Genomic DNA, 144,179 nt, shown 5'->3' on the forward strand with positions numbered 1-144,179 from the left:
ACATGAAACTTTATTCTGTCATATTAAAATTAGTTTAGGGAATGTGTTTTGTCAAAAATTTACCTATGAATGAATTAAATCAATTTGAGATTTTGAAATCTGATTTTATAAAATACATCCAAGAGATATTTTTCTTTCACAAAAGGAATATTTAAGATCATCCACAAAGGACTAGTTTTCAACAATTTGAAATTGATACTGAGAATTCCAGAAGTTGAAATGGTTGACTATAGGTTTAGGTCTGGTAGTAATGAGGGAAAGATGCCAGATAAACCAAAGGGTAACATCTACAAATATCCTGCTTCCTTTTTACTGCCAAATAGCACCGCATGCTATTTCTGTCTACCTACCTCAGAGGCTTCCAAGAATTCAAAATACCCTGGCAATAGGTGAGGCAGTGCCCTGTTTCCCTCTGTTGATACTTCCTTTGTCTCAACCTGGCTCTACTCTCCCATCACCTCTCTTTCCTACCTCCCTGGAATCATATCTTTCCAAAAGCACTCCATAATTAAATAGACATGAGCCTTTTATGTATACACAACCCTTCACACATACACACACACACACACATCCTACATTATGCTTACGTATATACATTTTATGCTGTATCTATATATGGTGCTTCTATAAACATCAGTACCAACAAACAAGTTTATAGACCCTAATGCTAACATTGGCAGAAGCTAAAAAATGAAATATAAAATCAACACATGTTACAATTTTATTTGCCAACTATACCTTAAAAGAGGTGGAAAACAAATAAAACACGTATTTCCCAACTGAAAAATGGATAGATAGATGATAGATGATAGATAGATTGATAAATAGATAGATACATAGATGCAGGATTTTTAATTATGTACAATTTATTAACTCCAAATCATTGAAGAAATGTTACTAATATGCTAGCACATAAAAATAAGTGATACACTATAATATGCTTGAGAATATTATTTGTTGAAAATTTTGCTAGAGGCTTTAAGTTTCCTTTATCTTCCTAATTTGGTTAATGGGATTTTTTTTCTTCATTTCCTTTGAATGGTTCCCTATCTCCTGGGAATTGTAGAAATTGATGTTTTACTCAATCTACTTGTAAGGAGGTTTTAGCATATAGTTTGTGAAAGGGATAATCACAGGAGGGCAGTTCACACAGAGAATGTTTGTTTTTCTGAGGCAACATTCAAGGTGGATTTAAGCTCAGCATAGGTTGAACATCATTTCCCGTGTCACTGGCACTGTGTGATGAAAACTATACCCTCAATGATATCCTCACCCTTCAAAGGAAGTGTAGACATATTCCTTTATCTAACCGTCAGGCTCATTTCTCATTGTCAGGTTTTTATAAAATTGCTTGCATGGTAATTTCCAAATTAAAGGGTAAGAAAAACAGTCATAATAAAAGGTTTCCCACAAAATCATCATTTAGTCTTAATTTTTTCATGCATCAGAATAGAAGCTTGGCAGCTTTGTCCAAGTCTCCAAATTTCTAGAACTGTCCGTGATACATCAACTACTTTATATATAGCTGAGGTGGTTTGTGTATGTTCATTTCTGTCATCGAAATGCTTTCTGTTACTTTGAAAATCCTTGTAAACTCTTTTGAGTGTTCTGCACAGTGGCCAATTTTGAAAGACCTTTTCTTTTTAAATACCTTTATTTAGAGGAAACATAAATAAAAGAGCCATCAAAATCCTGTCTCTGCAAAAGGTTGAATTCAGAGAATTAGTGAAGTATTTCATCCAGAAAGTGATGCTATGATGTGGATGAAATGAAATGTACTGAAAGCTATCTTTATGCTATGAGAAAAATCTAGCCCCAGAGACATGGTATAAATGCTTACTAGTTAAGTCTTTAAACTATGAGTCATGACCCATGATTAGTGAAGTATTCCTCCTCAGCTTTCAGTAACCATGAAGGTAATTTTTATAGAAGTAGTTTTTACCCTACCCATAGTGATAGCTAGAAAAGATAAACTCCTACACAAGGCAGTGGTGGGGGCAGTGAGGGAGGAGGTTACGATCTGCGTGGGCAGCTGTAGGTTGTCAGGGACGCTTTATAGTCTAAGATGAGGCTCCTACTCATCTAGCTTGAGCAATTACCAGCCACTTTTCAGTTGCTTAGGTGTCCCCTTCTCTCTCTCTCCCTTCCTCTCTCTCTCCCTGTCAAATCCAACACATATGTTCAAAAAACAGCTTGCAGTTCTTATTAGAACAACACTTGAGCTTGTATCAATTTGCATCAGCCGATGGAATAAATTATTAAGATCTTATTAACACACATTTTATCATGCAAGCCACGTGTTTCTGTAAATATCCTATTGAGTTGTTCCATTTAAAAATAAAGATGGTGTGTCCTTCAGGATATCGTGTGTGTGTGTGTGTGTTTCCTTCAATATTTTAAATTCAGCATTTCATTTGAAATTATCCAAAGCCTTGGGTCATACTGTTCCCAGTTTTCACCAAACAGATAATTTCTAATTTCTAATTTCTATATTTGTGTTGCTCAGCCTGACACTGTGGCTCAAAATTATCTTAGTAGAGAATACACTCCCTTGCAAAAGCACTTACCAAACAGAAATCGATATTCTGAATTTATTTTTCTCTTAAAACTGAAGTCTTCATAAAACTTTTTAACATTAGCTTTGCTTTTATCACAGACCAAACAATCTCAAACGGCCACATTTTATATTTTGTGTAAATGTACATATGTATCTATGTCTCTCTCTGTACTTGGGTACATACACTCACATAGACAGAGGTACATGGGATGAAAAATAAAACAGAAGTCACAGCAGCACATTTTCACAAGCTGTTTGTCAATTTTATAATCCTACCACCTCCTGAAAAGGTGTTCAGTGGGCAATCCTAATCTGAAAATCTGCAGATCCACGGTTGCCATGAAGAGTTGGCAATGACGATGAAGCCAGGCCTCCGCGTCACTTTAGAGGCCCTTTCACGCCTCATTAATACAGGGCAATGAAACGGAGTGCACTGCTTACATCCCCAGTCTCGACTGCCTGTCACCACAACCTGAGGGAGGAGGTTCTTCCTCTTTATCCACAATTTTAGCACGAGCTTTTGTGGCCTAATTTCCAGAAATCAGCTCCCCTTCCGATTATCACTCTGATTATTTCTGAGAGCCCAAGGGAACCATATCACGTACTCTCCAGGACAAAGGCCTCAGGTTTTCCGATTCCAGCAGACTTGCCGGCCTTCGCTCAGCTGCTGTGGCAGGGTTGACCCTCACAAGTTTGTGGTCTTCGGAGAACAGCAGTCCTCTGGTGGAACTGTGCTCCCTCGATGGCCTTGAGGAGTATCGCTACCCCACCTACTTCCCATACCACGACTAGGACCGGGATGTAATTTTTCTTTTTTTAATATTTTATTTATTTATTTGACAGAGAGACACAGCGAGAGAGGGAACACAAGCAGGGGGAGCGGGAGAGGGAGAAGCAGGCTTCCCGCGGAGCAGGGAGCCCGATGCGGGGCTCGATCCCAGGAGCCCGATGCGGGGCTCGATCCCAGGACCCCGGGATCATGACCTGAGCCGAAGGCAGACGCTTAACGACTGAGCCACCCAGGCGCCCCCGGGATGTAATTTTTCTTAAGAATTCCCTGAAGAGTTGAAGATAATGGATACGTAACTCAGAAGGTACCTTACAACTGCGACTTAAGACCCAAAGGTGGCTTTTTATAACTCGGTGTGGCCGGTAGTAAGGCACTGTATAACCCCCAAATCATAGGAAACCTCGGATATCCACACCTCAGGGTTCACGGAGGGAAATGTTCCCTTCTGCCCAAGCTGATTAACAGAATGTCTGAGATGATCTGGCGACTTTATAGGCAGCCTCTTCAATCCTCACAACAACCCTATAATAATGATAATTATTACCACCACCATAATAATCCTTTTTACAGATGAGGAAAATAGGGCCCAGAGAGACTAAAAGTTATCTGGCTCAGGATCACAAAACCAGGATCTGAGAACCAAAAGTGTCTGACTCCCTCACTTCAGGGATCTAGAGGCAACTAAAACTCTGGTAGTGGTCAGAGCGCTAACTTCAAACACACGATTTAATGAAATTCTGACAGCTTCTTGAGCGAAGGAGATGGGAGGGCACCTTGCCATGAGGAAGGAGCCAGGTGAGAGAAAGCAGCAACCACATTCTGAGGGCGAGGAGGAACAGCTCATCTGAAATAGCATGTCCTGTTGCAGACCTCCAAGCTACGGCAGTGTTCAAGTTGATGCACTCTTAGTCCAGAGGAAAAGACGTTCCTTCAGCCGCACAACTGCCCTGGCTCCTTCACCTTGAGGCAGGAATCCCAGCAGATCCTAATACTGCACCCCCAGTATCATGTGCAGTGGGGAGGAAGAGAAAGAGACATGATATTATTTTTATTGTCCTTTAAAAAGCTTCCTTCCCATTCCAAAGAAAGTCCAATCTTATAGGTAAACATTGGTTAAGTCATGAATCATCTGATGGCTTAGTGGCTTGGACTATGAAGGTGAGTAAATATATGACCCTCGAACAGCATGGGCTTGAACTGTGTGGGTCTACTTATATGTGGATCTTTCTCGATAAATGTATTTTCTCTTCCTTATGATTTTCTTAATGTTTTCTTTTCTCTAGCTTATTTTATTGTAAGAATACAGTATAGAATATGCATAACTTACAAAATATGTGATAATTGACTCTTTATGTTATTGGTAAGGCTTCCGGTCAACAGTAGGTTATTAGTAATTAAGTTTTTGGGGAGTCAAAAGTTATATGTGGATTTTCAACCGCATGGGGACTTGGTGCTCCTAACCCTCACATTGCTCAAGGGTAACATACATATATGTGTATACACACACACACACTTATGTAAAGTTAGAAGTTACCGTGCTATTTAACAAAGGCATAGGGAATGATGTGGACACTATAAAGCCAAGTCAAAACCTGGGGACCCAAATGCCAAGGCTAACAATATGGTAAGCACCATAAGAGGATGTTCACCACTGGAAAGAATAGAGGCCAGAGGTGAAAAAAAATAGTGGGTCTATACCTAGTGGGCAGTCAAGAGTCAAGCAATAAGGTCAAGGCAAATTACTTGTCAGTGAGACAAGCAAGAATGCAAGTTCTATTCCTTAAAAATACGGATGGCAATTTGCAGTTGCACTTCCTCAACATAATTAAATTCATGGCAGATGGTACAATTCTTTGCATTGTCATGTAGATGTTACAACTACTCTAAAAGTATAACAATTTTAATGGCACGTTACTTCATTTTATCTGCTATCCCAAATTATTTGATGCAATTGCTTCTTCTTCAAGTCATAACACTTATACCTTCAAGATTCTACAAGCTCAACAGCAATTATAGTGACACTTCCTGTAGAATTTATGAAGTATATGCTCAAGTTAAAGTCTAAGCTGAGAAAATAGAATGGCTTTACGAGATTTTATTGCAGAAATCTCTATCCTAACAACATGATACTATCTTTAAAGTGATGAATATAGGCCTAAGATAGCACACTTCTTCCCCAGTCAGGGTGTAAACATGATTCCTAGAGATATACAAATATACCTAAGCTAGATATCTTAGCTCTGCCCTCTAGGCATAACTAAACTTGATTTCATAATTCTAAATGCTCAGACTTATAGCCAGGGAGCACCTTTTCAACACAAAACTTCCAGACTTGTAGAACCATCACCAGCCAAGCAACCCTCCTGTCTAAAGAACAGCGTCCGTATGATAACACTAGAATCTGCTCTACCTAAACAACCTCTCCCAGGAAATTCAATTTTACTGAACTTTCCAGAGTCTGACCCAATCCAAGATAGTGCTTTTGTTCAACTGCACTTCATACATGATCTCAAGTCATCTTTTCATTGGTCAAGCTTATCAACAAATGGCAAGTGGACAAAATCATATTCACTGAGGGAATTTTTCCAGGTCAGAGATTGTGATTCTTAATCCATTCCCTGTAACTTTCTTTAGAAAAAAATCATTTCCAATAAGAACATAATTATTTCATCGATCCCTTCTAAATATTTTCAAGTCTACTTTATTGTAACTACCACAGTCATGTTTACCTTGATTCTGTCTTCTTTTTGGCCAACTTGGTTTTGTCGTCTACCTATAACCATCACAGCAAGGTGTCAGAAAGAATTTTTAGCCTAAGCCAAGACCTTTGATCTCCAACATATCTAGTCCAAGGGTGTGGTTCTGAGGCCCAAAGAAAGGCCCTGGGAATTTGATGATTATATTTAGAGTCTTTGACCTTTTCCACCTTCTGCTGCTCATAGCCAACATGCCTAAGCCTCACCCTACTCCTCCCGTGGGATTCTCCTAACAGTCAGTCAGTACATACTGTGCAGATTTGTACAACCTTCCACTCATATAGACACAGACTACTTTTAGGAAGGAAAGAATTAAGTAAAACACTTTAGTTTCTCCTCCCAAAGGGCTCTGGGTACAATAGTTTGACTTACTCCTGTCAACTGGAGTGATAACTGGATGTGATAACTGACTCGGATCCAACAAACCGTATGAGTATGTTGGCCTGTCTTCTCCTTGGTTCTCATTCCTGAATTTCTACAGTAACCTAACATCCTGATTCACTGTTTTGGCTGAGTTTTCTGTACTAATTGGCAAGTCAGACCTCCTGGCCTCCCGCAGAAAACATCCTGATACCCACAGTTTACCCACATAGCTCCCTAGTCGTATCATCAGCTGAAGCTGAACCTGTGCTGACACATTTCTCATTAAGTTTCCAGCAATGACTGGAACACTTGCTTTCTGATTTCTGCTTGCTTGGGAACTGCTTGCTAACTTGAGGAAGTTATGTATATTTTTAAAAAGTTATCTTCTAATTGTAAACTTAGTTTGCATGAAGCCTCATCTCACTCTGTTTTTCCCCATTTAAACTCTTAGTGTGGATCCATTCCTCAGGGATGATGTTGGCAATATGTCCAGAAGAGAGTGAAGACAGCACCCCATCTGAAAGTGTGAGTGAGTTTCACACTCCGAGGCTCCTTTATTTCCACATATCATCCTCCAGAAGGATTTGCTTAGGTAACAAGGTGGAGATGCTTTTCTTTGGAAGATTTTTCAGAGGTTTTCTCGTAGGAAAAGCAGTGTGAGTGAGGAAAGAACCCAGCTTTCTGAGGAGCACAGTCCATAGGTATCCAGTGAGCCAGCGAGAACAAGGGAGCAGGCAGCTGCTAGATGTTCTGGCTCCCTGAGGGGGAAGGGACAGCCCTCTGGACTCATTCCCTTGGGGGCGCAGTGAAGCATGGCTTTTTGAGAGATGGGAAGTGAGGAGCCTGGGTGGGCAGGGTGTTTGTCAGAATCTAGAGGAATGATTTCAGAATGAGGCAAGAAGTGCTCCAGACCTGCTTGAGGGATCACAGAACAAATGATAGGGGATTGATTGTGTTGTTTTGTTTATTTTTCTCAGAGGTGAGGCTGTGGGCCTGTGCATTGGATACCCTTTAATGTTTTTGCAGAAGACAAAAATAGAGCCAGAATTACAGAATTACACAGAATTACAGAATTACAATGTTTAATAGTAATGTACATTTTTAAGTATCTGACAGGGCAGTCTGTCAGTTTTTGCTGTGTAGCAAATCACTCTAAAACTTAGTGATGTTATAAAACAGGCAATTATTTAGTTCACAATTCCATGGATTATCCGTTTGGGCTGGGCTCTGAGAGGCAGTTTTGGTCACAGTGGGAGTCACTATATGTTTGCTGTTAACAGCAGGCCAGGCTAGGCAATCATGCTGGCTGGTCATTAAAGTAGGTGGAGGGAGAGGGAGTACCTGGGACACATGTCTCTCCTCTTGATGAGAAAAACTGAAAAGTCACATTGCTTCTCCCAACAAGAGAATAGAGTCAATTTCTCTATTCCCTGATTCTGGGCTGGCCTTACAGCTTAGTTTGGCCAGTATAATATACAGGAAGCAAAGTCATTTCTGAGCCTAGGCCTCAAGAGGCATGTTCGTTTCTGTTCCTCCTTTTCAGAACTCTACCAGTTACCAATGAAACATTAATGAAATATCACTGAAATGTGAATTGCATTCTGGATGGGAATGTGCGGTTCGAAACTGGCTGTTTCAGGTACAGAATCAAACTTAGAAAATATTGTCTTGCTTCAATAACTTAGCCAAACTCAAAATCTCACTTTTCACCCAACATCCATGAAACACTATATTTCTTGAGAAATGACAAGTATTTAGGTTGGTATCCTTCTTGCTTTGATTATTGCAGGCTTATTGTTCTGCTTTACTAAGAGAGTACAGATTCCTTATGGAGGTGGCTATTACTGTGTGACTTGTAATCAAACAGGCTTTGAACTATGGGCATAAGGAATTTTTACCCTAAACTGAAGAAATTCACAGAGAGCACTCCTCTAAGATCCTAAGGAAAATACTTTGAGCCTTGTTACCAGTGACACAAGACAGGATGGAAACCTCAGAACCTGACAAAAATCAGCAGCCAAAGGAGAGATTTCTGGGGTGGTTCATGACCTCAGAGACAGACAAACCATGGAGAATTACCTTGCCATGCAAGAACAAGTCCAGAATAGACAGTGACTAGGGAATTCCCATGGCTTCCCATCCAAATTAGAAGGCAACCACCCAGATCAATTGGGAGAAGTGACAGGAAGTTGCTTGACAAAGGAGAAACTGGTCAGGTCCAAGTGGAATATATTTATAACCAAGGATGCCCAAACCATTTTGATATTCCCACACTGAGATGAAGTAGGAAAAGATGAGTCTCCAGAGGTTCTTCAGGAGCAGGACAAAGGAGAGAGATCCAATTCTAGAAAATGCAATGGCCTTTGAGAGCCAGCAATAGTGCCATAGCTTCTGAAGTCAGACCCAACAAACAAAAACCTAATGGTGGAAATAATCAGGTTCTCCAATTATAATCAGCAAACATCCCACCCACAATTTACTTTCAAACTCCACAGTTGCCTGTCAACCTGAACCTCAGTATAGGCTACATTAGCTAACTTGACTTCATCAGGCTGAGATGGGTCACAAACTGGAGGGATATTCACCCCTGGCAATTCACAAACCTGGCCATGGGTAGGCAATTAAAGGGCTACCTCTTTGCTAATGTTTTGTTTCTTGAAATGGGTGTTGTTTATACAGGTATATTCAGTTTTTGAAAAATTCATCAAGCTATATATTTATAGTACATGCACTATTTCTATGTATCATACATCAATTAACAATTTCAAATTTAAAAATAAAACACTACCTCCTAAATTCTTCTAACATTGGGGTTTGGACTTTGCTTTGGCTGTGTTGAGAAGAAACATGTAGTCACAGGTTATAACCATGAGAAGTTTTCCAGAGAAATGAATCCTCCTTTTCACATTACCTGTTGTCACAACCTTTGGGATGAAAGAAGGAATCACACAGACACTCATTCCTGGCTGAGTCTGGCAGAGGCCCCTGGGTGCACGGACTCCGACCAGAGAATAAGGAGATATGGGTTCCTGCTGGACTGCAAGTAGAAAGACTGCCGAATCAAAATGAATATGGACTTCCACATTACAGAGGGTGACACAGATTTTACTAGGAACTCACCAGAAATGTTCCATAACCATCTACTGTGAGAAGAGCAGTCACAGAGACAAGGTCATTACATTTTTGGAAGGTGTATTAGAAAACACCCTATTCGTCCACCTGTGAGTCTTTCTCCTGTTGTGTTTCCTTTATTTTTATATTACTTCCACACTCACACAGGACCCTTCACTCCTGGCACATCTGGTCACCAAATGTGTGGAGGTTTGCCCCCACAACAAGTAACTCTCTGTGACACCAGCTGTGGGTCCTACAATTCAACTCATATCTGATACTATCCACCCAGAGATAGTGTCCGATCCCACAGGTTAAGGCCTCAGTCTCACAAGACCGCCCACCTCCAACTTCAGAGGCCAGTTGCAAAGCTAGATTGCCACATGTGCTTCTGACAGATTGGCTATAGACTGGGAGTTCCAACACTCCCTCCTTGGACTTCAGACACCAGTCACAAGTCCAGGTTTTTACCTGTCTTTCTGACTGACACACTATGGATGGGAAGTTCCCACCAACTCAACTTGCTAGAGTTGTTCACAGAACTCAGAGGAACATTTTACTAGATTGTTGGTTTATTATAAAAAGATCTAACTCAGGAACAACCAGATAGAAGATACGCAGAGGGCAATGTATGGGGAAAGGTGTGGAGTTTCCATGACCTCTCACAACAGGCCACTTTCCCCAAATCACCATGCCTTTACCAACACAGAAGCTCTCCAAACCCCATCCTTTTTAATGGGGTTTAATGGAGTTTTAATGGGTTTTTAATGGAGGTTTCATTACAGAGGCATAATTGATTAAATCATTGGCTATTGTTGATTGATTCGACCTCCAGCCCCACTCCCCTCCCTGGAGGTCAAGGATAGAAAGAAAAATTCCAACCCTTTAATTTCATGGTTGGCTCTCCAGGCAACCACAGGTACAGTCCAAAAGTTATTCATTAACATAACAAAAGGTAGTTTTATGGCTCTTATCACTTAAGAAATCCCAAGGGTTTACAAAGCTCTGTGCCAGAAAGGCGGACAAAGTCCAAATATATATATTTCTTATTATAAATCACAATATCGGGGTGCCTGGGTGGCTCCGTCGGTTAAGCATCTGCCTTCGGCTCAGGTCATGATCCCGGCGTCCAGGAATAGAGCCCTGCGTTGGGCTCCCTGCTCAGCGAAGAGCCTGCTTCTCCCTCTGCCTCTGCCTGTTGCTCCCCCTGCTTGTGCTCTCTCTCTCTCTCGATCAAATAAATAAATAAAATCTTAAATAACTAAATAAAATAAATAAGTAAATAAATCACAATATCACAAAAGGTCTTTGCAGGTAAATGTCATGGTCTATCTATTCTCAAGGGAACTGGACTTTGTTTCTTTGACTGAGACACCACACCATTTTGGCTCACTTGGATATATTCAAGCAGAGTGGTAGGGCAGAAGAGATTGAAATGAAGAAATGAATGGGTAGAGGGAAATTGGAAATGACGAAGCCCTTTAAGTTTAGTTTTGGATCTACCTCTTACCCCAGCTGAGCTTAGCAATTCTTGGTTGATTTGTGAAACAATTATAGTAATCTGTGTGGGAGTGGGAAGTATACCTGTACCCCTGTAACAAATAATACATTATATGTTAATTAAAAGAAAGAAAGAAAGAAAGAAAGAAAAATAAATAAATAAATAAATAAATAAATAAATAAATAAATAAAAACTGAGGAAAATTAAGGCACTGTTGGATAAGCAAAAATAAATAAATAAATAATAAATAAATAATAAGTAGCCAGGAGATAATGTTTGTAAGGTATCTGATATATAATAGATGATTAGAAATTATTGCTAGTCGTTATTCCCAATCATCATCATCAAACTTACACATGTGAATTGCTTCAATTTATAGTTAATTACCATGCAACACAACAATGATAATATAAGTTATTAAAGTTTATCCAAGCTCATGTTTATAGTGAATTTGGCTAAATTTCAGCAATGGGCTCTGTACATATATGTTTATTCTTTATATTACATGGATCACTTATTCATAATTTTCAAAACCAGCGAGAATGACCATGAAAACCTCTTGAATTTATGACATTATTTTTTTTTATTTTTCCCTCCATCTTAGTAGGTAAAGGAGAGAGTATCATTTATTAAATGATAAAAAGTGTTCTTAGTGTCACCCAATCAGAAATATTATTGCCAATAGTAATACTTATTAGCTTCATTCAGTAAATTAGGCATTTGAGTATATACTTTTTAGTTGTGCTGAGGGTCCAACTCTTCTAGGTCTTTAATGCTTTGGTTTAAGAATTGAATGAGTTAGTATACTTCCATGAGTAGAATTGACTCAGAGTAGACACACTTGTAGACAATAAGAAGATTGTATTTTTTTTTTTCTCTTCAACTATACAAGGGACCTTAAAAACCTTAAAACCAATCAAAATGGAAATGTGCTGTTTGCTATTTGGGGTGATACCAAATTATAGACTCTTTGACCTGGGATGGGATTTTTAGGCATCATCTCGTACAAATCCCATTTTTAGGTAAAGGAATAGAAGCCTTTAGGGGTTAAATGAATCTGATTTGTAGTAATGCTGTTAGAATGAATGCCACTGGAGAAAAATGAATTCGTTTAAATTAAACTTCTGTGGACAGATCTCAGCATTTTTCTCCTTGGTGTATAAAATGATTTCCAATACAAGCTTTAAAATTATTTTGTGAGTTTCAAAGTGCTGGAGGTAAAGTTTTACATTTGTTATGCAATCTTCTGAGTCCTTTGGGACAAAACAGTGAGGACCCCTCCCAAATTTCAGCATAGTAAATGACTTTTCCTTAAAATAACCATAAAGCTAATCATTTTAGTAACTGTTTTTACAGTTTTAAAGTTCCTGTCTATTCCCGAGTGCACAAACCCCACAATGCTGTAGATGTGCAGTTAAGATCTGAAGAGCGCATGAAGACACTTGGCTGTAAAGAAGGGTCATGGAAGGTGGAAATCACAGCTTAGGATCAAAAGTTATTTCTCCATTTAGACTTTCAATTAAAAGCAAGAAACTGCTAGAATAAAAATGTCCCTTCGGATCAGATGTGTCAGGCTTCCAGTACCCAAACTCCATTTTTACACAGATGGGGAATGTGAAAATTATTCAATGTTGATCTTATAGAATTTGATCCAGAATGCCTGACTTCTAAGTTAATGCTCTCTGGGTGGTAATTCCTGTAAGATAGAAATGATCAAAAGCAAATTTAATGTTGAAAACAGGTATGGTTCCTGAATTTGGATAAGAAAATAGATTCATGTGTATTGAAAACAGGAAGGGATACAGTTGTGGTGAGGGTAAAAGTCAAAGGGGTTGACTGTCTGAGTTCTCCTGGGGTGTCTCTACTTGTCAACACCTGGAGTTGTCTTTTAAAGGTCACCACATCTTTGGGCCTGGCGTACAGTGATAACTGGACTTTGGTCCCCCACAGCTGCATTTCTGATTTATCTACATCCGCGATTCTCATCCATCCTTTCATCCTCTTTAGAAAGGAGATTTATGCCCCTTCTCCCTCCCAATTATTTGTCTATCGTCTTTTTGGCAGAATTTTTCAGAGAAAAGTTGGTTCCAGTCCTTAGGAAAAAGCAGAACTGTAATAATTGAATGGCTTAAATCATATGTTGTTTAGCCCCTTGTTATCCATAACTGGAATTTTAAAAAGCAGACACACACACACACACACACACAGTAATGAGGGAGAACTCAGCAAAAATGTATAGAATTACTCAAGTCCTTAAAACAACAGTTCTATTGGGAAAAAAAATGGAGGAAAAAAATCAAATTTAACCATTATATCATGAGTATAACTGTTTCCAGAGTTTTATGAATGGATATCCAGTTTTGCAAAATGATGACAAATTGTCTGTTCTCTATGTCAATTTTCATCCAGATGAGCTTTCCTCAAATAGCAAAGTCAGCTATACTCCTGGTTGTTATGATAATTTGAATCCAGGAGAAAAAAAAATACCATTTTTTTTTATGAAGTAGAAAGCCCAAATTAAACACTAAGTTTTATTACCAATAAACCGGGATAGGAGACAGTAAAGCACAAGCCATATTCCCCTTCTAGATTGATACCCATCCAGCTGAAGCTCCTAGCACAACCATCTCTGTCCTTTAAGTAATATTACAGGTGATGTCCTTAAGTTATAATAAAAATACACTCTCTGCTTTGACTCTCTCATGGAAACAATAAGGACCAAAGTTTGGCAAGAGACGGCGGCCTCCCTCTTGAAGGACTCTGGAGGGCCATCAGATGTCCCTAATCCGTAGAAAGCTCTCACTGAACAGATAGAATTTAGTTTGAACAACTCCCAAAGAAACTTTACTTTAATGGAGCTGACATTGCCAGGTTGGCTTTATCATATTACTTAGAAGCTCTGAAAGTAAATTTCTCCAACTGTAGTATTTACATTATTGTCTTCTTTCAATGAAGACACGCATGATGTGGAATCTGGGATGTCGGGAAACAGAGTTGGTGGCAGAGAGGGAGAGGGCAGGCCTGGAATGGGGCCAGAAAGAAAGCACATGGAAGCATTTTGCTGGTATTCCTCGGGATTCCTGCAGCCAGCCACGAGGTGCAGCTGAGGTCCAGGGGAGCCTTCTTATGAGGTGACACATTCGGCTCATCCTTCAAGGCAGATTGCATTTGCCCTTTCCCAAGCCCAAAGCTTGGAAACCTCCATCCTTGACACTTATAAATATGGAGGAGGCTTGAGATTACCTCTGGATAAAAGAAGCACTGAGTATGACTTTCTTTTTTCCAAACTCAACTCTCAATGGCCTTGTCTTACTTCACTAGTGTCATTTTCTCCTTCTTTCCCCTTTTCCCTCAGACACTTGTGCCCACAAGCCATGTGAAATTAATTTTGGATCAATCACTTTAGATACTAGTCTTCAAGTTGTATTAAAATATTTTTCAACTCATTTCCTTGTTTTTCCCTAAAGGTAAATCACTGAACAAAATGCTCTTTTGTGAACAGTAAAAATAATTTGGTTGGCAAATAGCAGCTTTTCCTTCCAGTTGATGTTGAGTGGCTTAGGAATACACTAGAAGCAATGTAGTGCTTTGTGGACCAGCCACCGCTTTATTTCATCGTGGTGTTTTATAGAGTCCGGCTTCCCTTTTACAGTTCTAGGGATAGGACGTGGAGGTAACAAGATCTGTCTTTGTGTTTTACGGACTCTCTCTTCTCCAACATTTCCTGAGGTAAATGAAAATCGTATCTTACTTCATTTTCCATTGTCTAGCATCGCCATCCCCACTGTCCATCCCATAGTTTTTAATGGAAATAACCTTCCTGCATAACCTTCCATAGACTCTGAAACAAACTTCTATGCTTTCTCTACATTCTTTATGTGGTCATCAAATGAAGAGGTGCTTGGCTTGAAACAAGATTGGACACACTTTGGGAACACTTGAAAGTTGTAATGACATTGTGCATTTGTATAGCACTCTGTAATTGTAAGAGAAATTTCAGAAAAGGAAGAGCTTAATTAGATCTAGAGATTCCAGTCTGTAAGAATGACTTTATCACCTTATTGCCGTTTGCTGATATGTCTCCTCGCTCTTTTGGTATCACACTAAGATGGCATAGTCTTGTGAAACACTAAGTAAGTATTTTTCTCACATGGAAATAAACTAACAGGATAAATGTAATTTTGTGTTATTTAAAAATACTTTTTTAAAAGAAATGTTCAAAAGACTTTAGGAGACCTTGCAACAATGGTATTTTCATATCAAATGTTTAATAACTCAAATTAAGGACAGATTGTTTACTTCCTAGTTTTGTTTAGATTTTTTAATTTTCTTTTTAGGTTGAGTGTCCATGCAAGCTAATGGCATTATGGACTATTTTTTCTTATGAAAATTTTTTGAAAGTAAGGAAAGGCATAAAGAAAAATATGAACATCCATGACTTCACCATCCAGGATTGATATTTAATAACATTTTGTCATGAGAAAAATAATGTTGAATTTCCCACTGTGATTCATTGACTTTGCGAAGTATGTGTGTAGAAGTGGGAATCACAGAGGTGAAATCCTTCTTAACTCATGTTGTCAAGTCTGTTATCCTGAAGTGCAATGCCATGTGATGAGAGCTGGAGTCAGTCAAACAGGCAAACTCTGACCCACTCTGGCCTTTCCAGCACATTGCCAACCTACTATTTGCTGTTTACTCAAGCTTGCCGTAACTACCTGAAGAATGAATACTTCAACATAAACCAGTGGTGCAAATAACCACTAGCGATTACTACTGGGTACTTTATCAGCCATGATCTCATTCCCGAACTGACAAGTTTCTTTATCATTTTGGAAAGGTTTGCCACTACTGGTAATTATATAGCGTATTTTCTAGTATGATGAGAAAAATACACATAATCCCTCTTCTGTTGTGCCAGCGAAGCAATATGGAGACTAAAAATATAATTTCCCTTCTAAGTAAAAAAAAAACAAAAAACAACAAAAAAAAAAACCACTCAGCAACTTCTTTCTTTCTTTCTTTCTTTCTTTTTTTAAAGATAGTGGGCTCATTTCTAAATTACTTGGAAGGTTGAGTATTTAAATGTTAACCTGGGTGCTAGCTCTCTCAGGGAAAGAAATAGGAAGATGAAACAGAGGAACATTCCTAGAAATGAGTGTGTGACCTACGTGGTCCTTACAGTAAATTATACTAATTCTACATTTATGTTTATGTGTTGTGATCCTATTAAGCTGAGATAACTTTTCCATTAAGTGGGCAGGTTGATTTCCTGTAGTACCCCCAATTGCTTGAAGAGGGGTGTTGTTTTCTTGTGTTTCCATTACAACATAGAGACTAAGAGGGAATCCTCTGTGGTATTTTCACATAGGTTATGAATCTTTTATCTGGTGGTTGTATTTGTATCGGAGAGGTGAATATTAATAGCATCTTGGCAGCAGAGTGACTTTCTTAAAAAAGGGGTTTCCCTGTGTATGGGTGGATTAACCTTTCAAAATATATGTTTCTACTTAAACCACTTAGTTACTGTTTGATTCAAAGAGTCATAAAGACAACCTCTCCACATCTCTGTTAGACCTTGTAGTATGCTTACCTAGATCTGAGAGGGACTTTCAGTAGAGAACATGGTGAGTAACATAACGCCGTGTGCCTTTACTTTCATTTCGCTTGCTTACCAGAGTTTGCTGTATTTCTTTTTTAAATGCCTGAAGTTTTCATATTAAAATGGCATGTGTGATTGATGATAAGTTTGGTAATGGCAATTAAGATATGGTTTCATGTATTCCAGGTGGGAAGTAAGATGGAACTTCTGAAATGTAATAATGTGTGATGTTCTCCTTTAAAATATTCATAGCTTTTACCAGTTAGCCCCTTTGTCCACATCACAGAACAAAGTTTTTGAAATGACACATTGAACTCTATGAATGTTAGCCTATTTACTTTATTATTTCTAGCAATTCTGTAAAGAATAACTAAATTTAAGTGCTTATATAAATAATTTAACTATGCTTTGTCCTTTCAGTCTGTTACGGGGGTTAACAATCTTGACGGAGGAATAATCAGTGCAGGGCATCAGGCAGCGTGAGTCACCAAATTCTTCATGGTACCATGCAATCATGTTGATAGGAGGCATAAAAAGATCTTAAAAAGTGTATTTCTAAATATAAAGTCACTGGACTATTTTATTCAAATAGCCAAATGTTTCCAAGGAAATAGAAAAATTAACCTCCTTGGGCGTACTTTAAGTGTAAGCAATCAAACTGACATCCAAGGAAAGTTCATTTTATAAGTCAGGGGCGGACAAAGGTAGACTAAATGCCTGTGAGCATAGGGACAATGTTTCATTAACCTAGTAACATTAAGTTTCTGGCTTGGCCACAACATTTCTTGTTGTAAAATGCTAAGGGACTTCATTCTTAGGAATCACAGGTCATGCTCTGTTGCAGAAACTCCAAAAGCCCTCTTTTAAACAGCAGAGCATCCACAAGCCTATCCCTGGTAGCATAAGGGCTTGCACAGGGCCTTAACGCTGTGTGTGAGAAGCAAGTATTTGTAGGATGGGTCAGTGTGAACTCACTAATTTCAGATATGCTCGCCTCAGTTTTTTTAGGCAATTTTTAAAAAATCATAATTGTAATTTTTTTTAAAGTCCAGAAAATAAGGGGAAACATATCTTCTCATTTTCCCCTTTCCTTTTCACTCCTTGTCTCTCTCTCTCTCTCTCTCCCTGTCTGTTTCCCTCTCCGCTTGCTTCTATTCTCTCTCTCCACTAAGTCTACATTTTAATTAGTATATTATTGGTTTCCACTACAACTTTTCCAATGAAATTTGTGGCCACTGTACCATTTCCCAATTTAAATGAGGTAAATGACACAGGAATGAGGAAGAAACCATAGCTTCTGAACATGGGAAATTGAATATTAAGCTCAATTCCTCCAGTTAAAGGGATCTGAAGCACATAGGCGCCAAAGGAATAATATAGGAATTACATAGGAGAGACAGGCATCCCTATGCCTAGTCAGTCAAGGTCCCTGGCCCCTGACCATTGGACTCCACTGGGGTTAGGTCTCTTTATTAGGTCAGTGGGGGTCAGGGTGGGGAGGAGAGCAAAGATGCTTACTAAGTTCTCCGTCAGTTGAATACTTCCTGCTGAGGATAAAACGTTAGGCCTCATTTTAATTAACTTTTTAAAAGTGCTCTTTAATGCTTTATTTTTTAGCGCTTTAACTATCATTTTCTAAACTTTGTATCCTCATTCAGATTAGATAATGAGGATCCCTCAGAGGAAAACCTGTGAGTCCGCTGTTCTCCCATCTGTTTAGAGTTGGGACCGTTTGGACCTTTCAAATATTGTTTTCATGAAGGATGAAGGACTTAGAATAAAAGAAAAGTACTTTAAACACATATGTCCTCAAGTCTTTAAGAAAGAGGCAAAAATTAAAAATGTCTTTCTACGGAAATTGCACAGAGCATAAGTAAAAAATTACATTTATTTGAAAACACTGCCAAGACTAAATATCCCCACAGTTTTAAAATTAGAACAACATATGGGTGAAAATTATTCTAGTGACCACAAAGCACAGTTTCAACAAACGGGTCCTTTGATTGATCTAAGAAAGTAAAAAACCTTGGATGACAGAGAAATAGTCACAGTGGGGCAGTTAGTACGCAGTTAATAGGTTATTGTGGTAAGTAATCAGAGTTATTTATTCTATGCTTTTGTATGAATTCTGCAAGAAGAAGCATATTAAACAGCATAATTCATAAAATACATTTGAAGGTAATTTATCCCTTTAGCAATTTTAAATTACATCGTAAATTACAAATATGGTGAAATGTTTCTTCTTGATATGAATAAATATTGATAAATAGAATAGGTTATGTTTTGGTGACTCTAAAACAGATTGTATGCTTACAGGTTATATCAGTATATTCTTCAATAGATCGCCATATTCACTTTTTCTCCTTCAACTTACAGAATACATCATCAATTTTCACAAACTTTTTCCTAGAAGAAGGTGTTCAAAAGTCTTCTGATTTTTTTGAATTACAAAAGGCAAAACAGCTGGGGATGCTAAATTAAGCCAAAAAAAGTGATCAGCCTAAACAAAAGAAAAATGTGTGTGCTTCCCTTTTGAGTTTTTCTTGTAGAGAGGAACATAAAATATCAGAACAGTATGAAAACTATCAAATTTGAGTTATAATCGAAAAAATGAGTGGGAAGATTTTCAACTTTAAGGTGTTTAATTTAGACAGATTTCATCCTACCTAAATATGTGTCAAAAAATAAGATGACTTTCTATTTAGAGATTGTTCTGCTGCTCGTCTAAAAATAAGAAAGAAATATCAAAAAACATAAACATTAAGATAAGACTAAGGTGAAGACTATATAGTTAGTCTGAGAGGATCTTAAATTTCACAGGTAAAAACCAAAGCACAGATACTGTAGCTGAACTCCAGGGTCCAGGGGTCAAGTCTCATCTCAACTTTTCATTACCAACAGAAAGCATTTATTAAAGTCCCAGAGCTGAGTTCAGTCATTATTAATTAATTCCTATTATAATTAAAGTCTTCCACTTATTTTTGTTCGAGTATCTTGAGATAGAATAGTTCTTTACATATATTTGTTAATCTGGAGATAATTACCTGTTAAAATTACAAGGTTATTTCTTTGTGGTCACGGGTATTTAGACTTATTGCAATTGCCTGATTTTTTTTATATTTTATTTTTTTAATTAACAGTGTTATACTAGCAGGTGTACAATATAATGATTCAACATTTCTATACATTACTCAGCTCTCATCACTATAAGTGTACTCTTAATCCCTTTTATCTTACAATTGCTTGCTTTTAATAATAATAACAATAATAATATTTTGAAAGTATTGTCTCCGATATGGCTTCTATTGTTAAAAATTTGGTGTTGGTCAGAATACATTCACCTGAACCATATTTTCTTAAAACAAACAACACATCCTTAATCTCACATTTTCATGATTATCAGCAGAACAATCAACATTCACAAATAATAACATATATGCTAGCATTCATGTTCCATAAAAATCATTTTCTCTGTAGGCTTTCAGTGAGTTTTAGATATTAAACAAGATTTAAATTCCACCATATTTATTTAGGGTGTACTGAGTAGTCCAACTGATCATTACTATAGTACTAAATAGGCAACTCCAATAGTACTGAATAGACAACTCTAGGCAAATGTGCTTGTACTGCAGGTGAAGTGGAAAGGCTTTCAAATCCAACTTCTTGTTTAATCTTTACGTTCTTCCCTTTGAAGACGGGAAGTATTATCTTACTTCACAGATGAGGATACTGGGGCTCGGAGAGCTCAAATAATTTGCCGGAAGTCACAAAGCTTGTTTGACTCTTAATCCAATCCTTTTTATAATACATGTGTTAAGAAAGGTGAATTCATCATTTAGGGGACTTCAGTAGAAATCCACATTCCCAGAATAGTTCCCAAAACTAAGCTGGATAAAGACTTAGAGTAAGCATAGGCTTGTCTTGCTACAGAATGAGGGACTATCATAAGGAAAACAAAATCCTCTCTATAGCGTAAGCACTGGCCTTTGGTTGTATTTTGGTGAATCTCTAAGATACATGCAGCATGAGTGATATTGTAATGTATATAATCCTAGGATGACCAATTCCATAGAACCTATGCATTGGAAGGGCTCTTAGCCATTATAATGTCCAATCTTTGCTCATTTCAGAAATAGTGATAAACACTTTATCCAGGAACCAGCATGTTTAGTGACGCCCTCGTGACAGAATCTTGGTCTCCCGACTCCTTGTTCAGGAACTTTTCCAGTTTCAGTTTCCAGATGTCAGTTTTCCATATAGAAGTAGTGCAGGTGGCCTGATAAGATTGAGTAATAGAGAATCTGTGATGGCAAAGAATTTTATTTTATTGCTATAAAACAAAAAGACTTCTTAGAAGGAAATCGATGATAAAAGTCCCCTGATTTGACACCTTTCTCAGAAACATGAAATGGAAAAAAAAAAACAAAAAACAAAAAAACGGCAGTTCTTTTGGGTATTTCTTTCTTTGGGTTTAGCCAAACGATGTGTAGCCAAAAATCTTTCTTATTCTTAATTTCCCTCAAGCCATTACTGTAAATGAGAGTGGTGTGTAATTTTCCTCTCCTCCAATTTCTTCCACACTGCAATCAAAGGGCCTTAAGTATCTGTTAGATATAGGAATCTTACTTGCTAGAGGATATAAATGAATGAAAACCTAGAACATACGCTTGATTTTTATGACATCATATTCTTAAAAACCTTGAGCATTTTCCTAATTTTGAATAGAAATTATCTGAAGTATTTTAATTGAATCTTAGCTTTGTGCTTTTAAATTTAGGTTGGTTTTATAATCACCTGAATATTTTATAGTTCCTGTTTCTAGGGTAAGTGGATTCCTTTTTTTTTTTTTTTTTTCTTTTTAAAATAATGACTTTGATAGGGATCTATGGGGCTAAAGTTTCTTGAACATAGAAACTGGTATAAGGAGTAATTTAGACAAAGCTGAGGTATTATTAGGAAAACATATTCAAGATTTTGTTTGAAAAATGTTACAGTTCTTAGGGTGCCTGGATGGCTCAGTCGGTTGAGCGTCTGACACTTGGTTTCAGCTCAGGTCATGATCACAGGGTTGTGAGATCGAGCACCACATCGGGCTCCATCCACAGTGAGTGTGGAGCCTGCATAGGATTCTTACTCTCCCTCTGCCCCTCCTCCCTGCTCTCTCTTTCTCTCTCTCTCTAAAACAAATAAATCTTTAAAAAAGTTACAGTTCCATGTACAACTAACTGCTGGCATAATTAACAGTTTTCAATTCATTCATCGAATGTGGAACATTTAGCATATATATTACAGGCACTGTACTTGGTGCTAGAGATTCAGTTGTGAACAGAACAGGTGTAAAATCACAGAATTTACAGTCTAGGGGAGAAGAATGGCCTTAAGCAAATAATCCTTCACACGCCAAAATAGGGAAATTACAATTATGATAAATGCCCCAAGAGGAAGGTGTATACAGTTCTAAGAGTGCATATTAAAGGAATTTGTATAATATGGGAAGTCAGGAAAGATTTACTTTAAGGAGAAGATCAATCTAAGAAGGAACAACTGCTTCAACGATTATAGCAGAAGGGAGCATGGCACCTTCCAGAAAGTGACAAAATTATTTTATGGGTGATAGAGAGGAGGCTGGAAGGTCAGTGGGTCAATGGGGGACAAGGGAGCATTTGGGCTATCATAATAATTGGGGGGGCTGTGGGGTTAAGCCTCTTGCAATACCAGAAGTGTTCCCACACAACCAAGAACAATCACCACCTATATCCAGTAAGTACCCCATCTAAGACATGCAGAGCCCTGTAGCTATGACAAGGACTTTGGTCACTCTAATGGAAAACCATGAAGGTGTTTTTATTGTGGGGGTGGAGAGAGGGGAGATGACAAGGTCAGATGTATGTTTTGAAAACAACAACAACAACAACAACCACCTATGCTTACAATGTGGACGGCAGATTGAAGGGAGCCGAAGGAAGGAGGCAGGCCAGTTAGGAGGCTACTCCAGTGGTCCTAGTAAGAAGGAACGGCATTGCCAGTGGCTTGCAAGCATTGGAAAAAAAACTATAAAATGCTTGACGTTATTTCTTACCAGTCACTGTAATAGAACATGAAACATAAAGAAAGCTTTCTTTGGCCCTTTAGCTCCCCAATTCGTTCTTGAGTTTTGTATGAGCCACTTCATTCTACTTGAACAAGGAGAGCCAAACGTGGAGGCCACAGCACCCACGTCACACTTCTGCCCTAAGCATTAATCCAGTAGTGATCCTGCTCACCATCCCGTGCTGACGACAAGTATTTGCCAGTGACAGTCATGCAACTTTAGAATTCAAAGAGTATTAGAGATAATCCCACCAGGCCTTGATCCTGCAGAAGAGGACTGAAAGCTATCCTTAAGATTTCAGATCTAGGTAATTTAGGAGTTGGGGCCAGAAAAAAAAATGTGTCTAATGTGGTGTGCTTTTTTTTTTTCATATTTCTTTCTAAATAATAATAACAAGGAACTCAAAACTGTTATGCATTATTATCTGCATATTGGCATCAAATAAGCTCATGCTTTGGAAGTAACAAAATGTTCTGAAAAATACACTCAGTAATTGCTGAAAGTAAATAGAAATTTTTTTTTAGAGAGGATTGTGTTTTGCTTGTTCACTTTTCTTTTTTGAAAAAAAAAAAAAAAAGGAACTTTAAAGCCTTTAGGCAGGACATTCATTAACTGGTTCTTCACAGGTCCTACTGCGGAGTGCCACCAATGTATGCTAGCTTCCTGATCCTGTAGGATTTTCCCACTCCTGACTGAAACTATTGCTCTTTTTCTAACCTCCACCTAACCAACTTGGCATGGATTAGCCATGCTGACCATTCTCTCTGTAAAACATACAGACTGGCACTCAGGGCACTCGGAATGCTTGCGGCTGAGGACATTCACTTATTTCTGCCTCCAAAGTTGAGTGGAACGTTACACTGAGAGTCAGCCTTGTTTATTCTCCCCAAGTATTTATGACAATCTTATTTTTCTTCCAATTACCCACTTGAAATACAATTTATATAAGCTGATGACACATGAGCACAAAAAAGATAAAAGAATTGCTGTTTCTAAGCAAGTTAATTTGAGTACCTTGGAAACATCCAATAAAGGTGAGTTGCCAAATTTACATTGGATGTGGGTGAAGCAAATATAAAAGACTGGACAAATACTATAAAGATTGAAAAGCATTGTTTTCAGATAGCTTCGTAAATGTCTTAAAATTTGAATGCCCTTGTAAAGAAACTACAGCTAGAATTAACAGAGGATTCGTCGTGGGCCAGAAAACCCATGTGGAATATCATCAGTAGACTCCTACTTGGAAAAGAGAGCTTGCCATTTGATGTGCACTGGGATATTTTAAATTAGGATAAATTAATATGGTATTAATATATGATTCTTCATGAGTCCCAGCTTTAACTAGTTTTTTGATCAACTCACTATCTGTAGGTCTCTTATGTGAATGATAAGAAAGCTTTTTTATGTATTAGACACCAAAATATCACTTCTAAAAAAATCAATAAAATTGCCTTTATATGTAAGTATGTATGGAAGCATACTGACTTATAAAATATTTATTTTTTATCATATATATAGATATAAGAATAGTAATTTGCATGATGGTTTAATACTTACCTAGAACATTCCGTCCTTAATGTACTGAATCTGGTTCACATTCGATTTTGAACATGTGGATACTGGAATGAAACAGAGTTTCTAGGTGAGAACTGTAAGTTCTAAATAATATGTCCCAAAGGAAAGAGCACTTTTTTTTGTTGTCTTTTAAAGATTTTATTTATTTTTTTGACAGAGAGAGACAGTGCGAGAGAGGGAACACAAGCAGGGGGAGTGGGAGAGGGAGAAGCAGGCTCCCCGCAGAGCAGGGAGCCCGATGTGGGACTCGATCCCAGGACCCTGGGATCATGACCTGAGCCGAAGGCAGACGCTTAATGACTGAGCCACCCAGGCGCCCGAAAGAGCACTTTATCTAGATAAAAATTCCTTGTCAGCTTCAAGTTCTTTCTCTTAAGTAGATGTCTCATGCCTTCGATCCCACGTATGTTTTGATACATTCCAATGCTGTAGCATAGGCTTGACCAACACGAAAACTTACATGATGCTGGAAGAATTCTTTGGTAATTTTTAACATGACATTTTCAAGGTCTGTAAAACCTATTTTTGCAGAGTTGACTATGACTGGTAATACTCACATCCTAGTCCTTGAATCTGACTTTAGAAATCCAAGTGTATTAAAAACTGTCACCACAAATGGTAAAAAGCTCATAAAACTTGGTTTACTTCCAAAAGTAAGTTTATCCTTTAAAGTTGGGTTATTTTGGAACTGTGGATTGTGTAAACTTCTGCTTAAACAATCAAACAGCTTATGATCTTCACTGATTTACTGAAATCCATCCAAGAATCCAGGACGTCTTTTGGTTAAGTTAAACAGAAAGCAACAGCTGCTTCTTGAGCAGAAAATAAATAAATAAATAAAAAATCCCTCCTTAAAAAGAGGAGGAAAGGAGGGGGGAGAGGAAGAGGAAGAAGAACATAACCAAATGATGGTAACAGAAATGTGTTTGCTTTTAGCTTAGAGGGATGCTGTCAGCCAATCAGGTACTCTAACTTCTACAGTCTTTAATTGCAAATCTTTCGGTTAAGATTTAAATCCTAAATCTTAAGGTTAAGAGGGGTGAGGTACCCTATCTTTCCTGATCTTTCTTCTGTTTGGTATTCTGATACAATTTGCTATAATGAAAATCCACCATGTTCTGTATCTAACTTGGTTGTCCCATTTAGAATCTGTTTCAAATACCTAAAGTGGCTAGCAAGGTAAAGATGTTTGAATTACGCATTTGATAAGACATTAGTGAACCCTAATCCAAGGTAACTGTGGTTGCTGCTGGAATTGGCAGTTCTGACTACAGTGTCTGCTGGCTTGTTGTAGGGGCTTTACTCCTGCCCGTTTTCATGTCTCCACACCAGCCAATGAAAATTTTGGAAATCCATTCCCTCCTTTTTAGACTGATTTTGTGCTTTTGCTCAGTGAAGAACTATTGAAGAGAGAACTTCAGGAGAATTCCTTATCTTACGGTTTCATGTCACCCTGACTTGTAATTAGTGGAGATAAAGGTCAGAGGCAAACGAATATTTGCTAAGTCTTACGAGACTTCTGAAGTTGTTCACTTTCTTTATGACTAAAACAAATGAGGCACTGGTATTAAGAAGGGCCCCATGTCCTCAGGGTTGGCTTGATTTTATTTGCTTCCACTTGAAAGAGAAAGTCCTTTAACTACCAAGGGTCCTTTACTGATTGTCTTCTTTGTCACTGTTCTATTGGAAAAATCTCTCTATCAATGGAAATGGATGAACCATTGGAAGTTATAATACACCTGGGCTTTTCTGATTATCACTACTTGATATTTTGACTTCTGTATAAAATAATAACAAGTGTAAAATCTCAGCATATGAAAAGGCTATTTAGAAAGGAAATACAATGTTCAGTAAACTAATACCCTTCAGATAATAGCAGTCTTGTGTGTTTCCAATGCCTCCGAGGTTTTCTCTGTGAATCCTAAACTATAAAATTCCAAGTCTGGAAATTTCCCTCTCTGCATGCTGTTTTGAGGTTTTTACCACCAGACTTAGTTCAATTAATACAATGTCCTTACCTAAGAAATATACTTTTATGAGTTTTAGGGGGCACCTGGGTGGCTCACTCAGTTAAGCGTCCAGCTAATGATTTCGGCTCAGGTCATGATCTCAAGGTCCTGAAATCGAGCCCTGAGTTGGGCTCTGTGATGAGCATGGAGCCTGCTTGAGATTCTCTCTCTCTCCTTCTCCCTCTGCCCCTCCCCCTGCTCAAGCACACATACTCTCTCTCTCTCTCTCTCAAAAAAAGAACGAAATATACTTTTATGAGTTTTCATTCATAATGTAAAATTTTTGTATGTTACTCTTAAAATATTTTAGTATTAAAATGAGATCTTCCCTTATTTCAAACTTGAAATCTTGTCCGTATAATGCTTGAATATAAAACAACAGCAGAAAATCATGGACTATGAGTTCAAATGGCTTGACATCTAATCCTAGATCAGCCATTACTTAGCCAAATCATTTGTCCTCTTCCAGCTTCTGTTTTTTTCTCTTATAAGATGATGGTGCCATAAGTCTCAGAGTATTCTCCATGGTTTTGAATCCCATGATTCTCTGACACTCCAGGACTTTTTTGAAATCACCACATTTTAAAAAGTAATTTTATGAATAATGAAGGCGTTGAAGACATTTTTAAGAACTTTTCTACAAATTTATTTTAATTAATCAATTAAATACATTAAAAAAAATCTTCCACAAATTAGGGCATAGGCACTTACAGCAAGTCACTGTTTGTCAGGTAGAACCTTGTTTGCCTGCCCCCTCGATGCATTTGCAGAATTGTGTAATGTTTCCAGAGTGCCATATAAAGAAACAGGGCACTTTTGCAATGTTGCAGCGTTAAAAGACAGCTGTACTAGTTGGTGGTCCAGTTCCTACAACAGGCCTGAAAGGCATCTGCTTTCGTCCAGTGACCGGCTACCATGGAGGTAACAGATGACTTTTAAACAGCTGTTAGGACCTGGAAACAAAACAAAATAAAAAAGCCACCCTCCCACACTATGTACAGACAGCTTGCCAATAGCCGAAACAAATCCTTCTAAGATCATTTTAACAAACAACCTTTTTTTTTTTTTTTTGCTTATTGTTACAATTAAATAGAAACTCATAAAACTCAGACAAGCTGGCTTCATGTTTCCCACAGACCTGAACTGCCTAAATTTTCTAATAGGATCACAGCAATCAGTGGTTTCCAGATGCATTTAAAATGTGTTAAGTGCCTGCAGGAATTGGCTTTTAAACATACCTGGGTCTTCAAATGCTTCAATCTCAAGGAGCTACTATAAGCCCCATGAGGTACAATGATGTCTATGTAATGTTTGACCAAAGTTGGGTGCTTAAGTTGCAAGTAATAGAAAAAAACATGGGAAATAAAAAAATTCTCTGTCTTACATACAGTTTTCTTTTTACTTCCTTCTTCTCTTTTAATGGTCACGTCACCAGTTCCCTTATTATCTGAAAATCATAGAAATGATTATCAGCTTTCATTGGAGAAAAAGCTGGAATGAATGGTGCTCGGAGAAGAAAGTTCTTCGTGTCCTGGGGTCATTAGGACTCCTGGAAAACTCATTCCTGGACTGTGGTTAATTGAACTACAAACACGTCAGTCTGACAACGCTAACAGTTTCTGACTCGTCCGTTGAAATGTCCAGCTCTCTTTTACTTGCTCCTGGACAATTTCTCCCTGTCATGAGACTCTTCTATAACTGAAAGACTGAGTCTTTATGTTTATACCCAGTGTTTTACCTTTGGTTGAAACTAGGCAGAAGTGACTTTGTGGTCTGTTTTCTCATAACTGGCAGTGCTGAAAAACAACACATGAGAATAAAAACATGGCTTTTGATGAAAGATGTATTTAACAGGTGGTTTTCTCCTCCAGTCACTGACATGGTTATCTTCCCTTGAGACCCATCCAAGCCTCACGTCCTTCATATTTTTTTTCTTTTAGATTCCATGTGGACGACGCATAAACAAAAATGAGAAACACGAAGAGAAACTGGTAATGTACACCAATCAGCCAGAGGATTCTGAAAGGTAATAATGACATTTTATTTAGAGGATATATGCCTCTAATAATAATGTTTTAACTCAAACACTTCTGCTGTCAGACAAAGATGATGAGTCTATTAAGAGTAGATGAGAACCTCTCTGGATCGAGCCATATAGAGTAGGTAAGAGAAAGAGAGTGGATAACAGTGTGGACTATTTGAATATATTTTCTTTCATTGCTATCTCAGGGGCAAGAATTATGGTAGGTCATGGAGGTTTTTATTTGCTTTTTTTAGGTATTTGGTAAATTTCCCTTGGCAAGTTTGGACCTTAAGATAATTTCTCTTGAATAGCAGATATTATCTCCTAGAAAACAACTCTATTTCATTAATAAGGTGAAGTGGTAGCGGTATCTTCTCTCCTGAGTTATTAAATCCTTAGTTGAAGATAGGGTGAGAAATTTACTAAGTCCTTTATCAAAAAAATCCCATCTTCAGTCACTTTCTACATTCTGTCAATGCTTTATGGCTTTTCTCAAGCATTCTATTCGCTGACCCACACAGTTATTTCTTTGACTTTTTATTTGGCACCTTTTAGATGCAAGATATTTTGCTAGCTACTTGCAGAAGGTGAGTCAGATACAGATCCTATCCTCTCACTGCTTGCTGTTCAGAAGTAAATAGCCAGACCCATACCTCAGTATAATATACATTCAGCGTTTGCCTCGTAAATAAGGCACGTATACATTGCTCTGAGAAATTCGAGGAAGCTGAGAATCCTAGTTGTGGCCATAAAGAGATTCCAGAAGAAGGAGTTGTTTGGCCTCACTTCTGGCAAAAAGAAGATGGGAGAAAAGATGAAAAAGAGAAGGGGCGCCTGGGTGGCTCAGTTGGTTAAGTGACTGCCTTCGGCTTAGGTCATGATCCTGGAGTCCCTGGATCTAGTCCCGCATTGGGCTCCCTGCTTGGCAGGAAGTCTGCTTCTCCCTCTGACCCTCCCCCCTCTCATGTGCTCTCTCTCATTCTCTCTCTCTCTCAAATAAATAAATAAAATCTTTAAAAAAAAAAAAAAAAGAAAAAAGAGAAAGAAAGAGTTCCAGGCTGAAGGCAGAATGTGTACAAATATGTCCTCATAGGAAATTTGAGGACTTGTGTAGGGACCAGTAAGCAGTTCATTCTGGCTTCCACATCTGGCATGTAATACAAAACACATCTTGAGTGAGAGACTAAATAGGCAGCAACTTACTCTGTAGAGCAGTGTTTCTCTATCAAGACAAAACTTCTTTCAAGTGAAAGTTAAGACATAGTAAGACTCAGGTGCATAAGTCGGTGTTTCTCAAACTAGTGTTCTTATAACCTGTAGGTCTGGAGACATATGTTCAGGGTTCTTGGTCTGTGAAAACCTATTCAAGAAAAGGGGTCCTCATACTTCCATTAGGAGAATCATGACTGCACATGAGGGGAGGGAATTTTGAGCAGGGGATTGACAATAGGCTAATCTGGCAACAGTGTTTAAAATTGGCAAGGAGGAGGATTAGAAGCTTGAATAAATATAGAAATGTCAATTTCTCCCATTCCTCTCAATCAGTATCTATAACAAGCATGTTAGTCTTTAACTGTATAAATTTAACATTTTATTTTGTACTACTCTTTGTTATTCTATAACTGTGCTGTGTGTGTAAGTCTTGTCTCCTTGATAAAATATAATCTATCTCAAGAGAAAGAACTCAGCATACAACAGTATAATCCACTTTAACAGTGGGCTTACAATAAGCATTGATCTATTTCATATACAGTTTCATAAAATGTAAGCAAAATACAAAATTTACATCACAGGAGTACTCTGGGGATTAACCGATTATATTGACAACCTTTAAGATACTAAAGATATCACAGAAGCACAGAATACAACCTACAGTATTGAACGATTTCTAGGAAAGATGATACCCTCTTCTTCAATAGCAGAGGTCCATGTTTGCCAAATTTTACCAGTTTAAAAGAGAAAGAAGAGGTACAGATCTGTGATTCAACAGTCTTGCACAATTCACAGCGCTCACCATAGCACATACCCTCCCCAGTGTCTATCACCCAGCCACCCCATCCCTCTCACCCCATCCTCCACTCCAGCAACCCTCAGTTTGTTTCCTGAGATTAAGAATTCCTCGTATCAGTGAGATCATATGATACATGTCTTTATCTGATTGACTTATTTCGCTCAGCATAACACCCTCCAGTTCCATCCACGTCATTGCAAATGGCAAGATCCCATTCCTTTTGATGGCTGCATAATATTCCATTGTATATATATACCACATCTTCTTTATCCAGTCATCTGTCGATGGACATCTTGGCTCTGGAGGGGGGGAAATCAGAGGGGGAGATGAACCATGAGAGACGATGGGTTCTGAAAAACAAACTGAGGGTTCTAGAGGGGAGGGGGGTGGGAGGATGGGTTAGCCTGGTGATGGGTATTAAAGAGGGCATGTTCTGCATGGAGCACTGGGTGTTATGCACAAACAATGAATCATGGAACACTACATCAAAAACTAATGATGTAATGTATGGTGATTAACATAACAATAAAAAATACCCTCCAGTTCCATCCATGTCGTTGCAAATGGCAAGATTTCATTCCTTTTGATGGCTGCATAATATTCCATTGAGATATATATATATATATATATATATATATATATATATATATATATACCACTTCTTCTTTATCCATTCATCTGTCGATGGACATCTTGGCTCTTTCCATAGTTTGGCTATTGTGGACATTGCTGCTATAAACATCGGGGTGCATGTACCCCTTCAGATCACTACATATGTATCTTTGGGGTAAATACCCAGTAGTGCAATTGCTGGGTCATATGGTAGCTCTATTTTCAACTTTTTGAGGAACCTCCATACTGTTTTCCAGACAAATAATACATTATATGTTAAAAAAGAAGATAGTAGGAAGGGGAAAATGAAGGGGGGGAAATTGGAGGGGGAGACGATCCATGAGAGACTATGGACTCTGAGAAACAAACTGAGGATTTTAGAGGGGAGGGGGGCGGGGGGATGGGTTAGCCTGGTGATGGGTATTAAAGAGGGCATGTATTGAATGGAGCACTGGGTGTTATACACAAACAATGAATCATGGAACACTACATCAAAAATTAATGATGTAATGTATGGTGATTAACATAATAAAATTTTTTTAAAAGTTAAAAAAAATAAAAGAGAAAGAAGAAAAATGAAAAAGGAAAGAAGGAAGGAGGGAAAAGAGAAAGGAAAGAAGGCAGTCAAATCCACAGTTTCTGTGTTTTGAAGATTTGTATATCCTTAGCTTTTCTTCAGTGTACCCACTCTGAAGAGGTAGGGATTAATCTCACCACCCCCGCCCCCCGCACACACACACCATTGTCTTCATGTGGAGAATTATAAGGACTCCGTGGGTTCCTGGGTCTTACTCTCTTGCTTCCTCCTGCAATGCACAATAATGTTGAGATTCTCTCCATTTACTAATGATGAAAATGACGCAGAATTTAGTAGTTACTGTATTTTTTTCTACAGTAGTAAAAAAATGTGTATTTCTGAGAGAAAGAGAGAGGTAGGTCTTTAACAGTAATTTGAAATGCTCCAGAGATAGTTTTCAGGTTAACCTTTTAAGGTGTCTGTGACTCCAGGTCCAGAAGAAGGGTGAATGGATGAGGCAGATACTACAGGCTGTGTCTTTGTCTCAGGGGAGGTGAGAAAGAAAGAAGGAAAAAGGGAGATGAGAAGCAACAGGGCAGTGACAGAAGAGTGAGTGCTGAATCATCTTTCCCTCTTGCTTTCCTGACGGGACTCCTTTCTAATTGAACCATTTTAGGTTCTGCAGGGGTAAAATTTGCCCTCTCTTGAAGTACTACCTAGTGATATTATGGATGTCATACCAAGCTTCTTTGCAAAGTAAAGTAAAGAGTAGAGGAATCCCTCCCTGGGATTATCAAAGTAAATACAGTATTTTATAATTTTTATATCCCCCTTTAACAGGATCTCAAAGCCTCTTTGTTTTGAAGTACTCTTATAATGTTAACTCCTCATCTTAATCTTTCTAAGGTAGGTGTTTCTCTGTCTTAACATTTATTTTAAGAAATGTATTTTTTAAACGAATTATCTGTTCAAAAAATTATAACCTAGCAAGGAAAACTACTGATTCATTATAACCTCAAGTAGAAGTAATCTCAGAAGATTACTTCTATGTTAAATTCTCATGAATTTAAAATGAATGAATGTTAAATTCTCATGAAGTGCCTCTTTTACCTGGCATTAAACTTATTCATGATAGCACTCTTTCAAACTATGTAGTAAACACGACTGAATACAATCTCAGTCATTCATTGCCTTCTGAGAACAATGTACTGGTTTTAGACGCACTTAAGGAGCTCTGTGTCTTTGCCTGTATTCAGAGTACTCAAATGCTTTTATGGAAAACATTGGTGTACTTTAAGAAAATTAAGCAATAGTTGCTGGGTTTTTGGTTGTTGTTGTTGGTTTTTTTTTTCCATATGAATAGTATACTCCCCTCCAGATGCAGTATTTGGCAGCCAAACAGCTGCTGGCTATTAAATGTCCCTTAAAGCTCCGTTTTTTGCTCATAAAGGGAAGAGAAGTGCGGGGACGTTTATGGGGTGACAGGCAGATGTTTTTGCTGGAGCCAGACTATGTACTTGGTAAGAGAAAGCTAGAGTGATCTCTTTTATGATATCATCAGCATTTTTACAATTCTTTTGGCCTCTTTGTTTTTAACTTCCTTCTTACCTGACCCTAAATTAAACGATTTTGGAAAGGCAGAATAAAAGGCTAGCTGACATAGTTGCTGTCCACATTGCAGAGAAGTTAGTGGTACCATCTTTCTCAGACAGACATAAATTATTTTCTGTCCATTCAGATTGTTTCATCAGGTAGAAGAGAAATTGATTTTGAAGTGTTGAGTATTTTTAATGACTCACAGAACATCACAGATCATCATAATTTTTTCTCATAAATTTTACTAATTTCTTAGTCATGCTTTAAGTAGTTTCAATATCAAAGTTCATGAAACAAATTTGTCAGTTTTTCATAAATTATAGATATTCAAACTAGCAAACATTAAAGTCATATTGGATTTCTGGACAGTAGTCTAATTAAGTCTTTTCTCTTTCCAAAAGAAGAACGTGGCATCTCAATTATGTGTTTATGTATAACATTAAATAAAATTAATTTTTTATTGGATGGATAAATTCACAGAGATTTAAGACATGGGACTTTTTGAAACTTGTGTTTTCAGCCAGAATCTATAAAGCACATTTCAGAAAAGCCTCTTCCATGCAAACAACACCCATGGGATAAACACAGACTTTTCGTTTTCTGAGGCCTCGCTTACACAGAATGCCTAAACAGATACCTATAATATATCTTTTGTTCTGTCTGTTTTTAATACTTTATCCCTGCATAAACTCTTTGATTCAATGCAACAATCACTTGAAAAATTCCTACTGTGTGCTAAGAAGTGCTGGGGAAATGTTGGTGGAAAGAATACCAAATTAGAATTCCCCAAAGAATCTACTTACCAGTTATCTGGGAAGGACAGGTTCTGCCTCTCAGCAGGAAATTTATGTATCCCGAGGCTGTCTCTGCCAGCTTTTATCTCAATAAAAATGTCTTTAATATTAACTGTGAAGGGACAGAGCTTGCTGGGCAGGTCACAGACAACATGCAGTTAGCTGAATGAGTTATATATTAGTATTCTCTTTCTGCGTGCGCCAACTCTTAGAGTTGCCTTTTTTGCTGAAGGCTTCAGAATTTAAGCTAAAAGCATCTCCTCCAATGTGCTAATTAAATACACAGAGCCTTCTAAGGCAGTACAGTCAGTTTTCATGGATCAAACTTGATACAGTTTGAGCCAAGTAACATGATGGAGGATACTGCCTTAGTAAATTCTGGTTTTCAGGGCAATTTGGAAATAACAAATTCACGACTCTCTTTGTGCTGTTTGCACAGGAAGTCATATAAATATACTATGTGATGAAATCATGAAAAAAAATATAAAGGAACTCGAATTTGGAAAATTCAGTTTGGTTTTTATCTTTCTCTTTTATTCCTTAATATAAATTGAAAATTTAAAGTTAATACCCTCTGCAAACTGGGTTTTTTCATCTCTGGCAGGCTTCTACTCTGAACACTCTCTATGTCTATTCCAACATAGCTTTACTTTAGAGAGTAGACAGGTTATGTGCAGAATTTGTTTGATATAAATTTTTGTCCCCCACTTTTAGACATTTATATCATTTGCTAATTTTTACTTTGACATAGTACTCTAGCTCTCACTTTACATTTGGAATATACTGCTCTGTTAATATTGTAATTACTTACATCACACATCACCTCACTTTCCAAGGCAACTGGACTAGAGATTTATTTATCTGTTTCACATCTAGAAAATATTTCTAAGCAAGGGACATCTGCTTTCCAAACACAATTACTTCCATTGTTTTAACCATGTAAGTTCCATTATTCTCTTTATATTACCAGATCAGTGTTTTCAATTGTTGTAGAAAATACCAGCACATTAAAAAACAAAATAAAACTTATTTTTTTAAAGATTTATTTATTTATTTGTAGGAGGGAGGGGCAGAGGGAGAGAGAGAGAGAATCCTTAAGCAGACTCCCTGCTGAGTGCGGAGCCCTACACGGGGCTTGATCCCCGGACCCTGAGATCATGACCTGAGCCGAAATCAAGATCCGGCTGCTTAATCAACTGAGTCACCTGGGTGCCCCAAAATAAAACTTACTTTAAGATTGAAACCATTTGGTTTCTTTGCCTTTTAAAAAACTTTTTCATTTTACTCTTTACCATATCACACTTTTTATTAGACCACAAGCAGAAAGGAAATATAAATATTAGCAGCAAAACTTAAAGTTTCACACCCTATACTGTCATTATTAATACTTGAAACACTGGAATATGACATTGTTGGGGTGCTATTATTCATAATCAGACTTACATTTGTTTACTATTTTACAGAGCTGGGAAAGTCTTTTCACATTTATATCTAAATTTAGAGTGGGTTACAAGCTACATGGAAAAGTAAGCTTTGGTGTGTGATTCTCTTCCAGTTGTTTCCATGTCTTATCTGCTGAATAGTTAGTTGCTTTTTATAGGAAAAGAGCTGATCACAGTGAGTAGCACATGGTAAGTGCCCTGAAAATGTTTACGGAATGAGGGGATACAGTAGAGATTAATTTAGCCTGGAAGGTTGCTCTACTCTTATGCTAAGAAGAACCATTTTCTGATCATTACAAATTAACCTGCCACCACGCCATCTTCTTACCCTCCTTGTCTTTCTCTTTCTCTTTCTTTTTGAAACAAGTTTTTGTTTTCTAATCACAACATTAAAACATTAGCTGTAAGTTGGTTCTTTCTGTGTGTGGCAACTCTCAGAGTTGCTGTATTTATGCAAAGGCTTTCATGTTTCAAATACAGACAAAAAGAAAAAAATAAAGGTCAGGTTTAAACCTACTAGCCCAGATAACTACTGATAGAATTTTTCAGATGTCTCTCTAGCTCTCCATTTTTTTCTTTAAAAATAAGACCATAGCAAAAAGTTGTTTTTGAAACCTTCTTTTAGTAGGTGTATTATAAATATTTTCCCAAGTAAATAGTATCCAGTTACATAACTTAATAGTATCCAGTTACATAACTCTTTCAATATTTATTTAACTGACTCCCTGTTCAAACAGGGAACCAGTTGAATTAGGTTGAATTCAATCTTATACTATTACTATTACTATACTAATTTTACTATATTTTTGTGCACATTCACTTTTGTTTTCTTTGAGTAAGTTCCTTTTTTTTTTTTTTTTTGAGAGAGAGAGAGAGAGAGGCAGAAGGAGAGAGAATTTCAAGCAGACTTCCTGCTGAGCATGGAGCCCTATGTGGGGCTTGATCTCAAGGAGCCTGAGATCATGATCTGAGCGGAAGAAATCAAGAGTCCAACGTTTAATGGACTGAGCCACCCAGGCGCCCCTTTGGGTCAATTCCTAAAAGTGGATTGTTGAGTGAAAGTTTAGAAAAACTTAAGACTTTTAATATGTACTTCACAATGCTCTCAAGAAAAATAACACCAGTTTACCTTCCCTGCAGGAATAGAGTGATTTCTTCTGCAGTATTGTTATTGCTCCAAATATTATTCACTGTTGAACCAAGTACTTCACTCTGGTCAAAATTTCTTCCCTAAGAAAGTTATCCCTTACTTGAGTTAAAAGTTACTCTGCTACTTGAGTTGGTTGGCTTTCTAGAAGTTCTTCTCACTAAATGAGATAACCTACCTATGATATTTTCTCTACAGTCAATCCCATCAGATACTGTTTTTTCTAACACCCTCACTTCTTGAACTCTGTTCAGTTCTCCAATCTGGATTATTATTCTTTGGCCTATAGTGCAGCTTTTTTCTCTAGAATTTTCTTTACACCTCAGAACTTCTGATCATTGGTTCTTTTCTGGCCGTTCAGTTTTTCTAGTGAGGATTTTTCCAAATGTGTAGTCTTGGGATACATGACTGGTTAATAGGTATTTAGAGCAAAAGTGAGGGAAGAGATCTCAGACTACTACAGTTGACTTTGTAGATTTTCATGCAACCTCTCACCCCCACCCCCTGTGTCCTCCTCTGTGCCTTTGGTCCCTGAATCCAGAGGCTCTTGGTTTTATCTTCCCAAAAGAATCAGCCTCTGGCCACACAAGGGGTGTTAAAGATAGTTGCCAGGCTGCACATGTTCACGTGGGAAGAGACCTCAGGGATTCAAATGCTCCAGAATCAGACATCAAATCAATTCCCTTGTTTTCAACTTTTTCTTCACTCCTTTCAAGAGCTTAGCCTCTCAGAGACTCTTCGGGGCAAATTGTCCTCACTTCTTGGTGGCGTTCTCTCTTTAAAAAAAATGGGTTTTACGGGCGCCTGGGTGGCTCCGTTGGTTAAGCGACTGCCTTCGGCTCAGGTCATGATCCTGGAGTCCCTGGATCGAGTCCCGCATCGGGCTCCCTGCTCGGCGGGGAGTCTGCTTCTCCCTCTGACCCTCCCCCCTCTCATGTGCTCTCTCTTTCCTCTCATCCTCTCTCTCAAATAAATAAATAAAATCTTTAAAAAAAAAAAATGGGTTTTAACTTCCTGTGTCCCAATAATTCGATTGCAACTTCTGCTTTTTTTCTTCTAGAAATTGATTGAGAAAAATCTCATCTACTAGTATCTCCTCTCCCAATTCTCTTTGTCCTTATGGGTTAATGATAGTTTAAAGAATTAATTTGTTGGGATTTTAACAGAACTTCAAGAAAAAGAAAAGAGTTAAGTTGATATGTACAATCTACCTTATTTTTTTTTTAGGATTTTATTTATTTATTTGAGAGAGAGAGAGCATAAGCAGGGGGAGGGGCAGAGGGAGAAACAGACCCCCACTGAGCATGGAGCCCCAGACAGGGCACCATCACAGGACCCTGAGAACATGACCTGAGCCGAAATCAAGAGCCTGATGCTTAACCAAATGAGCTACCCAGGCACCCCTGTACTATCTACCCTATTGATATAATGCTTATCTGATTGTTACTGAAATAGAGTATGTTCAAGATCAATTTTAAGAATTATTTTATAGGGACATCTGGATGGCTGAGTCAGTTAAGCGTCCGACACTTGGTTTTGGCTCAGGTCATGATCTCAGGGTCTTGAGTTCGAGCCCTATGTTGGGCTCTGGGCTCTGGGCTCAGCACGGAGTGGGCTTGAGATTCTTTCTTCCTCCCATTCCCTCCCCCTCAGCATTTCCCCCGCTCATGCTCTCTCTCTAAAAAAAAAAAAAATTAAAAAAAATTTTATAAGTGAACCAGTGTTTAGATACTGATTCTAACATTTTCAAATTAATGGCCAGAGATAGGTGAACTATCAAGTGTATTTACTTCCAATTAATTTCACAGAGTGTTAACTTGTCTCATTCAATGCTTTGACTCTGAATTTAACCTCACTGATCTCAAACCCATCATTCTTGTTGCCTTCCTTTGTCTGCTATGTCTTAGCCCAGTCCTTTACTTCTACCTTCTCTGAATCACTTGGTTTTGGAGTATCTTTTCTTCAGCAAAGATTTGTTATACTTTGTAAGCCACATTGAAAATCCTGTTTATTAAATAGCCAAGTTAATCCCATCTACATTTGTTGATATGACCAGTATGTTTGTTCTCAGTTCTGTCTTATTACTTGATGTCAATATTAATATTAGATTTACTTTGTTTCTTCCTCTTCTTAATCTGTCTACTTTGCTTATTTTGGGTACTTATTTTTGCATTTAGGAAAGCTTGTATTTTTATTTTAGTAACTCTATGCTAATAACTCTTAAAATTCCCTTTATCTTTTTTTCTTAGAATTCTATGATTTGTTAGACTTAAATGATATTATTTGACTTCTATTTATAACCTATGCAGCAATCAATGAACTTATTCTAACTTCTACTTTTTCCCTTCTCCAGTTTTTTTAAGTTATTTTTACTTTGTCAGAACACATACAATTTATATAAGACTTTTTCTACTTGTTCTCACCTTTGTTTTAGCCCTGGATATATTCTTAGATCTACTATTTTAATACTCATCAACAGTCTATTTGCCAAAATTTCCTTTAGTTTTGATACATATAAAATATTTTATATATACATGTAAAACTGGATACAAAATTCTTTACTCATACTTCCCTAAGTAAAAAAAAAAAAAAAAAAAAAAAAGGCTTTTTTTTTTTCATGTTTTTGTATGTTCCAGTCAAGAAACTTTGTAAGTTTCTTGGTATTTTTTTCCCCAATCATTTTTTTTTTTTTTTCTGATTCTTTAAAATAAACAGTTTTGCTAGACTCTCTCTTGTAATTTCCAAGGTATATGGCGGGCACTTTCAACAATAAGTTTAAGGTTTTATTTTTCTTTGGTTATAGTTTTAATAGTAGCTCTACTCCATTGTTTTATTTTTCTTATTGAGGAAAATTCAATGTATATAGGATCTTTTTTGCTGTTCTATATCTAGTACTTTTTTCTGATCCTTTCATTTCAGTTTTGTTCCTTTACTCAAAATCTCTTTTTAGACTTTCAGTCACATCTATTCTCCCTGGGATACTGGCAATTTGGGCTTCATGGATGAGATGATTTTTATCTTTTTCTTCAATTTCTTTCTTGAATTTGACCATATCTCATTTTAAATTGTGCTTTTGTCCACTTCTGTCCTGAGTTTTCTGAATTTATGATTTAAGCTCCTCTTTTGTGTCTAAAAATACTCATTTAGAGATGTTTAACAGTTGTTGGGGTATGTGTTTTATTGCAGTTTTCCTGTTTCCTGTTTGTTTTTTTAAAGAATATTTCCATCAGCCAAAATCTTTTGATTCTCATTATTTATTTTCTTCTTTCAGTTTTTAATGGATGCTGCCCATCATTCTACAATTATTTGCATGAACTGGGGATAGGGGGTGTTTCTATGTAGATATGATGAGTGTGTCTTACTAGGTTTCTTAGTTCAAGAGAACCCTCTTCTTTGATAAAGATAAATGCTTTTTCTTTGGTAGTTGATGTATTCGAGGTTGACGTATATTCCGATATTATTTCCATAGGGTTCAATTCCACAGCTTCCTTGCTTATATCCTTTCACCACCAAATTCCACAGGACACTCCTTCCTTCCAAGTCTCATCCTCCCCTCCTCAGTCGTGCCTTCCCAAGGTTGCCACTGTTAAGAGATCGTGGGCATCCAGACTCCAGAACGGTGAAAAATATATTTCTCCTGTTTAAGCAACCCAATCTGCAATTTTGGAAGCTGTTATGTTATGTTATGGAAGCCCGAGCAGCTTAAGACACTTATTTATGCTGCTGGTGCATGTTATAGATTTTATTTGCCATTCTTGTTGATCTGTAAGGATTTGGGAGCATGTGTGGAGCAATTTGGATTAGCAGCTGCTAATATCTAATAAGCGTCTAGAAGTCCAGGCAATTTGTATTCCTTAGAGAACCACAAGAACTTTTAGTATCAACCATATGATTACCAAACCTAGTTCAATTTAAGACTATTAGAAATGTTCTAGAGTACAAGGAATTATTTCATCTCTATATAGTGGTAATCTTGGTTTAATTATTATATGATGTAATTTATTAGAAGATGGTGAAACCCCTTTTCATCAATGGCTCAGGGTCACTCACAACTATCCTTTTGTGCAAACCTGAGAGCAGTTCTTATTTACTGACAAGTAAAGGGCAGCCACTATTTCAATGACACCACTTAAAAACAGTATTGTGGTTAAGAATGTGGTTTCTTGAGTCAGACTGCTTGAGTTCAAATCACACTTTTTAAGTAAATTACTTAATCTCTCTAAAATCTTCATTTTCTCATCTTCCCAATGGGGATAATCATAGTTGTGAGGATTAAATAAGATAATACATATAGAGCTTCTGACACATAGTAAGCATTCAATCACCATGTAGAAATATTTAAAACAACCAATTAGCAACCAAATTAGGCTATGGTATGGAAAATAGTTTGCTTACAAATATTTTCAAATTTCAGTAATTTTCTTAGAAGCAGTAATGTAAGATTAGGTATAATTATATGTATTACCAGAAAATGTATCACTGGCTTATTTCTTAAAATAACAGATATGTTATAAGAAACATCTAAGACGGTTCTTGGCCCATAGTAAACTTTAATACATATTTGTTGAGTGAGTAAATAACAATCACAGGGCGCCTGGGTGGCTCAGTCGTTAAGCATCTGCCTTCAGCTCAGGCCATGATTCCAGGGTCCTGGGATCAAGCCCCGCATCGGGCTCCCTGATCGGCGGGAGGCCTGCTTCTCCCTTTCCCATTCCCCCTGCTTGTGTTCCCTCTCTTGCTGTCTTTCTCTCTGTCAAATAAATAAATAAAATCTTAAAAAAAAAAAATAACAATCACATAACAAAATGATGTAACTGATATTTATCTCACCCCATTTGGGATCAAAGAATAGAGGATTTTGATTCTTCTGCAGTTATTTTATGGAGCCTCAGAGGTACAAATAAATATGTGTGAGATTTGCCATAATTTTATTGATCTGAATTTACAAGACTAATCTGGAGACTTGTTATTTCCTCTGGGTTCACTAATCTTTTTATCTATAAAGATATTTGGGTTAATATAAACATCACTTATACCCATTGTGACATCTTTCTTTCTGACAGCAAATGAGTAGTTTTTGCACACAAAATTCTCCAACACCAACTGGATATTGGACAATTCAATTCAATTCTGACACTAGCTCCCTAGAGTTAGCACAGATGCCACAAGTTAATGGTTTAGTCCTACAAGACTGACCCCACTTTGAACTCCAGTCACAAGCCCCAGGGGCCACCTATGCTTCTGACTGACCAGCTATAAATTTGGGGGCACTATAATTCCCTTTTCAGGTTCAATGATTCATTAGAATGGCTCACAGAACTCAAGTATTTTAATTACATTTACCAGTTTATTATAAAGCATACAACTCAGGAACAGCCAAAAGGAAGGGACAAATAGGTGAGGTATGGGGTGGTAAGGGAGGTGGTGCTGAGCTTCCTTGCCCTCTCTGGCACACCGACCCAAGCACTCTAGGAGTCCCACCCCAAGTCACCTCATTAGCATAAACTTAGGTGTGGTCAGAAGGAGCTCCCTGTGATTAACAAGACACTCTTATCACTCAGGAAATTCCAAGGGTGTTAGGCGGTCTGCTAAGAACAAGGGACAAAGACGAAGTATTTATTTATAAATCAAGATTTTATTTATTTATTTGAGAGAGAGCACAAGCAGGGGAGGGGCAGAGGCAGAGGAAGAAGCAGACTCCCCGCTGAGCAGGGAGCCTGATGAAGGGGTCCCTCCCAGAACCCTAGGATCATGACCTGAGCCAAAGGCAGACACTTAACCTACTGAGCCGCCCAGGCTCCCCAACACCAACTATATTTTTTATTATACAACACCCAGTTTTTTGCTCTGCTCCTCTGTGTTGTCAACTATGCCCAAATCTGCATGTTTGTTTTTTGTTGTTTTCACTGACTAATATCTTAAGTCAGTGTTGGGACAGTTAAATAAAACACTTAAAAATCACCTGCCTTATGAAATAGTGTAGAGAGGAAGATTTAAAGAAATATAGCACCTACATAGAATTAGTTGCTTAAGTCATGGACATTTAACTATCACAAATCATGTATTGGTGTACCCTGGTTTCTACCAAACTTGAATAGATTTAATCTTAATTAAATTTTCTGAGACTTGTTAATTGCTCTTTGTGATTTTAGAAGTTCCTGCTTTATAATCATCAGAATCTAATGTCTTCTTTATATTCTAGATTAAAATACATCATTGACCATTGTTTTTTATTCATCTTATGCTTGTTTTTCTTTGTACTTTTGAACATTCAGGGTCATTTTTTCAATTGCCAGTAGTTAACAATGGTAAAAGAGAGGAAAAAACCAAAAAAAAAAAAAAAAAAAAAAACCCAGACCACATACACAAGATAGTCTCACTAATATGACCCTCCATGACTGTTCTTTTCCAACAAGATTTTCCTCTACCTGACCATCTTGTTTTGTTCTTAGCTCTTTGCCCTTTGGAGTCAATACTTAAATCTATTTCTATTGAGTCAAAAAGTCAAGAGGCAACCCCATAAATACAAAATTAGATAGTTCTGTACCCTCAGGGGCTTAGTACAAGAAAAAACCTAGAATAGGTCCAAACCTAATGTTTCAACACCTTTAAATAAATTTGCATTTAAAAGATCAAAACACTAAGTAATGTGTCTATGATAAAATGCCTCTGACAATAATGAATAATTTATAGATTATCTTTAAGAAACGAGTAAATCGAGATTACATTTAACTTACTTGCAAATCAGGCAATAACCACAGCTCCCTTACTGTGTTACGGAGAGAATTAAATTTGGTCAAGTCTTATTCATCTGCTTACTCAGTCTAAAAGATACCTGAAATAAGAGACTCAAAAAAAACTCCTTCTCTAAGTATCCCAAATTTGCTCCTCCCTCAGTCTTCTGTGTCTCAGTAAAGGGCGACTCCATTTTTTTCGGTTGCTTATTCTCTTTTCTGTTTCCCCCTCCTCCTTTCCAGTCCTACTGGTTAATTTCAAATTTTCTCTCCACTTCCCCACTACCCCGCTGTCCAAACCACCAGTGCCTCTACCTGGATCACTGTAATTATTTTCTGAGGAGGTTTGCGCCTTTCCCCTTACCTCCGTAAACCCAGCAACCAAGTGATCTTTCCAAAATATATCACAACATTTCACCCCTTTGCTCAAAACCCCCATCTCCTCAGAATAAAAGCCAAGATTCGTTTCTTTAATTGGAGGAGAATTGACACACAATGTTACATTAATTTCAGGTGTACAGCATAGAGATTTGACAACTCTGTACAGTGTTATGCTCACCATAAAAAAAGCCAAGATTTTTTTAATGCTCCCCACACAAGCCTCCTTGAGTTGACTCCCTTTTATTTCTAGTATTATGAGCTACAGCCCCTTTCCCAGCTCCCTCTACTCCAGTCATACCTTCCTCCTCGCTATTTGTTGGACATAGGAGGCAAGCTCTAGCCTTAGAATCTTGGCACCGGCTACATTGACAGAGAATACTGTTTCCCCAGTAAGTTACATGGCTCACTGCTACATCTCCTGCAGGGCTTGCTCAAATGTGGCTTTCCCAAGGAGCCCTACCTTTGATCACCTATATAAAAGTGCAATTCTTACCTCCCCAAGCCAACACCCATAGTCCTAATCCCATTTATCTTGCTTTGTGTTTTTTCTATAACCCCTATACCTGTGAAAATGCTCACTAAACAAGGAACGACTGCAGATGGGAAAGGAAAAAGACACCAATAAAGGAAAGTCAGTCAAGAACCAGAACTAGCAATTATAGAATAGAACAAGCAAATAAATAATAACCATATTGAAATATGATCAACATCATTGGTAATTAGGAAAATACAAATTAAAATAACACTGGGATACCCATTTCGGCAAAGATATTAATACATGTAGAGCTGACTTCAGTTGTAGGAAAATAAGAAGTCTTACACATAGATGATAGAAATGAAAATTGCTATAACTAATTTGGAAAGTAACCTGGAAGCATTATTAAAGTTTGAACATTCAGGGATTAAGCATCTTCCTTCAACTCAGGTCATGATCTCAGGGTCCTGGGATCAAGCCCTGCATCAAGCTCCCTGCTCAGTGGGGAGTCTTCTTCTCCCTCTCTCTCCGACCGCCCCCCTGCCCCGCTTGTGCTCTCTCTCTCTCAAATAAATAAATAAAATCTTAAAAAAAAAGTTTGAATATTCATATCCTTTGACCCAACAATCTAACTTTGGTAAATCTATATAAATAAAGTATCAGTATGTAAGAATATATCTAGACAAATATTTCTTTTTTAAAAAAGATTTTATTTATTTATTCAAGAGAAAGCACAAGGGATGGCAGAGGGAGAGAGAGAATCAGGTTCCTCAGTGAAAGGGAAGCCCCTGGGGCTCCATCCCAGGACCCCCAGAATCATGACCTGAGCTCAAAACAGACGCTTAACCGACTGAGCCACCCAGGCCCCCCAGACAAATATTTCTATTACAGATTGATTCTAGTGAAATTAAAAAGAAAAAAATAATTAGAAACAACTTGCTACTCCTTTATAGGGAAATGATTAAATAAATTTGGTCTATTCATAATTTTCAAATAATATTTGGTCGTTAAAAATAATTGGTTAACGCTATATGTATGAACCTGAAAAAAATGTTGAAAGTAATAAAAAAAACCCCAAATAATTAGCACAGTAATGTATGATATGGCTATATTTTTATTTTTAAAAAGAAAGGAAGAAAAGAAATATATAAATATCACATATACTTACACTTGTTATGAGCATAGGGAAAAAACATGGAATGCTTGTGTTAATATTAATTATCACAGTAAGGTAGAACTCAGGGAAGAATACAAATATTATTAACTTTTTCTTTTTGTCTTCTCTTGTCTACTTGTTAAAATGGATGTACTATTATAGTGTAAAAATATCCAATAGAGAAAAAAACCAGTTTATTATTTGAAAATACATAGCCCAATACTTTGATAAATATGTAATAAGTTTATGTATCATATCAGAGGACCTAGATTTTTATCTCGATTTTCAAAAAGAAAAAAGTGACATTTTTAAATCAACCATGTGATTTCAACATTGAGTTGATCTAGGGTATTTCCTTTAACTTCCATATGAGGAAAATGAGATCCTCATGCACATAGCAGTTTCTTGGCATCTGGCCCATTGAATAAATGAATAGATGCATTAATTACTAGGCAAAGAATAAGCTAAGTACTTGCCCAAATCACAGGTAGGTAGGGGCAGAGATACATCTAGAATCCAGATCTCCTGATTCCGGGTCCAGGGCTCTTTCCATGACCACATACCCTTGAAAGAGCAGCAGGGAGAAAGATGTATTGCCTAAAGCAATGATAGACTTATCTCAAAAACTCTTATAAATATTCTAGCTCTAAATTTGCCTAAGGCAAAATCATAGCGAGGAATTTTTAACTATGTTTTCCTCTTAGAAAGCTTGTTATTTTTTGTTTGGGTTTTTTTTTGCTTTTGTGTTTTGTTTTCTGAAACATGCAAAATAACGCTTAGAAATTAATTTTAAACACACGAGACAGAAAACGATACCTAATAACCAGATGTTCTACTCTGGAGCCTGCAGCTCTGTCAGAAGCAGGCCAGTGACCACATGCCATCTTGCACGGTTTCTTTTTTTTTTTAAGATTTTATTTATTTATTTGAGAGAGAATGAGATAGAGAGAGAGAGAGGATGAGAGGGGGGAGGGTCAGAGGGAGAAGCAGACTCCCTGCTGAGCAAGGAGCCCGATGCGGGACTCGATCCTGGGACTCCAGGATCATGACCTGAGCCGAAGGCAGTCGCTTAACCAACTGAGCCACCCAGGCGCCCTCTTGCACGGTTTCTATTGTGAATCCTCCTGTGGTCCTTTCCAAGCACTAAATAAAGCATTCTCTTTTGTGGAACATTTGATTAGCACCTTTTCTGGACTTTCCTCACACCCCAAAACTTCCTCTCTTGCCCCCTACTCATTCAGGCTCATCAGAAGCATCCACTGACGTAGCTTAGAGTCCATTCATAAATTAACCATAGTTACTGCAGCCACCAAATTTCCCCCTTGACCTTCAACTCCTACTCTCTTCCCCAACACACAGTTCCATTTTTACTAATATTCAGAGTCTCTTACCAAAAAGTGACCTTTACTTTCACTCTCACCTAGCAGATCCAAAGAACAGTTTCACTTTGTGACAATCTCCTCTGGGTTCGTTCTACCTAAAATATATGATTTTCCAGGACAGTTCTGCTTTTTCTTTTGAGTCTGAACAGGGGACTTGGAATGGCCAACGAGCCTGGAGTTCCAGAAATCCAATGGATGAAAAGCAACAAAAAGCTCTCTGAGGGAATAAAAACAAACCAAAACACACACACACACGCACACACACACACGTAAAATCTGTTTAAGAAAGGCTAGCCAGTGAGCCTGTTTGCTGTTTGCGTGCCTGTTTGGCTGTAATTCCCTGGTCATTAAATCAATCATGCCCTGAGGGTCAGCCAGAATTCTTTTTTTGAATTAGATGGTTCTGTCATAGGCAAAGGAAGTTTTCTAATCAGCAGTTGGTTGGTGGTTACCAAAAGCACCATGGGAGCTGGAAGCCTGCTGGTCAGGGCGTGTGTGCTCAGGGATCTCTTTATGTATCCAGAGACTGCCAGTGGTCTGCATCTGCCAACTGTCAAAGCTGTGTGTAAAGATGAAAAACGTTGCTCAGAAGCATGGAAAATCCCCTCAGCCCGACAAGTTCTAACTAGGTACAGTTTTGAGAAACTGGGGCTAAATAAAGACTGCGGAGGGCCCTACTATAGTTTTTGAGAAATCTTGGACTGTGAAGTGCCCTATTCTTAACTTAAGATTATGCAAAGGGAATTTGTAATTTTCATAGTGTTGTCGTCGTCGTCGTCAAAATTCTTCTGCAGTTGTCCTAGTCACCCATCACCAATGCTTGGTACTCTCAGGTGTGTTCGGGGTTACCTACTGGGGGGAGAACAGGCGCGAGCAAGTTCCTTTCGCACCTCTGCATCCGTGTGGGGGCAGTAAGGGAGCTGATTCAAAGTGGCGCAACGCCTCAGCATACAGGCAGAGGAGATGCCAAATGCCACCCCAGTGTTGCCAGGTAAGGGCTCTGCCTCTGCCTGTGGTTTCTGAGAGGGGACACGGCCGCCTGGGCACCACTAGCCCATGGAGTGCCTTCGTGTAATTGAGAAACAGGTGCCCCTCCTTCTGGGAATAGGCAGCCCGGAGCAGAGCACTGTGGCGAGTGGAGAACGGGGAGATCCCAGCCTTCCCTGCCCCCCTCGGTCGGGGGCTCTTACGCAGCAACCAGAACCACTGCGCTCTGCCAGGGACCCTGGCAAGTTCCCTGCCCCGGTGTCACCTCCGAAGGAGCAAGATCCCTTAGCGGCCTTCCGTACTGAGGCTACCGAAGGGACGCTTCACGCCTGGGCATTGTGAGCCTGGGTTTACATGATCTGTTTTCTCTTTCCTGACACATCCTTCTCTAGGTCTCGCAGCCTGGCACACACCATCCGTTCCAGCTGAGTGTGGGAGAACTGGGGAGATAAAAATCAGTTTAAACAGTAAAACAATTTAAAAATAAGTTTAATCTCACATCTCTCAACTTGCCGTGGGTTGAAGTGTTTAATCGATGGTTGCCGGTTGCCACTTTTCTAATCCATTGACGCCTAGCTCCTGGCCAGGACATGTGGAGTCTGTGTGTCTCCTGGCCAGCATAGGGGAGCAACATTCTTTTCTCACAGGCTTCATGTCCGCCTTCTCTTTTGTTTAAATACAAACTCCTGTCAACAGCTATCACAAATATTTGACTAAACTCCTCCTAGCTCTTGCCCTGGCTGTTCCCTGAGGTTGTGCCAACTTCCCATCCCAACGAGCACTTCCCAGCTTCCCTGTCCTCCACAGGGTCTCTAGATTTTCTTTCTCTGTTTTGATTTTGGCTACAAATGTCTATCTCCTCTCTCTCATCCTTGCCCAATGCTTTCACTTGGGGCTGCTGTGGTGCGCCCTGGTGCTCTCAGGGTTGTTTCTTTTTTTAATTTTTTAGAAAGATTTTATTTATTTACTTGACAGAGAGAGACACAGCGAGAGAGGGAACACAAGCAGGGGGAGTGGGAGAGGGAGAAGCAGGCTCCCGCTGAGCAGGGAGCCAGACATGGGGCTCCATTGGGGCTCCATGTGGGGCTTGATCCCAGGACCCCGGGACCATGACCTGAGCTGAAGGCAGATGCTTAACGACTGAGCCACCCAGGCACCCCAGGGTTTCTTAAATCTTGTTGGAGAGTTTCACCAAACCACCTCTCAGATTTTCTACAGCTTTGTGTCTCTAGCCATCGTAAAGGATCTGTACCATTTTCAAAGAATTTTTGAAAAGTTTTACAGGTTAACAATATCGATATCTTTCTTAGGAACCTCCCTAATTCTTCATTTTTATTTAAATAATTTAAATACTTCAGAGCTATGTGTGTATTTTATGACGTAAACTTCAGGATCATAGTGCAGACCATAGTCGCTTTTGAAAGGAAGTGTTGTTCTCATAATATATTCCATAATTTTGTTAACATCCCCCTTGAACCTATTTCTATTTTTGAAACAGATATACTAAAATTTTAATTATTTGAAAGCAATTAATCTTCTCAATCAGTGTTCCTGACCCTCACTTGATCTTCTGAGCCATGTTTATTAATGAACCTGACAGCAAATTCACTATAAGTTTGTTTGGAGGCCAGATAATTATTGTTATTTTTGTGAAATTCTGGAATGTAATCTCCACAAGGGCAGGGATTTTCTTCTTCTTTTTTGTCCGTTGACATAATGTGCCTGCCATCAAGAAGAGTGTCTGGCACATAGGTGTCCAATAATTATTTGCTGAATGGATGAGTGATAAAATCTAGTCATTCTTTTTTTATTTTGCTTTTTTACCTCTGTAAAGCTGTGAGGATGATTTCATAAGCAAACAGTACGTTTTGGGCTATTTTTTCTCTGAATGCAATTTCTTACAGTGAAAATCATGTTACCACTTTTCATAGGTACCCATAAGCTTTTGTATCTTCCCTATCGTGTATTGCTTTTGCTTTAGCATTTTGCTTTGAAAAGGCTTTAAAAAATCTCGTTGTCATTGCTTACTTTTTCCTTCCTATAATTTACCAAAAACAAAAACCCGAAATCTTTCCTAGCTTAGATCCTTAAGATAAACCAAATATTTATACTGACCCAGAAATATGTCTATTCTCTATACCCTTCAATTCTTTTCTAGAACCTATTTTTAAAAACACGACAAAATATTTTTATTGCCACTCAATTTTTAAAATTGCTTTTACCTACCTACAATCTTAGTGAAGTTTTCCCATGTGTGTTTATTCAGTGAAGCAAGACTTGTCGTTACAGAAAGGTTTCTTTCTACAGCTTAAATTTACTTTCATACTAGTGGATCTATATCATGAAATTCTACTGCTCACAGATAAAGTCTTTGACTTTCTTATATGGCTCTTCTTATTAATTAAAATATTATTAGCAATCCTCATGTCTCTTTCATGATGGCTAACATTTTGAGGAAGATTCCTAAATTTGCCCTCAAATTCCTTCAGAATCTTTGGGTGAATCCCAATTTTTTTGTTTACGTGTAGCTGTGTAACTAGACTTAGAATAGATCCTACATGGGCTTAAGCTTGGACTTAGGTGTTAAGAAACATCCAAAGTATTTAACAGGAAAGTCAAAAATCAAGTTTCTTAACTCTGAACAGCCATCTGCTTGTTCTTTTATTTTTTTAAGCTTTTATTTTAATTCCAGTTAGTTAACATGCAGTGTTATATTAGTTTCAGATGTACAACAGAGCGATTCAACACTTCCATACATCAGCTTTTACATTTGCCTTCTAACTGGTTTTTGCCTGTCTTTGGGGTACTTAAATACAGGGTATTTTATTAACATTTACTAAACCTCGTAATTTGAGCCAAGTTGGCTCATGTTTATTCTTGAATGTTTTAAATTGAATTCCTATCCTACCCATGGATATCTTTACTAAAGGAAAGGCCTTTAATACTCTGATACATTAATCAGAAAAAGTAAAATATAAAAGTTAATGTGCCCCAACCCCAATTTAAAAAATACATATGTGTATATAAAGAATTTATTCTAAATGTTCTGCATTTCTTATACTAGCTATTATAAAAATATTTATTACAAAAGATTAAAACACTTGTTATTCCTATCTATTTATTCAGCATATTTGAGACTTGACTTTGCTAAATTTTCATACTTATATTTAGCATGAATGTATATTTTTAAGCGATTAATTTTTTTTCATCTACAAAATTAATTCTTCTCCCTGGATATTTATGATTCCATTTTTCTAAAAATCGTCTGACCAATGTTTTGGTTTTCCACATCTCACTGGAATTCTGAATCTAATTGTGTTATGATCCCCATGACAGAGTCAACCTCACACAACTACTTCCTCTACCAGTTCCTGATTTTTCAGTTCTTCAGGACATCTTGTGTATGGCCCTTTCTTGTCTTACTGTCTTTTTCTTCCAACTGATACTTGCTATAAAAAAAAAAAAAAAAGAACAATTTTTAGAAAGATCTACCTCTACCAGTGTGACTAGGATCTATTCTAGTGCTTTACCTTCGGCAATGTACATACAATCCTCCCTCAGGGGAATGCGGGAGTGAAGATCTCCGCTTGGGCCTCTCTGGAAAACTGTTTCCTCAACTGTTAGACAAGGGAGGCAGCTCCAACCTCAAGAAGGACTTCTGTGCATTGAATGAGACAAAGCATATACAGTGTTCAGTGCAGTGCTCAGTAATGCTGCCATCCCCATGACTAGTCTGGGCAGGCAGACTTCATGGTTGTCATATTACAAGTGTCCCTGAGTGAGGGTGAATGTCCTGTCCTTAGTAGAATGCTACTGTTTTGCATCCATCCTGTCATCACTCATCAAAACAATGTCACCCTCTCCCCCACCTGCTGGTCTCTGTTTCTACTACAGAATGCTACCTGGCCTTTGAAGATACTCCTTTTTCCACTGGACCTCTGAAATACCAGTTATATGTGAGGTTCACTAGGTTGCCATGTAATCTGACCTACCCAGTTTTAGTAACTCCTATTCTAGTCTTTGTGTGTGTGCATGTGTGTGTGTGTGTCATTGCATTTATACAAATACTAGAATTGCTTTAATGTCAATCTTGTAAAGATGTGTGAAGAACAAAAACCAATTTTATACCAAATAATAAAATTATTTTGCTTTGCTGATTTCTCTCATAGTCATGATCCTTGAAAATTCACTCTGAATTCAGTGGTTTGATATTTTGTGAAAACAAAGAGAAGCCAGTGGTTTTTTTCCATTTCACCTACAAGTAAATAATCCATTCTCTATACTCAGAACTGAATAGACAAGGTCCATATAGTTTTAGAGCTTTTGCATCTAAAAATAATACCATGATAAAAACTCATTTTAAACCCCTGTGATGTTCTCTCATGTCAAAGGTCATATCTTTGTGTAAAAAAAAAAAAGTAATTAATGAAAGAAAAAAAAAATCCCTTTTTATGCACATTCCTTTCTTTTCGAAACTCACCCAAAATGATGAGGACAGTCTTGGTTGATTTTGAAGGTTAATGGGCCTTACACAAAGAAGTTTTACAGAAATATTTGTGGAATTAAATGAGAAAAAATGTCTCTCTGAGACTTTTGTTTTTTCTATTGTGCATGGATTTTAGCACTAACACATATTTCCCAAAGTAAGTTTCTGTAATATGAGAAGTTCAACAGAGCTTATATATTTATGATAAGTCCACAGGGAGGTGAAATGCCAGCTATTACAGAGCAAAGGTGAAGACATTCAATGTTTGGGATTTTGCTTGTTTTTTTGTGTGTTGTTTTTCCTAACTGGTTTCTAAATACTATGGTGAAAATAGCTCATTTGTTTTTCTGGAATGGCTAGAACAGACCATCAAAGTAATATGAATCATACAAATGTTCTTCCTCTGCATTCTTTTACAAAAGTAAAACAAAACACTTAATCATCTTTGCTTTGTTTTGGTTTGCACTAATTTCACAAATCTTAAAGAAGACTTATTGGCCTGTGTTTTAGTGTCTGCTACATAATGAAATGCTAATTTCATTTTTATAAAATGATTCCAACATTGAGCATAACAAAATTTATGTGTCAAATCAGATTTTATTTTGCAGGATTAATATTTAAGCACTTTTTTACTTTAAAATAATTTCAAACTAAAATTTCTTTTTACTCCTGTGCCATTCAGAAATAAATTACCCCTGGATGATTTAGTGTGTGTTTCCTACAACCAAGGACATCCTTCCATGTAACCGCAAGATAATCACCTATCCAGGAGGAAAACCTTTTCCTCTACCCTCTGAGGTTCAGTATCAGGGGCCTGCTAATTTACCTGACAAAGGCTGCTTAACAGAGAAAAGTAATAGACATTTATTAATATTTTTATTTGCACAGGAGTTCACAGAAACAAGTGAAACTTAAAGAAACAGATTCGGGAGCCTCTAGATACTTCTTAACAAAGGAAAGAGGGTGTGAGCATCAGGGGAAGATAAATTGTAGGGAAATGAGTAGGAAATATATGGGGGGACCAGTGGATGATAAGGACCATTTTCGTCAGGTTTGTTTATGCAGATTCATCTCAGTGCTGGCTTTCCATCTCTGTGGATAAAAGTCTCTCTTCCCACCCTGGTACAGGAGAGGGGTGAAATTTATGCCACCGTCACAAAGGGAAATGCATGCTCTGCTTTTAGGGAGATAAGGAGAGGGCAGAGAAGTCTTCTTGTATTTGTCTACTCTTAATTGCCTTCAGCTTCAAATCATCCTATGTCAAAGTGAAATAAAACGCTACACGTCAAAATCAGAAAGTGAATGTTGGTACAATACTACCACCTAATCCTCAAACCCATTCAATTTTTTTGCCAATTTTCCTGTTCATACCCTTCATAGAAAAAAAGGATGCAATCCAGGATCATACATTGCACTTATTTTTCATGATTTTAAGCCTCTTTCCATCTGAGATAGTTGCCCAATCTTTGCTTGACATTCATGACCTGGCACTTTATAGGCCTGATATTCAGTAGAATGTCTCTCAGTTGGCTTTTGTCTAATGTCCCTCATAATTAGATTCAGATTATGCATTTGGGGCAGGAATACCACAGATGTGAAGCTGTGTGTTTTTAATGCAGCCCATCAGATAGCCACAGTTTGGATTTTTCTCATTACAAGTAATTTTAACCTTGATCATTTGACTAAGGTGGTGCTCACCGAGATTCTCCAATGTAAAGTTATTCTTTAGTAGTTCCTCCAGTATTCACTAAGTATTGGGGTGGGAGATCCCATGAAATTATGTAAATATTCCATTATTCATCAAAATTTGAGCCACTAGTTTTAGCATCCATTGATATTTCTTATTTGAATTGTTACTGTGATGGCTGCCAAATATTGATTTTCTAATACCATAGTTTCTTTTATATTTATTAGTAGGCATTCCAATGTAAAGATTTCTCTTGTTCCCATTTATGTTTATTTTAAAATTGGTATAAGTATAAATTAATGAGTTACTATTTTATTTAATGAGTTATAATGCATTCTTATCATTATTTTAATGCTAAAATTGTCCCACTTGCTTTTTAAAAGATTTTATTTATTTATTTATTTATTTATTTGAGAGAGGGAGAAAGAGCCAGGAGAAAAGCAGAGGGAGAGGGATAAACAGACTCTGCTCTGAGTGCAGAGCTAGATGCGGGGCTCGATCCCTCGACCCTGAGATCATGACTTGAGACAAGATCAGCTCAACAGACTGAGCCACCTAGGCGCCCCTAAAATTGCCCCTTTTTTAAAAAAAAGATTTTATTTGTCAGGGAGAGAGAGAGAGAGAAAGATCACAAGCAGGGGGAGTGGCAGGCAGAGGGAGAAACAGGCTCCCCGCTGAGCAAGGAGCCAGATGGGGGACTCGATTCCAAGGCCTGGGATCATGACCTGAGCCAAAGGCAGATGCTTAACCCACTGAACCACCCAGGTGTCCCAAAATTGTCCCATTTTTAACCAATCTTTTGAATACTTCTTAATTTCTGGCACAAAAAGAAACTCTAGGTTCATCAATTTCACATTTATATGAACATGGCAAAAAAATAAAAGTGACTAGGGACTCTTGCAATCTTTAATAAACCAACTTACCACTATAGGAGGAAATCTATTTGGTGTAAGTCTATTACATAAATGTTATATAATGACTACACCTTAAAAAACAAAACAAAAAACCACTTCACTAAAAAATAAATACAATTTCTATTAAAAAGGCTTTAAAAAGAAAATAAGCAGAAACGAGCTACAATTATTACACATGTGTACACTACACATCTCTCCTCTCTCTCCCTGTCTTTCTTCCATAAAATTCAAAATGAAACTGTGAGCAACCTCAGAAACTAGTTTCTACCTGAGCTGAATGTAGAGTGCCCTCTAGAGGCTTCATTCAATCAATGCAGTATTTCCAACAGCGGAGGAACCTACTTAAATTTCTGTAGGTTTTCAGACACAGTTCTCATTAAATCCATAGGATAACTCTACACATAATAATAGCTGACCATGAGTTGATTCAGCATATTAGGTACTGACTTAAGAAAACATGCAAGGGAACTGACAAAAATTAGGCTTGTGCTTAATCAGCTAGACAAAAGAATTGGGAACATGCCATCAGGAGATATGAGAAGACATTAAATTGTCTTATGTCAGTTTGCGACTCTTGTTAGAGCTGTTATGAAATCTCCCCCAAGTTTCTCACACAAGGAATGTCTTCATAACTTATTCCATTATTTCCTCAACATCCACAGACAGACCAGTGTGGATTCCGATGAGCAAGCTGCCTCACTCGGCCAGTCTTCACTTGGCTCTGCACCTCCGTATGCTGTATGGCGCTCTAAACCCACAGACTGCTCATAAATTAAAACCAAGATGGCAACCATGTCTTAATGAAACTCCAAAAGAGATGTGAAAAAAAATCACATTTAAGCTGATATAGTTTACATAAGTATTAATGATCATTTAGAAAGGTAAACTATTCTATTATAAATTTTTTATAAATCTCTTGAGTTTACAGGGTCTAAATTACTTAATGCCTCAGATGTAGATATTAAAAGCATGTCTTTCTCATCATCTTTGCTATAATTTAAAAGAATTTGAATGAAATCATTTTGCTAATAGCTATTCCTTTAAAATAGAAAGTGCTTTCAAATATTTGTCCAAATGAAATTCAGCTTTAACAGTATTGATTTAAAAGAATAGTTTTAAGATGATATTGCTTTGTTGTTTGATGGTAATTCTTACCTAAATACAGAGTCAAGAAACATCATTGAGATACAAGGGGAAATATTATAATTATTAGCTATGACTCAAAATTTAGTCTCCCAGTCTTCCTAGTCACACGTTGGTTTTGTATTGAGATTTGAGAGATACATTTTTAGATGTTAAAGGAAAACTACAGTCAACACAAGAATGTGGTTACATCAGATGAAAATCCCAGGCCTAACTTATCTCCTTTGCTTTTTTGATACAGACTCAACTGTAAAATATACCATTTAATGTTCCTGTTGAAATTCTTATTTCCAAGAACATTACAGGGGAGGAAAATTCTTTCCTCTACCCATTTTAGGTCTTGGCTAGGGCTCTGTAACAAAAGACAGCTTACAAGAGAAAAACATAGAAATGTTTCTGTGATATGGGAGCCCTTTTGTGGAAATGAAGAGCCAAAGAAATGGCAAAACCTAAAGCTTTTCTACTAGGTTGAACAAAGAGAAGCTTTTGTGGAAATGTAAAATATATAGTGAGGTTAAAGGAAAATCAGAATTATTTTAACAAGGTTGGTTTGTGCAGAATTCTCTCAGTCTTCCTGGCCTTGGTAATAAGAATGTTCCGTTTCTCCTAGTAGAGGGAGATCATCTTTCAAATGGAGGCTTATCTCCTGTTTTCAGGAAGAAAAGGGGAGATCAGAATGCTTTTCTTACACCTGCTGTTTTCCGAGTGACTTTAGCTCAAAGACAATCCTTACACTGAAGTGGTGTATTTTGGAATGGAATATTCTGCCACCCTTCAACATGAACAATAAAATATATAATTTTTCTGTGCATGTATAGCTAGTTTAATTTTGTTCACCTCTAGATGTTCATCAATAAATCAGTGCGAGAATATTTACACTCCAAAACAATGGTTCAAAAGCACTGACTAGGTGATGGAAGTGTTAAATTAAGTGCCCAAGTTTTCTTGACTTAAAAAGGAAAGCTTAACTGGCTCATAATGCTGCTTAGGGACTATGTTTCCATTCACCTTAATCTTTAAGATTATTCACTTTTTATAGTCTGCTTCTTAAAGAGAACAAAACTTTAAATAAACAACAACAACAAAAAAACCCGATGATGGTATCCCATATTAAAACAAAAATAACAAGAAAAATACCAAGGAATCTTGATCCACAAACCTGTGAAGCTATGTTCTTGCGGCAGCCTTATAACTCTGTAATAAATGATAGGCAGAGTAGCAATGTTTGCATGCCTTCTTCCTCTCTCTGCTTTTCCTCTCCTAAGATCCCTGGAGTAGAGAAATTCACATCTTAACATACTGCGCTCTTCCGGGCTCAGCCTGCTCATGATGAGATCTAGTATGGTGTCATTTTCCTCTTGTTATTAAAACTCAGATTGTTAGGAGAGAATCGTGCTTAATACTTGCCTTCGGATAATGTTTTATCCTTATTTATGTTTCTTCTCAAGGGTTGATCTGACCGTGAGTTTAACTCCAGGGAAATGGAAAGGACTTCCCAACTCAGAAATACCTCCCAAGCCCTGCCTACTGATGCCTGAAACTACACCTTGTAGCAGAAGGTGTGTCCCTGTTACGATACTCACAGCTGTTAAGCCTTTGTCAGCCTCTTTTCTCAGAGACAGATGTATTGACATGAGGAGGGAAAAAATAACATAGATATTGGGGAGAAAAATGCATCTAAAAAGGACAGAGGGACAGCCTACACATGACTTTTTAATAGAAGAGTCTCCTTCTTCAGAACTACCTTTTATCTGTGTTGACTTTAGATCCAGTTGTTCTTAACTATTTGTTCTCTTGTCCAATATTTAATAATCCTGGCGAAGATCTGGACATAGACATAGACAAGTAAGCTAAGCCTGTCCCTGCCTCCAGAGGTTTATAATCTAATGGAGAATGCATATAAGCAAATGCACAATTACAGTAAAGCGTAATAATGTTTGTAATGGGAGAAAGACAGGTTGCTATGGAAATACAGAGTTGGACTATCCCATGCAATCTAGGATTCAGTTTCCCTCCCATATTTAAGGTGACAACTGTAGGATGGTTAACATTAAACCAAGCAAAGAGGCCAATGTATGCATGTATTAGAATATCTCCCGACACTATATCCTATCTTGGTCTGTCCTTCTGCCCTTGTGAATGAGAGTGCTTCACATGTGCAGAACAGCTCCGATGAAGAGGCCCACTCAGTAGGATAACTGTAGGAGGATGTGGTTTCTACAAAGCTTTGCTCACTGGTGGCCTTTCGTGGCCTGCCCAGCACCTGCGGTCAGCACTGTTATCTCTGCTCCGACCTGGCTCTTCTGTGCACCTGTTCCTCCTGGTGCAGCCACAGGAGCTTTGGCTTGGGTGTGAAGCACAGCAGTTTGGCAACCTGGCACATTTCAGAAGAGAGGGGCAATGGACAGGGATCCAGCCAGGAATGCAAATCGGATGGCTAGAGCAGAGTCCGTGTTTCTTTTCTTTTTTTTTTTTTTTTAAGATTTTTATTTATTTATTTAACAGAGAGAGAGAGAGAGGGAGAGAGAGAGCCCAAGTAGGCAGAGCAGCAGACAGAGGCAGAGGGAGAAGCAGGCTCCCCGCCGAGCAGGGAGCCCAATGCAGGGCTGGATCCCAGGACCCTGGGATCATGACCTGAGCCAAAGGCAGCCGCTTAACCGACTGAGCCACCCAGGTGCCCCCAGAGTCCATTTTTCTAAAAAATAACCCCATCCTCTGGGCTTTAGTATCAGACATACCAAGGCCATTTTTTTTTAAGATTTTATTTATTCATTTGAGACACAGAGAGAGAGAGAGAGAGAGCATGAGCAGGGAGAGAGACAGAGGGAGAGGGAGAAGCAGGCTCCCCGCTGAGCCAGGAGCCCGATGTGGGACTCGATCCCAGGACCCTGGGATCATGACCTGAGCCGAAGGCAGACGCTTAACCATCTGAGCCACCCAGGCGCCCACCAAGGCCATTTTTAGACAGTTATTTAAATTATTAAGCCACATAACCTTGGGTAAAACTTCAGAAATATTCATTCTTGCCTGAGGCCAATGCTATTTTAAAAATTCTCTGAGCAAACCTTTTCTCTTCTACTACCTTCTTAAGCCACAACTGTTGAGTTCCCAATTACTAAAATAATTAAGACACCGTGACTTATTCATCTAAAACACATATACATATTACAAAGTAATATATTACATAACACATATAACATATTACAAAACACATATTGCAAAGTGATTTCTTTACTGAGTACTTTGTTTCTCTCCATATTGGCCTGGAACATAGAGTACTAATCATAATAACAAAAAGTAAAACCTAAAAAAATTACTCTTTGATTATAGTCTTTTAGACAATACTTCTCATCTGAGTCACCAAAGATTACAGTTCCTGGGCTTTGAACATCTGGAAGCATTTCCATTAGAGAAGAACCCGTTATCGATTTTTCCTTGTCTTATATTTGCAAATGTGCTTTGTTCTCCAAACTCTTCCCTAAAAGGTCTTGGCTTAGGATGTAAGATCAAAGCATAAAATGTGACCTTGGCAGCAGGCTGGGAGGAAATGTGGACATTTGAGGTGGGCGAGTGTGTGGAGGAGGGAAGAACATTAGTGTCCTTAATTCTTGCTTTGGTTTTGCAATAAGTCGTTTAACCCCTCTGAGCCTCATATTTTTGTGTGTTCTAATGCAGGAGATGAATTAAATGAGTTTCACGTTATTTCCAAGATTGTAGTTATTTGTTTTGTCTATTGAGTAAAATTATGTTCTTCAGGAATTTACGCTACTAGCCAATACCGATGATGCAACCATAGCATGTAACCATAACAGCCAAGTCTGGTGGATTTGGGTTGCATGCTCACCATGAGTCATTATCAGCAACTAGAAGTTTGATGGTTTGAAAGTATAGATATCCAGTGATGTTAATGTCAATGCGCAAAAAGTTAAAAACAGTACCATCGTACAATATAAAATGAACCTCTGTTCATGGTTTTAATTCAACTCATTAATTAATGATACCCAAAAAGATAGGAAGACACATTCAAATAACATTTGAGGAGCTGGATAGTTATAGGCAATTTAATAAAGGAACGTTAGAATAAGATGGTTAGATACTAGTTAATGCCCTATAAGGCAGGAACCCATAATCTTCGGGATTATCTTTTCTACCCAAGAGGTTTCTACAAATGAAAAATGTCTAGGCTCTAATCAAATAGTAAAATTTAAATAATTAAATAATCCTTGAATAAGCCTATTACACCATGGCATTCAAAGACACGCTATATGCTTTGTTTTATCGGATAATTTTTTGAAGGCCTCTGTATTGGAGACTCTCGAATATGTAATAGAAGCCTGAGGTCTCCAGATATACCTGGAACTCATTCACCTCTTTCCCTATTTTCTCTGGTTGCTCACTGGGTGAATCATTATTTCCTGATGGCAGTTTAGGGGAAATCAGCTCACACATCATACATAATTTAGGGAAACTCTTTTTTTTTTAAAGCTTCATTGTCACATTGGATTAACTTACTATCCTACTGGTAAAATCTAATTCATATTAATACCATTTCTATTTACTTTCTATGTCGGTTTATTTTTGTATGTGAAAGGTAAGAATGAGGGACAATAATGCAGGAGATTTATATTCATGTAATTTTAAAATAAACTATGAACAAGCCGAGATCCAACAGGGATTTACTAGATTTCACTGAATTCTGTCATGCTTAACTCAGAGAACTCTGAGCTTAACAATATTGTCTCTGTAATTCTCTGTTCACTTGCAATTTAGTAAGGAGGCCAAGTCAAATTAAAATTTTAGTGATAGTGTTTGAATCAAAGAGACATTTATGAATTTCTGTACTTTCATTATAAAAAAGAAATTAAAGTGTCCTCTTAGAGAAAGCTACACTGAGATTTGATTTTACAGTGGTTACTCATGACAATATTAAGTTGGGTCGGTGATTTTCAGCTTTTGGGGGGAAGTCAAGAACTTAATTAAAACTATAGACCCTTCCTTTAGAAAGAGACAAAGAACATATAACACATCTACTATTGCATATTCAATTTTATTTGGGATGATTCGTGGACCCGCCTGCATCTCATCTATGTACCCTGGTCAAGAACTGACAACTGAGAAAAATAAGGAGCCACATAGAAAATAGGTCATAAGTGAGACACCTGATCCTCATACCTTGTCTCCTAAACCTCTCCTAACATCAGACTTTGTAAATCAGCTACATTTCAGTTTAGACACCAGTAGGTTGTTTTCTTTGAACCTAAAGCAGACTCTCCCGGCAAGATGGAAAACCTAAACCCAATTATTTGGAGATAACATAGCACTCTTATGGTCTTGCTGTATTGACAATTCCTAACATCACGAACAGCCGCATCGTAGAGTAAAACATCATGGGCTTCAGAGTGCATCATTATCCTGCTCCTTATAAGACAATAGACCTTAAGAAAGGTATTTCTTTCTTTTTTTTTTTAAAGATTTTATTTATTTATTTGAGAGAGAGAGCACATGAGTGGGGGGGGAGGGGTAGTAGGAGAGGGAGAGGCAGAGAATCTCAAGCAGAGTCTGCACTGAGTGCAGAGCCAAAAGTGCAGCTCAATCTCAAGACCCTGAGATCATGATCCTGAGATCGTGAGCCGAGCTGAAACCAAGAGTCAGACGCCCAACCAACTGTACCACCCAGGCTCAAGTTTCTCATCTGAAAAATCAGAGTGATTAAGGAGTAGGGCCCAGAGCATAGGTCCGTGGAGACATAAACCTCACCTAATCAGCTGGGTAGAAGCAGGAAACAGATCCAAAGGTGAGGATAATATGTACCCAGTAAAACTTATGCAGGCAGAGTCATGTAGGGTTTGTTCTATTTGTATGTAAAAGTTTGGTAGAGTGTTACTCTTTTTAACTCTACTCCAGACCTTGAGTCAAAATGTTATATTAAGACTATAACTATGTTGAATGCAATTATTTAGTGATCTAAAGAGAAAAGCAGAGTTTATCAGCTTTAATTCATTCTGCCTCCCAACTGTCAGATTATTGAGCTTAATAGAAAGAAATAAACCTTGGTAAGTACTGTTTTCTTTTGTAGAATAAATCTAAGGCCAGTTGAAAATCATGAACTATAACAAATTTCACTAATTAAAAACAATATAAAAATATTTTGTCTAGCAAATTCTTATATTAAAGAATAATCTAAGAGATTTGCTAAGAATGTTGTAAAACCCAAATAGGCAACATGGCTCTCTTTTTTATCCAAGGTGTGACTAAACTCTTTGCTTATCTTGTGAACCGAATTGGATATTTTTGTGTTTTTTAAATTATTTTTCTTTTCAGCAATCTACTAAATGTATGGTTCTTATTTTCCAAATTCATTTGTTAGAATGTTTGGTAACTGGGCCAGACCCTCAGGATGATAATAGAGCACCTACAGCACGTCTGGCTCCGTGCTAACCCTTGTCCATGTTATCACTAATCCTACCAATAGTCTCACAATGTAACAGTATTTCTTCTTCTTATAAACCACACCGGTAAGGTTCAGAGAAGTTAAGGGACTTACCCTAGGTCCCATCATTAGGTTCAACTCTTAAGGCTATTTTCTACTTTCCACTGCATCTAATGCTTCTTTCAGAAGCTTTGCAGGTATGTTCTGAGGCATACTCATTACAGTGACAACAATGCCAATGAGACATGAGCTCAAGTCCTCACTGAGGTAGGATCTCTGGAGTCCCACCCCCTCCTGTGTTCTTTCAGTTCCCAGCTGGGGTCCTGAGTGCTCAAGCCCTGTCCCTGCCACAGTGGTCAGCACTGAGACCCACCATCTCCATACATGTGATCAGGAGCTCCTTGCCTCTGGTCGCCACCACGTGGTTCTCTTCCTCTTTGCTGTCACTTCTCCTCTTCCTGTAATGGTCAGTCACCACACTGAGTCTCATTCTGCACCAAGTCCAGGGACCACCACCCCCAAAAGACCTTCCCTCTTTGGCTATTGTTCTGAACCCCACCCTCAAGAGATGGAACAGGGTCCCTGCTCAGAAGCAAAACCTTTACTTACTTGTCCAAATGAAAAAAGAAAGGGTAGCCATTGGCCTCTAAGCATGTTCACCATTAAAGTTGAGACACTGTGAGAATCAACGTGGCATGTGATTGTTTCTGTGAAAGTGAGTACCCTGCAATAGTGAATACTCAATGAATTATTGTTGAACATTGAAGAATGCACATAATTCAAGTATAAAAGAACAAGGCAGGGGCGCCTGGGTGGCTCAGTCAGTTAACCATCCAACTCTTGATCTCAGCTTAGGTTTCGATCTTAGCGTTGTGAGTTCACGTCCCAGCATGGAGCCTACATAAAAAAAAAAAAAAGAAAGAAAGAAAGAAAAGAAAACAAACAAACAAACAAAAACAAGGCAGCCATGAAGATAGTAATAACCGAGCTCAAGTGTCCATTCAAAAGCGGTGGTCAGTGTTTCCTTGCTTCATGATTTATGTCTCAACTTTGTCAGTCCTATGAGTTTGAGGTTATTCACATACATTTTAAATAAGCATCTAATTTAATGGCTAGATTTGAGTTAATTTGTTATGAGTTAAATTTCCTCATGAAGTCACATTTATCTAATGACAAATATTTATTGAGTTTATATTATGTGCCAAGGAACAGAGCAATGAATAAAAACAAAGGCCCTTTTCTGGGACATATATGGGGCCTCTGGGTGTCAGAGAGAACAGTAAACAAAGAAGAAATCAAAATAATAGAAAATTTTAAGAAGAAAATAAAACAGAATTAAGGGACAGTAGTGATGGGTATGAAAAAGCTATTTTAGATGGATTAGTCAGCAGAGGCTTTCTTGATAAAGTGACATTTGAGGCAGGACCTGAATGGTAGAGGGGAGCAAGTCATGTGGAGGTGATAGAAAACACCAAGGCCCCAGAGTGGGTGTTGTGCTTAGCATGTTCCGTATCCTGTGATGGGGCAAGAGTGCTTGAAAGGAGAAAAAAAAAAAAAAAAACAGGCAAGAGGGGAATAGAAGATGAGCTCAGAAACATAGCAAGGAAGCTAGATCATCTTGGGGCTTGGAGGTTGTAACGAGTCATACCAAAGTGGTGATCCTGTCCGGGGTTTGAAATGGGTCAGTAACATGTTTGCCACAGAAGGATGTTGTAACAGAAAGTATTGTGAGCTTGTGGCAGGCACGTCTGGTTCAGATTAGGTCTGAAAGCTGCCTCGGGGCCTAACCTTTGGTCTAGTCCAATTCCAGGGCTACTTGGGAATCTAGTTAATCTGAAAGATTTGAGGTAGTTGTCAAAATAATTTTGCAACTCTTCTCAGAGGGTTGTGGGAAACCATTACAGACTCAATGTCATGCATATGCAACAGTTTGGGCCATGAATAATTTTACTGTAGACCCAGTAGCTTGTAACATACAGTGACATCATATGTGGGGCATGAGGTACAAGTTCACAGCCTGAGAGAAAGAATAAATATAAATATGAAGGTCAAGGTATATTATTTAGGGGTTTTATATCACAAATAATAGAAACCAAACAAAGCTGGATTATAACAAGAAAAAAAAAGACAGAGATAATTCACTATAAGGACATGGAGTGGTTCCCAGAATATAAGAGTGGGAGGCAGTTATGCCTTAAAAAGGGATTATTCAGAAATAGAAAATTGTCAAGACTCTCTCCATCTCACAGCCCTACATTTTCCTACACATATGTTTCATGCTTAGCTCCTTCTGTACACAGAAGAGAATCTCTTGGCTGGGATCAGTTGTTTTCTCTTGGTCCAATCAGTTATAACCAAAGAAGTGAGGTCAAGAAGTATCAACAAACATGGCTGTCAGAGCCTGCTCCTGAGAGTCACTCTCAAAGAAGGTAGTAGGTTGGACAGACAAGCCAAGCAACCTCTGCCACATAGGTCTATGCTTAGGTCATCCACCAATACATTTATTTTATGTGCAGACAACTTGGAAAAGTACTCCTAAAAGATTTCCTACCCCAATCCAAGAGGTAGTTTTTAAGGGGTGAGAAATGATAAGGCAGGCAAAAAAAAATATGTAAAGAAAAATCACGCAATGTACGTATTTTTCTCGTGAATTGTGGTTTTTAGTGAGAAAATTTCTCCATCACATCAACATGGTGTAATGGGACAGAAAAATGGACTTAAGTCAGAAAATCTGGTTTAGAGGTGCCTGGGTGTCTCAGACGGTTAAGCATCTGCCTTCGGCTCAAGTCATGATCCCAGGGTCCTGGGCTTGAGCCCCACATTGGGCTCCTTGTTCAGTGGGGAGCCTGCTTCTCTCTCTGCCTGTCACTCCCCCTGTTTGCACTCTCTTTCTCTGCCAAATATATAAATAAAATCTTAAAAAAAAAAAAAAAAGAAAATCTGGTTTAAATCTTGGTGTTACTAACTAATGGTCATGGGAAGGTGAGCAATTCATTCTGGTTCTCAGATAAATGATGCAGTTGGATTAGATTCTCCTTAAGGTAGATACACTTTGACTCTAATATAATATTTCCATTTGGTAGCAAATAATTTCTTAGGCATTTGTTCTCAAGTTAATTGCAAACATATAGCAAAAATGGTTAAGAAACAGGCTTTACATCATCATTGATAATAACAAAGACATGGAAACTACCTAACAGTCCATCAGTGATGAATAGTTAAGAAGTTGTGGCACATATATATATTAGAATTTTTTTTAAGATTTCATTTATTTATTTGAGAGAGAGAGAGAGCACGAGCAGGGAGGGAGAGGGAGAAACAGGCTCCCTGCTGAGCAGGGAGCCCAGCGTGGGGCTCAATCCCAGGACCCTAGGATCATGAACTGAGCTAAAAGCAGACGCTTAATCGACTGAGACACCCAGGCACCCCTATACAACAAACTATTAAAAGAAAAGGAAATACAACTATTTGTGAAAACATGAATGGACCTTAAAAGCATTATGCTAAGTGAAATAAGTCAGACAGAAAAAGACAAATACTATAGGTACTATGTGATCTCAATTACATGTGGAATCTAACAACAAAACAAAACAAAAAAACACAACATTAGAAAAACCCCACCAAATTCTTAGAAAAAGAGATCAGATTTGTGGTTACAAGAGGGGGTGGGGAGCACCACTGGAGGAAGGGGTTCAAAAGGTACAAATATGCAGTTATTAGATAAATAAGGGCTAGAAATGTGATGTACAGCATGATGACTAAAGCTAACACTGCTGTAGTATATATGGGAAAGTTGTTACAAGAGTAGATCCTAAGAGTTCTCATCACAAGGAGAAATGTTTCTTTCTTTTCTTTTTATTGTATCTATATGAGAAAATGGATGCTAGCTGACCCTATTGTGGTGATCATTTCACAATATATGTAAATCAAACCATCATGCCCTATGCCTTAAACTTATACAGTAGAGTATATTATTCTCTTTATTTCTCAATAGAACTGGGGGGGAAACAAAGCAAAACACACACACACACGCACACGCACACACAAAGGCTATAGATTCCTATAGATTTGAGTTTTCTCTTGACCCAGCCAGTTTTTGACTTTGCATAAATTCTTAAATTAGTTAATTTCCTAAATCCAAGTTTGCTTATCTGTAAAATGCAGGTATGGGTGATACTTCAATGGACTGTTGTGTCACTGAATAAGAAATTGAAGAAACCGTAGGTCACCTGGTTCACTGTGAGCGCTCAGTTCTGGTCATTGTTATCAGACTGTGAAAATGCCTAAACTTGTTTGTATCTTACTTTATCACTTTGTATAAATGTGCAAGTAAGTGAAAATTAAACTCCTTGAAGTGCCTAAACTTGTTTGTATCTTACTTTATCACTTTGTATAAATGTACAAGTAAGTGAAAATTAAATTCCTTAAAGTGCTCTAAAGTCACCGACTAATACAAAATGAGATCAGAGATCGGGAGATTCTAGAAAGGTGTCACTGAAAATTCATTGTACCCTTAAATAATTTTTACTTGGCTTTGTAAAATGTGTCTTTCCCATTCCCCCCTGGGCAGATGTGAAAGCATGGAGCTGGACAATAAAATCCGAGATCTGATCGAGAGGAATGCTTCTCCGGATCTTAAAGGGGCCACCGCAGTAGCCACCCCAAGTCACAGAAGTTCATGTTTTCTAAAGGTAAGAAACCACCTTTTTTCTACATTTTCTCAAAACACGCTTCAACAGTGTGTTCACCGAGAAGAATTTATGGGGACAGTCCCCAAATCATTTACAGTAATGTACTTCCTTGATGACTGAGAGGATAAAGTCAACCACTATAAAACCTCTCTTACACAGTCACTTCCTGTTACTGAGGAAACCCTTCTAGCAGAAACACTTTCCCATTTAAAGTGTGATGCCAGGCAGGCAAGTGTTGCTACAGGGAAGTGAGGACGATCTCACACTATGAAAAAGAATGTTAAGTACAGCAACATCTCTTTTTTGGGGAGGAAGTCACCCAATTTGTGTAAACCTTCTTACATTGGATTACACATGTACAATGAGTACAATTCGTTGTCCATTTTTTTTAATTAAAAAGATTAAAGATTTTATTTATTTGAGAGAGAGAGAGAGAGAGCCAGAGAGCACAAGCAGGGGGAGTGGCAGAGGGAGAAGCCGACTCCCCGCTGAGCAGGGAGCCCAATGTGGGTTCGATCCCAGGACCCTGGGATCATGACCTGAGCCAAAGGCAGACTGAGCCGAATCTGAAGACAGCTTAACTGAGCCACCCAGGTACCCTACATTGTCCTTTTTTTAAAGAAAAAACAGGCTTTCCGGATGAAGGCAGTTGTCCGACTTTGAGTTTCCTCTTATTTCCGGATACTTGTCTGTGGTGCTTCATGGAAGCAGATTGAATGACTTTCTTGAAATGCATCATAAATGACAACACGAACTCAAGCTCTGTAGTCTCCTGATTAGAAACCATCTCTAATGATCTTTTCGAAAAATATCTAACATAAATAAGTTCGACAGTATGACTGACATTTAAAAAAACTTATATAACTTCTACTTTGGTTCTTATTTCTAAAGTAACTCATGCTTACTGTGGAAAAGTTATACTAAGCATAGAGAAAACTCTAAAAATCATGTAGAGATAGATTTCCTGTGGAGTTAATGAAGCTTGGATCCCACAGACAAATATTTACTTATGTACGTAAGTTGCATTCATACATTTGTATCTTTTTCTCTTAAAGGAGGCCCTGGAATTGAATAAAGTTAAAACTTCAGACCTCACTGAACATAGATCTGTCTCTGAAATCTCCTCTTGGCCCACCACCACCAGAGAACATCTCTTAGCATTTGGGCTCTCTCTGTGTTTCTCTTTTTGTCACACACACACACACACACACACACACACACTCACGGGCACACACCCAGTTTGTTGAACCTACCTGTTTTCACTTTAAAAATATGTTGCAGATACTCCTGTATCTCTTTTTTCATGCATTTAATAAACACAGAATTGTGTGTGTTCAGTATCTATGCACTTTTTCCTGTTTAGAAACTCACTTCTCGCTGACGAAATAATATCTATTTTCTTAAAGATTTTTTTATTTTTTTTAGAGAGATAGAGCACACAAGTGGAGGGGGGAGGGGCAGAGGGAGAGAGAAAATCTCAAGCAGACTCCCCACTGAGCACAGAGCCCGGATGTGGGGCTCGATCTCACAACCCTGAGATCATGACCTGAGCCGAAATCAACAGTCAGATGCTTAACCCACTGAGCCACCCAGGCGCCCAAGTATTATCTATTTTTAAAGTTAGAATGAATGTCTGCAGATGGTTAGAGCCCCCAAAGGCTTATTTCTCCATTTCTTGTCTCACCCCCTCCTCCCAACCCTCATACATACACCTCTAACTCCCAGTTAGGATTTTCCTCCTTCATGGAAATGTATGCTTTTTTCAAGTAGCCCTCTTGTCTATTTTATGATGAGAGTTTGAATCCCCTCCAGTACCCTGATCCTCACATGCTCTGATTATCAGCCCCTGAGAACCGTTTGCTCGTGACTGACTTCCCTCCCAACTCTGTTCATTTTGTCTTCTGGATTCTTCTTCATATTCTTCCTCTTCTTCATCCTCATTGTCATCCTCTTGGTAATTAGTTTCCTCTATTTTGGGGACTTAACCAAAACTTGTTATCTTTCTTTAAGATACTGCTTCTCCCATCACTTCCCTGATGAAATTTGCTTGTTTTCCTACATACCACACATCCTGGCGAAGGACTGCAGATTTCTAGTTGATCTTTTTTTCCCTTGTGAAGTGTGAGATAAAAAAATCTAGAGAAAGTGAGAAGGTGAGAGGTGAAATCCAGTGTTTAAGGAAGTTGGGGAAGATACGGCATGGGCAGTGGGAGAAGGAAGAGGAATGAAATTTCAATGAGGTGCTGAATGGCTTTGAGGACGGAGTTGAGCTAAACAGCCACTACTTGATGATAAGATCAATCCCTCCGTGGTATTGGGCTCCTATGTCTTCAATATCCCCATCACCTTCCACCAGCTTAAAATATGCTCAGCACTCCTCCACTTATTTTATTTTATTTTATTTTATTATGTTATATTAGTCACCATGCATTCCATCATTCATTTTTGATGTAGTGTTCCATGATTCATTGTTTGCATATAAAACCCAGTGCTCCATTCAGTATGTGCCCTCTTTAATACCCATCACCAGGCTAACACATCCCCCCACCCTCCTCCCCTCTAAAACCTTCAGTTTGTTTCTCAGAGTCCATAGTCTCTCATGGTTTGTCTCCCCCTCCAATTTCTCCCCCTTCATTTTTCCTTCCTACTATCTTCTTTTTTTTTAAACATATAATGTATTATTTTTTCAGAGGTACAGGTCTGTGATTCATCAGTCTTACACAATTCACAGCGCTCACCATAGCACATACCCTCCCCAAGGTCCATCACCCAGCCACCCTATCCCTCCCACCCCGCACCACTCCAGCAACCCTCAGTTGTTTTTTGAGATTAAGAGTCTCTTATGGTTTGTCTCCCTCTCTGGTTTCATCTTGTTTCATTTTTTAACTCCCTTTCCCTATGGCCCTCTGTCTTGTTTCACAAATGCCTCATATCAGTGAGATCATATGATACTTCTCTTTCTCTGATTGACTTATTTAGCTTAGCATAATACCCTCTAGTTCCATCCACTTCGTTGCAAATGACAAGATTTCATTTTTGATGGCTGCATAATATTCCATTATATATATACCACATCTTCTTTATCCATTCATCTGTTGATGGACATCTTGGCTCTTTCCATAGTTTAGCACTCCTCCACTTTTAAACATATGTGAGATCCCATATTATTTTATTGGTAATGTTCTAACTTATTCTTGTGCATCATAGCCAAGCTTATTAATCAGGGCATCCAAAGATTTTTGGCCCCTTATCACATCACTAATAAGTTCTGCCTTGAAAAATCCAGTGGTCATTTTGCATCTGATTTTTCACTTGTCCTCTCATATGCATTTTATGCTATTTACTAATTCAACCTTTTAAAAATACCTTTCTCCATCAACAGCTATAAAATCAATCTCCCATCACCCCCATACACACACCTTTTTTTTGCTCCGATCTTCCCTCCTCATTCACCTTCACTGGCTTCACTTACATAACGGGCCTGTGTCGTATCAGCATTGCCCAAAGATCTATACGTAGCCCTTTACTCATTAAACTACAAAATATATGCCAATGACTCCACACACATATAACTTCCTAAACTTGGAGTTCTTTTCTACATGCACATCAGTTTCACTCAGTAGTTGCAAAAGTGAATTCAACATCTTTCCTGTTAAAACTGCTTGCTTCTTCCCCTCTATATTTCCTGCATTAGTGAATGGATCATTATTCATCCAGTTATCCAAATTCGGGTATAGTCCTAGATTCCTCCAGGGCTACCAAGCTGCCCAACTCCAGGAGACATTCATAGAATAATGCCAACCTTCACCCTGGACCCCCAGGTTCTTGTCTCTTCCACCTTCGTAAAATCTTTGGACTTTGTCTCTTTTCCTTCACTCTTCCTACTGTGCCAAAGTTTGGATATTCATTATCTCTTGCCTAGACTATCCCCAGGAGATGCCTAGTTGCCCTTCTTAAGTTTTGCTCCACATTAATTCGTATTTACCAACATCTTGCTAATGTGCAAGTGCTTAGAACCAAAAAGTAGACTTCCTTACCTACATCATAAAGTCCAAATGCCTTGGCTTAATATATAAAATCCTCCAGGGTCTAGTCCCTGCTCACAGTTAGAATAAAATAGTAGGGAGAGAATCTAATATTTGTAAGTTAACTACCATAACAGGTATGGAAGTATTTTATATTATGTTTGATATCTATAACAACACTTAAGTTTGGCTATCTTTATCCTCATTTTCCGGATTCCCTTTTTCTGGCTCCATGGTGTGAGGTGGGAGATTCAGAGTAGGTTCTGGGAGTGGGGAAATTCTTTCTTGTGGCTTTTGCCCCACTTTTATCTTCTCAAAAGTGTTTCAGACCCAGAAGGGAACATAACCCTCCCATTTCATAAAGGGGAAACTGAGACATTGAGGAACATGCTTTTGGATATGGTTCTTGCGGCTTCTATTTGAGCCACTTCAGGGTCCCAGCGCTCCTGTCACCCTCTTGTCATCCTCTGGTCTAAGACAGGGTCAGAATGTGTGACTCTTCCCCAATAAAATATTTGACAAAGACAAAAAAAGCCTGTGCTTTTACTCTCTCTCTCTAAGAAAAGTTCCCCAGGAACAACCCCTGGGAGTCTCTCTGCATCCCAATAGACTTCAAGCATTTCTTTCTCAATTGTCCTCTGAAGGTATCTTCAAATATTTGATCGCTTGACACAGTTTAGTTTCCAGTTGGAATCTCAGCTGAATTACTATTTACCCAATAGCACTCTACAGGAGGGAATCCTGCATTCAAAACAAAACAAAAACTTTTGCATTCTCACTGAGATATCGATAGGACTGAAAAAAGTATAAGAAAATTTATTTTTGGTGTAAAACAAGGGTGAGCCAATGACAGAGAGACTGTGGAGGGTGTCTCTCATTTTCCACTGAATGAAGTAACCATAAGAACAGTACAGTAGACTCCCTTTCCAAGGGCAGAAAATGCATTTCTTTATAACTTAAGAGATGGAAAAAGTGTAGCTGAATGAAAGAGATATGATTTGATGAAAGGGCCTGAGACATATGTCAAGTTCCCTTTTTTGCTCAACTACCTTTGCCAAGAATAAGTAAAGAGGGAGAAAGACTATAAGAGAAAATGAACAGACTTACTCATTGCTGTGAGGAAACAGAAAAACATTATTGACAGACATGAGGAACTCCATCAGTATGAGAGCATTCCTTAATATTCTGGGAGAGTTGAAATAGACAGTTGGCCAACAAAGAGCGTTGAATGTCTTGTAGACAAAACAAGAATAACTGCCTAAGTGAGGGGTGCCTGAGTGGCTCAGTCAGTTAAGCCTCTGACTCAGTTTCAACTCAAGTCATGATCTCATGGGTTGTGAGATCAAGCCCTGAGTGGGGCTCCATGCTCAGCGGGGAGTCTGCTTGAGATTCTCTCTGTCCCTCCCCCAACTAACATGTGTGCATGCACTCTCTCTCAAATAAATAAATAAATCTTTAAAACAAAATTGTCTATGTGAGAATAATATTCAAATTCCAAAATGAATGTTAAATAGAAGTGACACTAAACGAAGACATGGTCCTAATACTATGAGAAAATTAATATATGAACATTAATTTGTGACCCTGTAATTGTAGGTCTTGAAATACAAAAGAAAGTGAGAGGAAATTTTAAATGTATTTTTTGGACGAATACATTTCCAGTAATTCTTGGAAATAAAGATGCAACTTGGGAGTAAGAAGAAAAACTTCAAATTTTAAGAAGATCCACTAGAACTGAATTTGCTTAAGAAGCTTGTCTTGTATTTGGATTCTTTTTTTTTTTTTTTCTGATTTTAAATAAGAGGCAGTACCTGAAATTGGCTTTTAATAACTTTGGCCCACAAGTTGAGGGAGGATTTCCCAGTAACTGAGGACAAATTCTAGATCTGGACATTCTTCCCAACATAAAAAGCCCTGGGAAAATTCTTTTGATGATTCAGAGAGTGATATAAACTTATGACACTTGGAAAGATTATAAAGGAAAAACTTCCTGCAAACTACAGTAAGTTGACACACGTTTTCTGTAACCACATTGTTGAAAAAAAATTAGTTTCCCTTTCCTTGTTTCCTTTTTTTTTAAGGCAAGCTAGTATTCTTTATCAAAATGTAATTTTGATGATCAAAATATTGTTTTCTAATTTGTAACATGGATTGTGATAAAAATATAAAGTGAGTGAAAATGTGAAAGCATTTTGTAAATTTAAAGGGCTAAATGAGCATAGCCATCATCACCATCATCATCTTCTTCTTCATTATTTTTATGCTAGTAGGATGAGTTTGAGCCCCCCAATTTTTTCGTATATTTTTCTCATATAATGACTAGCTTCTTCTTTGAATCCCATTATCTAATTCCAGCAGTGATGACTGTGTAATTTTTTCTAAGATGTATTTATATATTTTAGGGGGTGAGGGTCAGAGGGAGAGGGAGAAAGAGAATCTCAAGCAGGCTCCTCACTAAGCATGGAGCCTGACGTGGGGCTCGATCTTATCACCCTGAGATCATGACCTGAGCCAAAACCAAGAGTTGGATACCTAACTGACTGAGCCACCCAGGCACCCCTCCAGCATCATCTTTATATGCACATGCGTTTTCTTAATTATACATAGTTATAGTTTTTTATTTAAAAACAGTATCCAAATCTATGCATGTGATGTTGGTATGTATTGTCTCAGGAAGAAAGTAGTCTCTTTTACCTGAAATGTCCAAGCTAATTCCTTGTTGATTACAAAATGACACAGAAACATTTCCATCCTCAATGGAGTGGTCCCTCGGATCCTCAGATTTATATTCAAAAACCAGAAAATATGTGAAAGACATGTCTGTTTTGTTCATCTTTATATCCCTATAGTTAGCACAATACCCAATCCATAGCCCATAATCAATAAATATTTGTTGCAAGAATGTGTACATGAATGAAGGTGAGGTCAACACATGAGCAAAGTACGAGAAAAGTAAAGTGATCTGCATTGATATAGAGTGATACGGAATTAATGTCCTTACTGAGAAGAGAAAAAAACTTTTTAATTCAAGTAGGATTATAGTTTTTGGAAGCTAGTTATTCGTAGTAGAAATTAATCTCTAGGCAAGTGGTGGTGGAAATTGGTAAGATTTTGTTTGGATATGATCTCCGAGGTCAAGCCAATTCATATCGAGCCCTCAAGAAAGCTCAATGACCTTGAAATTTTCCTGATTTCTATTCCTTAATGGCTCAGGCTCCTGCATGATGTTTTGTCCAATAATTTTCAGCTGTGTTATTTGTATCTTCCCCATATAGATAAAAAGGTTCTTTGTGGGGAATAAACATAGGGGGCTAAGTGAACTCCGGTATGGGTTCAGCTACCCACTTGTCATGCAATGACCATGGGCATGTCACTTAACATCTCTGAATTTAAACTTAATCCTTGTTACCTTCAAAGATAACTTTCCTGAAACCTCATAGGGCTGTTATGAGGTTCAAATTAAAGCAAATAAAATGTTCTGAACCACAGAACTCATGTGTGCAAAAGTATGTATTTTTTTGTTTTCTAAACTGAATTTAGTTTCAGTCTAGGACCCCCATCCTATCTCTTAAAAGATAATGTAGTCTGCTTGGCTACAGGGAATGTCAGCCACTTCATTGTTTTCTCCAGCAATTTGTATTGCAGGACTTCTCTCCTCTCCCTCCTTCTCCCCATAATGGCCCATAAGGTCTGTGAAGCAGATTTTGTGAAGTAATCCAGGTGGAATAGGATTGTCAGATGTAGCAAATAAAAATCTAGGATACCAAGTTAACTCTGAATTTCAGACAAACAAGAAAATATTGCATGGGACATACTTACACACACACACAAAAAAGTATACCTTGAATCCAAATTTATCTGGATGTCCTGTATTTTTCTGGAAACTTTAGGGTGAAGGCACTTAGGCCACAATAATCCACCATCTTACAATGCCATTGGCACTAATGTAAACTCCAAGAGGAGTTTGGTCTTCTCATTGGCCCATAACCTCACTAGAAGTCACTAAGCTTCCATGTCACTCATTTCACTTCCTATCCTCAGGGACATATGGTAAATACTGCATCCTTCTCAGTTAACCACTTTTGCATTCTTCTCAGGAATTTAGGAAATTTCTGGTTCTGCTTCCACAGCACTCTGGGATTGAGCTGTCTCAGGACCTAGACATGCCACAAAGTCTCAGCTGGGTACCACGGTGGTATAGTTGGATAGATGATGGATGAGTCCCCAAAAGTAGGGGAGTAGGGCTCCATTTCTTCATGAGCCCTCACAACCATCCAGATACTCTTTTTCCCTGATCTTTTCTCATTTTCCCTCAGGCCATGAAACCTTGAAATCGATTCTTCAATGAGGGAGTGGGGGTAGAAGAAATAGGAAAATGTTATATTGACTTTTCATCTACCATCTTTTCTATCAGTTGTTAATGGCTTAAGGTTTATTGCCTGGATTCTGATTTTTTCTCATTTTGTTCTGAAAATTTCAAATATATAGCCAAGTTGAAAGGATTTTATGACATACACCTGTATGTCTACCACCTAAATGTTGCCACCAACATTTTATTATACTTCCTATCTACCTACTCACCCCTCCTTGTATGCATCAATCCGTGTTATTTTTTGAGGCATTTCAAAATAAACTGCACAAGTGGAATTAGTCTTTAGAAATTCTTTTAAAGGTAATTTTCAGAAAAAAAAAATTAGCTTTTGCAATTCAAAGCTTTGGTTTTCAAGATGGTCCCTAGAGTTTGGAGAGTCTGTTTTGAAAATCAAAGGTTAGGGATGCCTGGGTGGCTCAATCAGTTAAGCGTCTGCCTTCAACTCAGGTCATGATCCCAAGGTCCTGGGATGGAGCCCCTCAACAGGCTCCCTGCTCATTGGGGAGCCTGCTTCTCCCTCTGCCTGCCACTCCCCCTGCTTGTGCTCTCTCTCTCTGACAAGTAAATAAATAAAATCTTTAAAAAAAAAAAGAAAAGAAAAAGAAAATCAAAGTTTGAACAGGGACTGTTTTTCTCTTTGCATTCAATGGCAAACTTAATCAGCCCTGGAGGCAAAAGATATCATTAACCAAGCAAAGAAAGGATGAGTTACATAAAACAAAGAGCAGTGCCTATCTGGAAGGATCATGAGTTAATACTTCAAGATATTAACTTATCTCATAAGATGTAATAAAGCACGGTGCAAATGTAAGAAATGTTATTGAAGACCACATTTATGCCTTTTAAAAATTCCCCCATAGCATGTACAATTATTTATATTGTTTATTTATTAAATAGTAGCCAAAATTAAGAGAAAAAAATTTTAAATCAGGATTTGTATGGAGGCAAATATATAGAGAGAATCATATAACCAAAATACGGAAGGGTAAAATATTTACCTATAAAAAGAATAAAAAGAAAGTACCCAGAACTAGAACAGTTTTTTAAAAATGGGTTGATACTCCTACTCGATCTCTTTTGATTTGGAGACAGAATATATAGCTTTGTGTATCACTGTGTTCATTCTCCTCTGGGCTGTATTCTTAGAAGCAGAGGTGTGCTACGATTTCCTACTGAAGAGTCATGCATAAACAGATACATTCAATAAAAATATATGGTATCACTACTCTGAACTCTGAATGTACTGTGTTAATTCCCAATGTTCAAGTGATAAATATTGACCCTACCTTCAAGAAGTTTCCAGCCTCTCAGAAGAGAAGGGTACATAAAATTAATGACTGTTTTACTGTAAATGCTGGAATTGATGCCTCACAAAGCACCCTGGGACCACAAAGGAGGAAATAACTAACTGCTCTGAAGAACCAGGGGAGCCTTCAAGGGAGGGCTGATGGTCCAGCTGGCTCAGATTGTTAGCTGCTTTGTGTAGTGCTGAGAAATCTTCAGATGTGGAAGTCACATAAAGTCTGCAATTTCACAAAGACTACAGACTAGTCAGCAGAAACCAATTTGCCCTAGGATCCTAGGATGTACCTGATTAATTAAAACTAGAAGTGTATAGTGGGAACAGACTTCAAGCAACATTCTAAATTTCCTGAAAGAATTGCTTCAGAGTTAGAAGCTGGAGGGTCAAAAGTGTATATCTCCCCCATGATGGTATAGAATTTGGGACACCTCTCTCACCTGACTCTCCTAGTCCAAGCCCAAATTTGGGGTCTGAAAGGAGAGGTGATTTCCTAGTTTGGAGGCTAAAAAGTTGAAGGTTTTGATCCTTAGATCGTTTATAATCTCTTAAGAAGATAGCTGAATCAGTAACATTCTTGATTTAGTTTTGGGTAAAGAGGAAGCTTTATGTGTGTCTATAAGCATTATGTGTACTTGAGTAGGCACTAAAACAATTGGCATGATCTTAGATTTGAGAAATATGGAATGAACACAACAGACACAAATTATTATCAATGGAGTTTACATTCTAATGGTGGGAAGCAACAAAGAAGAAAAATCTATGGCATGTTATATATAGCAGTATGGAAAGATACAGCAGGGAAGGTAGATAGAAAGTTGGTATGGAGAGCAACTTTAAATCGGGAGGTCAGGTAGGAACTCAAGAAACGGGACATTTAAGCAATCACCTGTTGAAGGTGGTGGGGTGTGCCGTGTGGATATCTAGGGGAAAGATAGTTCTCAGCAGTGAGAACAAGGAACGTGCATGCCAGGTTCATGGAGCAGCAATGTGGACAGGACACAGAGCAGAGTGAGCAGAGGGAAGAAGAGTAAGAAAGAACTCAGAGAAGGACAGCCAAGAGCCTTGTGGGTTACTCTGTGGAGTTCTACTTTCACTCTGAGTGAGATGAGGAGTCACTGAAAGGTTTTGTGCAGAGGGGTGTCATGAAATGACATATTTTTAAAGACTCCCAATAGCTCCTATTATGATAATAGATGGCGGGGGGGGAGCAAGAGCGGAAACACAGAGGCTGTTAAGTTATTGCACCTAAGGGATGAGTGTGGCTTGATCAGTCCAAAGCTGCTAAACACTTTGCCCAAGGTCACATAACTAGTAAATATGGAAGCAGGATATGACACAGAGACAGATTTCAGCCACGACTGGACGTTCTCTAAAAATTTGCAAGTGAATAAAATCAGGATACAAACACTAAAGTTCCCATTTTGAAAATGTTATCAAAAGGTATGTTTATTTCACCTTGCCACTCTCTCATTGAATTAGGAAGCCTCTAGGCTCTTGGGCCAATGTGCCGCTCTCCTTTCCGGGATACTTTCAAAATGCCTACAAAATGTTCAGATAAATTGGATATAGGTTGTGAGAGAAAGAGGAACCAAATATATCACTCCAAGATTTGTAATATAGAGCATGAAAGTTGCCATTGACTGTGATGGGGAAGACAAGTTTTATGGGGAAGATCAGGAAATAGGTTTTATACAAGTGGAGAAGGAGGTGCATCCAAATAGAAATGACAAGTGTGTGACCAATATCAGAGTGTGACTGGTTCGTTCTGAGCGCCGTAGACAAACTGACTGTTAAATATTTGGATTACCACAAGCCTTTAAATATTTCAAATATTATTTTTGATGATATCTATTAAGTGGTATTGCAGTTGTCAACCTCGCTCATTTGGTACATAATGCATATATCCAGGTTTCTTTTTAGTGAAAAAGATACTTTGATCATGTAAAATTCCTTTTCTCAAGGGTCTTCAGTGGCTCCATAGCCTACGCAATAAAGTCAAAATTTCTTCATGTGAAATGTACAGCCTTTCACAATTTGATCCAAATCAACTTTAGATGAGCTCTACTTTAGTTACATTGGGCTTGTTAGAATCCTTCATACTTAGGCTTGTCCACCTCCGTTCTGTTTATGTTGCTCTCATTACAGCAATATACCTCAGATTTCACCACCTCTCAAAATCCAATCCACCCTTCAAGGCCCAGCAGAAAGTGGGGCTCCTTCCATAACAATTAAGGCTGAGAATGAGCTCTCTATCCTCTGGATCCTCACAGGCAGCTGTGTGGGTGCACACGTGTATGTGTGTATACAGTAATTTCATTAGAAGCAGGGACCTTAGCTTATTTTCCTTTGGCATCCATTCAGTGCCAAGTATGAAACCTAAATGACTGATAGCCCTTTCCTTTTTTCGTATCATTTGTAGCACAAATAATTTGATCAATATCCGTGTCTTTAAGGTCATATTATTATTAATATCTAAGCTTTTATATGTATTATCATAGATAGCAAGGAGGACACCATTGTGCCCCTGGAGGAGGACACTGTTACTATTCTTATTTTACAAATGTGGAAGTTGAGAGATGCCTGGGTGGTTAAGTGTCTGTCTTTGGCTCAGGTCGTGATCCCAGAGTCCTGGAATTGAGTCCTGCATTGGGCTCCTTGCTCAGTGAGGAGCCTGCTTATCCCTCTGCTTGTGCTCTGTCTCTCTCTCTCTCTCTCTGACAAATAAATAAATAAAATCCTTAAAAAAATTAAAAAATTAAAATTTGATCCAAATTAAAATTTAAAAAAAAATTAAAAAACAAAAAACAACAAATGTGGAACTTGAGCCTCAGAGGCCTTAGGGATCGTGCACAAAGTCACAAGCAGTGAATGGTAGAGCCAAGTTATGAATCCAGATGAGCTGACTCCAGTCAGACCTTTGCATCCCCAGTCGATGTTCTCAGTCCTGCCTGGATAGCTCACTTACCTAAAAATTCATGCAGTTTCAGGAAGCAAAGTATGATGTCAACCCTCATTCTAAAAGGATAGTAAAAACAAACAAACAAACAAACAAACAAAACCCCACCATGTTTATTTTACCTGACAAAGAACGCCTCCAAGCATTTATGGAAATGTGACCATCTGTCTTAGACTAGTTTTGAGAGAATTATCATCAACTTAAATGAGAGTGACTGGTATTTCCTTGGTCCTTTTTCTTCACCATATCTCTCTTTGTTCATTATTTTCCTCTGTGTAATATTTTAGTCACTTGAGAAATGAGGACATTTCAGAATCCTCTTGGAAACATGGAGTGACATGTCTTCTCCTCTGAGGGTTATAGCAGCTAGTAAGACTTGTCACGAAACAAAGTTTGACTACAAGCCAGACTCGAACATGGCTCATGTGAGAAGGCTGGAGATGAGGTAAAGAGGGCATGTATAACAGAAAATATCCGCTTATTTCTCAGGCTGTCCTAATGTAAGTGCCTTTTTTCTCAAACCAAACTTGGGGTTCTCCAGAAGAATTGTTGTTAATTCATAAATTACCACACGGATCTCTGGAGCTAATGGAAAATCTATTTGCTGTTAAACTGCATAGCAGAAGAGGCAAAGGAATTGTAATGAAAAATGCAAAAATAGAGGATTTCCATTCCATAGAAGCCACCACACCAGGCTGTGCTGCAAGAATGAGGGTGCGTCGGGATAGCTGTACAGAGGAGACCCAAAAGCCACCAAGGCCAAGGACAGCAATTTCTGGCAAGAAATGTTCTTCCAACCTCTCCTCTAGGTTAATGTTACCACATCCACTGGGTTTATGATTACCAAATACACAGATAAGGCTGAAGGGAACCTTGAACAATATACATGTAACTGTGTTGTGGGGGAGGAGACTAGGAAGAAAATATTTTCATGCTATAGTTTGTTTTTTCTTTTTTGATGAGCAGGTTTTAGTGTTAACGAAGTGTCAGTCTCCAGAAATCTCCGCTTATAGCCCCTAAAATCAGATCATATGTAAGTCATAACTCTTCTTTTAGAAATCTGAACAATTTTTTTTTTTTAAGATTTTATTTATTTATTTGACAGAGAGAGACACAGTGAGAGAGGGAACACAAGCAGGGGGAGTGGGAGAGGGAGAAGCAGGCTCCCTGCAGAGCAGGGAGCCCGACGCGGGACTCGATCCCAGGACCCTGGGACCACGACCTGAGCCGAAGGCAGACGCTCAACCGACTGAGCCACCCAGGCGCCCTAGAAATCTGAACAATTTGATTCCCACCTGCATTTTTGGATATTGCCTGAAGGAAACATCACTCCATTTCACTCGAGTGTACCCCCAAGACAGACCAAGAACCCAGCAGAAAACAAAACCATGTACACATACACACGCACAGCAAAAAAAATCTATAAATTTGGCATGTAGGTATATATCAATTTATTCATTCAGCCGAACGTGTTGAACACCTGCTATGTGTCACAGTGCTGTAGGTACAGAGGTGACCGTGCAAATATGTAAATAAACTATTATAAATACTAAGTAAGGGCTCTGCTTGGTTGGTAAAAGGAGGTCAAATAAGGTCATGGGCAAGAGAAGTATTAGCCAGGTTTTCCAGGTCAGCTGGTTGGAAGGGGCCCAGAGGTGGGAATGTTCTGGGCAGAGAAAGCAGCATGTATTAGACACATGGCTTTTTTTCAGGAAATGAAGGGGATTCAGGATGGCTGGAGCACAGGAAGAGTTGGGAAGTGGTAGAAGATATGAAAGAGAAAAGGGACAGCCAAATCTTGGGCACCCATTATTCTCTTTTAAAGAGTTTGAATTTCAGGAGTTTTAGGATTTATCCCACATATAAGGGACTATCTCATGGAAGGTGTAAAGAAAAATGTAAATTCAGTATATGTAAATGTAATTAAAATGTAAATGTAATTAAAATGTAAAATGTAAATGTAAATTGACTGTAAATTCTTTCTTCTCTTCCTTCAGCAACACATTCTTTGCTTTCTGTATTCTTGGCTCTTTTTTGCTCCCTCTCCTCCAAGTCCAGAATGAAGTCTTGTGCTCTATCATGACCCATTTGTATAGCTCCAATCATCCATCTTTTCACGCTTTTATCTGCACGACCCAGTATTCCATTACCTCAATGCCCTGTAAAATGATGAGTCAACTAGTTAACACTAAAATGTTAGTGAAAAACAACAACAACAACAAAAAACAAAACATAACAAAAAAAACATTGAACTGCAAATGAATCATGGAGAAAATCTGGACTTGACCTATGGAAAACAGAGTCTTAAACTTGAGAACTGAGTTTAAACTTTCTACCAATATAAAGGATAAGCTTTGCAAACAATGCCCGTTTTTGTTGTAATGAATTTACTCTTTTAGTTCCATAGGAATTGTAGAACTTACAGAACTGTGTATGATTCAATAAGTTCTACACGGCTCACCTCACAGTTAGAAGGCATTGCCAGAAAATCTTGCCTTTAGGGAAGCAAGTAACCGATTGTCGGAAGTCAACAGTTACTTAATTCTCTGGGAAATACAATGAAGTTATGGCAGTTTGGCTACTGAGGAAAGACTTGGTTTGCCCAGGCTTTCTGTGGTAACTTCCTCCTCCAGTGGGAGAAACTGCCAGTAAAGGAAGAATGACTATTTACTTACCATAGGCAAGGCTAATAGGTCCGTCTTAGTCACAGCCTGCCTCCTTGAGACATCCTGGGAAATCCCTATCTGGAACAGAAGAAAAGTTAAAATCACAGATGCTGTGCTTATGACCTTATTCTGTGTAAATCATATACGGAGTCACTTCTGTTCATTTGTAATGAAAAACTATTGCTGTTATTTTCTATCATGAGTTAACTGTGTGGTCTTTTTAAAATTTTATATATTTGATCTCACTTTAAAAGATACCGCAGGAGACCTTTTCTTTCTCTTTATCTTTCTGTCTTCCAAGACTCCAGGAAAAACAGCTTCCATGGCACATTTTGTGCAGGACACAACTAGAATGAGTGCTGCAGAAGGTTCTACGGAGCATGCAGAGGTAAGAACACATTTCTAGGGGATGAATTGACCATATCTAGCATCAATTGCACTTCTCATGGTTAATTATGCAATGATGAATAAGAGTAGAAATGGCTAGTTCACTTTATTTAGATAATATCTGCTATGTATTTTTGATCAATGTTATTTAACAAAGAAAAAGTATCTGGGTGACCATTGCATTTCCTCTGATCCCTCTGAGCTACCTTTCTTCTTTTACGAACTGAGATTAAATCTTGTCCAAAGTCTTTACAACTCCCCAGTTCTGTGGGCTCCATATTTTGCTCTTGATTTAGAGGAATTTGGTTCAATGTAAAATTTAAAAAAGAATATTGGTGTAGTTGGAAATAGAACATATTATAGCAAAAGAGTAGCCATAGTAAAATATTTATGTATGTACAATTAATACCACAGTTTTTGTTGGGTTACTGGTTACTGCAACAGATACTCACTTACTGAATGAATGAATGAGTGAATGAATGAATGAAAATGCTTTCTTAAAGTTCTTTTTAGAGATAACCGAGGTATAATAGCAAACTAAATGGAACTCTTTTGTTTATTTAGGTATTTAATTTAGCAGTGTCAGAATTTGAATATCTTAGAAGTTGGTTTTGGTGTTATGGTAAATGAGAGGCAAATATCCAGATACTTTAAGCACAGATTACACTATACAAGGAATAACTGTTCTGTTAGTGGGTCATTAGTAGAACCAATGACTAAAATCTTTGTTATTCATTGAAGCATCAGATACCTTCCTTAGCAATTGGAAAACCAAGCAAATACAAATGGAAAATTCTCCCAAAACTTTGTGTTTGATTGACTTTTGCTTCATTTTTAATACATACCTGAGACATATGAACCATGGTAACATGTTGATTAATCTCCAGAGAAACCCCTGGTGATACATTTATGGCTTATAAGCAATTCCTATTACTGTGCTTTCTCTCTTTCTTGCAGATTTAGTATCTGCAATTCAGTAACTCTTATTTATAAAATAAAAATCAAAGTCCAAATGTTTTACAATTTCTTTCCAGAGAAAATGATATATGGCAAAAATTGCACACTATTTAATTACTCTTAATCTGGTTTCCCAGAAGACTAGGTCATACAAATATTTCCTGCTCACAGAGTTTTTTTGTCTATATCACAAATAGAGAGGAGACTTTTTGAGGACACCAAATCTGTGCCTCCAAGCATGGTCTGGAATAGGGGAAACTTGAACTTCAGTATGAACCACTGTAGCCTCTGAAATTTATTAAAAATAGAGATGGGATAAACAGGCTGAGCACAGAGGATTTTTAGGGCAGTGAAACTATTCTGTATGATACCATAATGTCATTATACATTTATTCAAATTCATAGAATGTACATACCAAGAATGCACCCTGATGTAAATTATGGATTTGGGCGATGTGTCAGTAGAGGTTCAATTGTAAGAAATGCACCGCTCTTGTGGGAGATGTTGATAATGTGTATGTAGGTATGGGGGAAGCAGGCACATGGGAAATCTCTGTACTTTCCACTAGATTTTGCTGTGAACCTAAAACTGCTCTAAAAAATAGTTTATTAAGAAGGAAATGGAGGTGCTATGACTCCCTTTTCAGAAATTCCGTTTCAGTGTTCACAGTGTTCAGTGCCCTATGTTTAGCAAGCTCCCACAGTGACTTTTTTGTGTTCTTGTACTAAGAACCACTGGTTTGGAATCTGGTCTCACTGCACCTCTGCTTTGCCGAGCTCAGGACACCCTAAATACAGTTGGCTCACAGCATCTAATACTCAGTCTGTTCTGATGCAGAATGAGTCTAGACTTACTAAAAAAGGGAAAGCCCAATTATAAGACCCAACATATTGTCACCTGGGCTTTGATGTTACTTCTGGAACTCAGCCAAATCAGCTTCTTGAGGTCAGAAGCAAGTATAATAATTCTGAATTTATTGACCCACAGAAGAATATCTCTTTTAGAATGTGGTCTTAATTGTACATGGGTCTGAATAAGAAGAAGCTAAGAAAACTAAGAACAGCATCTATAGAGATATAAATTATCCTCTAGACCTAAAATGTTGAGTGAGACATAGATAAGTAGAGAAAAAATAGAATAGTTTTATGAATCATTTCTAATGAAAAAAGTCCTTGAAATCCCATGATGATTGTAAAAGAACACTTCCTATAAATGTTTTTGGCAAAAGCCAACACACTTTGAAAATATTTAATTGTTTGTGAATATCTGTAAATTTCCATAACTATTGAGCCTAAAACTGAATAGCAGACTTAGGACTATCCTCATCACCAGATTCGTTGTATTGTTTATGTGACTCAGAGATGAGATGGTAACAAGACTATTGAGTTAGTATAGAGAAAACAGCACTTAAGTGAACTTTGTTGGTGGTCCATTTAGACAGATGGCCCACAGTTTCCAGAGCTTTTGTGCTTTCTTTAAATAAATACCCCCAATGCTTCGGGAAAAAAAAAAAAAAAGGCTGAAAAGAAAGGTGGTTAACTTTTTTGCTGTGCCAATGATTTATTATTTATCTAGACTTATAACCTACTGGCTTTATTCAAAGGGCTGGTTAAAATTACACAATACCAGATAATCTATGCCAACCTTTCTATAACATAATTGTATGAGGTCATTGAGGTAGATAATTTATTATAGTCTTAGAATCAATTTGCTGCCTTTTAGTTATATGTATTGGTCTTTTTCTCTTGATGGTTCTATCGTTCCTCTGACTTTTGCCAGGGCCACTCTTCAGATATGGACACATCTACAGAAATGACTTTTTAGAAATGTTTATTACTTAATATAAATACCCAAAATATATCCATAAAACCTACCTGATTTCTATAAGAATTATACTCTTAATTTCCATTTTTTTGGTTTTGGTTTTGGTTTTTTTGGAAAAGGGTTTTAATCCAAACTCATGAAATCCTAATTTCTCATTTGCCCATTGTATAGATACATTTGTAATTTATTAGAGGATTATTTTGTTAATTACTTCATATAAAGGAATCTGAAACATAATATAAATCTTACCCATCAACAGGTCTCGATGAGGGACTATGGTGTAAGGGTTGATACTGCTAGAATAGATATTTTTATGAATCACAACAGGAGAGCTGGTCAAATGCATGGAGTTTGTGAAGGACAATATTTCGCCTGCTTATGTTATAGACTATTTTATTTCACTCTTTTTTTTTTCTTTTCTTTCTTTTTTTTTTTTTTTTTTCAGTGTGATCAATCATCAAGCAGAAATAACTTGACAAATTCTCTTGAACAAAAGATAAGGTGCTTGGAAAAACAGAGAAAAGAGGTAATTTAGAAATACTAGTTGAAGCAACATGTACCATGATTTAATACTAAGAATAAGATAGAATGTATATCTAGAGTCTTTTATTTTTGTTCTTGGGTCACAGTATTTATCTCTAGGATACTGGACAGTATTATTTTGAGAGCGAGTGCTTTCTTCTCACTCACCTATGTTTCTCTTACTCAGTCTCTCAGTTTTTGTGTAAATGAGTGAAAAACGACAAGTCATAAATCGGATAATCATAATCTTAATTTGCTCAAAACTTCGATGTTCCTCCACATGGACTACGGGAGCTTATCACCTGTTCCATTATGCCTTGGAACCTGACACACCTTGAGACTGAAACTGTCACAGGCTTTTAAGTGTAATTGACTTAGGTGTTATGACTTCATGAGCTGGGCATCCAACCACATAGGGGTTAAGGAGCATTATCATAAAAAAAAATGTTTCTTTCTCAAATGTCATTAGGGATGTGATGGATGTTATTTTGAGTTCTGTTTTTCTCCGTTTAATGAATGCTAGAACCTCTATCCTTCTTGACAGATGAAGAGGTGAAAAGTGTAACAATTTTAGCACTGTGTATGTTATCAATTTTTAAATTACTTTTCTAAACCACTATACAGGTTATATCCTTCATGTCTTCTCAATGGTGCCTTCTACTCCTCGTTGATACTGCATAAAATATTGTGCCCTTCTGGAAAATTACTGAACGATAGCAGAGTAATGTCACCATAGCATAGAAATGTTAATCCTTAAATGCCAACAGATCAGATATCCTTATATAGTAATATTATATAGTCTATACTAAATACCCATATCTATTTCCAGCATAAGATTTACCTAGTGACTGCCTGTCTGGATTAGATATTTTGTTTTATAATTAGGAGAATATCTTGCTTCCTTTTAGTCATTGTGACTATCTTCTTGATCTCTGTCCCATATTGAAAGTGTTGGAATTTCTCTTAATGTAGGAAGTTACAGACTTCCCTTACAAGAAAACTAAAACACAGGTCATAGTGTTTTTTCTTCCTTTTATCTAGCACATAATTTTAAAGCTTTCAAATTGCAGGCTAAATTATTTCTAAATATTGCCTTATGGTAAAACTATTATTCCTTGAAAATCTATACTTTGAAAAAGGTGATATTATCCATTCATTGAGTATACATTACAAATCATGCATTGATTTTAAGAAGCACTATATTGCAAGCTCTTGGTGATCAGTTATTGTGATTTGGAATTTGTTAATATAAATTCTGCTTTTAAAAAGCTAGAAGAAATATTTCATTATATTAAACAATGTAAGCACATAGAAAAATATGGAAAGGTTTGAAAAAAGACGCTTCATATATTAATAAATCTTACAGAAAACCATCAATACTCACAAATTTTTACTGGATTTTGATTGGGTTAAACAAAGATGAAAATTCAAATAACTAAGCAGAATTGAAAGTTGCTAATAAATTGTTCAGCTGACTAGTCAAGATATACCGAAGACTTAATAGCTTCTCATATATGAGACAGTTACGAAAATGGGAAAAGTGTACTCAATTAAATCATCCCAGCCTTACCAGTACTTGGCAAAAGGCATATTGTCTTCACCCATGGCTTGTAAGATCTTAGTAACCCCAAAAGTGATTTCATTTTGGCCAAATTTCCAAATGGGCAAAAAATCCATACTGATTTACCAAATTTTAATAATTTCAGCTCCTGGAAGTTAACCAGCAATGGGATCAGCAATTTAGAAGTATGAAAGAGTTATATGAAAGAAAGGTAAACACCTCTCTATTTAGTATTTGCTTTCGATCAATAAGCTGGGGGACAAAGTCTGTGAAGATTCTGACTGACTTCTGCTGAAGGAGATCTGTGGATAGCCAACTGCTGAAAAATGATGGGGGTGTGGGGAAGGTGCTGAGTGTATTATTGGCCCCTTGGTACTGAAGATTAATGAAGGATATCAGTGAATTATCTTGAGCATGGCAAAAAAAAAAAAAAAAAAAAGGGTACTAAAAATAGCCTCCCGAGCTGTCTCTAGAGTTCTTATGCACACATTTATCATAGCTCACAGAATATCCTGGCTTTGGCTCTGTTACTAGCAGCCATGAACACACAAGGTTATATGTGAGGTGAGAGATCGTTTAAAGTTCATACTGTTTTATGCTAGGCTAGTTCTCTAATTCTTCAATTAGATAGCATAAGCTATTTCCGCAGATAAAGAAATAAACAATGGTAACAGTGAAAGTATGAGGGGAAGTGGCGCACCCCCCCCCACCACCACCAAAAAAAGTATGTTCTCTGTCAAAGAATCTTTTGCTTTGGTGAGAAACTTTTTGGAGAGAATACCTTTTAATAGGTAAAAGTCAATTTATCATTGTAAACTATTCTATGTTCAAAAAGAGGAAAAGGAGAAAGTAAATTCCCCTAAATAATTCAGAATTAAGAAACCTGACCACAAGTGAGTAACGTAGCAGTATTGCTCTTTTCTTCCCCATTTTGATAGGCAGAAGTTTTAAATTTTGTTAATGCAGGAGAATGTTCCTACTAGATCAGGCCATGGTCAGGCCACCCTGTTATATTCAGTCTGGGGTAGGCTTTGCGTCTCCAAATTTTAAAGAACATGGTCCCAGAGAAAATGTTTAAGATGCTCAGGAAGAAAGGCTCACAGGTGTGTGAAGACCTGGGGTTAACAACGGGCATCCTTGATGAGACACCCTTTTCTAAGGCTTCTCAACTGGACCGGCGTCACTCTGAGGACTAATCTGGCATTTCGTAGCGGGTCAAACATTGCACATTATTGATAAGTTAAAAGCCATGTCTGTTTTTCTCTGGTGCAGACATATTCACTTACCCCCTACCCCTCGCTGCGGCTCTTTTCAGGTCAGGAAAAGACACATTTTAAGAGTTAGGAAGAATGACAGGCACGAAAGTGACACCCCCCCCCCCCCCCCCAGTCTAAGGTCTAAATCTTTAGTCCCTCGGAAGTGGTGTGGTTTGGAGAAAGGAGGGAAGGGGCTGAAGGCGGTTTCGGGGGTTTGCTTTTCCCCGTAGAGGAAGCCCTTTTTTTAAACGCACTTGTCCGGATCTTGGCGAAGAGGGGTGGGAAGTAGAACCTCTCGTCAGGGGCCCGCCCTGGAGTGGGGCGTGACTGTCGCCGAGTGCACGGGGTGGGACTAAATCCGGGCGGGGGGCGGGGGCTGTGAATTTCAGAATAGGTTTCCGCAGCTCTCAGTGAACGCCTTCCTCAGGTCGCCGAGCTGAAAACGAAACTGGACGCCGCAGAAAGAGTGCTCAGCACGCAGGAGAAGGAGCGCCAGCAGAGTGAGAGAGCGAGCGAGCGGCTGCGCGACCGGACCCGCGAGCGGCTGCAGCGCCAGGAGGTGGGCGGGGCTCGCGGAGCCGACCGGCCCGGCGCCGCCGCCCTGAGCAGCCGCCCCCACACCCGTGCGCGCGGCCCCCGAGCCCCCGCGCCCCCGAGCAGGGCCGGCTCCCCGCGATCCGAACGGGGCACGTGGCCTGCTCGCTTCCTGCTTTGTCGGCCACACGAGCATGCGTTCGTGTGCCAGGCTGCACCGGCAGAGAGAGCTGATCCGGAGATTCGGAGCTGTCTTTCTAGCGCGTTTCTAGCCTAGAAGATTACTCCTCTATATTATTTTATTACTAGTGTTAATAATAATAGGACAGTGCCTTGTATTCGTACAGCTGCTTTTCAGCTCACAGAGTTTTGCCAAGAGGCATTGCTTTTATCATCATAAAAATAAACCGTTTTAAAAACGGCCTCACCCTCATTATCTCATTTAACAAGCTCCTCCTGTCTGTGAGGAAAGTATTATTTTTGTCATTGTAAAGGTAAGAAAGCTGAGATGTGAAGAGGCTGCATAACTTGTCGACCTTGCCAACCGAGTACCTGGGAAGATGGGACTTGAACACCCGTTTCCAGATACTAAGTCTCATTAATCCCCGCTGAGAGCGAGATGGTGGTCTTGAAGGCGACAGACCTCTAAAATACTCTTGGTTTTACTCTTAGTTACGGGGTTTAATGGATATTATAGAAAATGGGGGAAAAACCTTACGCTCTAATGGACTCTCATTTTTTTTTTTTTACGTATGTTAAGAAAAAACAAGAACTGTAAATATTCTCAGGTGAAGTCTTGTGACTGATATTGTGAGCCACTGACTGTATTTTAACTCATGCACCAATCCTAAAGCAATGTCTAAAATCAGTGCCAACGGTCTCACTGTAGGTTTTCTTATTTCGTGAAGGGTATCTGTGTCTCAGTGAGTCAGAGGAAAACAAACAAGGTTTAACAACTCCTTCTGGTCCTGGAGCAGTCCCTTCCTTTTCCATTTAGACCCTGACCAGAAATCATGGCAATTGTTCAACAAAATATGAGCTCATTCTAAGGAAAAGCAAATAGAAATGTTCTCACTTAAAAAAACAAAAACAAATCACCTAAAGTAGATATCTTAAATCTAATTATTGGGAAATATTAATCACTAAAAGAACATACTTTAACATATATATTAGCTAATTTCTCATCTTGATTTAGCTAATTTCTCATCTTGATTTACCTAAATTCTGTAATATTTATTTTATTAGGTTAAAATCTGAATGCCATTAAGAGTCCAATTCACTCCACAAAAAATTTACTATTTAAAATACAAATTAAGAATTAGAAGACAGATGTCTAAATCCAGAGCCCATTAGTGTCAAAGCAACTAAACTTGCTTCAGTAATTTAAAACACAGGACATCCTGAAGGTTATCTGGAACATGGAGGGGGTGATGGCAGTTGGACTAATTGATCTCTACCTTTTTTTTTCTTTTTTTGGTCTCTGCCTTTTAAAAGTAATAATCACAGCAATATGGTGCTCGGAATAATTATCTGTAGTGAAGGCTCTTTTTTGCCTGACGTTTTATCCTCTTCTCCCTCTCTTCAGTCCAGAATGATGCAGGCAGGATTGGGTTTTGAGATATTTTGCATTTTTTGTTGCAATGATACTTTTTAGAAGTTTAATTACTTATTACTAAGTCACTTATCTATCACTTTGTAATAGTACATGGAACTAGCTTCTTCTGTGGACCCATTTGACCCTTGAAAGTGAGGATTGGGCATTTTGAGCTTTTTCCGGCATCATAAAACTTAGTAGCACTAAGGATTAAAGAAAGATTTTCTCAATCTGAACCCTGTCCTCCACCTAGAGAATCTTGCTTAAATGGAGCATTAAAGGAAATCTAGCAGGTCCTGTTTTTGTTGCATTTCAGAAGTATTCCTACAATATTATGTCATCTGAATTTTATTGATTTCGATTTTGTTTTCTTGCTGTTTACTCCAGAAGGAAAAGGAGAGCCTAAATGAAGAATTACATGAATTGAAGAAAGAAAATAAGTATTTGAAGGAAAAAAATGCTCTTGTGAACAAGAAGAAGGAACATTATGAATGTGAAATAAAACGCCTCAATAAGGTATCAGCCAGGTCAAGCTGGGGAGGTGGAAGGAGAGGTCCCTGTATAAAGAGCATGTTCCGGGGCGCCTGGGCGGCTCAGTTGGTTAAGTGACTGCCTTCGGCTCAGGTCATGATCCTGGAGTCCCAGGATAGAGTCCCACATCGGGCTCCCTGCTCAGCAAGGAGTCTGCTTCTCCCTCTGACCCTCCTTTCTCTCATGCTCTCTGTCTCTCATTCTCTCTCTCAAATAAATAGAATCTTAAAAAAAAAAAAAATTTAAAGAGCACGTTCCTACCTGAGAGTCACAACCAAATCTATGCTGCAGTGTTGCTCCTAGTCTTGGGAGCTTGCACAGGAGCTTCTCTGTAATTTTATCAATCACTCCCATCTGCATCTTTTAGCCATACTTGACTGAGGAGGCTTTCAGGAATTAGTGTCCCTGCAAAGAATCATCATTAAAAAGAGAAACGAGGAGAAATTTTAGAAGACAGAAAGAACTTTTTTTTTTTTTTTTTTTTTTTTAGTTCGAAGAACCACATATAGCAAGTGGGTGTTTGTGAACAATAGCATACCTCTTGGTCAACCGCAAAAGTTTCCTGAGGAAACAGGCTGCTCTTTAAAACCATCACTATGGAACTGGCTGTGATGCAGGCTGTATGGAATCTTGCTAAATGCCAAACCCAAGGCTGAGATGGTGGCCTTCCAGAGAATAAGCCTAAAACTCACTTTTAATTGGGGTGTGGGGTCTGGGGGGGTGCGTTTGGAGAGGTAAGTCTGTTAGAAAAACACAAGTGGTTCCTTTGCTTCAACTTAGCTATTCTAAGGGGCCACCTATGAATTGCTGCCAAAAGATGACTAGAGAGAGTGTGCATTTGTGTTTGTGTGTGTGTGTGTGTGTGTGTGAGAGAGAGAGAGAGAGAGAGAGAGAGTTTTGTAGACTAATAGCTTAATTTTCCTGGGGAAGGGATTGCTGACTTGTTCAAGGAAACAAATCCTTTGCTGTTGATTTTTCAGAGAGCCACATCAGATGTGGACCATAGGAATACTTATAGTACATGTTTGAGTCAAGATACTCATCTCTCAAGTTAGCTATTTCATTTTTTTTAAAGATTTTATTTATTTGACAGAGAGCGAGCGAGCACAAGCAGGGGGAGTGGCAGGCAGAGGGAGAAGGAGAAGTAGGCTCCCTGATGAGCGGAGAGCTGGATGAGGGGCTTGATCCCAGACCCTGGGATCATAACCTGAGCCAAAGGCAGACGCTTAACCAACTGAGCCACCCAGGCGCCCCTCAAGTTAGATATTTCTTGACCAAAGTAACAGAAATTGCCTTCTAAAATAAGAGTAGGTGATTGGCCTTGAAAAAGTGCTCAGTGCCTGTATTTTGGACTGTGCATCTTGTAGTTAGTGTTCAGAGGATCATTTAAAGATCCCCAAAGTGTTAAGTTTGTGCCTGTATAATTGACAGGATGGTTTACAAATGTGCTGCTATATTCGATCTGTTTGTGAGACAAGTTACTGATCAGGAGAAAATGGGAAAGTAGAGACTAACTTCACAAACAATGTACTTCTCTATCCTCTAAGAGAGGAAAACAATGTTCAGAGATACAAATTTAGGGCAAATAAATTTTCCCTTCTATTCTCTGTTGGAAATCCTCCACAGATGAATTAGAGGAACTAGCGTTGAGATTATATTTGAAATCTTTCCCATTTGTGATATATTATTTGGTAAGTTTTCTTCTGTTCTCTAACTCATTTCTGTAAATGTTGGCACAAGAATATAAACCCTGTAGAAATCAGAACAGCCAAGAACTCTGTTTTTTGTTCAGGTCTATGTGTACCCTTCATTTTTGTGTATCTGTATCTATAGTCAACAGAAATGTTTTTTGTTTTGTTTTTTTTTTTTAAAGATTTTATTTATTTATTTGACAGAGAGAGAGATAGCGAGAGCAGGAACACAAGCAGGGGGAGTGGGAGAGCGAGAAGCAGGCTTCCTGCCGAGCAGGGAGCCCGATGTGGGACTCGATCCCAGGACCCTGGGATCATGACCTGAGCCGAAGGCAGACGCTTAACGACTGAGCCACCCAGGCGCCCCAACAGAAATGTTTTAAAAGTCAGTAAAAATTTTTTAACCCTTGTGATTATAATAAAATTGAGGAAATGAGAACAATTAATTTGAGTAAAATTCAAGTCTTTATACAAATGTCACCTTCTCAGAGGACTTTTCTGGCCATCCTAACTGATATTTCCTGTTTTAATGTTTCTTTGGAATTTATTGCTATCTCACATATGTTCAGGGTCTCCTATTATCAAATTTGTTTCCTGTCTCCTGATCTTGATTGTAAGCTCTATGAGGGTAGGAATTTTGCAGAACTCACTTCTCTATTAGACTGGTAGGCACAGTAGTGAGGGCTCATGATACTTCTAGTGGCCTATTAATATGTTTAATTTCCCTTAAAATCAGGAGGAAAAAATGGACCTTTAGGTTGAAAAAAAGTTTTCATATTAATATTAATATATTGATCTTTATAAGAATGCAGTTACAAAACACAATTTGAATATGTATTTATTTGGAGGCATGGACTCAAAAATACAACAGTCATAGTGTGGCCTACGTTTTTCTGTTTTTTTTTTCACTGCTGTGTTCTCTGAATGCCAGCAACAGAGCCTTGCTCACAGTATGTTCTTAAATATTTATTGAATGGATGAATTAATTAAATAATTTATCTAGTACGTAATATGTTCAATAGCCAATTCTGGCTCTGAGTTTCCTGCTTTAGCAGGCATACTGCATTACTTATGACTAGTGAAAAAACATGAAAATAGAAGGGCACTTCAAGCCAGAAAAGATTTTTTCTGCCACATCTGTACCTTAAAGTGTCATTTAAAAAGCATAGATATGAAGTGATGAGCTATGAAAAGTTTTTTTTTTTTCTCATTTAGTGCATGTATTAGTGTCTAAAGAAATGTAAGATATTGCTATTCAATTTTACACTGTAGACTTGACTTTTCTTTTCTTTTTGTACCACTGTAATAAATAGAAGTTATTCCAAATGTTGATTGGGGTAGCGGATTGTGCATATCATCCATCACAGCATGGAATTTGGGGCCGACCCTACTTGCACAAGCAGAGCGCCTGCTGACCCATTCACTTGGCAGAAATTTGTAGCATGTCAGTTTAGTAATTAACATATGGTTTTCAGAAGTTCACACAACTATGTGTACTCAATTCAACTTATTTGCTTTGAAGGAAATACCCAAGGGCATTGTTTTCATTGAGTTCTTAAAGAGAAGCCAGATGTTTAACCAAAGTGAGAAAAATTACCTGAGGCTAGTCAACCAGTGCCACCCATGGGCAAAATTGATTTGTCCAACATCTCACCATTGTGAGATGGGTAGATCTGTTTAGTTTGCCTGTGCTGATAGTAAATTACTATTCTAGAATAGGTTACAGGTGTTTGTTCAAGGAAGTTGGAAAACCCCAAGATGGAATAAATGTCGATTAAACTTACCTTTCGTTTATGACTCACTTGCAAAATTTCTGGAAGCCTGAATAGCATGAAAGGTAGACCAGGAAATTCAAATATAACAAGACGCACAAAAATAATCTGTTCATAGGGGTAGGATATGAAATCAGCATTTTTGATTTAAGGCTTAACTCATTTGGCTCACCCCATCCTAGATTCTCTCTGTTACTACTAACACATTTTTAAAAATTATAACTAATATGATCCTTCCTAAAACTCTGTAGCTTAGCAACAAATTGTAACAAAACATAAATTATTAAACAACATTTGTTGTTTCTTTAAATTCTTGTTGGAGGAAGAAAGAAGTTCTTGTTTCTCTTACAACGTCCTGAAAAATGATACTCACAATCAAAGGCTAGACAATATCCATAGCGTTAAAAGACATTCTATTAGGAAATTCTTAGCCTGTCTACACATATTAAAGCAGTGATTTTGCTTTTCTTTTCCTACTTTATAACCATATGGCCCAGTAATGCAGGAAAGTAAGTTACTAATAGTATCATCAAAGGCACATCATCGAAGCTACCAAAGAAATTCAGAGGAAGTGAAATCTTGGAGCTCTGAAAGTGAAACTTTTCTGTTTGTATAAAGGACTCATTTGATAATGAGCAAGTAGTCATGTTGTATGTGGGCTCCCAGACCACACCAGGATGAGGCGTATTGTGTCTCAATTTTTATTATATTTTATTGAACTCATCATGAATCAAGGTCTTCAGAATAGAGGTGATGTCTTTTATATGATCTGGTGAAGTATAGTAAATGTAAGAGATCACGGGCTAGTGAATAATGATGGTAATCTTATTGGCAAATCTAAGTGTCTCTTGTTGCCTTCACCTCCTTACCCCACAGTGAAACCACTAAGTTGTACTGGGCGTCAAGAAAGCCTCCGACTCTTGGTTTCGGCTCAGGTCATGATCTCAGGGTTATGAGATCGAGCCTTGCGTCGGGCTCCACACTGAGCCTGGAGCCTGTTTGAGAGTCTCCCTCTCTTCTCTCTCTGCCCTCCCCGGCCCTCCCCGTCTTGCACGCTTTTGTGCTCTCTCTCTCTAAAAAAAGAAGGGAAGAAAGAAAGAAAAAGGAAGGAAGCAGAGCACTCTCTGCACCCTGTAGTGAGTTAACGGATGCTTTATTAGAGCATAAATACGACTGTGGCTAGGCCAGGGCATGGTATACTGAGGAGGACAGGGCAGAAGGACAGCAGTACAGTAGATCTAAGAAAGAGTGATCTGCCTGGGTTCACATTTCCGTGGGCTTCCCTCTCTCCTATCGGGGACAGAGCTGGATAGCACACTGTCACTTACAATGTCATCTGGGACCAGCAGCATCAGCTTCTGAGGAATGCAGATTCTCAGACACTCTTCCCAGATCTACTGATTCAGGATCTCTGGGGACAGTGCCCAGGGATGGGCATGTTTGCTACCTCCCCAGGTGATTCTGATGCTCTCTAAAGTTTGAGCATTATTGATAAAGTATGTGTTTGACTGAAGCAGAGAATCTGGAGGAAGGCTACAGATATGTTTTCTTTTCAGGGTTGACTTGGTGGAGGGGGGGATCCCTGACATCAATATAAAAAACCCTCCTAAATAATAATGACAGTTGAATAACATAAGCATCGTCATGGAGAAAAGACAGAGATTCTGGAAGAAAAACTGTATGCTAGAAAAGGAGAAAGAAGAAAAGTTATTCAGTCTGAGAAGTAACATCAAAAATGGAGTTCTGTTTTGTGGGGGGCATTTGAGATCACTGTAACAATTATAGAGGAAGTCGTAAGATGTGCTAACTCTTAGCTCAACCGTGTGCTTATCATATAACATAGGCTCTTCAAGATGCCTTGAAAATCGAGTGTTCTTCATTTCCTGAGGACTGTTTGGGAGAGTCTGAAATGGAGTGCAGGCATGTGGAGATGCGAACAGAAATGGAAGTTCTCAAACAGCAGGTGAGAAGTTGAAAGTGGCACGATCATGTGGCGAACACAGGGCCCATTGTTCATGCTCCTTTGGACATTTTTGGAAATCTTTCTATTCAAATGTGTCCAAAGTTCTTGCATTTATTTTCATTAGAATTATCTCATTTTAAGGCTTGATAAGAGAATATAGATGAGCTGGCCCAACTCACACTTTATAAAAGGGGGACTTGAGTTTCAAATGGGTTAAATGGTTTGTCCAGGTCATACAGTTAGAAGAAGAGCTTCCTAATTAACCTTTTGGTGAGATTTTATTAGCACTGGTCTAGAGAGTTTCGTGTGGACACAATTTATTTTGAAAACACTACCACCCCAAACCCGGGACCTTTTCAGAAAATGGTAGCAGCCAGGCTGTTATTCTGTAGCTGCTGGCCTCCAGGCCTTTGAACAATGAGGGCAATAAGGGACTACCCTGCACTGATCATAATCACTGAAGAGCCCGCTCTGCTCATCTACAGCTGCATGTGGATGGCACCACCTAGCAATTTATTGATGCACAAGGCCTTCCTCCTCCCCACTCACCCAACCTCAACCCCACGTCACCAAGTGGACAGAGAGTAAAGGAGTAAGCTTCTGCATGGATAAGCAATAGAGGGCTGTAGGCACATAGCACTGCCTAACCGATTGGGGTCTAAATTTAGTTCAGCCAGCTGCAGCTGGCTTAGCTGAGGGGCCACCCATGCATATCACATCTCTTTTCCTGTAAGAGGTTAAATAAACTAATGAAGGTAAAGGGCTGGAACAGTTCATGGCGATGTCAATAAATATAGCATACATATAGGAATCCTATCTCTGAAGCACACATTTTTGGTAGTATATCAGTGGTGGGGGAGAGGATGTGATAGAACAAAGGGCTGGGAAGTATGTCCCTGGAACTGATTTGTTGGCTGTTTTGCTCTGAGCAAGGCCAACTCCAGGGATTCTTGATGCAATACGCCAAAGAATTAAGCAAATACATTCTTGGAGTTGTTGTTTATTGTTATTACTTCGTAGGAAGTAGCCTATCTACTAGAATCTAGATAGAAAATTCAGAGCATTTGGTGGTAAAGTTGCATCTTCTCTTCTATCAACCCCCTTTTGAATAATCTGCCTCATTACATTCAGGATCAAATACATAGTTTAAAAATAAACCTATGAAGAGAATAAGGGTAGTATTCGGAGTGTTAAAGTTCTGCCAAATTCTCAACCCCTAAAGTACCATTGCCACTAGCCAGGATTCCTCTGAAAAAAACTACTTCTTATGTTCAGACACTTGAGTCATCTTTGATGCTCTCATATAATGTATCCCACATGCAAGAGAGTCACTCTTACACATGCATAGAGTTTACAGCAATGGTTTAGCTCATATTGGATGCAGACAATGACAGGTATCCTTTTTTTCATTATCCCCAAGAGGTCCAGAATCCATCTCCTTAGTTGTTGCGTGGCTCTTTTGCTAACTTTATGAGTACACATTTTCACTGTGCACATTTTTAATTGGACACCCACAATCACTATATCACCGAGTGTCATGTGATACACTAAAGGATTTCAATTCACAAAGAAACTGAGCTAGATCTTGGCCACCTGACTGCAGTGATGACATCACTATCAGTGTTGTGTTTGATAAAGAGTGTTCAGTTCTGATCCGATGAGCTTCTCCCATTTCAAATGCCTCCGGTAATTGTTTATAGAGCATTAGTGTGACTATGTCTGGAATTGAGCCTCAGATCTTAACCCAAACCAAACCCAAAACAAAATGTCAGCTCAGCTCGGTGTAGTTCCCTTGCAATACTTCTGGTGAATAAAACCCTAAAAATTAAATGTGTATATCTGCATCTAGATCTGTATAACATGTTTAATTTCATCCTCTTTTGCCTATTACATTTTGTTTTATTATTATTGACTTTAATAAGCCTCTAGTTAAAAATGTGTTGCATTATTTGTGGTGAAGGTGCAGAGGGCATTAGTATTAATAGACAAAAGTCTGGCTACTAGGTTCCCATGGAAGTTGTAATTTAACTCATTGTCTTAAAGGAATTCCTTTGCCTCATTCCCTAAGCGTCATTTATTTTCATAGTTCCACCTTACTAGTCTCCAAGCCATCAGTTAACCCTATGCCAGTTAAAAACAATAATGATTAAATCTGTTTTTCTTTTGGTTTGATTGCTTTTCTGGAATATGTGGAGTATTTCTTGAGAGATGTTCCACTAAAATATTACTACTTTTTAAAAAACTTTGTACCCCCAAAATTACTGGGGCCAGTTGTGAATACCTTTTAACAATCATACTTTGCTCTTCCACATACATGAGCCTTTCATTTCTATTTTGTGTTCAGTTTACTATTTATATTTGGAAACTGGCATGCCAATATTTAGCGGCTTCACTTAACAGCTATTGTCAGTAAACTGTCTTTTAGAACTTCAAGCACTATTCCTACTTCAAAGCCTTGTGTTGGAGATGGATGGCTTGCTCCAAAATAGTGATACTTAACACTAGGCAAGGTGGGGAGGGGGATGCTCATCACAGTAAGGAAATATGCAGCAGAATAATGGGTGAGGAGAATTTTTTTTTCCAAAATATCCATGTTGTTACTTTACTTCTGAATTCCTGACACATACTCAAGGAGGAAAAAGTTGAGAACTGCCATTGTAAACAAAGCGAGAGAGAAAATTATGGCCAGATCCAAATGGGATAGAGTCTCACCATGAAGAAATAGTCATGAAAAGAAGATAGGAATTACTCAGATTGGACAAGCCCAGATAGCACCTCTTCTAAAATCATTTTAATGGCTTAGAGAAAAGGATGCTAACAGTAACAGCAAGTCAATATTTCCTAGGTGCAAATATATGAAGAAGACTTCAAAAAGGAGCGATCAGACCGAGAAAGACTTAATCAAGAGAAAGAGGAGCTACAGCAAATTAATCAAACTTCTCAATCCCAGTTGAACAGGCTGAATTCTCAGGTATAAGTCGAAACAAAATAATCTTTGCCAGCACATATGTATTTTTTTATTTTTCGTTAAAAAAATTCAAGACTTTGGCTTCTGTTAATTGACATTGATTTTCTTTGAGAGGTAAGCCCCTGGGATGAAATCATTCTTAAACAATCTTGTAAAGAGATGAAAATGACTGGAGATTTCTCTTAACTTAAGTCTATTAAGGAGTTACCTAAGAAATTGGATTCCAAAGTCTTTTATAAAATCCAATTCTTTTGATATTTTTCTCATAGTATTTATCTTGGTAGAAAGGGAGTTGAACTACCTAGTACTCAAAATTCAAATCCAAAACACTCCAGCATAGTGAGGTTGTTTTTAAACTCTTGTCATTTTCTTTGAAGGGCTATGTTGGAATGTTCCTGTCTTCCAAAAACATACATATTTCTAAATGTCATTTATATATATAAAATACAGTGAAACCGAGAATTTTGTTCAGTGGGTTCCCCGATTAAATGTAACTGGAGCACTCTCAAGGAAGCCACATAATGCTAGTTTATTGGAATAGAATATATTAAATGTAAGCATATTACAATTAAATGTAATAGGATATATTAGAAGTAGACTCAGGAAGTGGCATGATGGGTAAATATTGATGTTAATGAGGAAAATGTAGCTAACACAACTTTGGCTTAAGAAAAGAAAATGAACCACAGAATTTTTGATTTGCAAAATCATCCAGTGCTTTTCAGTAAATAGGAAATTGTTGCAGAACATGCTGTGACAGCTCTGGAGCTGCGGGATTCTTAGTCTCAAAAGAAATGTTTAACTTTGTCGTCCTCTTTTTCCTAATACAAAGTATACAGTAAATTAATTTCTTTTCTGACATTTTGTCAAGGTTTCACTTGAAATTCCTAATTTTACATGCAAAAATTATTTGGCAGAACCATTTTCTAAGAAATTAAAAGTAATAAAATAGTGGCAAAAGTATAATAAAAATGCTTTTCTGAAAATAATTCATGCACCTTACTTTATACAAACAAGGGGTGAGAAAATGTTCTCATGACTCTCGGTGAGGAAGTCACTCTCAATTTGTATGTCTTACATGCAGAGCTCCCTTAATTTCTTCTAAGTTGTCACTGCACTAATTATTTTACTTTCAGCCATATTTTAATTTGCTCATTCTCCTATATGAACTTCAGATTGATGATAAATACGTGTCTAAGATTGGCAATGTTCTTGCCATTGTAGACGTTCTAGTGCATCGAGGAACACATAACAATCTGAATATATTAGAGACTATAATCCACAAGTAATTTTCATTTCTCTGTCATCTATAAACTAATTTTTGATTGATATCAACAAAACAGTGCATTGTCTACATAGAGTATGGTATAATTGTATTAATGAACTAAGGGATAATCTTGGTGATACCTTAAAACTACCAAAATTTTTCTTTAAATAATGATAGTTCAAGCATTTATTTTTCATTTTTTTAAAGATTTATTTATTTGGGAGAGAGAGTCCTAGGGCACACACAAGTGGGGGGAGGGGTAGAAGTAGAGGAAGAAGGAGAGAATCTCAAGCAGACTACCTGCTGGATGCTGAGCCTGACACAGGGCTCAATCCCACGACCCGGAGATCATGACCTGAGCCGAAATCAAGAGTCAGACACTTAACCAATGAACCAGGTGCCCCCTAACATTTATTTTTCAAAAGTCTCATTCACTCTGGTCAAAAGATGATAGAACTCACAAAGAGATATAGTAGATGGCTTAACAACCCATGTTTAATGTATTAACGGCAGATTGAATGCCATGATATAATAGAATGGACAGGATGTTATTTGAATATCATGTTATCTGTGGTCCCAAAAAAGGAATTCTTAGCTCAGATCATTCTGGCACTAGTTTCTTACATACCAGAGTTTATTCATAATATCACTAAGGATGTTTTAAGCCAACAACCGGTAAAATAGGAGTGTGGTAAAGAGCAAGATACCTAGAGATTCTTGGGAATAGGAGTAGGGTAACAACTTCGTGCCTGTGCCTGCTTTGACAATCAGGGATGACACTGAGCAAGTTCTCCAACTTTTCTGTGCTTCCTTTCCTTTATCTGTAAAATGACAAAGTTGAACCAGATGGTCTCTAAAATATTTCTTATAATTCTAAAACCTCTGTCTCTAAAAATAAGTTACTAAATCTCTCAGTATACTCACCTGTGAAATATGGGTGATGGTTTTCACCTCATGACTTCATAAAGTTGTTCTCAGGGTGAAATGAAAAAAATCTACACAAAAACATCTAGCTCAGGTCATGCCTCACAGGTATTTCACAAATGATTTTAGTTTGTTGGAAGGAGGAGTTTTTAAATAGGGTCAGTTAGTTGTGTAATTAATATGCCACATATAGTTTCTTGTAACTTAATTTTGATGCTTTCTTTTTGCAAGGCATTTGTTATATACTATAAGGAACTAAAAGAATGATCCTTGCTGTTAAAGACTCACAATATAAGGGGGACATATATAGTCTATCCTTATCATTTTGGGACTCCATATTTGTGAATTTACCTGCTTACTAAAATGTATTTGTCATCCCAAAAATCAATATTGGTGCCACCTAAATCCATTTGTGAATATGTACAGACAGAAAAAAACTTGAGTCACCTTACACACTTGTTCCCAGTTGAGGTCCAACAAGGCCTTGCCTCCTTGTTTTGGCTCTCAGACTGTAACAAATGTCCTTTTCGTGGTTTATTTCATGCCACATTTTCTCATTTTTGTCCTTTTTGTTGGTTATTACATTGCTTAAAATGGCCCCCGAACAGAGAGCTGAGGTACCTCATGGTAGGAAGGCCATGCTCTGCCTTACAGAGAAAAGACGTGTTAGGTAAGTTTCATTCAGGGATTAACAGAGTGCCATAGGCCAGGAGTCCAATGTTAATGGGCCAACAATCTATATTCAACAAGATGCCTTTAATAGAAACGCACATAAAACAGGATTCTATATTGATCAGTCAACAAAAATGGTCTGACCAGAGGCTCATGGGAACCTAACCCTGCATTTCCCAAGGAGCAGTGGTTCCATTCTCACTACTTCAGTGTTCATGGTGACTTTACAGAACGTAACTCCTGCGGATAATGAAAACTGATTGTACACAGTACACATTGGACTACAAAAAGTCGCAGGGAAAATATATAATGCTAAATGGGAGGACAAAGGAAGGAGAGAGGCAGGACTTGGAACGTATCATTCGGTGGGGATATATGCCCTACAGGCATGAGGAACAGGGTGTGTAGGGATGACAATAGCGTGACTAATGAGTCAAAGCAAAAACAGCTTTTTCTAGTTGTGTCAGATGTTGAAAGACTTCACGGTGGGTGACTCTGCCAGATGAGGCTGGGCCTTAAATAGGGAGAAGCCATAAAGTACAGCAGTGTGACTTTGAACAAGTTCCTCAGTATCTCACGTCTCAGTGTCCTCATCAGTAAAATAGGGATAATAACATTGAAGTATCACATAGAGGCATTGGGAGGAGTCGGTGAGTCATTATATGTAAAGCTATAGATCAGTGTCCGGCACGGATTAAGTGCATGTACAACTTCTAGCATTTACGGTGACGGCTCTTGAATGTACAGCTGACCAATTCCAATTCTATTCAATAAGCAGTGGAAGCTGTTTTTGTGTCTCTGTCTATTCCCATGTCTCTACATTTATATCTGTGTCTCAGGATATCACCCTAAAACTGAGAATTACAGTCGTTTCAACAAATTGGAATAACAGTTTAGAACGATTCTACATTCCACACTTCACTTGGGCGTTTCGAGATAGAACCGACGCAGGTCTGGAAAATCCAAAATGTGACAGTTTTCAGTGGCGTGACTGCTGTATCAGTGCTTCACCCCTGGGGCTTCTGAGCAGGTCGCTGACAGCTGGGTCAGGAGTAACTTTAGAACAAACCATGTGGGCTCTTTCGATAAACAAATGCCTTTGTTTTGTCCATAGATAAAAGCTTGTCAGCTGGAGAAAGAAAAACTCGAAAAGCAATTAAAACAGGTACGTTGCTCCTTACCTAAATTCACCAATCTTCTGGTCATAGTTGAAATGGGAACTTTAAGTTCCGGCCCCACATTTATTCCTGACTACAGCAGTTCCTCATGGTTCCAGTTAAAGGTGTATTCAAGCTCTGCTACGGATGTTCCAGAACAACCCAGGCTTTGCATAATGGACTAAAATGCCAGTGGATAGATAATGCTTAGGTACCACCAAGACCTGTCAGCCCTAACGCTCATGAAAAACACATGCTTTCCAGAACATGTTACCAGTACCACATAGCACATGCCTTAGTGTGTGCTCATGCAAATAGAGATTTCTTCATTGACCCATGAACGCCTGGGAAGTATATCCTTGGTATTTCTTGCAGTTGCTTACACAATTTACAGTGGAAAATTACATCAAAGGCTTGTGCCTCTTTGGGGAAAATACAGTATCTTCTTGGGCACTGAAGTGTTTTGTCCCATTGGTTCTCTAGTAGGCTGCAGGAATTAATATTATTTCTCTTGATTCTTAATTTACTCTCTGGACTTCAGTTATGCTATAAGAGTCTTGTTAAAACTTGTTTTATGGCTTAATGGCTGGTTCTTCTTAAGCGAAGACCCTCTGTGAAGATAACTCAGAAACATAAAGTTAACTCTATACCTTTTAAGTGTTTCTGATGTCTTCAACATGAAAGGCTAATTAGAGTTTCACCTTAAGTGAAATCTTCCCTGTGAGCCTCATCTCTATCAGTCCAGAGCCTACATCCGTGCACCCACCATGTTGAGTCGGGATTATGCGAGAGTTCGACTGAACCTTAAGATTTCAGCCAGACCTGTGGTTGTATAAAGCAAGTGTCAGTGTGACTCCCCAGTTTCACGCACTTCCTGTGAACCGACATTTTCCTCCTCAGATGTTGTTCCCGATGTGTAACTGTGGCTCGAATTCCCACCTGCGGAATCTACATGCACCAGCAGGCCCCGGGGCTGCACAGGATCAACAGAAGCTCCCAGTAAGTAAGAGCTTGCATCTCAACACAGAAGTGCTTATATTATTAACATAAGAATAAAAAAAAAAAAAAAAAGAAGTGCTTATATTACCTAATAAGTCCTAGCATTTTTTTTTTTCTTTTTGGTAGAAACCCTATCTGTCTCTGTAATTTGGGCACATACTATTGTCCACAGAAAGAGCCTCTTTTTATCTCCGCCCTTAATTTAGAGCGTTACAGTGGTCAATGTACACTATGATTATCTTTTTGGGACACGGCATCCACAGGACACACAAGGCTATGAATAAATTCACTGAACGGTATCAAATTGAGCTGTAATTCTTGAACAAACATACCACATTTTATAAGGGCCATTTTAAATGACATACCTGACTCTTCCAAAAGGGCATTTTTGTGGGTAAAGAGAAGCAAAGTGAATGTAGCAAGTCTGAGAGATGCCTTTTTCAGTTGTAAACTTATACTGAACTACTATGGATATGGCTACATCTGTGCAATATAGTCTTTGACATTTTCCAATTAAAAGGATATTCTTAAAGGATCCAAGAAAAAGTGACCCACTTAAGTTGCTCTCTGTGGCTGTGTCTAGCCAGGCAAAATGCAATGAACTGTGGAGCAATTATTTGTGAGTGGAATTGATTTGGACAGTCAGCCTGAATAAGCCAGAACCAAAGCATCCTTCCTTCGCTTCTCCATAGCGCTCTTCCTCCCACCCTCCCCCACGGTCTGGATGCTGGTCTCTACTTTGTGTTTTGGCTACATAGACAGCATCTTTACACAGGAAAAGAATTATGCGTTTTTCTGCACTTCGGAAATGCTCAGACGACTCCCCTCCCCCTTAGTTTGTATTGTGTTTTTAATTATGCAAAGAATCTTGAAATTTTAACCGGGATTTTCCTAGCAGAGCACTTACGGAGAGCATGACTCTCTTGGTTGCCATACTTTTGTATTTGAGTGTGACTCAAAGCCCTTTCCCCAAGGGAGGAGGTAATGACTCCTTGGGTGGCAGAGACCTGTCAGAATTTAATGAGCATCCCTTCTTTGACCCTGGTGTGACACAGCACACTGCTGAGAATTGGGTTCTTTTTGTGTTGTTGCCCGTTGTCACTTCTGTCTGCTCACCCGCCCCGTTTCCTTTTTTTCTTTACCTGTTTGCTTGCTTTTCGGTCTTTACAGGAAACATTTCTGGGACTCCCCAAACACAGCTATCATTCCTTAAATTTTTTTCTTTCAGAATGTAGGAGTAAATTAATGTTGTGGGAAACATAAAGAGATAGAAGTTTACTTTGGAGTTAGCTCCTACAGGTTGGGGAATTGGAGAAATAGTCTTGTGAAAGGTTAACGATAAAACCAATGAGTCATGCAAGTTTATCTAGAAGTAAAAATGACTATTTTCTTCAAATACTCATTTATGGAAAGAAAGCAGAAATTCACCTACTATAAAAAACTCATCAAACTTTCCCGATCAATTATAAGAGGTAAGGTGGTCCAGACTGTGTAAAATTATCACCAAATAAAGGATTTGAAAAAAGATCCCAAGCCATGTATAATGTCTTACGTTTTCAAGCAGTCTTCAGTTAAACAGAATCTTGGTATAACAGTAGAATTTCACTCCCGGAGTTCATATAAAAAGAATATTTTGTGTTTTATGCTTATTTCTAAGCCTGAATTAAAGGACAAGCAGTCGTGTTTGTAAAATTACAGTATTTCTCCTTCTTTTGGCAACTCTCCTGGAATCTAAAACTGAGGCTCACGTCACTTATCCTACGTGTTATTTGAGACATCTAAAAATAAACGAGGAGATAAAAAACAGAGGTGATCTCATTTCCTCTTTTAGCTTTCTCATGGACCAAAAGGAGCCAAGAATCTAGGTGTCTGAGTGGGGGTAAAGTGGGGTCAAACTGTACTAAATGCAGCGTTTCTTAGTGTCTTGTCTGATAATTGAACTTTAAGGCTACTTTCAGTGGTCTGGCAGCCCTGTAAAACGTTCCCTGCTGGCTCATTGGTAGAGACATTTTCCCAGAGTTATTTTCAGGAGGTAATTGATTAATAGAACAAAAGGTCTATATTCTCTGTGTCTGGGCGGGGGCGGTGGGGGGAAGTAGGAGGCAGGGGTGAGCACTAGGAGCAGGAAGACAGACCATCCTCATGGGCAGGTGAAGCTGGGTTGCTCTGCTCCAAGTGGTTAACTACAGAGGTACTCATCTTGGAACTGTATCTTGAACTTCGGGTCTGTAGCTTATGATTAATCCAAAGCAGTTTGTCTGACATGTTCCCCGATGTTCAATATCTAGGTGTTCTTAACTGGTGAAGCCTAGAAGACAATCCCACAAGAAAAATCCTAGTCTGCCCTGACCTCTCACTGCCTCTCTAGTCTAAACTCTCTGAACAATCTAGAGAGTAGTTTCCGCGGAGGAACAGGACTAAGGGAAAGATCCACCCTGCTTCACCGTCCTGAGCCTCTCTAAGCTATGTCCGCATCAAAAGGCTTAGATTTTTTCCTTGTACCCCGAAACATTAAACTTGTCACTGTGTTCTTGGTCTCTCTGTTGCCTCCTGTGTGAGGGCTTTAAATATAGTTATTTATTGATGGTAAACTGCTCTGTTTTATTTATGCGCTGTAGTAAGTTTTACAGAAGTGTTTATACTTCTGCAGATATCCAAAACACATCTGCTTTAAAAAAAAAGTCACAACCCCAAAGTAGGAGAAACTCTGGCCAACACAGAGTGGATTTAGAGGGGGGCGGGTTGGGAGATGGGTATAGTGATGAAGGAGGTAAGAGAGATGAGCGAGATTGGCAACAGGTTTGGATAGAAAGGATTTTTGTGCTGCCTGCGTAACAAAAGCCACATAGTATAATTACATTTTTAATACGCCACCAAGTTTTGTTTGAAGTCCATATTGCTATAATAATGTTGTATTGTTCCACACAGCCAGACTATCAGTGGTATGCTCCTGACCAGTTTCCTCCAGATGTGCAGCACAAGGCGAATGGTGAGACCACAGCTGTATTGAGCATTCTTTCATGTTTACATTTTAATGGGGTCTTTTGGGGATGTTTACTCAACATACATTCATTTGTACTCGGGGAGGGCCTTCTAAAAAGTTGTGTTGCATACACAACTCTAATTTGATGCACCTGGGGTTAACTTGAACTCCTTAAGAAACAGAAAATGTTCGAATGCAGAAATGCAGGAATCTCAGTTCTGGCTTCTGCTCCCATTTCAGGCTCAGAGTCAGTATTCCATCTGGGGCTAGAAATGAAAACTTCAAGTGGAGCTATACTGTAACAACAACAGCAAAGCTCTGGGATTCCACTACACAGGGCAGATGCACATCCACTGTTCCAGGTTGAGTTTGCTAGACAGATGTTTTAAATGTCACTGGCAGACAGACAGAGGAAACCAGACTCAGAACTGTGTTCCCTAATGACTAAATGTCAGACTCCAAGTTTAGGCCAAGGTAGCCCACAACACCCACCTCTAAGTATGCTGGAAAAAAACACTAAAAAATCACCTATCAAGTACTCACAACTGAGTACTCTTTTATCGTATTTTTCTTTGGTTGACCATTCTCCACTTCTTTCCAGCATCTGCCACACTTTCTACTGCTTGTTTCTGTGGTCTCATGAGGCCACTCAGGAATGGGCTGTATAAACTGGGCTATAACCATAATCCCACCTTTATTCTCATCACATATAATCAAAAGTCAGCCATGCCTGCTACATGTTTAAAAATCTCATATGACACACACCTGTGACTCTACATTGTTAATTTCCAGAGATTTTAATCTATCTAGAAAAGCTAAAGATGAGCCATATTCCAATTTCAGGCCATACTTGAAACTTGATCTCATTTAGATCTGATCTGAGATCAGAGAATTCTATTTTTTACCGAAAGGAGCCCATTATGGAGTAGAAATAGAAAGCCAGGGATAACACATGTAGTTTTGCAGGTCGTGTACTTCTCAAGTCCAAGTTCTTCATGGTAGTCTTTGAAAGTAGAACCTCCTAGAGTCGCACAATACACAACCTGGACAGCTGTACACGGCAGCACTAAGAGTGGTGAGGGCCGTAGCTTACAGTAGCATTATAGAGAAGAAAGATAAAAAGTGAGAACTCTATAAAAAAATGTCTAGGTATTTATCAGAAAACTGTAGGACTCTTTTTTTCTTTTCTTTCCACTATGAATATAACCATTGGTTTTAATGAAGTTCTTGGGTTCCAGCCATAGTAGAGAACTTTTATTAGAAAGGCATACTATTAACCATAATGATTGTTGCATAATGTCTGTGTTTTTGAAATCTATTGTTGTATAATAGCTGAGCTGCCACCCAATTATAATTTTCCACTTCGTATTATATTGGTCTGGAATGAGTATTAAAGATATTTTCTCCCTGAATTGGAGTTTAACCACTAGAAAATACAATTATGCAGAAGAGAATTCAGTAATGTCATAGAGCCATTTATGTATCACTAATAGATTCTTCTTGGACCAGTGTAATAGAAGCTAATAATTACATAAGGTAGAAGTGAATTGTGATGATCTTCATAGTGATTTTTGTCTGCTTGGGAAGAAACAGTGTGTAAACATGCTAAGAGTCTACAGATGTAAAATTACAATAAAAAATAAACCTCTATTATGTAGCAACCTCAGTATTTTTAAGACATTTTAATCTTCACAACAACGCTATAAAATAGGTTTTATTATATTATACCATTTTATGGATGGGGAGACTGAGGCTTGGAGAATTTAAGTAGCATGCCTAAATAACACAGTTGGTAAAATTTAATCCTGGGATTAGATTCCAGATGAATAGGATTTCAAAACCTATGCTTTGAATCACATCCTATAGTGCCCTCGACAACCTACCTCTCTCACTCTATTAGAATTTTCTACAGTGACAGATATAAAATGAGAATGGGGGATTTAACTTGGATAATTATATGACTTAAACCTATTCCTCAATAATCTTTTCTTCCTGTGAGGCCATAACATGTTATTTGTGCTACTCATTTGGTATTTTGAATATCACAGGTAAAAGCCAAAGTACTATGTAAGATTAAGTATGTAATAAATATGTTATGAACGAATTCATGCTTGGTCAGCCCTAGTGGAAACCGATGGGATATGTTGCCATATGAACCCTTTCCTTCTCTGCAGCTCACTGTGGCTTGTCTGGGAAGAGGGCTGATCATGGCCAGGGGACTGGAGAAAGAAATTCCTTATTCAGACATCTACGTGTTTTTGATTTCTATTTCTGCTCTTCTAGCTTCCAAAGCTGATGCTATCTCAAGGTTCAAGCCAGTTCATAAAAATTGGCAAAAGCTCTTAGATCACCCTCATCAAAAAAAATCTCTCATGTGCCATTATTTAATTTCAGTGGTGATTCTTCTTATTTTTTATGTCATTTAATTGGAAAGATCTTTTTGATTTGTAGGTCCAATGCAGTTGCTCAGAATTCTTTTTTTTTTTTTTTTTTTTTTAAAGATTTTATTTATTTATTTGAGACAGAGAGAATGAGAGACAGAGAGCATGAGAGGGAGGAGGGTCAGAGGGAGAAGCAGACTCCCTGCCGAGCAGGGAGCCCGATGCGGGACTCGATCCCGGGACTCCAGGATCATGACCTGAGCCGAAGGCAGTCGCTTAACCAACTGAGCCACCCAGGCGCCCAGTTGCTCAGAATTCTTAAAAGTAACTTTGTGGTATTGTTAAATAGGAGTTTAGAAATCTTTTTATTATACAGACATTTTTGTTATGATATTACTCACTGACTTATTATTTGGCTAATATGTTTATCTTTCACTATTCAGGAATATACTGCTAGTCAGCATACCCTGTGTTTTGGGCTATAAATACCCAAACTCAAACAATGGAAGAAAAAATGAGTGGAAAAATTAGGCTCAGTGTTTGTTAAATTATAAACAGGAAGTATTTTTAAAACTCATAAATTTTACTCATATAATAAGTACTGAGGTATTATACTTGTATTTTAGTGAAAATGACCTTTTCAGAAATATAGATAATTAAATGAATATTAATCTGTATGTGTGCTTTATACATTGTCCTAATTCTCAGTTTTTATTACTTTCCTATGACTCCCGACAAATTTTACTTTTCTGATCCCAATATATATAGCACTTTATGGTTTGATCCTAGTATCCATCCTTATAATTCCTCTCATGGTAATCTAACCTGAAATAGTGACTCTGACATCTACACGTGAAGTGTTTGCAGGGCAGTAGCCTTGTGATTTTTAAAATGTACACTGGGTAATGAGTGGTTAAATTGCTATGATCACTAGATCCTCCTTTAACATTCCCTGAGGCAAGAATACATGGAGAGCTCTGTACTTCAGGTTCAATATTTAAACATCATGAATCAAGCATAGAAGCTATTATAGTCTATCCTCCTATTGATAAATATAGCTGGAAGGGCAGAGTGACATTTAAAATGCCCACATTCCAAACAGTTCTGTTCCAGGACACAATGGCACAGGAAGACCTGAGCCGTGGCTCATCCCCTTCTCTTCCCACCTTTCTCCTGGGAGGGATCTTGAGTGTGAATTTGAGTACAGCCCAGTTGGCACATCCCAACTTCATCCATGTACCCCTCATTACGCTACAAACAGCACCCCTTGGCTTTAGGCCTGGGAAAGAGGACCACATGAGGCCTAGAAGCAGAAACAGGGTCACTTGGGCAGGAATTTTGGGGTCTGTACGTGGGTACCAAGAGCTTGTTCTAGAATGAGGCAGACTCACAGTGGGGAGGAAGGTGGTTGGAGGAAGGCCAGAGCAGGGTCCTCTAAAAGTGGGGACCTAATGAAGGGCTTCCTGACCAAAGACTAAAGTCAATAGGTACTGAGTACTATTGAACACTCTTTGGGTCAACTAATTTCCAGTTTTGCTCTGTTACTGTCTCTGGTTATTTTAGAATGCTTTGCGGACATGTTGGAAATAGACTCTTCTTTCAAAAATTAAAGATTTAAATAAAGGTTTTCAAGACATTTAAGACTTACTTGGCTTTCTCTCTGCACAGCACTAAATAATCACATTTTTATATATCGAAGTCCACAGATGTTAAGGGGTTACAGTTTCTGTTTAGAAACGTGATTTTATGAAGAACATTTTAATCTTGTTTCATCTGTTATCAGAATAGGATGCAAAATGACTTCCATGTTTCTAGAACAATTATGGCATAGTTGAGTTAGTATAACCTTGAAAACATGTTGTTTTGTTTCTTCCTTTGTGAAATGTCAAAAGGCTATGTTTTCTACCTACATTGCATGCCAGTCTCTTCTGTACCTTCCAAATTTTTCATATGGTGCAGAGTTGAACTTCGTCTAATGAGCTAGAGCTCAATTCTTACACATTTGGAAGGACATGAAATGTAGGCATGTGAGATTGTGTTGTGAGCAAACATAATTATTTCTTTACGATATAGAAGATCAAAGCCTAACTATTATAATTGGCCTTTACTAATGTCTAGTAATAACTAAATAACCGAATACTGACTGAATTCATTTCCTAGGGCTACTGTAACAAAGCACCAAAAACTAGATGGTTTAAAACAGCAGAAATTTATCCTCTCACACTCTGGAGGCTAGAATTCTGAAATCCAGGTGTTGGCAGGTCATGCTCCCTCCAGAGCCTCTAGAGAAGTCTCCTTCCTTGCCTCTTCCTGCTTCTAGTAGCCCCAGATATTCCTTGGCTTGTGGCAGCATAACTCCAATCTCTGCCTCACTCTTCACTTGGCCATCTTCTCTCGTCTGTGTCTGTGTCCAAATATTCATCTTCTTATAAGGACTCCAGTCATATTGGATGAGGCTAATCTAGTATAATCTCATATTAACCCGATTATATGGGCAAAGTCCAATTTCCAAATAAGGTCACATCCACAGGTACCAGGGGTTAAGACATACACATATCTTTTGGGGGGGACACAATTCAACCCATAACACTAACCCTGTGCCAGAAACTATTTTAGGCACTGTATATATTTATATATTATCTCATCAAAACCTTTTATAGCAACTCTATGAAGTGAGTACTATTGTTGTTCCTGTTTTAAAATTGTGGAAGCCAAGGAACAAAGAGATCATGTCACTTGTCCAAGTCCACATAGCTGGTTATTGGCTAGGACATAGACAAGCTGGGCAGTCTACCTCCAAAGCCCACACTGTAACCACCAAGCAATATGGACAAGCCCAGGCTACATATTAAAATATAATAGTGTCGGGGCGCCTGGGTGGCTCAGTCGTTAAGCGTCTGCCTTCGGCTCAGGTCATGATCCCAGGGTCCTGGGATCGAGCCCCGCATCGGGCTCCCCGCTCTGCGGGAAGCCTGCTTCTCCCTCTCCCACTGCCCCTGCTTGTGTTCCCTCTCTTGCTGTGTCTCTCTCTGTCAAATAAATAAATAAAATCTTTAAAAATATATATATAATAGTGTCATCATTTGGATGTATTTTATTTAAATAAATTCTAATGGCCCTCTCCTGAAAGCCAGAATCTTTATTTCTCAGTTTGCATCTTTTTATAATTGTCTTTATAACTGAACATTACAGATCATTTTAGTTTGGTAAAATGGCTGGCTTAGTTGGATTTTTTTCAGTAGTATGAAGAGATGTAGGAGTCAGTATAAATAGTAGAAGTTACTTAAGAGATGTAAGAAACAGAAGAAACTTAGAGACTATACTTGTGTGATTTTCAATACAGATGGATAAAATATTAAGAATATTTTTCTTTTATAAAATACATTACTTATCTCACCAGCAGTTAATAAAAATATTAATCAAAATTTAGAGACAGATAGTTTTATGTCTATTTCTGGATTTATAGAGAAGAATTGCAGGAGAAATGCATCCTCACCTTATAATGCTGTAAAGGTCGGCTTATTGGTAAACTAAGTGATTTTGCTAAGGGAATATTAAATAAAGTGTAAATGTATATTTATATGTCCAGGACCATATGAAAATATAGGTGGTAAATATATTCCTATGCAGACATCAATTTATAAGCAAAGACTAAACATTCTGATTAACATTCTACATAGATAGATATAGGTAGGTAGGTGGATAGATAGAGCCTAGATGAGAAAAATGCACACAATAAGGCTAGACTAGTCACAATTCCACTAGGTGAATAAAATTGCACTATTTCTCTTAAATGGAAAATAAAAATCTGTTGGGAAATGAGGTTTCTATTGGATATTGCATCCCAACTGGGAAGAATGTTTACTTACGTACGTTTCTGTACTGTTGATGCGTGAGCATACCCGTTCTGAGGTGAGTGGGCATGTGGAGCGGAGAGTCCCCTTCGAACCTGTCTGCTGCACTGGTGCACCCTCCGCTCATAGAGGACTCTAGCTTCGGCCGATCCCTGATGTAGAGGCAGACATGGACTCTGCCACCAAGATCTCTGGGTCCTATTCGGATCACTTCAGCGTCACAGTACTTAACGTGCACTCTTGTGAACATAAAGGGATAGAGTGTAACGCATACCATTAATAAATAATAAGGCACACAATTAGTGAGTGGAATTCTTTACCAACCAATAAGGCAAAGCAGATTGTGTCTAGCACTGTGAGAACCCACGATTCCCTGGTGGCGTTTCTCTTGCCCTGCCATTCAAACCATGGAGACAAGTCTGATGACAGACGTCTCTTCCCACACTCACTGCTTGGGGACGCCCCGCCTTCCCTTCAAGGAACTGAAGACCTGTTTTTTTCTTCTGTTCACATTTCCATTCTGCCATGGATCCTCTCGTGGGTCACACCCTCTCTCCGTCTAAAACATGGGGATAATGACCCTCACCTCTATACCTATTTCACAAGAGTGCTATAAAAACTACAAAGGAATTAATTTTTCTTAAAGTTTTAAGATATCTAGGGGTAGGTATCATAAATGGATTAAATCTAAAGTCCAGTGGATTATGGTTCTGGGTCCAAATTTATGCTCTTACCATATTAGGTATCTTTTTAGTGTAATGGCCACCATTCTTAGAAGAGTATTTTTTTTAAGCCTGGAAGGAAACTGTTAGTTTAAATGTTTGTTTATTCGAAATACCAAATTCAGGGCGGCAAGAATAAAACATTTAACATATTCTCAATTGTTATCATGAATGGGAAAATACCTTATTTCTTGAAATTTATATGTATTTTTTCAGTCACCATGAGTAGCTCTCTTCAATTGTGTCTTCCCTGTAGTGCTCATCTGTGGTATTCTATCTTAGTCCTACTGAAATATACCATGTCTTTCACATTGGCCTTCATGGTACATGAACACATCTTAAGCACTGCGATCTTTTCTATCACTTTGATGATAATGTACCCTTCACCATACTTAAAGTAGTTTATGTGGCAGTTATCTTCCCGTGGGCTAAGTACCAAACCTAATAGTAACATATATGACTTACTTTCCTAAGCAAATGCCTGAGCCACCAAAATGCCAGCAAAGATGAGAAGTAGTACAGAATATTCCTCTTCAGGCATGAGTAGAACTAGGCCACAGCTGATTTCACAAAGTGGTAAGCATATGTCAATGCTTAAAATAATAACCCTCCATTTCCCGCCTCTTGATTTTTCAGTGTAAACTTGTGGAAGCTCATGATTAAAATATTTCTTTCTTTCTTTTTTTTTTTTTTTTTTGCCAGCCTCAAAGTTTATGTTAGCCCCGAGCCAGAAGAAATGAATTTTTAATTTTTAATCTGAAACATTTTCCTTCTGTGTTTCATAGGTTTCTCCTCAGAAAAGAAAGTCAATTAGTAGAAGCACACACAAGTGGAGGAGCATCCCGGCCAAAGGTAGAGCTTGGCTGAGGGCCCTCATTTTTCTTTTTACTGGTAGCTTGTGTCTGCACAACTGCACGTCATCTACTCCATGATTTGTGCACAGTAGTGTTTCCCTTTGGCACGGAGAGAGGAAAAGACTTGGGGCAGCTAAGATCCCAATCAAGTCTGAGAAGCCAGCATTACACAACCAAACGCAACGTCCAGTTTCCTCGAAATGAGATGTGGCAGATGGATTATGGGCCATTCTTTGAAACTCTCTTCAGCATATGGCTGCTGGATTTACAGAGACTGATTTCATGATTTCAGCAACTCCACTTTTGGTACAGTGATGTTCTCTGTTGATTGAAAAATATATTCCCTGGGGGAAAAGTTCCTGCAGTTGTAAATTTGTAACATTGCTCCTATTGTTTTCGTAGGGCTTGGTTCTTTAGCCAGCTTGACTAGATACTGTGTTCGTCATTGTTGACCTTGGTGAACCTAGGAATAGGACTGAAGACGTGTATAGACGTCCTTAAACTAAATGAATGGTTCAATCTGAATAAAACGATAACCTCGAAACTATGCTTTCAACAGATCCTTCCTTTAAGGTGGGGAGAAATTGTGAGCCTCCTTTTTTTTTTGGTGGGATAGATTATGAACGATAAAACCCTACTGTGATGATGATGGCTTCGCTGTGTTCATATGTACTTATAGTAGTAGTTCAGAGACACATGGATTTGGGGTGAAATCTGTTTTTTCTTCCCATGGATTTGAGTAATTATTGATGAACAACACGTCTGACTTCTCAAACCTATGAGAGGAAAAGTGAATGTATCCAAATTCTATTGCAATTAAATTATACAGTGGCATGACAGATGTCTAAAGACTAAGCAGATTTAAAAGTATTACGTTCATCCATTTAATAAGGTTTCTGCTAGGACCAACTGGAGGTCCTCTATGTGAGGAGATGTATAGCAGGAGGGTGAGATCCATGAATATCTGTAATCCTAGAAGCACCTAAAGAAATAGAATAAAACAAAGCTGTCATATTGCTGTCAAAAAAACAATCCAACATACTGCTAAAACTATCTGGCTCCAGCTTCCAGAAGTTATACTACTTAATTCCAGCTCAGACTCTCCTTTTTTTCAACTTCTGAACGTACTTGCAGCTTTGTGTAATGGGAAGGTGAACCAGCCTTAGAAAGTTAAATACTTTCAGCCTCGGTCTGGCTACTGGGAAGATAATTCCTGAGAAAGAATTATCCTTCTCTTACGTTAATTCTCTAAAGCTTTGTTTTTGCTGCTACTTATTAAAGAGACAAATCATTCTTGAGCAATACTTCAGCATAAGTGAATCAGAAAAACAATGGGGTTTACAAGTCAGTTTCCTCGATGCTTTTTTTTTTTTTTTTTTTTAATTTCCATTTCCTCAGATTCGTGGAGAAGTCATTGCAATAACAACTTTTAGTGGTGGATTAAGTTTGCCAACTGAGATGTACCTATTGGCATAAAAACTGAACATACATACAAGACGTACCCTTTGATAGACTCATTCTAGGTAAATCGAACAGCAATAAAACATGATTTAACCATACTACTATTATTGAAGTCATCCTATTATTAATTAGCAAGTTGGCAAACATTGGCAAGATTATGCAAATGCTAATGTAATGGGAAAAACTCCAATTTAAGTGGGACCTAATTTAATTTGAATTCCCAGTGGGTGACTGCAAATGTGGGAAGGGGACCCCTTACTCAGAGTGCAACAAAAGACAGAATTTCTACAAGAAGACAGATTTCTACAGCCCTGGCCCAAGAGCCAGCCAGTCCCTCCTGTGTCCCTCTCCCCAAATCATTTGTTTGGGGGCTTCTGTCTCAGCCCATGATAAGGGTCATCCTCAGCTGTGACACTTGCTTCATTATCATACACAATTTTTGGAAATTACGTGAGGGACAGCTGTGTCCTTTGAAAGGAGAGGAAGTCATACCACACAGTCTCTTTTATCCAGGAAATGGAACATGAGGGCACATTTTAAGTTTTTGATGATCATGGAGAATTTGACCTTGAAGGTATCACATGAATAAAAAGGTATATTCACCTTGTCTTGGTTGTGACATGAAGTCAAAAAGAAAACCTTCCTTCGGGTGTGGTTAGGTCTGGGAGTTTGTTGACCCCATTTTTCCGACAAAAAGGATATTTCGGACTAAATTGCTAATATGAAGCATGAACAGACTTCCAGGTAATTTTCTTTAGTTTATTTACTGAGCTCTATCATTTAATGTTCAAGTGCATTACATGGTAGAAGTATGGGTCTAAATGGTCACTTTCATGTATCAATACTTTTAATGTAGCTCAGTCACAAGTGAAATCAAATCTAAAAGACATATGACCTCCCAACTCAATAATTCGATTTAACAATTTTTTATTAATTTTTTTTTTTTTTAAATATGGGACACTTCACCAATTTGTGTGTCATCCTTGCTCAGGGGCCATGCTAATTTTCTCTGTATCATTCCAATTTTAGTATATGTGCTGCTTAAGTCAGCACAACAATTGTTAAATGAATACCCATTATTTTCAAAAATGTCTAGGCAGCACCAAACATCACACACTGTGCCCTGTTCTCTGTGCACTATTTTTGGTTGACTCCATATTTGGAGGGGAAGGCAGAGCCATTTAGCAACTTTTATTCTCCCCAGTTTGGGGGGTCCTTCTGCCCCCTTTTCATTTTTGCCATTTTTATTTCCATCTTCCCGGGGACCCCAACAATATTAGATCCGAAGGAGATATAGAATCAGTTGCATTGCTGTTTCAGCTACACTACGATCCTCCCTTCCCTGCCTCAAAATTGCCTAAGCTCCAATTATACAGCTCAAAAGAAAAGAAAATATTTGCTATAATTTTTAATAATTTTAGAAATAATTTCTCTTGCTTCATTTCCTTCTTACATACCTCCCTCTCCACTCCCATCAGTATTTTGGCCCAAGGAAGAAAGGTATTCTGGGGGAACAATTATACTCTCAGTGTCTGTGATTCTGTAGTAAAGGAAACTTCTACCAGCACACACAAATCACACACCCACACACTCGCTCTACACTCACACCACACATACCATATACACACACCACATACACATATATGCCACCCACGCACAGAGACAAAATACAGACACACCACACAGACATTCCCCACACATGCACATGTATCACGCACTCCACATACCCTGCCTCTACCTTCTTACCTATAGGTCTTCATTTTCTCCATTTGTGACTGGGTAGGTTTAGTCAAATGGGAAATTTTACATGATGAAGCTAATTTTTTTATGTTGCCTCAAATCCCTGTATGTATAATATATTGCCAAGAATACTGACAAACTCCATCCTAAGCCTCCTACAGGAAGCAATAATGTTGAGATCTAGAACCAAATAATTTGCCAGTAATTGCTGAGTATTGTGAGACTTTTAATGTTTATGGGAATGTGTGAATTTCACTAATTTGTGTATTGCACAAATTATTTTAAGGGCGCCTGGGTGGCTCAGTTGGTTAAGCGACTGCTTTCGGCTCAGGCCATGATCCTGGAGTCCCTGGATAGGGCCCCGCATCGGGCTCCCTGCTCGGCGGGGAGTCTGCTTCTCCCTCTGACCCTCCCCCCTCTCATGTACTCGCTCTCTCTCATTCTCTCTCTCTCAAATAAATAAATAAAATCTTTAATAAATAAATAAATAAATAAATAAATAAATAAATAAATAAATATAAATTTAAATTATAAAATCGTTTTTCCCTGCTCTCCTCTGATTTTATTCCATTCCAATATTAGAAGGAGGAGCACAATTTATGGGACTCAGGAGATACTATTTGGTAAACTAAACCCAACCCTTGGGGCTTCCCGGATGTGCTTAACTTATTACCGAGCTTTAATTTGCTGAAAGAATCCATCTTAGTAACTAATTTTCCTGAGTCTGCTCTTGCCTGGTAGGAGTGTGCTTAGATGGACTAGCAATTTAATTTGCACATCTGTGGGGGAACCTCATGGCTCCCCTCTCTCTCCTATCTGCAGCCGAAGTTTGATGACCCACCTCAGTCAACCACAGACACACACACGGCTGGCAAGAGTAAGAATGAGACCCTCCAAGGGCGCCTGGGCGGCGCAGTCCGTTAAGCTTCTGACTCTTGGTTTCAGCTGGGGTCGTGGCCTCAGGGTCGTAAGATCAAGTGGGGCTCTCGGTGGCGCTGAGCGCGGAGTCTGCTTGGGACTCTCTCCCTCTGCCTCTGCCTTGCCCCCACCCCACCTAAAACAAACGAATAAATCTTTTTTAAAAAATGAGACACCCACCCCCCGTCACTCCGAGACACCTGTGCAGGCAAATCTGGCTCTGCTGAAGTAGAAGAAAATGAGTTTGAGAGACTTGTTTCTTGGTTTCCAAACATCCATTTCCTTTGTTTTTGTTTGTTTTTGTTTTGGAATAGCACCAATGTATCCTTTAGGAAAGTTATTTTCCTCATTGGACCCAGTTTGATCTAAAGTGCCCTGGCCTCTCCTAGGCAAGAGGCAACCATGCGATCCAAACCAGGCTAACCGGACACTCCATTGCTGAAATTTGAACTTCAAGCCCACATAGTCCTGGGGAGGCCATGGTCCTTACACGGCACCTTACGTTTGATCATGTTCTGCGACTTCCATGTATTTGATATGAGGAACCCAGTGTGTCTCCAATCAATTCTTTAAGTCAGAGTTTTTCTTGTCTGAAACAAAAGAACCTTAATTAATTACAAGTGTGAGAATTAAAGCTCAGGGACTATCTGTCAAGGATATTGTGAGGAATATGTATATGTTACACACACACATTTTTAATGATATATTTTAAAGTGGAAAATAAGCCTTATAATAATACAATCAGATAAGTTAATTCAAATGTTATGTTTGCCAGTCTTACAAAATATTACCTTGGATCAATGTGCAGTATATTTTAATATGGAAAACACCATAATAAAAAATAAAATACAATTCTTCATTTGAATTTTCTTCTATATCCAAAAAGCCCCCTAGGAAAATATTTTAATGAGGAAAACTTGGGAAAATTTCCGATGAAATAAAACCACCAAAGCCCATGTCTAACTTCCTCACTTCATTTTCTGAAGTGCTAACTTGCATATAACTAATAATTTACGTTTTCATAGGTTGTTAATAAATAAATTATAGGAAATAAAATTCCTTTATATAAGAACTATACCAAATGAATTCTGCTTTAACATCTCAGTGGGATGATGGGTTTTTTTCCCAGCAAAGTTAAACTCTTAACATTATAAACTTCCAATTATTCTGTAGCAGAATGTTAATTCAGATGCAGAGTAGTTCCTCAATGAGAAGTTAAGATAAAATTCCTGAATGGCTTCCAAATTGTCTAAGTCAGTACAGTGTTAGATAATGGATTAATTCTACACGCATCCTAAGTCTCACCTTGATCAAATATCTATTTTGGATATTATTATTTGTCAATGTCATTTACTAGAAATGTGTTTTGTTTTTATAAAAATGTATGGTGTATGCAGTGATGGGTCATGCAAAAGAAACAGAGGCACTTTCTATTCTTTCTATTGTCTAAAGAAAATTATTCTAGCAGCTGTAGGGAGGATGCACTGAAGCCAGGGAAAGTGAAGCTCCTTTTAATTTCCAACATATTTTTTGGGTTTTCAAGGTCTTTAGAAGTATCATATTTTTATGTAAAGCACAGAAGACAGTCAGAATTTGGCAATTTATATGGAGCAAAACATTACAATATTCAAATGCTCTAGCAAAATTCTGTAAGTTTTTTTTTTTTTACAAAAATGTATTCTTTCAATAATTAGCAGAATCTAGAATCATTTTATCTGAAAGGACAAGTAGCCTTTATTTTATTTTTATATTATTCCTAGTTCCATAAGGCTCTAGCACTATGACAAAAATCCATCTTTCCCATAAAACATTAAAGGTTCGTCCCAGAATATAGATTAATTATTAAGAAAATTTACAAAATTGGGGCACCTGGGTGGCTCAGTTGGTGAAGCGTCTGCCTTCGGCTCAGGTCATGATCTCAGGGTCCTGGGATCGAGCCCCGCTTTGGGCTCCCTGCTCAGCAGGAAGCCTGCTTCTCCCTCTCCCTCTGCCTGCTTGTGTTCCCTCTCTCTCCCTCTGTCAAATAAATAAATAAATAAATAAATAAATAAATAAATAAATCCTTTTAAAAAAAGAAAATTTACAAAATTAAAATGGATTTTTTTAAATACAGGAAATGGAGAATCAGTGTTCTGACTTAAATTAACTTTTCCCTGTTTTATCATATTTTCCTAAAGAAAATTATCATTAACACTACTGAGCAAACTTAACTTTCCTTTGGACATTCTTTCTTGCTTCATCACCAAATAATTTAACATCTATCTCCTTCACCTCCTCTACCAACTGGGGAGACGACATATGCTAAGTTACTTTCCAGTAAAATGAAAAATCAATCATGTAAAAATAAGTTTTTGTGGGTTTTTTGTTTGTTTTTTGTTGTTTACCAATAGAAGTAGTCACGGTAGTTTAAGAACTTCTAAATCCTTCAAGAGATCCACTTTTATCAAAGAGAATGTAATGAGTGGCTATAACAAAATTTTGTAAAAAGAGGATGGGATTTGGAGTCAGGTACAGATTCTGTTCCTGGTTGTACCAGCTGTGAACTTGAACAAGTGTGCCGAAATTAGTGAACCTCAGTTTCCATAACTGAGAAAGGACAACAAGAAAACACTCTCAGAAGATTTTGGTAAAAACCAATTCATATCAAACATGTAATGTTTGGCACTGAGTGGCGTTCAGTATTTGTTAGCTTCCTTCTGCTTATTGTGATGGTGAAAGAGATTTCTCTCAGGTAACATTTCCCAAAGTGTCCTTGGTATGCGGGAAATAGGAGCTGTGCAGGAAAGGATTGCCCGTGCCCATGAGTGTAAAATGTGTTTTGTCCAACTCAGCTTTTACTGTAGGACACTACTCATATCTCTTCATGTGACATTGCTTACATTGTGAATTGTTCCCAACATGTTAAGATGTTAAGTTACGTTGACAAGTTATGTTGATAAGTTCATACATAGAATTAACACAAAAACCCGATGCCATTCAAGATTAATCTCTGTAAGACAGAGGCATCAAATTCTAAATTCTCAACTAAATTTAGATATATTAGGCTTATTAAAAGGTTAGACCAAACACAGAAAATGTTATGATATCACGTATCATTAAGATTAGCTTCCGTGGGATGGGACAGTGTAGAAGGACAAAAAGGAAGTAAACAAAAAAGGGGGTATACACCCTGATGGGATGGACAGGTGCAGATGATGGGAGGAAGCCCAGCCCTGTGAATGGGTGTGTTATGCCAAATAGAAGGTGGCAGATACAAGGGAAGATCAATTTAGATGTAAGTCCCAGGAAAATCCAACAAGGAGTAACAATGGTGTTCAAGGTGAACGTGACTGAAAATGGATTGAAGCATGCAAATCAAAAGGGCTTATCCTGATCCAGAAAGAATGAAACAAAATAGAGTATCTGGACACATTCTGAAAAATTTTGTATTACAAAGATAAGGTAATAATCATGAATTTAAAAATAATTCTCATACAAGTTTCCAAGCTAAAAAAATCAATCAGTCTATAAAGGAAAAATAGAGGGATACCAACCAATCCTGGACAATGCAACATACAGGAAGATAATGGAGTAGCACTTGTCTTTTTTTCTTTACATTATACTCTTACTTTCCATTTATCTTTTCACTCATCTTTCAGGTATCAATGTAAATAACATACTGAATATATATCAGTAATATACTGAAATTATATTAAATTTTATATAAATTGCTCTATAATGTCCTAACAACTTATTATAAGGCAATTATAAATGTCTTATTTCTGGGGCACCAGGGTGGCTCAGTCAGTTGAGCATCCGACTCGATTTCAGCTCAAGTCATGATCGTGGGGTCGTGAGATCAAGCCCCACTTTAGGCTCTTTGCTCGGCTAGGGTCTGCTTGAGTTTCTCTCTCCCTCTGCCTCTCCCTGCCTGCACTCTCTCTCTTAATTAAATAAATCTTTTAAAAATAAAAAAATAAAGACCTTATTTCTTAGTAATACATATTTGCACTTCTAAAAATACATTTAAGCTTTACCATATCTATGGCTGGTTAGAATGTAGCAATGATACTGCAAGGAGCCTGTCTCTCTGAGAGTTTATCTTCCAATTTTTGAAAATCTGAAGGTTTTATTACTTTTATAATATATATATATATATTCTATATCTATATATAATATATAGGTCACAGTTCAAAGCCAAAGACTAATTGAGTAAGAAGTGTTTATTTTTGAAACCTCAGAGCATTTTACATTTTGGCCATTGCACAAAATCCTTTTTATAATTTTTACTCTATCTTGCAATTCAGAAGAACTGCAAGTAAAACTCAGATTTCATGTTTATCTCCCTTAGAAAAACAAATCATATCATGGAAGGAGAAACTAAATCACAGATGTGAATATAGAGTTACCAATCTAGCAGAATTGCAACTTTTTATATAATTTTCTGGTTTGTAGGCGCCCCGATGAAGCCAAGTTTACATATGCCACTTTATATAGAGGAATTTTGGAGATTTTGGTCAATATTCCAGAGTCAATCAGCTTCAGGCACATTCTTCATATTAATGTCTTCAAGGCACCTCCAGTTTCCAAAAGACAGTTAAATTGTTGATTGGTTTCATCCAAGTTCCTAATTAGGTTATTTCAAAAATTAGAAGTATAAATACTCCATAGATATACCTGAAGCTATTGAAGTAACAGGAAAATAGTGGTAAAAAAAGCATAAATCCCAATGTTTTTCCTTTATAATTAATCTGTGAAAGCAACTTATATATAAATTATATATATTAAATATTACATATATATCTTAAGTAGAGCACAAAATAGACAATGAAAATATTCTAACAGAAATGTAACAACGAAAGATGAACTAAGTTTTTGATAAAACTTTTTTTTTTCTGGTAACTTTCTGAAAGTCTTTTTGCACCAATAAATGTGCCACCTGGTACATTTCAGATTTTTTTTTTCTTTTAAGATTTATTTATTTGAGAGAGAGAGAGCACACAGGAGCGAGCAAGAGGAGGGGCAGAGGAAAAGGGAAAGGGGGATAATCTCAAGCAGACTCGTAGCTGAGTACAGAGCCTGTGCAGAGCTCTATCCCAGGACCCTGTTCATGACCTGTGTGGAAATCAAGAGTCGGCCGCCCAACCGAATGAGCCACCCAGGCACCCCATTTCAGGTTCTTTATAAAAGATATCCAAATCGATTGCTAAGGATGTTATATGTAGCTTGTAAAAGTTAGAAACAGTCATGCTGGTGTGGCATTTACATGTCCTTGGACAGAGGATTGCTAGAATCAGAAGCAGAACTCAGAGTGTAGTAAGCTTAAAAAAAATTCTTCTCCCATTCTCATCTAAGCTGCCCCTGCACAGTCTTCTGATTTCACTAGGCTCTGGGAGTAAGGGGAAAAGAGCTGGCCAGCCAAGAGAAGATGCAGGGTTAATAGGTGAGTTCGAGGAAGGGTGACATCAATGAACACCCATCATCTGACACATCCATGACCAAAACCAATCAGCTTCACTTAATTGAGAACTCCAGGAACATTACAGCTAGAAGCCAACTTAAGTGCCAATGTCTCTGAAGCCTTGAGGTCCTCTGGTAAATTAGCACCCACGACAAGCTACATGGTGACCATCAACTAGGCTAGCCACCAGAAAACTGTTCTGCGAAATGCTATCTGTATGGCTCATGGAATGAGTCATCATGTTCTTTTCTGGAGTTTTTGAATCTTAGCACACAGTTCACAGCCTAAGAAGTTTCTCTGTTCTGGGCGCCTGGGTGGCTCAGTTGGTTAAGCGACTGCCTTCGACTCAGGTCATGATCCTGGAGTCCCAGGATCGAGTCCCGCATCGGGCTCCCTGCTCGGCAGGGAGTCTGCTTCTCCCTCTGACCCTCCCCCCTCTCATGCTCTCTGTCTTTCATTCTCTCTCTCTCAAATAAATAAATAAAATCTTAAAAAAAAAAAAAAAGTTTCTCTGTTCTTTACTAGCATCAGGTCAGCTCTGAGAACCCGTAAGAGAAAACAGCTATCTTTGCTCTGCTATACTGGCATTCACCACAATCCCTGCATTTTCTTCTTTCACTCTTTACAAACCTTCTTAAGAAAAAAGCTGCCTTCTTTTCTTCACTTTTTCATCTACTCACAATTACTGTCTTTCATTTTTTGAAGATGATACTTGACTGAGGACCTTCTCATATTGACCCGGCACCAGCCATGCTGACCCAGCACCAGTCCTTCCGTCAGAGGGTCAGGACGGTATTCCTAAGCTTTCTGCATGGCTGAGGCACCTCTCTGAGCCAGACCAGCTCTCAAAAGTCAGAGAGGATCCTTATAAAATATTGAAAAGAAAATATTGTGACCCAATGTACTTGTCAAAATCTTGTACCATGAGCTCCCATATACAGAAGCTCAGAATACATATCACCCATGTGAAAGTCTAAGAAAAAAATGTTTTAAAGATACTTTGTAGCTAAAGAACGTATTCTAGATGGATTAAACAGTAAAAAGAAAAATATAAAACCCTAAAAGCAATATTTAGCAAAATGGAAGAAACAACAACTGAAACCAATATATTTGATCTATAAAATGCAACCATAAATATGTAAATATAAAGGAGGAAACATGTAGGTAAACACCATAAATACCATATCTGGTATTTACATGTAACATATAGGTGAATATTTTAAAAACAACATAAATATGTAAACATTAACCAGAAATACATAAGTATATCAAATATGATGGACAATTATCTAACATGTCTAATGTATAAATAGTTTCAATAAATCTTTAAAAGCACATTTATTTAATAAATATTTGTTAAGCACTTATATTCTATGCTACCTAAAATGAGCCTGGAATCTTCATATATTACTAGTGAGAATATAAATTAGTTTACCTTTTCTGGAAAGCAATTGATGCCGTGTATCATGTGTTTTAATAATGCTCCAGTCTTTGATCCAGTAAAGTCCTCTTCTAAGAATCTAAATTAAAGAGTCGGTAATGTAATCAAAGGTCTACATGAGAGTTGTTAAATAAATTGAGAAACACATCTAAGAGAGCCATTTTATTATTATTAAAATTATTTACAAAAATTTAACATAGTAGAATGTTAATTTAGCTTTAAGAAAAATCACCATTTAAAAAAATGTACTTAGGTTCACAGTTCATTATCTGCAATTCTGAAATTTAGAAGCTCCAAGTAATAAAAACTATTTTATAACTCATTTAATAGCAAAATATGACCTGAATTCATATGAGGCTATTTACAGTCTTTATTTATCTTATGTATTGTAAACTTCAGACATTTCAGTATTAATGTATTTAATTAAAGGCTCCTGCCCCAGACCACACTAGGGATATTATGCAATATACAGTTTATACCATATTATCTTTTTATAGCTAATCAATTCTCAATTACCAAGCATATTTTGGTTCCAAAAGTTTCAGGTAAGAGATTGAAGACCTATGCACAGTCTCAACTAAAAAAGAAAAAAAAACATATCCATCTCTATATTTATTTTTCATTCTATCTAGTGGATAGATGCATGGAAGGAAGGAAGAGGGGGGGAGGGAGGAGAGAAGAAGAAAGAGTGCAGGTGTGAAAAGGAGGAATTTTTCTAAAATATTAGTACTTATCTATGAACAGTGGGATTATAGCTGATTTTATTTTCTTTTTAATGTTCTGAATTTTCTAAAATAAGCAAGATTTTAGAACAAAGAAAAATCAAAAAAATTACAAAACATTATTTGGGAGTTATTTTATATTAGAAGCCCTTCACGGAAAACACAAAGATAAATTATTTAACCAACTTAGTGTTTGAATTATCATAAATTTAAAAATAGTGAAGGGTATATTAATGGAGAGTCAGTATAAAAATACATGTTTATGCATATATAGTTAATATTTAATTTTAATTTAGGCTGTATTTCTGTAGTCATGTAAATACATATTATATACACACACACACATATGTACAATTTTCTCCATGAGGTCTACCCTGTCCATCCCATTTAAAAAGGCAACATCTCTCATGCTCTAGATTTTCTCTCTTGCTTTTTTTCTCCCCCCATTACACTTACTACCTTCTATCATGGTATATTTATTAATTTATTATGTGTATCACCCCTGCTAGAACATGAACTCACAAGGGCTTGGATCTTTTCTCTCTTTTGTTCACAAATGTATCTCAAGCACCCAGAACAGTGCCTGGAACATATTAGGCATTTGGTGCATATTTGTTGAATTAATTAAGATATATATAATTCTGAAATACTCAGTAACAAAGAGAACAACACACACTTCAGTAATTCATAGAATCTCAGAATTCTTGGAATCCTAGTATCTGAAAGGAGTCTGAGCTCTCTTTAGTATAGATAAATATGGCTTAGCTGAACATGGTTTTAGGACATTACTCACTACTAGATAGGCTCTCTAAGTAAGGTATTTATTTTATGCTAAGAAATGTTTATAACCAGTTTCTAGTAGAAACTTTCCTTGAGGTTTGCCTTTTTTTAATGTTTTTCAGGTTTCCAAAGAGAAGATTAAGAACTCTCCTAGTGATCCTATCATGTGATCCTGGCTTAGTGATTTATTAAAATAATATCCCTTTGACCCTTTTCATCTTGTCTGAGAAAAAAAAATCTTATAATCTAGTTTCCAAGGATAATGCAGAGCATAAGAAGAATATGCAATATGGACAAAATGATCTACATAAATTTCCGCTATGTTATCTACACAGTCTACATCCTTTGACAGTACTTTTAAATTGAATGCGTGGAATGCTCATGATTTTTCCTGAGAACAAATGGCTTTCTTCTCATCCCCTGGGCCTGTTCTGCCACAGGATACCGCAAGCCCAGGATCAGGACACAACAGTGCTAGATGTAGCTTTCATGAAGTTGTGTATGTGTAAGCACAGAGAACCCATGGAGTGGTGCTGGGGAAAGAGGGAGCTGGGGTGGACTCTTTCACTCTCCCAGCATTCTGCAGGCCAAGTCATAATTCTTCTTACACTTCATATACACGAGCTATGCGAAGTGGCCATAAGATCGTAGGCTGCCTTCGCCTTTGATAATCTGAAGTCAGAGCTTAAATTCCCAAATAGCAGAAGGGATAAATGAAAACATTGGCTGGATGGTTTTGTTTTTTGGTTTTTTTTCTTGTCTTTAGTTCCTCTAAGTGTATCTTTCACTTACACATTCTATTTTAGGATGGTACCTTCCACGCTAAAAGTTTCTCCCCACTGGTCTTTGGGGAGGTCGACTTCTGTTGCTTTATGATGGGCTGTGTAGCAGACACTTGTTTTTTTCCTGGGCCTTTTTGCTTATTATTAAAACCTGTATTTGGTGCCGGTATTAGGTCTCAGGGAAGATTAGCCCTGCCCCAGTCTCAGCCCCAGAGGATAAATCTGGATTACTTTCGATCAACCGTAGCACAATAGTTTTGTTTCCCTTGCCATTTTGAAATTGACTCAGAAAGAGGTACCTGATCCAATTCTAAGTAATAAGACATGAGTGGAAATCTGCTGGAGTAGTTTCTGGGGAAAGATTCTACGCTCTTAAAAAAAGACATTAGAAAAAAAAAATAAAAAGAGAGACATAGAGAGAAGACTCTTGTGTTTGTTTTTCCTCTGGACATTGATCTGTGAGGATGTATGGTTTGCAGATAGGCTCATTCTGCAAACATGAAAGGCCTATCCAAAATGCCAAGGCTGGTAGAACAAAAGGAATGACTCTGAGTATTTAATGGCATTCTTAAGTTGCTGAATGAACAGACCTTGGAGGCTCCCTCCATCTGAGATACTAGTTATGTGCAACAGTAAAGTTTCCATGCTGACCAAGCCACTTTGAATAAAAGCTGAAGATGTGCCTCTTCTGCAATATGGTAGCAGCTAATGTGCACATTTTTGAGACAGGTTTGGTTATTTGCAATAGTAACACATCCTTCCATGTTTTCAGTTCTTATCTTTGCCAACCTCAGTCTACGATTTCATCTTGAGCAATCACTTTGAATTTTTGAAGTGGTCTGTCTCTTGTCTATCTAAATCCCTTTGCTTTTTGAACCAGCAAAGTAGAACACAAAAGGCATATATGAGAAAAAAAATCTGGAGATCTAACTAGCTACAAATCGAATAATAAATAGACTCTCCCACAGTCTTATTTCAAAGCTACTCTTTGAACTCAAAATTTTGGCATAAATCTGAGGATTGTCTATTATATGGAATAGCTGTGTTTCAGAATTTTGACTGTGTTATAAAGCTAATGCTAGTGATTTATTTGTTGTTTGACGTGATAAAATTAAAGGCATATTCCCAACCAAAAACTCCTCCAGGGAGAATTGAATTTTAAAATTTCCAGCAAAAAGAAACTATCAGGTTCAAAAATGTGCTTGCTAATATTCTTCACAGTCATTTGAGAACTTGCAAAGATTTCTCAGATGGGATTTTTCATTCTAACATCACTACCAATTTCCAGTAAATCCAAGGTTATGGAACTTGTCACATTCCCCCAATTTTTTGACCACACATTTATGATTCTCCTTAACATTTCTGTGATTCTAACTTTAACATCTCTTCTACTTTTAATTGGGTATATACTATATAAATGAGGATCCTGTGGTGAATTTATATGGCAAGAATGTAGAATAAGAATTTGGAACTCTGTCTTCTTTGCCCAGAGCCTAGACTTAGAGCTGGAACATCATTTTCTCATCTTTCACACAAGGAAGATGAGCTTGACCCAGTTTTTCTAAAAATTTTCCTCTAATGGCAAAGCAAAAATGAAAATGTTTGCAACACAAACACTTTTTGGAAGATTTCCATCATAGATAAAAAATTTAGGCCAATGTTGCTGTCTAAGGGATGATATATATTTGTTTTCGTATGTAAATATTGACTAAAATTGAGATGTCAGAAAGATGCACCACGCATATTCTGTGACTCCACTCTATTTATATTCCAGATATACCATATTTCTCAAGGAATATGCATTCTGTAGTTTTAAGACTTGACAAAATAGTTTCTTTCTATTTTAAAATCTTAAGAATTTGTTTCCAGGGGCTCCTGGGTGGCTCAGTCGTTGGGCATCTGCCTTCGGCTCAGGTCATGATCCCAGGATTCTGGGATCGAGCCCCGCATCGGGCTCCCTGCGCAGCGGGAAGCCTGCTTCTTCCTCTCCCACTCCCCCTGCTTGTGTTCCCTCTCTCGCTGTGTCTCTCTCTGTCAAATAAATAAATAAAATCTTAAAAAAAAAAAAAGAATTTGTTTCTAAAGATGTTAGACTGCAATATCATACGTCATCAATAGGTGCCACCACTTCATAGAAATTACCAGAATGTACAAATTCTTTAGTTCAATGTCCATAAGTTAATATTAGTACATTTAAAAAGAAGCATCATGAACGTAGAAGAGGCATGAAGTAGCTTTATTTAAAATAAGGATATTTTCCAGTAGGAATCTAAGAGAAGTAAAATTGCAGATAAATGCTGTAAAAAAAAAAAAGCTTTGTGAAATTTAGTGAAATCAATGCAGGATGATGTATGCATCTTAGGAAAGCATCCATTATTTTCCTGGAGTTTGGGATACCAAACTTGCTATTATGATAGATTATGCCATATTCAAACTTGAATTTTTTAAGTAAAAAGATATGATTGTTTCCAAATATATTCAAATCATTTTGTTTTTTTTTTCATTTCAAGTTTTTATTTAAATTCTAGTTAGTTGACATGTATGGTAAAGTTGGTTTCAGGTATAGAATTTAGTGATTCATCACTTACATATAACACCCAGGGCTCATCTAACAAATGCCCTTCTTAATACCCATCACCCATCTAGCCCATCCTCCTGCCCACCTCCCTCCATCAACCCTCGGTTTGTTCACTATAGTTAAAGAGTCTATTATGGCTTGCTTCCCTTTCTTTTTTTTTTTTTTCCTTTCCCCTGTGTTTACCTGTTTTGCTTTTTAAACTCCACATATGAGTGAAATCATATATTTGTCTTTCTCTGACTTATTTTGCTTAGCATAATACATCTTAGTTCCATCCATGTCTTTGCAAATGGCAGGATTTCATTCTTTTGATGGCTGAGTAGTATTCCATTGTGTGTGTGTGTATAATATTTATATAATATATATAAAGAAGAGGTGATATATATATATACATATATACATATATATGTATATATATATATATATATATATATATATATATATATATATATTTCCATAGTTTGGCTATTGTTGATAATGCTGCTATAAACATTGGGATGTTTGTGCCCCTCCGAATCAGTTTTTGTATCCTTTGGTTAAATACCTAGTAGTGTAATTACTGGGTCATAGGGTAGTTCTATTTTTAACTTTTTGAGGAACCTCCATACTGTATCCAGAGTGGCTAACAGACACGTGAAAAGATGCTCACCATCACTCATCATCAGGAAATATAAATCAAAACCACAATGAGATACCACTTTGCACCTGTCAGAATGGCTAAAGTTAACAACACAGGACACTAACAGATGTTGGCGAGGATGTGGAGAAAGGGGAACCCTCTTACACTGTGGAAATCATTCTCTCTTTTTAAAGAAAAAAAATAATAACGGCAAAATGTTGTGGTGGAAAACTCATGGGATTTGGAGTCAGACAGACTTATTACGTTTGATCCCAGTCCTTCCACTTACTACTTGGACAATTAAACAATTTTCTTGACCTTTTCTTTTTTTTTTTAAATCAGAGTTTGTATATCTCTTTTTTTTTTTTAACTTTTTTTTTTCTTTCATTTATTTATTTGACAGAGAGAGACACAGCGAGAGCAGGAACACAAGCAGGGGCAGTGGGAGAGGGAGAAGCAGGTTCCCCGCTGAGCAGGGAGCCCGATGCGGGGCTCGATCCCAGGACCCTGGGATCATGACCTGAGCTGAAGGCAGATACCCTGGGATCACGACCTGAGCCGAAGGCAGACGCCCAACGACTGAGACACCCAGGTGCCCGTCAGAGTTCGTATATCTTAATTGCAAGGCTTACACATCCGACAGAGTTTTTGGAAGATTAATAATGCATATAAATCACCTGATACATAGGAGGCATTCAAAAGGCAGTAATTATGAGCGGTAGTCATGTTTCAGTAAAGCCTCAGAAACTACATTATTACCATGACATAAATATGGTGGTATTGAACGTTATTATTAATAATTGTAATATTAAGTTATGTTAATTTTAATATGTTGTAATTAATTTTAATATGGATCTAACATTTAAGAGGTAAATATATTTCCATATAAAATCAAATTCCATTTAGCTTTTCTATTCCCTACTTGGAAACTGAAAATGTACTTAGATTTAACTGATCTGGTGACAAAACTTGAGGAAGGAAAAAAGACTCATTCCAAATGTCTGATGCAAAGGCACTTACAGTAATGGGCCTCCACAGCCTTCTGCATGTACTTCTGCTCCTGCTCTCAGGACACCCCAAGTTAGGCCATTTATCATCATTGTAGGTCAAAGTTCAGGGGTTGAAGGAATGAAGAAAAAGAACATCTCCTTCCCCAATCCCACCCTTGACATGGTAAACAGTTTCAGCCTAGAGTTCCTTAGAGGATTTTTCCCAGGCCTAGAGAAACCAGAAAACCAAAGACCTGCAGAGGTGACATCGTCACATAAGAACTACCTCAGAAACTTCTCAGCAGGCGTGACCAAGGTAAATAGGAAGGACCCTGCCCCCTGCTGCCCAGGCTATCATTCCCAACATGCTCTACGCCACCGCCACCTTCGGCAGAGCATGTCCTGACAAGGGGCTGACCGTGTGACGTATGTAGAGGATCGGCATGGAGGAAGCACTGCTAGACAGTGGCATCTGCATGAGTTTGCCAGGGCTGCTGTAACAAAGGACCACACACCGGGCGGCCTCAACAACGGAAACTTCTCTGGGCGCCTGGGTGGCTCAGTCGGTTAAGCGTCTGCCTTCGGCTCAGGTCGTGATCCCAGGGTCCTGGGATCGAGTCCCGCATCGGGCTCCCTGCTCAGCGGGGAGTCTGCTTCTCCCTCTGCCTCTCTCTCTCTCTCTGTGTCTCTCATGAATAAATAAATAAAATCTTAAAAAAAAAAAAAAAAAAGACAGAAACTTCTCATCTCACAGGTCCAGATGCTGGGAATCTGAGATCAAGGTGCCATCAGGGTTGTTTGTTCTGAGGGATGTGAGGAAGGATCTGGTCCATGCCTCTCCCCTAGTTTATGGTGGTTAATTGACCTTTTTAAAAAATTTTTTGGCATTCTTTGGCTCGTAGAAACAGCAGTCCATTTTTGTCTTCATCTTCACGTGGTGTTCTCCGTGTGTGCATGTCTGTGTTCAAATTTCTCTTTTTTTATAAGAACATTAGTCATATTGGATCAGTGGTTCATCCAACTCCAGTGTGAGTTCATCCTAACTTTAACTAATTATATCTGTAATGACTCTCTTTCTGAATAAAATTATATTGTGAGGTACTAGGGTTGGGATTTTAATATATAAATTTTGAGAGGACACAATTCAAGCCATAACAGTGCCCCTTTCTGGCTTAAAGATACCCTGGTGCTATGGTCTGAAGCGTCCTTCTCCAAATTCCTATGTTGAAAACCTAATGCCCAAGGTGATGGTATTAGGGCCATTGGGAGGTGATTAAGTCATGAGCGCAGAGTCCTCATGAATGGGATTAGTGCCCTCACAAAAGAGGCTCCAGAGAGCTAGCTTGCCTTTCCACCATGAGAGGACTCAGAGAGAAGCAGGCAGAAGTTCTACAACCCAGAAGGAGGGTCTCACCAGATCACAACTCTGCTGGCACAATGATCCTGGATTTCAGCCTTCAAACTATGAAAAACAAATTCCATGGGGCACTGACTGAAGATAAGGAGAAGAGCTACTTTAAAGATGCCAGAGATAAGGCAAGAATTCTTATTTGGCAAATTGGAGAGCTAGCGTGAGTGTCGGCAACAGATATTCTGAAAGAGTCAGCCATCTTGTTTCAATGAAATAAACTTCTGTAGAGAATCCCAGCAAAGCAACAAAAATGAAGCCAGAAAAATGACAATTACCACCATTGTGTCATTTCTGGCCTCCAGGACCCTCATCTTGCAGTTTTTTCTTCAGGTTCTCTCCCATTGGTTTCACAGCTCTTTTCAAAACCTTATTTGGTTGAAAAGAGAAAAACAAATTTATGCATGATATCCTCAGATTTTCCTAATGAAAACAGTCCTGCAATAATGACTATCCGGTTTTGAACCTCATCTTTTTCTTGGACTCACTTAGGATGAGCACATTTTCTGAAGGCAAAGCAGAAGGGAACAAACTATGGGGACCGGGTCATCCTCCATGGTGGAGAAGCCCAAATACTCACAAAAGCTGAGAACATAAGGGTGCCAAGCACATGGTGAGTGCTTAGAAGAACACCAGCTGCTTGACTGAAGTGGGCTAGGAGTGGGTCTCTCCCGATCGGTCCATCTGGGATTTGTGGTTCCCTGGCTCTAGCCCATCTGCAGAGTGAAGAATGGCGACCATGCAAATACTTGCATCATGGGAAGAGGGCTAAATCGAGGTGCCTTTGTGTGTACAGTGAAGTAACACTCTACACTGGTCTTAGCGTTTTGCATTTATATGGGCGCATTCAAGACATCACACCACCCAGCATAGCGTGTAACTACACGGGGAACAAACACATTTTTTCCAGTATGACAGAGCCATGACTAAAGGGTGCCATGGAGGCTGTGTCACATTGATCTCAGCTAGTCTTTATTTTACCATCTGGCTCCTTTTCTAGGGCTCCCTCAAAAGGGATACCCCTAACTAACCCATCAGGGCCTTCTCTCCCATACATCAGTCCATGTAGAAACAACAAAGGAAGTCAATTGTGCTGATTTTCTGTGTAAGGCCCCATACCAGGCTTGTTAGCCGAAGCCTCCTCCTTCACCCAGCCTGGCTGGCCTCCCCTGCGCAGTCAGGAGTCTTCATTTAAGTCCCTTTTAATGAGGAGCCGCTGGAACTCAATAGGCCCAACCTTCCTCTTAAAGGGACTGAGCCCCACCCTCCCACCGCAGCTACTTCCAACAGCATTCCTAATAAGACTCTGTAATGTTTCCTATGATACTTATTCAGCGCCTTCACATTTTCATTTTCGGAACCAATGGTGCTATTTTTCAGAATAAATGTTACGTTAAACTTGTCCATTTGAAATAGGCCCCCATCACCTACTGCTTTCCCAAATTAGCTTGTAGAATGAAGGCTACATATTAACAGGCCAGTTTCTATACATAATATATACTAGTGAAGGCTTGGTCGCTCACAGATGAATGTTGGAAACCCCTTCACCAGTTCGAGCTTATTCCATAGGAGTTCTGATCTACTTATCATTGCATTGGGTTAAACCTGTTCACTGAGGAGATGTGTTCAGCAGTCAAAGAAAGAACAACAGTGTCTAACAGCCACTTCAGGCTCCGATTATTTCAGTGATTTATTTGGGGCCAATGAGCCACTTCATCTAGGAATGCTTAAGTAATGCACGGGTGAGCCGTAGCTCGCTGAATCTGAGTAGTGGCTCTTTTGATTTAAGATCCGTGCGTGTTCCCAGACCTGCTTGTGGACACCACCAGGAAGTCTATTCTGTGCTAGTCTCTTTGTGCTTGTCTCCAACCGACAGTGTTCTTCAAACGGAGTGGCATGTTCAAACATATATATAGTGCAGGGTGTGCTCTGATTGGTGATTGGAGCAAATACATGCCCTCAGATTTACCTATAAGGAATCTTTTCCTCATCTAATAGAAAATTCAAAACAAACTTTTGCATTTTTCATGTCCTGCATTTAGTTGGCATGACCCAATCAGCCTTGCCTAAAATGATAATCAACTCTGTCCCACTGAGGTAAAATTTATCAAATGCTTCCATATTGCACGTCTCGTCTTGTGTATGAAATCTTCAGGAAGCAGGCTGGCCAAAATTGGCGAGATCTTTTCACGGCAGCTTGGGAGGGGCTCACGTTTACTCAAGTGTTGTCTTAACCCAGTGGCTTGACCACAGTGCTTCACGAAACGTCTAAAAGCTGTGACTTTTGCCATTTAAACACTGATTTCCTCGTTGTAAGAAATGACGTTATTAATGTTTACAAACAGTGGTTCTCAAAGTGTGGTCCCCAGACCAGCTGCATCAGCATCTGCTGGGCACTTGTTTGTTAGAAACACAAATTCTCGGGTCACACCCCAGAAGTTGAATCAGAAATTCCAGGAGTGGGAGTCTACCAATCTGTTTGAACAATCCCTCCAGGGGCCTGATGCATGCTGAGCTCTCACGTGCAAGATACTTAGCAGACAGCAGATTTTACCTGCTCATGAATTGGATAATATAAAGAGTCTTGTGCAGCTGAAAGTCTTAATAAAGCAATGCATAGAAGATGTTACATTGGGCGCCTGGGTGGCTCAGTTGGTTAAGCGACTGCCTTCGGCTCAGGTCATGATCCTGGAGTCCCAGGATCGAGTCCCGCATCGGGCTCCCTGCTCGGCAGGGAGCCTGCTTCTGCCTCTGACCCTCCCCCCTCTCATGTGCTCTCTCTCTCTCATTCTCTCTCAAATAAATAAATAAAATCTTAAAAAAAAAAAAAAGAAGATGTTACATCATCTTTTTTCAGCCTTTTGCCTTTACTCCAGAAATGGTGAAATTTCAATATTTTCTTTTTTTTTTAAGATTTTATTTATTTATTTGACAGAGACACAGAGAGAGAGGGAACACAAGCAGGGGGAGTGGGAGAGGGAGAAGCAGGCTTCTCGCTGAGCAGGGAGCCCGATGCGGGGCTCGATCCCAGGACCCTGGGATCATGACCTGAGCCAAAGGCAGATGCTTAATGACTGAGCCACCCAGGCACCCCAATATTTTCTTGTTTTCACCCAAATCCATTTTTAGCACATGAATCATATTCTCTGACACTGCAAGCCCTGTTGAAAAGACGGGGGTGAACAATTCTAGGCCGCAGGAACACCAGAGATAGCGACAGCCAGCCTGGTTCCCCCAAAATGACCCGCAGGCTATGGGCCTCTTTTAAATGTTTTAAAAATATAACACTCCATGTGCAGGATTTTCTCTCTCTTCATTACTGAAGCTAAATCTCTTATTCAGGATGGGTTTTGCCCAAGGACTCTGGTTTCCTAATAGGCTTTCTTCTCAGAGCAAAGTTTCTTTAATCCTCTCAGGTCAACTCTAAATACAGCCACTCTAATCATCTTTTCTGTTGTTGTTTATGAACTTGCCATGCCAGTCATTCCCTTTAATCTTTTCACATGAGTCCCCAAGTTCAGGCCTGGAGCCCACATGTCCTGCAGCCATCTTCAGGCATTTTGGTCCTACGTGGTCTTCTCTGTTCATGGGCTATCTTCACCTAAGCCATTATTTTATTAGTGCCCTTCAATTGGTCCTTTGGGTCCCTTATCTTTGCCTTTTTCTGGCATCTATTTAACATCTGGCAGCATCGCTTGGCCTGTAAGTAGGTAAGCTAAAGAGCTGTCCACAGTGACGGGGTGGATCCAAGACAGGGTGAGATGAGGACCGCCCCCTTGTGGGTGAAGCATTTTAACACAGCGTCTGTGTGTGAAAGAGGATCGAGGTTGCTGAGAACAGACAACTGGTAGAAGTCGGCTTGGACAAAATGGTGCCATGGCTTCACCATGGCTTGTGTGTTCTGAGCATTCAGAACCATCTCCAATTCCACCTCCCACGCCCTGCTTTGCACATCATTTCCACATTCCATGCCTCTATACAAGTTACAAAAGAAAGTGGTCCCTTTGAGCAGACCAGTGATGAAAAGACACACTGGACAGACATTCTACAAAGGGGCCCTGCCAAATGGACAAATTAGACAGGTGGCTCTTCCCTCAGGTTGAGGTAACCCTCAGAACTCAGCAAGTGAGGTAGCGGCTGGAGTTCAAGGCCCCTTGCCACGACCACACGTCCTCAAGCCTTGTTTCATGCTAACACTACACAACCCAGTTGTTACTCCATGGTGTTACTTGTCTTCTTCCCCATTACTTACTGCTCTGTCTAAAGCCATGGTTCCCAAAGTATAATTCTTGGGCCAGTACCACTATCACCTAGAAATGGGTTAGAAACACAAATTCTCGAACCATGCTGTAGACCTTCTGCCTCAGCAAGCAGCAATCTGTGTTTCCATAAGCCCTCCAGATGACTCTGATCCACTCCTAACTTTGGACACACTAGAAGATGCCTGGCACATGAGAGGTACTCTGTTAAGTGTTTATTGGTTGGATGAATAAATGAATTTTTCCATCAAAATTAAACTCAGGACCCTCCCTCCACTGCCCTTGGGAAAAGCCTCCCCCAGCCTCCATCTTATCTGGCTGTGCCCCCTCACAGGACTCTGTATCACTGGGTGATGGGATGTAATGCACTGCAGGAAATCATCGGCTTACTTGGCTCTTTCCAGGACTTCAACTGGCACTCCTTGAGAGTAGGAACTGTGTTTCTGGACTTCATTTCTGTACCCTCAGCACAGTGCTTGGTCCACAATAGGAACTCAATTCTCATGGCAGGAAGCAAAGGAAGAAGACACAAACAAACAACCAGGCAAAGAATAAAATAGTCACGAGGCCAGGAATCGGTGCCTCCCCAAAGGGTCCTGGGCTAGCCGTTTTCTTTGCGTAAAATTCATCAATTCAAAAACTCATGCTCGAAAAGGTCTTTTCTTATCGTGCCTGAAATAATGTGCCCTTTCCTCTTGTTCAGTGGTCTTGCTTACTCCTATTTAAATAATAAAATTTGTTCATTAAAATATTCAAGCCCCTTGTGATTTGTCAAGGGCAGCGTTTGCTTCCATTTCTAGATCTACGTGGGAACAGGATAAAGGAATGAACATGGCTGGACTCTTAAGATGCTAATCCAGCAAGAGTCTAAGGATACTGGGAAGTTGGGCTTATATGGGTGAAACTCCAGAGCCAAGAACGTGTGACACTTGTAGAAAATGGTCCCAGCACTTTGCTATCCAGACAACTGCTTCTCAAGTCACCCAAAGACGATTTTTATTAGAGTTATGGCCCTTTGTTTCCCCTTCCATGTCCCTTGTCAGCATTGCATATGAAGGATTAGCTCCTACTTCTCTAAAAGTACTCTACCATAGACCAAGAATACCTGAAGAAACAAGGTTTTTACTTGTTTTAGTCTGCTAGGGCCATCATAGCAAAAAGCCACATCAGCAGTATTTTCTCATAGTTCTGAAGATGAATGTGTCCGTATGTTCTGTTTCTTCTCCTTGGCTTGCAGATGGTGACCTTCTCCCTGTGGCCTCACACAGTCCTTCCTCTGGTATGTAAGCATCCCTGGTGTGTCTTTGTGTGTCCAAATTTTCTCTGCTTATAAGGTTACCAGATTGGATTAGGGCCCACCATAATGGCCTCATTTTAAATTAATCACCCCTTTAAAAATCTTATCTCCACATACACTCATATTCTGAGGTACTTACTGGAGGTCAGGGCTTCACCTTATGAATTGACGGGGAAGGGAAACATAATTCAGTCCATAATGTATGCAAAAGCAAAGCACCGTATCTCCTATTCCCGGTTGAGTCAGGAGCAGGTTCAGTTATTAGGATCTGAACAGTCAAATCAATACACTTTCTTAGGTAGGCTGATGTCCTGTTTGTCTACCCTTTTCCCTTTGATTTTCTGTACTCAGAGTTGGCTTAATCCTTGGATCCCAACTCAGTCCCAAAAATTTTCAAGCTCTATCTTCTGACTTTTCTGGATGTGTTGCAAGTGCACAGTTTACTCCCCTCCACTGCTCCTAATTTTCTTTGGAATCTTTGACCATTCTTCAAATCTCTTTCATCCTCAATAAAGCCTTCTTTTTTGTTTTTGTTTCCTTTTTTTTTTTTTTTTTTTTTTGAGAGAGAGAGAGCGAGCACACAAATGGGGGTGGGGGATGTGGTGGGGCAAAGGGAGAGGGAGAGAGAGAATCTTAAGCAGGCTCCACATTCAGCACGGTGCCCGACACGGGGCTGGATCTCACAACCCTAAGATCATGACCTGAGACAAAATCAAGAGTCAGATGCTTAACCGACTGAGCCACCCCGGTGCCCCTCTCTTTCATTTTAATTGTAGTAAAATACCCATAACATAAAATTTACCATTTTAACCATTTTTAAGTATTCAGTATCATTAAGGACATTCACAATGTTGTATAACCATCACCACTATCTATTTCCAGAATTGTTTTTATCATCCCAAACTGTAACTCATTAAACAATAACTTCCTATGTCTCCCCATCCTGCTTGCAGTATTTGTGAATCTACCTATTCTAGGTACCTCATATAAGTAGGATCATAAAATATTTGACCTTTTGTATCTGGCTTAATTCACGTCATGTTTTCAAGGTTCAAACCTGTTGTAGCATGTGTCAGAACTTCAGTCCTTTAAAGAAGAAAGAACTTCACTCGTTTTAAAGGATGAATAATATTCCATTGTATGTGCGTTCCACATTTGTTTGTCCATTCACCTATTGATGGACACTTAGATTGTTTCCACCTTTTGGCTATTGTGAATAATGTTGCTGTGAATAGTAAAGTTTTTTCTGAGTAGAGTACTGCAGTGGTTTCAACCACTTTCCATGAAGTTCCACTAGTTTTATATATCAGCATTTCTTTTGAGGGTAAAAATAATAGTTTCACTGGTGAAGTACAACAAACTAAGGATTTGGAGTCAGACAGTAAAGGCCATTCTGCCTCCTATTTTCTGTGTGAACTTGGGGGAGGAATTTAATTCCTATAGCCCTTAAGTTTTTTGTCTGTTAAATGGATCAATGCAATAATTTCTGTTGCCCAGAGTGTTGTGAGAACGAATGAGACAACATATGGAAGTACCTAGTATAATGTTTGGTGCCAAGTAAGACAAGAGTGACAGGATAGTCATTGGTTTTATTTCCAAATGGCCCCATACTCCAGCCCCTACATTTCTAAACTAACCAAGCTGCTTCCTTCATCCCTTTGCTACAGGCTGGGGCTTTGTTCCCACTTTTTCCTCTCATCGCTATTAAGAGTTTGATTTCAATCGTTTGCATAGATCACAATAACACTCCTTAATTTTCTCACCTGTTTACCATTTCATTAAAAGGTCTATCCAGCATGTTTACCTTCAAGTCTAGTTTACAACTTCTACTATGGAGAAAGATCATTAGAGAATATATTTTTAGAGATTCAAGACCATTTATGTCTGTCTGAATTGCTTTGAGGCTCATATACTGAAAAGTACTTACGTGGTATCAAAGACAGTTGGTAAGACTCCTTCCAGCCTGGTGAAAGGGCAAGGATAATTAACCTCTGACACCCAGATTGAAGACTTCCAAGGACCGAATCACTGAACCACTGTTTTACAATTGCAAAGTGGCATTTTGTCACCACACAAATAATATGGGGATCCAAGGAGGGCTACTAGCTCACATGCCTAAATCGAGAATAACATCAGGAGGCCCTGGGATTGGTTCCAATGTGAAAAAAGAGGTAGAGAAATACTACTTAACCTAAGACTGCCTTGGTGCTCTGTCTGCTCTGGGTTGAGCCAGTCATAGTCAAGTCATAGAAGGGATAGAGGAGAGCCAGAAATGCCCTGCCTGAATGCACAGAGCCTTGCACCTGGACACACAATCTGCACATTTTAAAAGATTTACTCAGACCTTCATCATTTTAATTTTAAACCAAGCTAAAAGTAAATAATGATTCAATCAACCATTTTGGTCTTTTGAAATGAAATTAGTGATAGCTCTACTTAACACAGCCATTCATAGAAGAGTCAGGTCTTAAGTTCAGGAGGATAACAACTGAGACTTCAGGCTTACTTTATTCCAAGTGTTTTGAAGTTTACTGTGTAGGCCTTCAATCTGTTTTTAGAGACAATGTAATTAGAAGTAACACGGCCAGATCAATTTTATTTATTTATTTATTTATTTATTTATTTATTTATTTATTTATTTATTTTTAAAGCTCTTAAAAAAAAACTTCTTTAAGATTTTATTTACTTATTTGTAAAAGAGAGAGAGAGCACAAGCAGGGGGAGCGGCAGGCAGAGGGAGGACCAGGCTCCCCGCCAAGCAGGGAGCACAACACGGGACTGGATCCCGGGACCCTTGGATCATGACCTGAGATGAAGGCAGATGTTTAACCGACTCAGCCACCCAGGCATCCCTGCCAGACCAATTTTAAAAATCCAAGCATGTTAATATTTAGGAATACGTCCAGATGATTAATATTTGAATGAAACATCCAAATAGATTGGCTATTTTGCTCATGTGTTGCAAATTAAGCCATTCTCAGAGGTCAGGTTTTTATATGCCCAGTGGTTTGTAGTGCCAGCGATATTGGTAGGTAGGCCCCCTCGTGCCCTGGGACTAACGCACGGGTCAGTATCCCAGGTGCTAGAAAGGGACCAGCACATAGCTGAAGCAGAGGCCCAGCAAGTGCTGTTGCTGAAATGAGTGAATAAATGAACGATCTCCATTGCTTTTACTTTTGGAAACACTTGTACCAGACTCATCTCAGCCACTCCAGTGCCATGGAGCTCAGTCCTCTACATGGACTAAATGAGCCCAATCTTTGCCGAATTTCTCTTGTGTTCTTAAACACAGGAAAGTGTTTTCTTTACAAGGACACATTGTTGTTTGTTTTCGAACGTAATCAATTTGGTTTCTAGTTCATTGCTTGTGAATTTAAGATTTAAAACAAAGTATCTCTGCTAGTATTCCAGTGATTTTCTTCTAATGCTGATTTTGTTAAAAGAAAAACAGAACAAAACAAAACAAAAACCCTAACATTTGGAATCGAAGGTTTGTTTCTTAGTACAATGTCCACTAGATGGAACTATTGTTTCAAAAGAATGAGAGAGATGCCTCAGAAAGAGCCCATTTCTAAAAACATTCTCACTGGAAGTTACATCATGAAAACTGATAGACTGATAGAGAATGCCCGTTCTTTTTCTGTTTTTTTTTTAACTACTTTTTTTTTTTTAATAAAAATGACATTAGCACTTAAAATGAATGCCGTTTGACAGCTTACCTTCTGAAAACCTTTGCATCTCTACGACTTTTTTAGTTAAGATGTCTCAATACTGAGTTCTATTTTTTAACAGTTTTTCCTATATATTTCACAGGTTTATGAAAACAAATGAAAATATCTTAGTTGTAAAATCTGCCTTAAAATAAGAATCCTGGGAACTTGCTTAATGAGCCAGAAATAACTCACAGAGCTTAAATAAAAACCCTAAAGCTAAAGCGCTTAGCAATATATATATATATATATATACATATATATATATATATATAAATATAAATACATATATATTAAAATAAAATAAAAAACCCCACAAACCCTCAAGTGTGGAAACACACATACAGAGATTAAATGTGAGTGTCTATTAGGTATA

The 144,179-nt window shown here is 38.3% G+C and overlaps 1 protein-coding gene and 1 non-coding gene across 5 annotated transcripts; one reads left to right on the forward strand and one right to left on the reverse strand.

The window, feature by feature from the left end:
• Nucleotides 1-16,642: 16,642 nt before the first annotated feature.
• Nucleotides 16,643-117,221, forward strand: TNIP3 (TNFAIP3 interacting protein 3). 4 transcript variants are annotated; one of them, XM_035029308.1, is made up of 14 exons: nt 16,643-16,705; nt 28,296-28,381; nt 66,843-66,963; nt 82,587-82,673; nt 85,900-85,980; nt 87,683-87,748; nt 89,221-89,352; nt 91,309-91,437; nt 96,759-96,878; nt 99,724-99,849; nt 103,824-103,876; nt 104,772-104,865; nt 107,794-107,854; nt 110,023-110,232. In XM_035029308.1, the coding sequence occupies exons 1-14, from the start codon at nt 16,703-16,705 to the stop codon at nt 110,142-110,144; spliced, it is 1,281 nt and encodes a 426-aa protein (XP_034885199.1). In that variant the 5' UTR covers nt 16,643-16,702; the 3' UTR covers nt 110,145-110,232. The 4 variants fall into 4 exon arrangements, with proteins under 4 accessions (XP_034885199.1, XP_034885201.1, XP_034885198.1 ...); XM_035029310.1 differs by lacking the exons at nt 16,643-16,705; nt 28,296-28,381; nt 66,843-66,963; nt 110,023-110,232 and adding an exon at nt 115,591-117,221 and having other exon boundaries at nt 103,824-103,874; nt 104,767-104,865; XM_035029307.1 differs by lacking the exons at nt 16,643-16,705; nt 28,296-28,381; nt 66,843-66,963 and having other exon boundaries at nt 103,824-103,874; nt 104,767-104,865; nt 110,023-110,231.
• Nucleotides 117,222-118,066: 845 nt separating this feature from the next.
• Nucleotides 118,067-118,173, reverse strand: LOC118026449. Its single transcript, XR_004683587.1, has one exon. It is a non-coding gene; the product is annotated as a U6 spliceosomal RNA (small nuclear RNA).
• Nucleotides 118,174-144,179: the final 26,006 nt, after the last annotated feature.

This window comes from Mirounga leonina, unplaced genomic scaffold, assembly GCF_011800145.1.
Source record: "Mirounga leonina isolate KUSES-001 unplaced genomic scaffold, KU_Mleo_1.0 Mir_234, whole genome shotgun sequence".
Classification (NCBI taxonomy): Eukaryota; Metazoa; Chordata; class Mammalia; order Carnivora; family Phocidae; genus Mirounga; species Mirounga leonina.

What these genes read in the sequence shown, in the direction of transcription:
- TNIP3 (XM_035029308.1), top strand. An exon ending in TGGAAGTTCTCAAACAGCAG is followed by an intron (nt 96,879 to 99,723) that starts GTGAGAAGTTGA and finishes AATATTTCCTAG; the next exon opens with GTGCAAATATATGAAGAAGA. An exon ending in TGAACAGGCTGAATTCTCAG is followed by an intron (nt 99,850 to 103,823) that starts GTATAAGTCGAA and finishes TTTTGTCCATAG; the next exon opens with ATAAAAGCTTGTCAGCTGGA.